This window comes from Medicago truncatula, chromosome 3 (genome assembly GCF_003473485.1).
Source record: "Medicago truncatula cultivar Jemalong A17 chromosome 3, MtrunA17r5.0-ANR, whole genome shotgun sequence".
Lineage (NCBI taxonomy): Eukaryota > Viridiplantae > Streptophyta > Magnoliopsida > Fabales > Fabaceae > Medicago > Medicago truncatula.
In genome coordinates this window covers 41,419,994-41,562,884 of record NC_053044.1, presented here as the reverse complement: position 1 = coordinate 41,562,884, position 142,891 = coordinate 41,419,994, and the positions used below count along the sequence as shown (strand labels likewise).

The 142,891-nt window shown below is 33.0% G+C and overlaps 17 protein-coding genes, 2 long non-coding RNA genes and 1 other non-coding gene across 23 annotated transcripts in view; 12 read left to right on the top strand and 8 right to left on the bottom strand.

Moving 5' to 3' along the window:
- Positions 1 to 788, bottom strand: part of LOC11432733 (pentatricopeptide repeat-containing protein At4g14050, mitochondrial) — a 2,413-nt gene extending 1,625 nt beyond the window's left edge. The window contains exon 1 of the mRNA XM_003601648.4: positions 1 to 788. This exon is cut by the window's left edge and continues 1,625 nt beyond it. Within this exon, the coding sequence (XP_003601696.1) occupies positions 1 to 617 (617 nt within the window). The 5' untranslated portion in view covers positions 618 to 788.
- A 6,567-nt stretch (positions 789 to 7,355) lies between these two features.
- On the top strand, positions 7,356 to 10,408 carry LOC11436310 (selenium-binding protein 1). Its single transcript, XM_003601646.4, has 7 exons — positions 7,356 to 7,594; positions 7,725 to 7,920; positions 8,507 to 8,734; positions 8,923 to 9,154; positions 9,291 to 9,398; positions 9,500 to 9,772; positions 9,983 to 10,408. The coding sequence occupies exons 1-7, from the start codon at positions 7,447 to 7,449 to the stop codon at positions 10,262 to 10,264; spliced, it is 1,467 nt and encodes a 488-aa protein (XP_003601694.1). The 5' UTR covers positions 7,356 to 7,446; the 3' UTR covers positions 10,265 to 10,408.
- A 1,923-nt stretch (positions 10,409 to 12,331) lies between these two features.
- LOC11436309 (probable xyloglucan galactosyltransferase GT14) lies at positions 12,332 to 13,984 on the bottom strand. Its single transcript, XM_003601645.4, has one exon. It carries the CDS (start codon positions 13,855 to 13,857, stop codon positions 12,403 to 12,405), a length of 1,455 nt encoding a protein of 484 aa, XP_003601693.1. The 5' UTR covers positions 13,858 to 13,984; the 3' UTR covers positions 12,332 to 12,402.
- A 3,492-nt stretch (positions 13,985 to 17,476) lies between these two features.
- On the bottom strand, positions 17,477 to 20,236 carry LOC11436307 (probable polygalacturonase At3g15720). Its single transcript, XM_003601643.3, has 7 exons — positions 20,099 to 20,236; positions 19,858 to 19,995; positions 18,883 to 19,074; positions 18,579 to 18,786; positions 18,209 to 18,290; positions 17,996 to 18,104; positions 17,477 to 17,824 (listed from the first exon to the last, which is right to left on the bottom strand). The coding sequence occupies exons 1-7, from the start codon at positions 20,234 to 20,236 to the stop codon at positions 17,477 to 17,479; spliced, it is 1,215 nt and encodes a 404-aa protein (XP_003601691.3).
- A 4,152-nt stretch (positions 20,237 to 24,388) lies between these two features.
- On the bottom strand, positions 24,389 to 26,236 carry LOC11444164 (probable polygalacturonase At3g15720). Its single transcript, XM_003601641.2, has 7 exons — positions 26,114 to 26,236; positions 25,869 to 26,006; positions 25,548 to 25,724; positions 25,207 to 25,414; positions 25,049 to 25,130; positions 24,833 to 24,941; positions 24,389 to 24,727 (listed from the first exon to the last, which is right to left on the bottom strand). Exons 1-7 carry the CDS (start codon positions 26,234 to 26,236, stop codon positions 24,389 to 24,391), a joined length of 1,176 nt encoding a protein of 391 aa, XP_003601689.2.
- Positions 26,237 to 30,688: 4,452 nt separating this feature from the next.
- On the top strand, positions 30,689 to 31,446 carry LOC11437291 (protein RALF-like 22). The gene has a single exon (XM_003601640.4). It carries the CDS (start codon positions 30,798 to 30,800, stop codon positions 31,203 to 31,205), a length of 408 nt encoding a protein of 135 aa, XP_003601688.1. The 5' UTR covers positions 30,689 to 30,797; the 3' UTR covers positions 31,206 to 31,446.
- Positions 31,447 to 35,787: 4,341 nt separating this feature from the next.
- Positions 35,788 to 38,369, bottom strand: LOC11444163 (adenosylhomocysteinase). Its single transcript, XM_003601639.4, has 2 exons — positions 37,499 to 38,369; positions 35,788 to 36,924 (listed from the first exon to the last, which is right to left on the bottom strand). The coding sequence occupies exons 1-2, from the start codon at positions 38,207 to 38,209 to the stop codon at positions 36,178 to 36,180; spliced, it is 1,458 nt and encodes a 485-aa protein (XP_003601687.1). The 5' UTR covers positions 38,210 to 38,369; the 3' UTR covers positions 35,788 to 36,177.
- A 7,434-nt stretch (positions 38,370 to 45,803) lies between these two features.
- On the top strand, positions 45,804 to 47,994 carry LOC11442479 (serine hydroxymethyltransferase 4). Its single transcript, XM_003601635.4, has 4 exons — positions 45,804 to 46,596; positions 46,686 to 47,076; positions 47,162 to 47,263; positions 47,519 to 47,994. Exons 1-4 carry the CDS (start codon positions 45,919 to 45,921, stop codon positions 47,761 to 47,763), a joined length of 1,416 nt encoding a protein of 471 aa, XP_003601683.1. The 5' UTR covers positions 45,804 to 45,918; the 3' UTR covers positions 47,764 to 47,994.
- Positions 47,995 to 48,266: 272 nt separating this feature from the next.
- Positions 48,267 to 62,622, bottom strand: LOC11435676 (DNA repair protein RAD50). 2 transcript variants are annotated; one of them, XM_024779325.2, is made up of 27 exons: positions 62,395 to 62,620; positions 62,230 to 62,316; positions 61,967 to 62,134; positions 61,414 to 61,589; positions 61,119 to 61,233; positions 59,925 to 60,153; positions 59,581 to 59,759; positions 59,329 to 59,499; positions 58,403 to 58,507; positions 58,216 to 58,323; positions 57,906 to 58,117; positions 57,741 to 57,833; positions 56,742 to 56,869; positions 53,291 to 53,405; positions 53,045 to 53,174; positions 52,753 to 52,962; positions 52,364 to 52,572; positions 52,080 to 52,281; positions 51,512 to 51,681; positions 51,114 to 51,438; positions 50,854 to 50,979; positions 50,702 to 50,754; positions 49,449 to 49,599; positions 49,292 to 49,354; positions 49,019 to 49,152; positions 48,801 to 48,929; positions 48,267 to 48,701 (listed from the first exon to the last, which is right to left on the bottom strand). In XM_024779325.2, the coding sequence occupies exons 1-27, from the start codon at positions 62,515 to 62,517 to the stop codon at positions 48,662 to 48,664; spliced, it is 3,951 nt and encodes a 1,316-aa protein (XP_024635093.2). In that variant the 5' UTR covers positions 62,518 to 62,620; the 3' UTR covers positions 48,267 to 48,661. The 2 variants fall into 2 exon arrangements, with proteins under 2 accessions (XP_024635093.2, XP_039687526.1); XM_039831592.1 differs by lacking the exons at positions 48,267 to 48,701; positions 48,801 to 48,929 and having other exon boundaries at positions 49,018 to 49,152; positions 49,234 to 49,354; positions 62,395 to 62,622.
- A 2,807-nt stretch (positions 62,623 to 65,429) lies between these two features.
- On the top strand, positions 65,430 to 69,359 carry LOC112419948 (Werner Syndrome-like exonuclease). The gene is made up of 6 exons (XM_024778275.2): positions 65,430 to 65,866; positions 66,072 to 66,251; positions 66,824 to 66,954; positions 67,077 to 67,238; positions 68,289 to 68,399; positions 69,081 to 69,359. The coding sequence occupies exons 1-6, from the start codon at positions 65,590 to 65,592 to the stop codon at positions 69,153 to 69,155; spliced, it is 936 nt and encodes a 311-aa protein (XP_024634043.1). The 5' UTR covers positions 65,430 to 65,589; the 3' UTR covers positions 69,156 to 69,359.
- A 1,196-nt stretch (positions 69,360 to 70,555) lies between these two features.
- LOC112420397 (uncharacterized) lies at positions 70,556 to 78,555 on the top strand. 2 transcript variants are annotated; one of them, XR_005645238.1, is made up of 5 exons: positions 70,556 to 71,595; positions 72,664 to 72,848; positions 76,738 to 76,948; positions 78,016 to 78,098; positions 78,417 to 78,555. It is a non-coding gene; the product is annotated as an uncharacterized lncRNA (long non-coding RNA). The 2 variants fall into 2 exon arrangements; XR_005645239.1 differs by lacking the exons at positions 76,738 to 76,948; positions 78,016 to 78,098; positions 78,417 to 78,555 and adding an exon at positions 75,130 to 75,152 and having other exon boundaries at positions 70,559 to 71,595.
- On the top strand, positions 70,803 to 70,905 carry LOC11439471 (U6 spliceosomal RNA). Its single transcript, XR_003010773.1, has one exon. It is a non-coding gene; the product is annotated as a U6 spliceosomal RNA (small nuclear RNA).
- Positions 73,146 to 73,805, bottom strand: LOC11438950 (auxin-induced protein X10A). The gene has a single exon (XM_003601629.4). It carries the CDS (start codon positions 73,569 to 73,571, stop codon positions 73,293 to 73,295), a length of 279 nt encoding a protein of 92 aa, XP_003601677.1. The 5' UTR covers positions 73,572 to 73,805; the 3' UTR covers positions 73,146 to 73,292.
- Positions 78,556 to 78,669: 114 nt separating the features above from the next.
- Positions 78,670 to 81,869, top strand: LOC112420398 (uncharacterized). Its single transcript, XR_005645240.1, has 3 exons — positions 78,670 to 79,829; positions 80,229 to 80,439; positions 81,431 to 81,869. It is a non-coding gene; the product is annotated as an uncharacterized lncRNA (long non-coding RNA).
- A 1,949-nt stretch (positions 81,870 to 83,818) lies between these two features.
- On the top strand, positions 83,819 to 84,249 carry LOC11444161 (auxin-induced protein 6B). The gene has a single exon (XM_024779472.2). The coding sequence runs from the start codon at positions 83,861 to 83,863 to the stop codon at positions 84,137 to 84,139; it is 279 nt and encodes a 92-aa protein (XP_024635240.1). The 5' UTR covers positions 83,819 to 83,860; the 3' UTR covers positions 84,140 to 84,249.
- Positions 84,250 to 90,225: 5,976 nt separating this feature from the next.
- LOC11442478 (auxin-induced protein X10A) lies at positions 90,226 to 90,789 on the top strand. Its single transcript, XM_003601619.3, has one exon. It carries the CDS (start codon positions 90,313 to 90,315, stop codon positions 90,589 to 90,591), a length of 279 nt encoding a protein of 92 aa, XP_003601667.1. The 5' UTR covers positions 90,226 to 90,312; the 3' UTR covers positions 90,592 to 90,789.
- Positions 90,790 to 92,216: 1,427 nt separating this feature from the next.
- LOC11435674 (ubiquitin-like protein 5) lies at positions 92,217 to 94,590 on the bottom strand. The gene is made up of 2 exons (XM_003601618.4): positions 94,279 to 94,590; positions 92,217 to 92,476 (listed from the first exon to the last, which is right to left on the bottom strand). The coding sequence occupies exon 1, from the start codon at positions 94,509 to 94,511 to the stop codon at positions 94,290 to 94,292; it is 222 nt and encodes a 73-aa protein (XP_003601666.1). The 5' UTR covers positions 94,512 to 94,590; the 3' UTR covers positions 92,217 to 92,476; positions 94,279 to 94,289.
- Positions 94,591 to 99,266: 4,676 nt separating this feature from the next.
- On the top strand, positions 99,267 to 100,446 carry LOC112420239 (uncharacterized). Its single transcript, XM_024778986.1, has 3 exons — positions 99,267 to 99,385; positions 99,543 to 100,320; positions 100,417 to 100,446. Exons 1-3 carry the CDS (start codon positions 99,267 to 99,269, stop codon positions 100,444 to 100,446), a joined length of 927 nt encoding a protein of 308 aa, XP_024634754.1.
- A 433-nt stretch (positions 100,447 to 100,879) lies between these two features.
- LOC11438512 (inositol transporter 1) lies at positions 100,880 to 105,193 on the top strand. 2 transcript variants are annotated; one of them, XM_003601616.4, is made up of 6 exons: positions 100,883 to 101,147; positions 101,229 to 101,299; positions 101,381 to 101,716; positions 103,228 to 103,335; positions 103,444 to 103,629; positions 104,066 to 105,193. In XM_003601616.4, exons 1-6 carry the CDS (start codon positions 101,009 to 101,011, stop codon positions 104,714 to 104,716), a joined length of 1,491 nt encoding a protein of 496 aa, XP_003601664.2. In that variant the 5' UTR covers positions 100,883 to 101,008; the 3' UTR covers positions 104,717 to 105,193. The 2 variants fall into 2 exon arrangements, with proteins under 2 accessions (XP_024635374.1, XP_003601664.2); XM_024779606.2 differs by having other exon boundaries at positions 100,880 to 101,147; positions 101,229 to 101,716.
- Positions 105,194 to 119,282: 14,089 nt separating this feature from the next.
- LOC11433233 (UDP-glucuronate 4-epimerase 6) lies at positions 119,283 to 121,034 on the top strand. Its single transcript, XM_003601614.4, has one exon. It carries the CDS (start codon positions 119,524 to 119,526, stop codon positions 120,865 to 120,867), a length of 1,344 nt encoding a protein of 447 aa, XP_003601662.1. The 5' UTR covers positions 119,283 to 119,523; the 3' UTR covers positions 120,868 to 121,034.
- Positions 121,035 to 142,891: the final 21,857 nt, after the last annotated feature.

The window sequence follows — 142,891 nt, the reverse complement described above, 5'->3', positions numbered from 1 at the left end:
TTAAACGGAGATTCTCTAAACAGCTCTAAAGCCTCAAGCTTTCGTCCACTTCGTGCATACCCAGATATCATCGCAGTCCAAGAAATCGAACTCAACTCAAAAATCGAATCAAAAACAGCACGCCCATAATCAGGCAACTCAAATTTTGCATACATATCAACAAGAGAAGACTTAACAACATCATCTTCAAAAAAAGGCGAGAGCAAGAAACGAGCATGGAGTTGTTTCCCTAGCTTGACGTGAACACTACCCAAGTTAGCACAAGCCTTGATGAGGGAAGAGAAAACGAAGTGATCCGGCTGCAACCCTTCATGTAAAATGGGGAGTGAGATGGAGAAGGCTTTGTGTGGAAGGTTGGAGAGGTTGCAGGCGGAGAGAACGGTGGCCCAAGCGACGTGATCTTGTTGAGGCAATGCGTCGAACAGTTTGAGTGCATCTTTGAGGAGGCCACATTTGCCATATGCGTCAATGAGAGTTTTGGGGAATGGATGGTGGTGATTGAGACCAGATTTGATGATTTGTGCGTGGAGTTTCTTGGCAATAAATGGATTCTTGCGTCCCAAGGAAAAGAGTTGAGATTTGAGTGCGAGTACAGTGGGAGAGTGAGAGAATGACATTCATCAACGCTGTTATTTTGTCAAGCCGTAAGTTAACCCCTCGGAGTTGGTCGGATGATGTAAGCTTGTAATGTTGGATTTCTTCAATTATTATTCACAAACCCCTCAAACTTTTGAAAATATACATATAGGTTGGTAACTTTGGAATGATTCGAAAGTTAACTCCTTATCACTTAAATTTTATTTTATTTTATTTTTTTTTTGCCTTTTATCGCTTAAGTTCATGAGTTACGAACCAATATGCAATTATACATATCTCTGAAACAAAATAAAAAACCATCACTTATGTTTCAATTCACTTTCTCTTCCTACTCCAACGAATCAAAGTCCATCAAAATTTGTCAAACTCAAACAACAATTAAGTGTTCAAAATCTCTAAATCTACGCATTTCTTTGTATTTCATATGTTAGGATTTTTTATGTTGGTAAATATGATATTGAATTTGAACGTTGTTTAGCTATTGGCTGGTTATTGGTCAATTACAAGGTTGATTTAAGATCATCCTTCAAAACAAAAGGACTCTAAGATGTAATTGACTTTTATTTTTAGTTTTATTTTTAATAAAAGTTACTTAAAAATAAAATTTGTTGATATGGACTTGCAACGTACACATAGAAAAACGACCTCGTAAGCACATTTTAATGAATAAAGGTAACTTTGCAAACATTGTAAATCATTTAAAAGACCATAATATTATAAATAAAAAAGGACAAAACTTATGTACAGTATCATAGGTACTGTTTTTACTATAATCCACTTAAAATCAAACACGTGTTCTGTTTGTTTCATATTTTAACTTCGTGAGTGTAACCGTTATCTTTGTGAGACATAACTCTCAACTCACTTGCCTCCTCCATAGCTGATCAACCACATTAAAAACTTACTTCAACCCCGTCAACAACAAAACCATCAGGAACATGGGGAGGAAAACAGAGAAGACGTACAATGAAGAGTCCGTTCATTTATGGGTTTCGGAGGGATGACGGCGGAGGTGTTGTCTCCGCAAAATTCATATATGTCTTGGTTGTTTTAAACTTCTGATAGTGTCGAGGGGTGTTCAGGGACAACAATTATGGTCGTAGTTTATTCATTACGATGCAGGGGTGTATGTTCTTGCAAAAGTGATTGTAGCGTGACAAATTCAATGAAAAAAGTTGCTACCATGTAGTTTTTGGGTGTGTGTTCTTTCTCTATCTACAAACCAGTAACTTTGTTGCTACCATGTTGTAAGTGTGGTCTCATTGACGTGTTGGTTATGGTGGTGGATACAAAATGAGATATTGGTTTCACGAAGCTACAGTTCTAATTTCATGGTGAAGGAGGTTGGTTTTGGAGAATGAACGGAACAATCTTGGGAAGGACCGAGAAGAAGCGGTGTTAACTCGTTATCCAATTCTAAATAAATTTAATTATTAAAGTACACGTGTTATATTTTAATAGGACAAGAGTAAAAACATCACATATGGTATTGTACATAAGTTTTTTCCAATAAAAAAAAAAACTAGATAATTGGCTTATTACAAATATGTAACTTCCGAATCATAGGATGTATTTGGCGTATATTTGTTGAGATTAAAAAAAATTACAATCAACTCACTTGAGATAGTTCGTTGATTTTGAGTTTTGATTTGAGATCTTGGTGTGTACTCTTCTCAAGTTGGTTTAATTTTCTCTGATGTCAATTTTAAGAGAATAGACTATATTGAGTTTTGTCCCAACTTTTGAGACATGCAAATGGACGGTGAAATTAGATATTTCAAATTAATCGATTTGTATATACTAAACACTATATATCTGACTTTGTGACTTTGAAAGATAGATTTCACTTGGATGACATAGTTTTTTTGTGATATTTGTGACATTAGTGCATTTCTCAAGTTTAATTTTGAAACTTTCATGATTTTTTTTTGTCATTTCTTTTTTTCTTTCAATCAAGGTTACCATAATTTGTTTTGACCTACTCTCCCCACCGTACAGCTTTCTCCCCTCCCAATCCAAATCTTCCACCATGTGACCTTAAGGATGGTGGTGCGATGAGATTTTGTCAATCCAAATCGAACAGATTCTCCGCATCACCGTTGCTCTACACAAAACCTCCGTTGTTGGCTTTTCTCGCTACCGGATTTCAGAAGTTTTGATTGGTTCCGTTTTGTCCGTACAACCCGTAAGAGGGTCTGTTCTCAACAGCTCCGCCTCCTTTCTGCGGTGGCTGCTCATGGTTCATGATTGGTTGTCCGCAGATCTTTCTAAAAGGGATTTGCGGTGGTTCAGTCTCAAAGGCGGTGGCTCTAAAAAAGACAGCGTGGCTGCCTTCAGGGGACACATCATGCTTCTGTTGAATCATAAGACTCGTTATGATGCTTTGATTCGTCCTGATGTGGTTCAGATGTCTCTTCACTGCAATAAGAGTTTGTTGTGCTCGAAAGGGCCGTGATGCTTGATGTGCTATGTTGTTGCAGGGGCAGTTGGTCCGTGAATCTGTCCGTATTGGCGGTCGGTTCATATACCATGACTGAAAAGATGGGTTTGGTTTTGTTCAGATCCATCTCTGGTTTGATTATAATGCTCACAGCGTTGTATTGCACTTGCTCCTCCAAAATCATGGTTGTGTTTCGTAACAGGTCTTCTAGGCTAGAAATGGTTATGTACCTGTTGTCCGTTGTTGCTGCGAATGGTGGGTGCGGGTATTACCGTGTTGGCGGTGCTCGTGGCGCTCAGACTCGTTGAGTGACCATCCCTCGATCTGGCTTTCAATTGGATTTGAGTTACTTTATATTGGATTTGGCTAGAAATGGCCGTGAAGTTTTTTGTCACAGCATAACGGGTTGTAGGTGTGGGGTTCTGTATCCGTGTTGGCGGTCGAATCTCCCACCTTCACGAAGTTTGACACTATATAACTTGGGGGGGTTTCAAAATCCACATCAGTATTTGATGTTGGACTGTTTGGCTCGATTCACCGGTGTTGTTTTTATTTTTTGTATCACTCGATTGAGTTGACCTACACTTTATGTGAATTGACTGGGTTAGGTTTATATCCCCCAATTCTTTTTTGTTTTTATTTTTTCCTTTTTTTAATAATATATATATATATATATATATATATATATATATATATATATATATATATATATATATATATGAGCACCTAACATAGATTCGAATTTGCAAGCCATTTTAACTTTGATGGCCTGTCTTCTATTCTTTTTTTATGTCGTTGGACTCTTATAGAAAAAAGACAGTAACAATGTCACAAAAAATTGTGTCACCAAATGCTACCCTTAAAAACTAAGTCACACGACACATCTCGATCCCACATGCTCACTTTTAATTGCAGAAAAAAATATTTATTTTCTTACTTCTTATCTTGAACACCGTCAAACATCTATCGTGGAATCCTCCTTATCAGCTTTCGGCGATTTAGATATACATATATATATTTGTGATGAGCAATTTAAGCGAAAGATGGATTAATCAATACATAAAATATCAGCTTAAATTCCTAAGTTTGTCATTTAGCTAGCTAGACTAGATGCATTTTCACTTGGTCGTTTGCGTCTGCCGTCTAGTGATTCTTGTTTCAGAAGAAATTAAAAATAATAAGGCAGTACCACAGCCCACAAGCTATTAGGATTCAAATTCTCGTGCACAGAGGAGAGACTTTGGCATATTTTGTTCAAATTCTATGAGATCGATCGATGTTGGAATATTTTGTTCAGTATTTTTTTTTTTAATAAGTTAAACTAACCCCCACCTGAGACTTTGAGGAGGAACACATTCCCCAGATCCCAAGTCAATGCCACTAAGCCAATTCAAGTGGGAGAATACGAGGGTGAGAGACTTTGGCATACCAAGCCTTGTAGCCAGGCTCATGATGCCATGGTTTCTCACAAGCATCTCTCCAAGCAGTGAAGAACCACGCTTGAGCGTTTTGCAGCACAGTGGTTAGCAAATGCGTAGGCATCTGAACGATAGATGACGGATGTCTGGGAACATCATGTACATAGAAAAGCTGTCTCTTTACCCACTCAGGTAAATGACGGTACATCATATCCTTCCCGCACATCAACCATCCCGAGTAAGTGACAATAAGCTGAAAAGGGCGTATCTCTTTGTGATCGCCATAAGTAGAAAACCTGACGTCATCAACCTCTAAGCGATCAAGCAGTAAGCGGTAATGGTGCACATTTGTATGCCCTCTTCTAGTTAGCCATCTCCCAGCACATGGTCTCTACGGCTTCCAACTCCTATTTTTCTTCCTTGGGTACGGACCTGGCAAATGCTCCAAAATTCATCCCTGCAACAAATAAATAAAATACATTATAAAAGCTTCACAAATATATTAAAATTAAATCCTAAATAAATGTAGTATAACTTAGGAAAAAAAATAATCTAGCATGATAATAAAAATTATAAAATAAATTCATAAAGAAATGAAGTGAAGATAAATATTAAATTATTACCATGAAAAAGTCGTACTCCCAACCATCTTTCTGTTATTCATAATAACATAATCATCCAGATAGTCGTACAGGTAAGCTAAGGTCATCCCTCCACATGACCACTTCCCAATCGCCTACAAGTCCGTCATACAATCAAGATATATCAAGTTGATGTGTCTGTTCATTTTGTTAGTGAACAGCGCACAACCGACGAAATATAGAAGGAAACTCCTCACACACCACACCCTCCTCCTGCCTCTTTCTTGCAACTCCTCCCTCGTCTGTGGCTCCTCCAGCCGTCTAGCCTCTGTCAGGTGGTCTTCATAAATCCGCTTCTGTTTGGGATAACTGATAGGACCAGCAGACTCACTCCTAATCTCAGCCCTAGCATCAGCATCTAACATGCCCAACAACCTGGTCATCAAATCAATCGCACGGTCCTGACCCATTGCCTCGTCGTGGTCCAGCATGCGGCCGTGAATAGGAATGTGTAGGAGATTATGCACATCGTCCAAAGTGATCGTCATCTCCCCCACAGGTAGATGAAAACTACTGGCCTCCGTGTGCCACCTCTCGCACATAGCACGTATCATGGCATGGGTGACACTAGAATATCCCTTGTATATCAAATTATGTAGGCCAGACCCCTCCGCAGGGTCCCAAAACCACCTTAAACCCTCCTCCGACTTACCAAGCTCTTTCATCTTTTTCCTGCATTTATACACTTGTAACCCATCTGATCATGCCACATTTGAAATTCAAATTAATTAAGACATTGTCACTATTTATTATAATTAAAACACTAACGCTACATTCTTTTAAATAATTAAAACACTTACGCTACATAATATTAAATAATTAAAACACTTACGCTACATTCTTTTAAATAATTAAAACATTTACGCTACATTCTTTTAAATAATCACTTTAAAGTATTTAAAGAATTTCAAAGAATTTAAACACCTACATTATGATGGTTCACCCAAAGAGGGTTCGCCACGTGCCTCGCGTAGTCGGACAACAGTGACGTGATCTCAGGGCCTCCAGGAAAGGGAGGCCCTCCAACAGGATATGGCGGTATCAGTGGAACACGACGATGTCGTCGCTGAGTCTGAGGCTCAAGCTCACCCTCAGGAATAACATTATGTGCCTCAAGATAATCCGCCACAACATCCTCTGCCATCTCCTCATCCTCTGCCTCGTCCTGCGGCTGATAAAACTTTATATCCTCCTCCATCCGATCATATCCAACAAAACCCCCCTCATACACAGCCTTATCATGTGTCGGTGTCGAATCAACCACCTAGGAGGAGTAATCCATATGTGAATGTGAACCCGACCCATCTCCTCCACCTATCCTCAAGTCCCCACGTCTCCGGGTCTTTGGAACATTCGGGTGTTCAACCTCCATCTCCTTTCGAGCGCTATTTGTCATAGCAGGTTTACCTTTGCGCATCCTACCCTCTCTAATACGCCGCTCCCGCGCATCCTCCTCCCCAGCCATATTTAAATAACGGTAGTTAACTACCGCTGGAGGTATTTAAGTATTTTACTTGTGTCAATAGGAACTTTTTATTGTCAAAAAAGCAATTTTCTAAGAAGTATTGATCGAGGAAGATCACAAGCTAACGTGTGTTTGTCATATGTATCTTTTTTGTTTATTGATTGTTGTTGAAAGACTATCAATGTTAGATTCGGGTTAATTTATATACAACAGTTAGAATACATGACATCTTGATTTATAAAGGACATTAGAAATTTTTAGTGAAAACAACTAAAATTGTAGAAATTTTTAGTAAAAGTTAAATGACTAATATTTGAAGAAAAGATAAAGGATTATAACAATCTCGTGAGCTTAGTTTAGTTGGTATGGATAATACATAAAATATGTAAGGTACAAAGTTTAAAATTCGACCACCACAAAAAAAGGATTAAAACAAACTTTTAGTAAAAGATAAATGACAAAATATATTTAATTAATATCTTTAAAAAAATTCTGATTTCTTTCTATCAAATTTTTTTTTTGGCTGCTATCACATTGAACAAATGGTAAAATATTTATTTTTGTCATAAAAATAAGAAAATATTGTTACAATTATATTTAGAATAAATTTAAAAAATCTTATTTTGGTGTTAATTTCCAAGGACAAATGTAGTGTTGACTGTTGTAGTAGTGTACATCCACCCTAGACACTATTTGTTGTGAATATGCACAAAGACGACATTCCCGATTCGATACATACATACACGTGTCACACTTTCAGTTCATATATGATACAACGTTGTTTGTCTCTTCCATCAACTTTTACATGTGAGTTTGTAGCTCTTTGATATATATCTCATACATCATCGTTACATTTTTTCTTCCTCAAAGCCTCTGTGAGAAAAAATGGGTACGGTTTTGCAACATGCTGTGGTTTCAGAGAAAGTGAATAACCAACATGGTTGCTGCAAATCAGGGCCAGGTTATGCTTCCCCTCTTGAAGCCATGTCTGGTCCCAGAGAAACCCTTATTTATGTCACTGCTGTCTACACAGGTACCAAATACTACGTTCCTAAGGGTTAGAGAAAGTTATGTATTTGGTTTAAAATAATTTTTCTCTTTGAATTATAGTTTTTATTTGTAATATTGATCAATTGAATTTTGGTGATGTTGATTGAATACAGGGACAGGAATAGAGAAGCCAGATTATTTGGCTACTGTAGATTTGGATCCAAACTCTCCAACTTATTCAAAAGTGATCCATAGGCTACCTGTTCCTTATGTAGGTGATGAATTGCATCATACTGGCTGGAATTCTTGCAGCTCTTGCCATGGTGATCCTTCTGCACAGAGAAGATTTCTCATCGTACCTGGAATTGTGTAAGACTCTCTACACACTTGCTTTCTCTGAAAATTTTAAACATAAAGGACAGTTGCTTGATTTTACTTGAGAAACAGAACTGTTTTATATGCATAAATGATACTAACGTGCCTCTCCGCATCTTGTTCATCATCTTTTGATTTAGAGTAATGATATTGTTTTGAATTCAACAACAAATTAGATGGTTAATGCGCAGTTCAAATATAGCATTATCCATAATTTTAAATGTTAACCACGGTGTTCAAGTGTATGTTTGAACACAAACTATGCTCGGTTGATGATTAAAGAGTTCTGACACTTTGTTATACTCCCTCTAGTTCTATTTATAACAGATATTTGGGTCAATAAAAGTTGGTGTATTTGGTACAAGATTTGGACCAGATACATGATTCAAATGTCTCTTATAAATAGGACCAGAGGGAGAGGGAGTATTCGTTAACCATCTCTGAATTTAATCAATTCATATTTAAATTGTGCTTACCATCTAATTTCTTGTCGAAATTTGTGTCAAAATAAGGCAACTCTTTTATTTAATTACTTACTATCTAGTGTTGTAAACTAAAAGTGAAGTTCATAATATTTCAGATCAGGTCGCGTATATGTGATTGACACCAAAACAAATCCAAGGGCTCCATCTTTGCACAAAGTTGTAGAGCCGGAAGAAATCTCAACGAAGACTGGGTTAGCTTATCCACACACATCTCATTGCCTTGCTTCTGGTGAAATTATGATCTCATGTATTGGAGATAAAGACGGAAATGCTGAAGGAAATGGATTTCTTCTTCTTGATTCAGAGTTTAATGTCAAAGGAAGGTAATCATTTACATATTTGATTGAGAAATGCAAAAATTCTTACTGGCGTTCATAAAATACTGATGGGATTGAACATTATACGATGTTGAATCTTCAGAAATAGTTCTAGTTGAAACTATTATTTAGTTAGCATTTCAATATCTTATTTTCTAATTATATTACCGTGCATCTTGCTTCACATTGGTTAGGTGGGAGAAACCTGGGCATAGTCCATTATTTGGGTATGACTTTTGGTACCAACCACGACACAATACCATGATTAGCACATCATGGGGTGCTCCTAAGGCCTTTTTACAAGGTTTCAACTTACAACATGTCGCTGATGGACTTTATGGGAGGCATCTCCATGTATACAACTGGCCCGGGGGCGAAATAAAACAAACACTTGACCTTGGTGATAAAGGGCTTTTACCCTTGGAGGTATATAAGTTGTTCAAAATAATCTGTGTGATTTAGCTATAAATTGTAGCCTATTCCCCCCCTCCTCCCTAACTTGTAGTTGTGAACTATTTTGCAAATATTGGCATGCTTCATAACTAATGCTCCTTGAATGCAGATAAGGTTCCTGCATGATCCTGCTAAAGATACAGGTTTTGTCGGGAGTGCATTGACAAGTAACATGATACGATTTTTCAAGACACAAGATGAAACATGGAGCCATGAGGTAAATCAAATGGATTTTAGTATCTAAGCTCTTTTGGATAGTTTTTGTACTTCAACTCATGAATATTATAAATAGTACTTATAGACTACGCTTACTTGCAGATTGTGATATCAGTGGAACCACTGAAAGTGCAAAACTGGTTTCTTCCCGAAATGCCTGGGCTTATAACTGATTTTCTGATTTCTCTTGATGATCGGTTTCTGTACTTCGTAAACTGGCTTCACGGGGATATAAGACAGTATAACATTGAGGATGTTAAAAATCCTAAACTCACTGGTCAAGTATGGGCTGGTGGCCTTATCCAGAAAGGAAGCCCTGTAGTCGCTGTTAAAGATGATGGTGAAACTTGGCAATCTGATGTGCCCGAAATTCAGGTTATTGATATTTCAATTTTTCAATGCTTAGTAATCCTAGTGTCAAACTTATTACATAACACATGTTTGAGTACCCTGCATTGTCTTATATCTATACAACGTCGACACTTCAGATAGTCGACATGTATGGTGTCTGACACCTTTATGCATAATTTGCACTCTTGGAACCTCAAAATTATATATGTGATGTATGCGATGTTGGTTTTTCAGGGGAAAAAGTTGAGAGGGGGTCCTCAGATGATTCAATTGAGCTTAGATGGAAAGAGGCTGTATGTTACCAACTCACTGTTTAGTGCTTGGGATAAACAATTTTATCCAAAGCTTGTAGAGCAAGGATCTCACATTTTGCAGATTGATGTTGATACTGAGAATGGTGGTCTGAAAATTAACCCAAATTTCTTTGTGGACTTTGGAGCTGAGCCTGATGGTCCTTCCCTTGCTCATGAGATGAGATATCCTGGTGGTGACTGCACTTCAGATATATGGATTTAAGCATACTTTTCATCATTTCATTTCATTTCATTGTAGGAATGAAATGTATCTTTGGTTTAGTTTAAACTTGAAACAAACAATAATAGAAATAATGTACTTGTTCATCTTTAATGATTAGCAATGGACTGGAATTTACATGTGTTATATTATAATGGCCTATGAACCACTTATACAAGCACACGATACAACAGTGACTCGTAAACATTAAGAATAATTTAGAAGTATAAAACGAAGGTTAATGAATGTAACCACATGTGTTGATGTCTTCAGTCATAGGTGAATGACTATGCTTGGTATGCATCCTGGTAATGCCATTTCTTTAGCTTCTTCTTAGAAGGAAAAGAAATTACCTAAATGTGGTGGAAGGCTGGATTTGCATGTTGATCTGAATCCAACGATCATCAACATGATATCAATTTTTATACCACCGTAGTAATCATACAACACGTTCTTTCTTTCTTTTTTATGAAATTTCCAAAAGCATCCCTGATATTGCAAATGCCCCACCAACCATTGCATTTAAACAGATATTTTTGTGTGTCTTCTTCTAAATCAAAATGAGAAAATTCAAATTTAAAGAGTAGTAAAGTTTAATTTCTAGAAATATACTATGTCAGTTCCATAATTTTGAAGTTTTTGTTGTAGAAAAAAAAAAAACTATTTCTTTCATAGTGATAGGTGAAATACAGGAATGTAGAATATCAAAATTGGTGACTAACCCACATTAGTCTGTTTTTGCCAAGGAATAAGCTGCTGAATTTGTTTGTGTCCAATAGAACCAAATCCAAATTTAACTTGGCACATGCTCAATCTTAACTTTATTTTATTGAATAAACTCTTCTGAAATACTGTTGCAAATCTTACAACTTTGATGATATCCACTATACCTCTTCTCTTGTTGTACCGCTCTGTTACTACTGTAGTCACCTATAATTTCTATGCCACGCAGTGGAGTAAGAGACAATTAAATTGAAAAGAGAATATACACATAAAAACTGTGGGAATAATAAAGGGCATGATAGCTATAAACTAGAATAAAAACAAAATTTGGACGCATGCAAATTTACAATTCAATTGAATGAAGTTATTGGAGAAACCATCATGAGTTGATAATAAAAATTAAAAAATTAAAAAGTAAACTATCACTTTGGACCTTTGGCAACATGATTTGTGACTTTTTTTTGTTTTTTAAAAGGAAAGTGGTCATTGCCACCCTTTTTTAGGCAAAAACAAAAGGCTGCAAATGATGTCTTTGTCGTGAAAATTATCCTTAATCACAGCACATAATGCGGGAATTGGGGTCTACAGGTTTAATAGCCGGTCTTGTAGTTGAATTGTATATCCTCTCTCTGGTATGTGACTGTGACAATATATATGTGTGTGACTATACCAAATGCTACGAAAATTTAGAGGTTACATTATATGACATACACATGCATCCCATAACTTCTTATATCCATGTATGAGCCTTTTAATTCTCAACACCTTCCTTCAGTTTTTGTCGGTAGAACGAAGCTGCAGCACAGTACATAGTAACTTCTACTGTCGGCAAGACAATAATTCTAGACTGTAAAAATAAAATTGTAACATCTATATTTTTTAATAAAAAAATAAAAATAAAAAACTGCATTGGTTTGTTTAGTTACAAAATAGTAGAGTAAAACAACAAATTCATCTCTGGCTTTGTAGGACGTTGTCGATTAAATCAACTTAGATCATAAATATTTTAAAAAGATTGTGACTCTGTCAAATTTTACTCATTTTAGTTGTTATTGGAGTCAAGGAGGGACTAAAATGATGATAAGTGGTTAAATATAAGGATCATAAAGACAAACTTAACAGTTTAATAGAGTGATAGACATTTTTGAGATATTCATAATCTGAAAGACCCATTTGATAGCTTCTACAAAGACATATAAAATGCTTAGGACAATGTCTAACTACAAAAGATATATATCACAAAGTACATGATAAATGTAAACCAAGAAGTAGGCATAATGAACAAATCAGAAAATATGCTAAATGTTAACTATGAATGATTCTGTTCAAGTAAAGAGTATATATATATATATATATATATATTTATGTATATATTATCATCATAAACTAATAGTGTTATTGAACGGATTATACACCATCTAATTAAATGTATACTTATAATGATCTTCATCTGCAAAACCAACACTAGGATCTTTCCCTTTCCTCATTGTTTCCCTTACATTCTCAATCCTTTCAAGCATCCCTTTCAATGCTAAATCAAATGCATCTTCAAAATTATCTAACTTAGACCTAGGATCTGCATAAACTATTTTTGGAATAAGCTTTATAACCTCTTCTCTCATTGCAATAACCTCCTTCTCTGGAATTTCCAACAACACCTTCTCAAGATCAACATTCCATTCTTTCACATCCTTCACAGGTATATAAACAGAATACTTGGTTCTGTTTCTTGGTAAATGCCACTTATATTGTGAATAAGCAGTACCAGGATGAAAAAACACAGGAATACAACCAGCTAAAATTGAATCAAAAATTGATCTTCTTGTGTATGAATCACCAGAAGGTTGCAAAGAGAACACAGAATTTCCAAACACCTTCATAACATTAACAGGATCATCACATTTCTCTCCACCATAACTACAATCAATGAATTTGCAAAACCTCGAACCACGACATTGTTCAATAATTTTCCCCCTTATAGAATCTTCATTTTCAGGCCTTGGTGCTCCAGTGAAAGTAAACAAAAATTCTCTCTTTTGATGTCTAATTTTACTCTGCCATTGCAAAACATCATTATCCATTGAAGGATGAAATGAAGTTGGATAAGGTATGGCATAATCATTATTCCATGAACTACCTTCAACTGCTAACATTGACATATTCATAGATTGAGGTAAAAATCTAAACTTACTACCCCAATAAGCCAAATCATCAAATTGTCTTCTAAAATCCCAAGAAATTCTTCCAGAAATAAGAAAATGATCCCTACCCCACATTTTCTTCCACTCAGGTTTTTCAACCAACCAATTAACAAGTTCAAAACCAGAAGAATCTCTTACAGTAAGATTATTAACCCAAAGAAAACGACTAATGTCAAGACCAATATAAGAAGGAACAAAAACTGCAGAAGCTAAAGATGAATCATTTGTCAAACATTCATAACTTTTCATCCTATTGTGAAAAATAACCTCCAACAGAAACTGGTTTGTAGCATACCAAGTATTGTTTGGGACAAGAATATCCTTAAAGTTTTGATTTTTAACCTCAGGACCTAAACCCATGTTGTCCATGTACGGACACATGTTTGGTTTGTCGGTTCCTCTAGTTAAAAATTGACAATTTTGAAGCAAATATTGGTTGAAACGAGAAGGGAGATTTTGAATGAAAACATAGCGACCAGTGCATGAATCTGAGACAAATGTGTTTGGTTTTTTGTTGAGTGAGAAATTGAGGATGTTGTTGGGGGTTTGAAATGTGTGAGAATAATCAAAGCATAGAACTAGTAATGAACATAAGAGAAAGGAAATGAGAATTGCAAACCAGAGTTGATGATGATTATTGCAACTTCGAGAGATCATTGGTGTTTTTTCCATTGATCTTGTTGCAATTCAAAATTCTAAGTGTGAGTGTGAGTTTGACTGACAGAGTCAGAGAAACTTAAAGCGAATTAAAGCTTGTGATCATGCTCATAGGTAACAATACAGTGTCTGTTGGCTTATTTCCAAGTTTTGTTAACCAGTTTATCAGAGACATTCTTTAAGACAGTGTTAAATTAAGTAATTATTCTTTTAAAATATAAAAGTTTCAATTTTCAATGCTTATATAAACTTTTATGAAGGTGTTTTTTAGTAAGATATTCTATGATCATTTGCTAAAAGACACCAACTAATTTTTATAAAGGTGTCTTTTAGCAAAGTTATAACTAAAAAGTGGAAATCACACCTTGAGGTGTAGGTTGCTAAAAAACACTTTCATGAGTGGCTTATAGCAAAACCCATATATATAAATCTTAGTAGGTCAAGTAATTTATAAATCTTAACCATTCAAAATCTTCCTAGTACATGTCTGTGTAATTTTTCTTTATAAATTGTATTTATAATATATTTTCAATTAATATATTTTTCATCCTTAAAAAAAACTATATTCTTAACTATTTCATCAAATTGTCAAGAACATTGCTTGCTGGAATTTTGACTAGAAGAGAATAGAGATGAATGTATTATGTTGCTGGGAAATTTTTCAATTTTTCAACAATGACAAAAACACCCTTTCTGAAAATTGAATCCAAAATCAAATGCATTTATTAAATCAATATATATGTTAAAAAGAATACAAATATAGTGGGTCACTTAGCCTATTAATCTTAACCATTGAAAATATTCAAACTTACATCCAATGGATAACATTCCTTTTGCAAAAAAAAATAAAATCAAGTCTTGCATCGGTAGGAGACTCATGAAGGTCATGCACCCTAGCCTTTGCCGGTTAACATTATACACCCACTTATTTTTGTTTGAAAGTGTGCTACAGTAGTTTTGTTTTTATACTTCCAATGAATCGTTTGTTTTTCTTCTTTCTACGGTAAGGGTTGAAGAAATTTGTCATGAAGGAAATTATTTTACAAATTAGGGTTTTAGATTCTTAGGAGTTGAACCCAAAATAATTGGAGTTCCAACACTAAAGTTAAACACGTACATATATATTACGTTTTTTATGTGCAACATAGTATATATTAGGCTGCTTTTTTATGTGCATTATGTCTCATGTAAAAAATATACTCCCTCTGTTTTTTTTTTGTCGCAGGTGTTTGAATCCCTAACCTTACATATACTATGTATTGTCCAAACCAGCTGAGTTATGCTTACAAGGACCTCCCTTTGTTTTACAATGAGTGTTGTTTAAGGTTTTGAAACATAACACTTTTATTAAACTGCTTCTACTTTATAAAAAAAAAAAAAAAAAGATAAATAAATTTAAAGTTGCATTGAAGATTGTGTAAGAGAAAGTTTGAGTATTTTTTTTAGAGCAAGTTTGAGTATTTACTGATGGTAAAGTTGGAACAGAAAAATTAAAGTTGTAATGAAAATACAAATTAACATTTTTTTGAAACATTTTTTTTTAAAGTGGCACTCATTATGAAACGAATGAGTATATTTTAGTCCCCAAAACTTGAAAGATCAACTTGATAGAAATGCCACCTCTACTACAATTAACTTAGTTAGCTTTTGATAGATTTTTTTTTTTTTGAGAAAAGCTTTTTATAGATAAAAATGACTAATATGATACCAAATAAATAAATTAAAGGTGCTCGTGAACTTAGCTCAGTTGCTAGAGACAATACATAAAATATATAAGGTCCTCCGACCACCACCAAAAAATAAATAAATTAAAGATCTATGAGTATTATTGCTTTCTTTTTAAATAAGGACGGATATGAACCCCACGATAAAGATAAATGACAAAAAAGTGTTTTAAGAAAAAGAAAAGTTATTAGTTCACTAAAAATAATCTTTGTTTATTTGCTCAGTTTCCGTTCTAAGCGAATGGTTTGTGCGTAGTAGAGAAGAGAGAATAATGGATGATTCCAGTGATCGGTTTCCCATCGGAATGCATGTTCTTGTCGTAGACGGTGATTCCAATTATCTCTCGGATTTAGAAACTCGCCTCCGAACATGTCAATACCATGCATGGTCTGATTCATTTTGATATTTTATCTCCAATTTACATGTATAATACTGATGATGATGATATGCTTTATGTCCAATTTTTATTATACTTTGTACATGTTATTGCTTGGATTTCAGAATCTCTCTATTTGTACATGGTTAGAATTTTTTGTTTTTCAAGTATTTCACAATTGCTTTCTGTGCTGGTCCTGGATAATGGATATACATGCAAAGTGTACTTTGCTCGATCGTTCTGAATAATAACTATCTTATTTATTTATTTATTTATGGGTGGGGATTGCGAGAAAATGAAGACAAATTTAACCTGGTAATCACTGAAATTCAAATACCAAATTAGTTAATTTGTCATTTCAAGGATGGGAAGGCCGTGATCAGAAAGGAAGTGTTCATAACATTTTTCTTTTTATTTTGTTTTTGCACGTATTGTTCAAGCTTCTGGCAGAGATTTAAGATATTTTTTTGTTTGTTTTGGTGCTTGATGGTTTTTTTTTTTTGGGTTCTTATGCTTAAGCTAGTGTTACTTTTGTGTATTTCCTGTATTGTTCCTTTTTCTCGTTTTAGACATTTCTTGTGCACTAAACTGAGTGGTTTTAAATAAAAAATTCTGATAAAAAATAATAATAATTCCGTGATTATCTTCGAACACCTTTTCAACTAGTATAAAAAAATATGGTTCCATGAATCCTCGTTACGAAAATCTTGCTGATAAGAATGAGTTTAACGTGTAAAGTAGATCTTATAATAATCCTTTCTGCATCAAACTTTCACTTCTTTCTTATTGCTTCATCAATGTTCACATAATAGCCATAATTATAAGGGTTAAATATATTTTTAGTCTCTACAAATATGTTAATTTTTCGTTTTAGTCCTTTCAAAATTTTCTTTCGACTTTTAATTTTTATAAAATTTTTCATCTTCACTTTTGATCCCTCATTTTAAGTAAACTCATATGTAGAATTCATATTTTTGAATATAATTTTACAGAAAAATTTATAATATTATAAAAATATCTCCAAAAAATAAATAGATTTTTTAACAAAACATGAATTTTTATATTTTTCATGGTTAAAAATTCATATTTAATTTATATTTTGTTAAAAAATTCTAATTATTTTTGGGGGGAGATTTTTACAACATTCTACATATTTTTGCATAATTTCATTAAAAGATACAAAAGTTGACTTGAAAATCGGGACCAAAAGTAGTGATTGAAAATTTATAGAAACTAAAAGTTAAAGGAAAATTTTAGAGGGAATAAAACAAAAAAACTGGTATATTTATAGAAACTAAAAATATATTTAACCATAATTAAAAAAAAACGCCGTAAGAATTAACTCACATTAACCTTTTAAAAATATGTAATAAAAAAATAAAAACATTATCAAATAAATTAATATAAACTTGAATTATTGTTAATTAGTAAAGACTACTACAAGAATGAGCTTGTTTATTTTCTTTCGATACAACAAGAATGAAAACAATTGAATGTGTTTTGCTTGATTGCTTTTTCACAATGTAATGTAACCTAGTACCACCAAATAGCACTAATGTTTGTAAGACAAGGGACAGCTGGATTACATGAAGAGGAATTTCCATGTCCACCAACGCAAACTACACCTGCTTTCCCTCCATCGGCACGAGTTATGTTAATATGATCGAGAACAATGTTGTTGCAACCGATGTTGAGTTCACATTTAAGTTCGATTGCATATTCACCAACTGAGGTTCCTCGTATGTTGCTGTAAGTAACATCACTAATTTCAACGGCACTATCTGCGTTAGGGTTATACGCTTGGTCAATAATCACAGGATTCTTCACTTCATTAAGTATGATATCTTCGTATGTAATGTTCCTCGCATATCCAGATCCTCCCTAATTCAAATAACAAAACATATATACTATTCTTATAACTATTTTTAAATTTGGTCTAACTCAACTCTACAAATCATTTATAAGATAAATAACGTACTCTATCATTTTTAAACATTTTTTATATCATATATATCACATATATGATATCAACCTCATTTCATCTATCCTTACCTCAAATGTCTTGATTCTACCTCCATTTGAAGTTCCGGTGAATGTGCAATTTTGAACACGTACATCTTCTACCGTAGCATATGAATTATCTTTTCCGAGGCTACCAACACTGGATTCACCAATGCCAGTGAGTTTCAATAATAATTGAACTATAACGTACACACACATAATGTAAAAATTATTAAGCTCAAAATATTATTTATCTTAACTAACCTTATCCCGTGGCCTGGTCCACAAAAAGTACCGGTTATGGTGATGACACTTGAGCCATTGTTAATGGCGATGCAATCGTCACCTACAAGTTAATGAAAAATAATTAAAGAAAATTGAGATGGAAATCAAACAAATTTAACGTGATCCATTTTTAATTATAACTTTATGATTAATCTCACATTGATAAAAATTATAAAGAATATTGATAATATATAGTTAAGAATATAATATAATAGATTTATATTCTAAATTAATCAAAATAAAATTGTTTTACTAAATGAGATCAATTAAAATTAGACAGTGGAGTAAATATTATAATATAATAGTGATCATCACGAAATGTAGAGTTGAGGTTATGTATTATAATGACCAGTTTCGATGGTTGAATTCATAATGGCGATGTTGGTTGACTGTGAGATATCAATTCCATCTGTATTTGGACTGGTTGGTGGTGCAGTTATATGAATATTGAAGATGGAAGCGTTTTTGCATGAATCTACACTTATATGATTCTTCGGACTATTCATGTGATTCAAGTTGCTAAGTGTTAGAGCTTGACAATCAAGGAATCGAAGAGCCTGTATATGCATATTATCAAGTAATTTATGTTATACTTAAATATTTTAATAATGTAATTAAAATAAGATATCAAATTCAATAGTTAATCAACTTACAGTTGGCCTAAACTTTTCTTGACCTTTACCACCAAACTTGTCCCACCATGGAGAACCTTGGCCATCAATGTTTCCTTCTCCGTTGACAACAAGGCCACTTATTTTTGAGAATTGGATCCATATTTTCCTTTGTTTCTCAACTGTGAAATTCCAACTTTCAATGTCTTTTGGGGCAGTGATATTTCCTTTAAGCTGACAACACAAAAAAATACATCCTTAACGTTGTACTCCCTCCGTCCTAAATTGTATGACGTTTTGGGCATTTCACACATATTAAGAAATGTAATTAATATTGTGTGGGAAAGAGATATTATGAGTTGTTTTACAAAATTGTCATCAATAAATGATATGAGAAAGATAAATGAAAGAATTGAAATAAGAGAGAGTAATAAATAGTTAAGGATATAATAGAAAATGTAACATTAATTTTTCATTGGTATTGTAAAACGACATACAATTTAGGATAAATATTTTTTCTAAAGTGACATACAATTTGGAACGGATGGAGTAGTACATATGAAACAAAAAAGTTTGACCGTTAGGGAAATAAGTGCTAAAAAAATCAAACATATTCATCTTAAAAAATGTTTTAACACCAATATTTATATATTAAATCATGAAATTTTAAGATTTTAGTAAAATAATAAATTTAATTTTCATAATGCTGGAAATAAGTAATATCTTATTTATCATAAATAAAATAGAATATTGAAAACTATACGATCTTTAAAAAAAAATAAAAATGCTATAATAAAATGATATATTTCCTCTCATTAAATTACTTATTGTTTTTCTCATTAATTTTTTTACACAGGAATTATTTTTCTCATTATTGTAAGAAAGATTAAACGTGTTATTTTGAAATAAAGAAATTAAGTTACTTTGAAGGAAAAAAATTCATGTAAAAATGCCACCCATTTAAATTGCAAGCACTAATAAATCTCATGAGAAAGTAAATATGATTGACTAATTTACCTCAACTATAATGTTTGTAGATTTGCATGGACCTTTGAACACCAAAGGTTGCAACAAGAATGTTTTTCCTTCGGGTATGGTCATTGATGGGGTGCTCTCACTTGTACCACATGCATCGTTAAATACTTTTAAAAAAGCCTATAATGAAATGTCAAATATACAATTTAAAATAGTGTTAGATTTGAGAAATATATAGTTGCATAAGAAATATAGTGTGTGTGTGAAATTAGTTCAAACATACATTTGAATCATCGGTTTGACCATCCCCGATGGCACCATATGTAAGAACATCAAAGGTAGAACCTGTATTAGGCGTTATTCTAGAAGACACGCTATGTGAAGCAATAACTAGCATGAAAAGAACATATAAACCCTTCATATTGTATAAGAAGCACTGTACTATATACTTGTGAAGTGAAATGTGGAGAAAAATATTACAATATATAGGAAATGTTTAATCGGAAATAATGATATTTATTACCATTTGCATGATTTTTTTTTTGTTTTTGAAATACCATTTGCATGATTATTAAAATTAAAGAAAACATAAAATATTATTTCCTAGTAAAGAATATTCAACTTTTGACTTTTAGGTATTTGACCAATTATTTTTTTATTTTTTTACAAAATTTGACCAATTATTTGTTTCTAAAAAAAAAAGAATTTACAAAGACTCAATTTTTTGTTTTGGTGAATTTTACAAAGGCCCAATGTCCCTAGTCAAAAGAAGAATTAATATCAAATTTTATTTTTGACAAGGAATTGCAAATAGATTTCTGAAAAAGTGGTAGTTATGACTAATTTATCTTAATAAAAATTATTTTTTTAAACATACAATCAAATGAAAAAACTTATGATTTACGTAAAATCTTAATAAACGTTCCTGTAAACTTAACTCAGTTGGTAAGGATAATGCAAAATATATGCAATGTCTGATGCCCTTTCTGTAATAACAGATGCAAGTAAGCGCTCGAATCCCGACCACCGCCCAAAAAAATCTCAATAAACAAAACTTACTATATTTGACTTTTTTATGTAATCAATGCATCAGAAATTGAAATATTTGACTTTTATATGGAATAATTTCTTCTTATGGAATGCTTAAAAAGTGTTCCGGAGGCATTCGCTAACAAGACCATTTATTTATGGGTCTTGTTAACAAGTATCCTAAGGGCACTTATTAAGGATTCAAAAAATAGAAACAATTGATAACTTTTATGACTAATAATAATAATAATAATAATATAAGACATCTGTATAATAAGTCAAACGACTTCCTTCCACTTACCCTTTTCACGAAACACCTAAATATCTGAAAAGAAATAAAAGGATTGAGATGAGACATAATGTCTCAGTGAGTTCATCCTATCTTAAGATGATAGTGATTTGGGAGAATCTAGGATCGCTAATTGTCTGTAATCGGCCTAGGTTACATGTTCTGTCATTTCATTATATTCATTTAATTATTATTAAGTTAGCGTGTAAAAAACAATTAATCTGAGTTGATTTTACAAAATGGCCAGGTGGAGTAGTCCTGAAACATCTCACTGGCTGTCCGACTAAAATTCTTATTAATCAGGTTAGAGTCAGTACTCCTCTTGTCGTCGTGAAAGTTTTCCTTCCAGAAAATCCATCTCGAATAATATGGAGCTTGTTGAGCAATAACTTATCTGATTATATAATTTTTTGTATATAATTCTATCTAAGTATGTTCTAACATGCTTAATAAACATATCTATTCAAGTTTTAATCATATCAAGGTACTAAGGGAATCTATGCAAATCATTATCATATCCCACTTAATATTCTAACAAATATCAAATCATACTCTCGTATTAACGCAATGTTATTTAGAGCAGTTTGGCATTTTTTAAACAGAAATGATAAATGGACACAAAAAATGTGACACATATACGACACCATACATGTATTCTACTATTACCTAATACTTATTTTTTATTTCTTTTTTCCTCTCTCCATCTTGCCCGTAACCACCCTCTCCTTCCATACTATACAGACCCTTTTTTTTGTTCCTTCCATGCTTCAACTGTCTTAATGCTTCAACATTTTTTTCCATTCATACCAAGTTAGATGCAATGGTGGCCCAATTGAGATGTTCCGGCGATGACTAGAGTTCCGGTCTCTCCCTCCGGTCGTCTCAGATTCGATGGTTTCCCGTCGTCTGAGATCCGATATTGCAGGGAAGGTCGTAATCGACATGGTTGTCGTGAGGTGAACGGGTCGTCGACGGTGTGAGGGAGAAAAGGTTGGTGTGAGGGTGAACAGATCCGAACAGAGTGATGGTGGTTGACGATGGAGGGTACGGTTGTGAGGACAACAGTTGAGAAGATGAGAAGGACGGTGGTTAGGGGTGCTGTAACGGCGATGGTTGTGACTGATAGAGGAAAAGGTTGTCGGGAAGAGAAGAAGGAGAAAGGCTTGGAAAAGGGAAGTAGAATTACCGATTGCCCCCTCTAGTTCACACCAAAATTACTATTTTGTCCATGGTGTTGTATTTGTGTTTAAAATTATGTGTCTACTTATCATTCCTCTTTTTTAAAAAGGAAAACGTGGTAACGTTGCCACATTATATGTGACCAATTACACACTTTACAGAAGAGGTTTCAATGTTTTTGGCAATTGTAACCGTTTGCACCGAGGGATGTTACCGGTCACCATGTAAAATTTTCACGTCTTAACCAATTTTACCAACTAGTAACCGGTTGCACTGGATGGTGAACCAGTTACCACATTAAAAAAAAAAATGCTTAAATGCAGTTTTACCCCCTATTTTGACTCAAACTGAATTTTGCCCCCCTATTTTAAAACTCTGAAAATAGAGAATGGCAAGGTCGCGATTCTTAGTTCAAATTCAATGACGAATTTTAGGCATGACTTTCTCTTATTTTTTGTTATTATGTTGTTGCTTTCATGTTTCATGAGTTTTGGGGTTGTGCCTTGGTTATCTGGGTTCATGTTTTTGTTGCTTTCAAGTCGGTTATTTTATTGAGGATTTAACATGAAAATTTGGAGGTGTGCAACAGGCTTGGTTGTGCCTTTGTTGTTGGGTTGGTGCTTTGGGTGTTCTGATCTATTTTTTCCCGTTATGTTCTCTCCTCGACTGTTTTTTGGTGTTGTTTTTAAATAGCTGTTAGGGTCTTGGGTGTGTTGTTGTTGTGGCTGTTTGGAGGTTGTAGTGTTGCTGCACTTCTGTTTGCTGTTGTGTTTTGGTTTTAGAATTCATGCTTTTTTTCAAAAAAAAAAATATATTTGCATTTTATGGTATTTTTTAAATTATTGAAAAATTTGTAATTTAAATAATTAATTAGGTGGATAATAAGATAATATTTTAAAATCCACATCAGTACCGCCACATAAGCATAAATGAGTTCAAATTTGATTAAGGGGGTAAAATCTTGAAAAATATAAAATTGAGGGGGGTGAAATTCCGAGTTTTTAAATTGAGGGGACTGCATTTAAGCTAAAAAAAAAATTGTGTGGTTTTTGGATTTTGCAGGAGTGTTTAATCGGTTATCAATGCGTATTACCGGTTACCATAGGCTAAAATTTACATTTTCAAAGCCAAACACACCCTAAATTTATGCATTAACATAATAGGGGAGCTAAACAAACATGCATTAGTCTAACTATCAATTTTCTCACATGGCAACCACATAAATTATTACATCTCACCCCGTTTATTTTTTCTCATTCATGTATTATGCTCTCTTCTCTCCTTCATCTTGTTTTTTTTTTTTTTTTTGCAAACCTTCTTCTCTCGTCCTTTTCTTTTGTTCCACCATCGTTTCTCTCACATTTTCTTTTCACTTTTTTTTAATTAAAAAAATGTATTTATCTTTTTGTTCTCTCTCACGTTCTTTATTTATCCAACTTCATTTTTACTTTTTCCTTCATCTTATTTTTCCCCCACTTTTACTCATATAAAAAAGAAGGAGATATCATACACTTGACAATAGCTTCAAAAAATAAATTTATTGATGTAAGAAGTTTTACATAAAAGTGCACAATAACTTGTCTTATATCTTAATATTATTTTATTAAAAAAAAATTATAAAAACTTTGTCCTATGGGTACGTTTGCTTCAAATTTACTAAATTTATTTTCAGGAATACCGTTTCTGAGAATATAAAGAGAAGAGTTTTATTCCTATGCATTTAACAAAAACATGTTTGGTTAATACTTAAATATTCTCAAGAACCATTATAATGGGGAGGCTAAACATTTGTTACACAAGAATATATTATCACCTTCATGTAAAAATTGATTGTCATAAATTTTTTGGGAATGTTTTTCTTTCTCATAAATCTGAATAAAATCTAATAAACTTGTAACATAGGAATACAATTTTCTTGAGAGAATATGAATGCATCCTATTTTGATCCTAATATAGTCTCGACCTTACGTATCAAGAAAAACATGAAACAAACACATCCTATTTCTTATCCTAATTAATGTTGACAACTATCAAGCAAAAACATGGTATTTTGATAGTTTCCTAAGAAAGCAAAACTTAATGAAAACACGGGACATTTGGATTGCAAGAAGAGCATGACCCTTGTACATTATTGCACGATGCAGATGGCTTCTCTCCACCAAGACCAGCTATGTTTATATTTTCAAGTACAATGTTGGTGCAACCAATACGAGCACAATTCAGTTCAATTGCATCCTTCTCATTTGCAGTTCCCCGAAAGCCACGAAAAGTAACATCACTCACTTTCACTCCTTTACGGACACTATCGCTTACACTTTCTAAAGCGTCGTAGTGTTGATCAATAATTATAGGGTTATTTACTTTAATAAGTGTAATATCTTCATATGTTATCTTCCTCGCATACCCAGTTCCAGCCTAATTCAATCAACAACAAAAGAGCAATATAATTTATAATTAAACCACCGCAATAAATAATAAATAATTTAATTAATTATCCAATTAACTAGAATCAATTCATACCGTCCATGTCTTGATTCTAGCTCCATTTTCCGTTCCAGTGAAGATGCTGTGTGACACATGCACCTCTTCTACAGTAGCATATTTTCCGTCTTTTCCAAGGCTTCCAACACTATATTATAGTCACCAACACATCAAAAACATGTTAGACTTTCACTATAATGTTGATGGAATATTAACAAAATGTCAAAATTAAACCATTATATCAACAACACAAACCTGATGCCATGACCAGGTCCACAATTAATCGCAGTTATGTTAATGAATTTGGAACCACTGTTAATGGCAATGCAATCGTCGCCTATAAATAAGAAAATGTTAATGGCAAGCCCCCTTTAATCAATTAATTTTTGACTTTTAATATATAAGAATTGAACCAGTTGAGATGGTTGAGTGTTCAATGATGATGTTGGTTGATCTTGAAATATCAATTCCATCGGTGTTGGGACTATTCTCCGGTGCAATTATATGAAGATGGGAGATTAAAGCGCCATTGCAATCGACTATGCTTATATGATTTTTTGGGCTGTCAATGTGTCTCAATGGACCAAGTTTTAGATTATCACATCCAAGAAATTGAAGAGCCTGCAGATAAACATGTTATATTAAATTTATACACTTTAATTCCAAAACTCAGGAGTGTGTGTTTGTGTACATTTGCCATAACTATATGTTAGCATTTTAGTTTTCATTTAAGACATGCATGGAATTAACTTACAGTTGGCCTGCCATGGTCATTATAATTTTTCCACCAGGAAGCACCTTGGCCATCAAATGTTCCTTCACCACTGATAATAAGGCCTTTTATGTGAGAGAAGCTGATCCATGCATCGTCATCACGACTGTCCCATTTCCATTTTCCACTACTTTGTGGGGCAATGATAGTTCCCATCATCTGCCAAACCAAATACTATTACTAACCATAATATTAATTAATACAAAATAAATTGCCCATTAAAGTAGTAATGGAGAAATGTATACGTAAAATGTATTTTAGTCATGCATGTGTAACTAAATTGTTAATTCATTTATAACATACCATAACCTTAACGGTTGAGGATTTGCAAGGACCTTGGAATGACGAAGGTTGCAACATAAACTTTTTGCCTCCCGGTATAATAAGGGTTGGAGTACCTTGAGTTGAACCACATACTTCTTGCCATGCTTTCAAGAAAGCCTTTTTTACATAAAAGTTTAAAAATTGTTTTAAATTTCAGAAACAATAAGAAATATATCAATAAATATAATTACATGAAGAAAAATTAAACTAAAATAAAAATATACATTTGAATCATCAGTGTTGCTGTCACCCTTAGCACCATAATTAACAACATTGAAGGATTTTTGAGCAAGTGGTTTGCGATTTACTAATCTAAAGCATGAGATTGGTGAAACAAAGAGAGACATTAGATAAAGAACAAACAAGAGTTTCATATTTGAAACAAGGAAAAACTAATATTTCTAGAAATGGTGATTAAATCTAAGTGTTAAACTAGAATGCTGTTTAGTGAAATTTAGAGAAAGAACCACTGTTTATATAATGTAAGAGCAGAAGTGATGGAGGAAAATTGTAGAATTAGCAATAATGGCATTTATTTTTAGGTTTATACTATGGTTTAAACAAAACAAAACCGTTACAAGCAATTTGCAAAGAACATTAGAATAACCTATGCATTTTCCAGAACTAATTAAGGAATGTTTAAATGCTACGCACACTGTCCAATGTCTATTACTGCTTAAAACTTAAAAGAATACGAACCGTGGATTGAATTTATGAGCATGGTTATATACTAAATGCAATTGATCATGCATGTAACTTCTTTTTTTTTTAAACCAGGTATCTCCGCGCGCAACCCAAATAGGCGGCAAGTTCTCCCTAAGAGTTTTAACGCTACTGCATGCCCAAAGCTGGATTCGAACCTGGAACCTTGGTTAAGCTAGAAGAGACCCGTTTCATCTCATCTAAGCGCTCTTGGGTATCAAATGCGAAAAAAATATTTGTTGCTTGATATGCCTTTTTTTAGGGGTGTTAACATGGTCTTTAATTATTTATTTTTTTGGTACAAACATGATCTTTAATTTAATTTAGCTATTTGGATCAATTTGAGTCTTACTTCTAAATTAACAGTAGAATAACCAATGCATATTCCACAGTTAATGAAGGAAGTTTTATTTTTTAATGCTAATTACATCGTCAGAGTCTATACTACTTAAAAAAACGAATTGTTGACTAAATTTATGAGAATAAATTAACACGAATTAAAAGAGGAACTGGCGGTACTTTTCAATTGTTTTTTCTAAGTAAGTGGTTCTCAAATAAATTTTCGGCATGTTTCTTTAGAGGAGCATAGTTATATGTAGATTGCCTTAAAAAAAGTAGATTGATCATGTAGTTTTGAAATTAAATTTTGAATGTAGTCTGAGTTGTAGGAAAAGGAAAGAAAGAAGAAAAAAAGTAAACCATTAAATTAGTCATTGTCAAGTCACACTCAAATTAGACTCTGACTTTATGAATATTTTAAAATAGTATTTGTCTTTGACAATCGTTTCAAAATAGTCTTTCTATCAAACGTCATGTGACAAAAGCATAAAGTCAAGGGAGTTGCTGCATTTTGGCTCCTTTAAAATAAATAAAAAAAAGGATAAAGACCTAATTAAGAAATGTTTGACAAAGAGTGTGATTAGTTTGAAATATTAATAGAGTAGTTGATTAGTTTGAGAATGGATTACAAATATATGGATCAATTTATTGGCTTACTCGAAAAAGAAAAAAAAATGGAGTATAAATTTTTTTTTTAGGGAAAAAATGGAGTATAAATAAATGGTGGGTATATGGTCTCATATTTTTGTCAAAATTATTGTATTTCACTATCATTTGTTTTAAAACCATGTTTGTAATATATAGCTCATTGTCAGAAACATTGTATTATATATGGAGGAAGAAAAAATAAATCTGTCTTTTTTGTAAAAGGATTGATAATTGCCGCAAAAAAAAAAAACAAAAAAAAACTAAAACGGTGCAATCTTGTGAAAGAAGCAATAAGAAGTCAACTGGGTGCAAGCATAGGAAATTCTAAGTTGATTAATATTTGAGAGACTCTTTTTATTTGTCTCTTTTGATTAATTTGGAACCATATTAAAGAAGATCGTACCTGTCCTCGTGAGCTTGGTAGAGACAATGCATAATATATATAAGGTCCATGTTTAAACTTCGGTCACTATCAAAAAAAGAAGATCGTACCTATATTACGGAGGGGTTTGTCGACGGGGTCAGACGGTGGTGGTCCGGCACCGTTCCTAGTGTCACCAACAATAGTGTTTCATCGTATGGAAACCCCACTGAATTTACTCGTCTTTTTCTTCTTCTTTGAAATTCTTAGTTTATGTAAGTAATCTTTTCACTAATTCTTTATTACACACTCTTATATCACAGACACATGCCACATTTTTTGTATACAATTCATTTGGGAATTTTAGGACCAAACCATATATGGAAATTTTAAGTAGTTTGTTTGTTGCAAATTTGTCTATCTTACTGATATTTTAGAGTATTGGAATAATTAATTAAATGGATTTACAACCATTGCTTCCATCAGAAGCTTTTCCCCGCTTAAGCTATACGTGTCAGTGTTTTTAGTTTTTGGTACATATAAACCCCCAAAAAAAAAAATATTGGGTGTATATGATCAAATCCACCTTTGAAGTGTAAAGAATAATATATTGGAAAAAATGATTATGGATTGTTGAGTTCAAGTGTGAATAGTTACTCTCATGTCTACTATAAATAAATGAGTTGAATGTTAGATATATAAGAGAAGTGACTTGTGTGCTAATGCTTTAAGATTTTGGTGGAGATGTGATGTCTTCCTCTTTTGTTGGTCCTAGACAATTGGCTCGCAGTCGTTCCCAATACTCTGCGGATTCACAATATGTGGTATTAGTTCTTGGGGTGAGAGGATGAGAGTAGATTCTAGTGTTGGATTCTTGTATCAAAACCTTGCTTAGAGTGTAGTCACAAGATATGTTATGTTGGTTGTAACAACAATGCAATTATATGAATATGACGCAGAAGACTCACTGCCTAATGCATGTTTTAAGGTTTTTGGGTAGATGTCATAGGCCAAATATATTTAACATCAAAGTCTAAATGGAGTGGAATTGAATTTGTGAAGAATGAGTATTATGTGAACTTTTAATTACCACATTAAGGACATTGTGTTTGTGCAACACCAATGAAATGTAATGACCGGACATATGCTCAAATGTGATAGAATAGTCAAAATAGGTGAAGATTATGATGAGTTAGTTGTTATGATGATTTAGTTGCATTAGATATTTTATTTATGTACCACCTTGAGGACAGGGAGTTTGTGCAGGAACAAAGGAATGTAATGACCCAAGATAGGTCCAATGTGATAGAATAGTCAAAGTATGTAAAGATTATGATGAGTTAGTTGCATTAAATATTTTAAAGGTGGGTCATCATATTCTAGTAGAATCTAGATGGATCCATTATAATGAGTCGCCAGTACTGATGTCTTTCTCTCTTGTTAGTTTTTTAGCATTGACCTGTTGTTCCTTGTACTCCCACCATATATATAACTCCACCTTTGCGATATTTAGTGAATTTTTAAAAGATTAATTTTATTTTTTTTTTGTAGATAGACGAAATGGCAAAGTCATTTTAAATTCACGCACACAAGTGGAGTTACCGGGGTTCGAGCCCCGATCATGTCATTCGGCCTAACAATTTCGACATTTTGTCAGTTGAGCTAGGATTTCTGGATAAATAGTAATTAATTTATGTTTGAATATTTAGCTTTTAGCTTACCACATTTTTTTATTTAATACAAGATAAATGTAACATGTAGTTAGTGCATAAAAGACTTGGACACCTTCAACAAATGATAATTTTTTTTTTAACACAAGTGATCAATTTTATAGACTCTTGTGTACAAAGAAGTACAAAGAAAAATGATTGAAATGAGAGAACCAGATGGTCGCAATTCCATACAAAATGACTAGTAGACATGATTACTATCTACGAATAAATGAATGGTTTTTCTTGGTCTAATGGGAATAGAAGAACAAATATATGAAGAGAGTATGTGCTTAAAAGTACATTCAACCCGTGAAAATGGTATACTCACGGGAGAGAGTATGTGGTTGAATAAAAAAAATAGATGTGCATGTGACTCTCTCCGGTGAATAATCTCACGGGAGAGGAGCTAATTTAAAAATAAAAGTTATAAATTGAAATTGAACATGTCATCTTTATACACACAATCAATCATACTAATATTATCTAAAATAGATGAACATTGTTATAATCAGAGTCACTTTCTTAATTCAAACATTTGATTTTAGAAGTCATTATTAGCAATTTAGTTGATTTATCCTTCTAAAATAATAATGATATTGTAAGAGTTAAAAACTTATAGAAAGAAATTATCAGTGATTATACACTCGCAATATAACACAATCTTACACGTACATTCAATTATATCTCAATGTAGATTTTTGTGAAGATAATTTAAAAAGTTTTACAAATCATAATTTGATAAAAGAGTTCAATCACATTTCACCATAATATCAATTTAAAAAATCACACTTTTAGTTTCAATAATACTTTGAAATATAATTGATTGCCAATGAAATTCTAGACTATACAAATATTTATTGAATAAGATAAATACTTACATATACGTTATTCTAGCACTGATATTTCAAATCGAAAGTATATCTGATGTCTGATACGTGTCAATGTCCAACATGATTCAATTTATCCCAATATAGGTTGTTGAGAGTAATGTGGCACTAATGTAGTTGCCTTGTTATAAGTACACTCTTTGCATTTGCACCTGTACTATACCCTACCCTTGTCCTACACAATTTAAGACCCTCCAACAACAAGCATCTCTTTCGCAAACCCAACACAACATCATCCAACCCAAAAACAACACAAACAATGTCCCAACTCAGATTCACTTCCACCATCTTCCTCTTTCTAACACTTCTCTTTCACGCCTATCTTCCAATCTGCACTTCCCTCTTACCAACTACTGTTGACCTCAATCTGTTGAAACACAGTGAAATAAATGATGCAGTAGTAATCACAAAGAGGGTTTGTACCAAAACCATTGGAGAGTGTTTGACAGATCCTGAAATGATGATGATGGATTCAGAGAGCAATAGAAGAGTTTTGGCAATGCAGAAAAAGTACATAAGCTATGATACATTGAAGAGGGATATGGTTCCTTGTGATAGACCTGGTGCTTCCTATTATAATTGTCATAGAAGACAAGCTAATCCTTATAGTAGAGGTTGTGAAGTTATTACTGCATGTGTTAGAGGTGCGCAAGAAATCAACACTTAACATTTTACTTCAAAATAATGGATCAAGGAAAGTTTCTTATTTCTTTTCCTTTACTTTCCCTTATTTAACCCTTTTTTGTTGTTGTTGTTTTGTTTATGAGCTTTTTTCTATGTAGCTAATAAGATTGTGATTTTGTATGCTTTTTAAACATATATTGTATTAAATATCTTATTAGTGTATTCATGAAAATATCTGATTATTGAAGTGGTACTTTCCTTGGCATTATGATGCCTATTTGAAATTTGGGGTTATAATTTCAGTTTGCATCAACCGAGATAGTATAGACCCCGCACGTAAGGATCACCGTGCAATCAGCAGATGCAGCTTGATAACCGACTAGGTTAGAATGTCTCAACGGCATCATCACTTGTATAGTCTACTTAAGATAACTAAACGCAACATCATCATTTTGTCAGAAAGTAAGAGCTAAGTCTAGGAATATTAAATGGTGTCCTTTTTGGTAACAGAATTGTACAATCAAATGCTCATACAACAATTAGTAATAGGACTTGGTGGCAGTGCTGAACTTATTCTTGAAATTATGTTGATAACCTTCTGATATTAGGATTAAAAAAATATTGAGTTTTAAGTTGTGATTGCGGTCGCAGTTATACAGCAATTCTTGATATTGTAGAAGAAATGAATGCAGCTGATGTAGTCGCAATTGTGATTGCAAAGGCTTTGAAATTCTTTGCTTTGCCGCAGTTGCGAACTGCAATTTAAAACCATCGGAATAATGGTTATTTTCCCTAAGCTAGGTGCTTTCAAGAAGTTACGTTTTCAGGAAGAAATTGAGCTTTAAAGGGGGTATTAAACCTGTTAGAGGCAATTGAAAATCTTTGGTATATTTGATTTACTACTACAGGCTCTTCATAATTAGTCAAACGATATTATGCAGAACTGCTAGAGAAAATCGGTTGATTTCTTCATATTGATATATAGAAGACAAGAACTGAAAATATGAACTGCATAACCACCTTATTTAAAACAATCTGTCGCTTGCTATTTCGAAACATCAAGTTTCATAGGTTCTTTGCTGATTGCCATTATGTAATTTGACGTGTTTTAGTTCTTTGTGGAAGCTTGTCTTTATTTCCTTAAATGTTTCCAACACAGGGTGAACATTGATCAAATATGTAGGAGCTCAGTCGCCAACTTGTCTGCGGTTTGAATATTTGACCGTGTGTGTCGAGAATAGTGTGTTTCTAGCATAATTCTATAGATATAGCATTGGTTGTAAGATCTTACTAAAATCAAATCGATTAATTAAAAGTTAGGTCTCTTGCAATATCAAGCATATAGAATCTCATTTGAAGTCAATGTTTTTGAAAAGAGGCCATTTATGTTGAAAAATTAATTAATTTACATGTCATTTTCCTAACTCTGTCATTTTAGAACTAGGTTGGATAGCATGTTGAAAACTTAGCATCTAGAACTGATTTTTGAGCTTTCTTGTAAGATAAGCATCCAATCAATATAATAAATGTTCAGAAAATGAAGCACCATTTTGAATGGATGCACACATTGGGTGATGAATATTCCTATTTTTTTAACGGATACTCCCTCCGTTTCAAAATATAAACAAAATTCACTTTTTAGGTTCATTCATTTAATGACGTATGTGGTCCATATTATGAACCACATACATCATTAAATGAATGAACCTAAAAAGTGAATTTTGCTTATATTTTGAAACGGATGGAGTAAATGTTAGTATCTTGGTTGGAAACTTGCACCATATAAGATATGTTGAACAGTATATGTGATTCCACTTTACTTTTAAATGTATTTCTATTTCTGTACTGCTTGAAGAAAAATTCATGTGGGACAATAGTACTTCTTTTCCTTTCCTTTTTGCGTTTATTTAACTGCATCAATGACACCCCTTCCTAATTAGAAGAGTCAATTCATCCATCTGACTCAAACAATATATTTTTCCATGTGTCTCAAGAGAGGATGAAGTTGCTAGTGAATATAGTCAGAAAAAAGTTATTAAGCTGAGAGCATGTGACTAAATGTTGTCAAAAGTGTATTGTTAACAAATTTGACAAATATACAAATAGTTGAGTTAGAATTTGTTTGGTACAACAAAAAAATCACATTCCTTAGGAATTAGGAATAATTGAGTGTACCTTATAAGCACATACTCTCTTGAATCCACTTAGGTGTCTTTTAGCTATGGACAAAACTGAAAGGGCTCGCATAAGATCCAATGTGGACAATGCCTCAGAAAAGTGGTGCAAAAAATTTGAGGTCGGAACGTTTGTACTAAAAGGAGGGTCTAAGTCAGGTACGAGGAATGACACACCCTTTTGCCTCTCAGCCTCAACTGAAGGCTACTGTTCTAGTTGCGAATCGAGACTAAGAGTGATTTATAAACACACACACTACTCAACCTAGTGAGGCGTTTTTTAACTAAGGACAAACTGTGATGGCTCGCATAAGACCTAGAGCAAACAATACTTCATAAAAATGGTGTAACAGACTTAAGTTTGGAATATAATTGTTTGGAGTATGTTACTTGTTATTCATTGATGGTTGTTTTAAAAGGTAACATTCTTCATTTTTTGTCAAGTAAACTAATATCCCTACCGACTGAGTTATGGTCACGGGGACAAAAGGAGGTAAAATCTTACTAGTTACAAAAGGGGACCATATTTTCCACTTAATATATTATTTTATTTCGAATGGCAAATATCACTTGATAAATTATTGTTAGAAGTTGTCTAAAATAATCTATTATGTGAAAGTCCCAATGATGTGTGGCAAGCTCTCTGAGTTTTTTGTTTTAACAATGCAAGTTCTATGAGTTGTTCTCACATTTACTCTACAATCTCTTGTCCAAACTATAGTTGACCACTTTTAGGATATCACAAATTTGAGTGTTCTTGACTATCACGTATAGCTGTAGATATAGATACAAGAAGGCATTTTTCTGTCATATACTAAAATTGTCACCATCAAATTTGTGGCTTATTTTGCTATTGTATTAAGTTGAATAATAAACTGAAAAGTCATTGGATAATGTATGCAATCTGAGCAATGTCTTAAATAATGTATATTTTATTAATCATATATAACTTTTTGAGTGGGTTTGGTGCACTTACCACGAAGGTAGCTCAAAACCGTTCAACAACGTGTAATTGATTCTTTGTCTTGAAGGAAGTCCAAAAGCCGTAAAATAATGATGTTAATATGTATGTTATGGCAACATCGCAACAAAGAAAGTACTACATTTTCAAAATTTTGTTTTATATATGTGTGTGTTAATACACCTACCACGCTCTACCGCAGCAGCCTTAAGAATGAGATGTTACTTTAATTTTTCTTTCACGGCTTTTATTGTTCGGTTGCTATGCCTATCAACGTATCAAGATTAGTCATTTTATTGGGATTTTGATTAGTTTAACTAATTTGAGTTAAGGATTGAAAACATAGATGACATGAGTTCAAATTCAGATTAATGAAAAAAAATAAAATACTGACTTAACTAATTACAACTCTCTCTTATCCTTCATATAAGAAAAAATTTGATCAACATAAATTGATGTATTTGATCAACATCTATTTATAAATAAATAAATAAATAGTTAAATTTTTCAAGATCTATTGAGACTCGACTAGTTAATTTTTTTTTACTCAAACTTGTATATTTAAGATTGAGCAGATACTAAATGAGTTAAGTTCAAACCTTGCAAACTCGTATAAACTTGAAGTTATTGATTCACGAATAACTCATTTATATATACTTAAATACTATTCTACACTTCTGAGCACCTCTTAAGTGGCTTATGAACTCTGTCTAAGTATGAATCGTTTGAAAGAACATGTGGATCTTTTTTCATATCCATATTCAAAGGATATTCAAAGGGAAGATGTTTAAAGTTTCTTCCCATTTGTGTTGTGTGTGAGTTGTGCTGCATTTCCCCCCAGAAAGTAAAGTGTTTGATCGGCTTCCCTAAGTCGAGTGAATTAATACTCGCAACAGAGTCAAAGTTGCGGTAAAACCCATTCTTGCAATTTGATTTCTAGGTGAAACAATAATAGACCAGATTTACATACATCTCTGACAAATTATAGATTATTGAGGTGAAACAATAATAGTCCAGATTTACATGCATCTCGTTAAAATCTATTAAAAGGTAAATAACCACAGCAAATCCGGACTCATAGTATATATCCAAACACACGTTGAATGGGTTTTTGTGTTGAAAAAATAAATAAATTGATTGTGAAAAGCAAATGTGATTAATTAAATGTGCATAACATACTATAGCAGATATATAAAAAAAAATTATAATAAAAAAAAAACTACAATTAGAACCCAATTCAAAATCCTAAAACTACAACCACGTTTTTTTTTTCTTTAAAAAAATATTCAAGTCACTATCCCCTAATTGGCCCTGTTCAAAAACTATTCCATTGCTTTATTTGATATGGTTACTTTTATTTATCATTCTGGATATTATTATTGTTTTGAAAGCGATCATTTGGATTCTTGCATCCATCACTACATGTCAAATTATTTCCTTTTCTGGAAGTAAATTACTAAATTCCATGTAATTTTGCCAAGTGCTGTTCATAAAGTGAAAAATAAGCAAATATAGATTAAAACAAATCGAATGTAATACAGTAAGCACATATTTTTCTGCATTTTTTCCTAACTTGATTCTGTCAAAGATTGGACAAGAACACGTGTAATTATACTCTAATAATCAATCATAACAGACACAGCCACAACCTAAGCTTTATTCATACCCAATTGGTCTCATTTCATAGAAACCAACAGGTTTTTTTACTCATACCCTTCAACCCCGGTGGAATTGAGATTCTAGGATAATAATCCAAAAGAATTCTCAATCTACCCCACAAATCTAAAAATTGTAATGAGAAAACAAAAATCCAAAATCGAATGCGGAACAATACGGATAGAATCATCTTTATTCTTTCCCTCTGCCATCTCTTGATCATCTCAATACCTGTAGTGAGCAGGCTTGTATGGACCCTCAACAGGCACACTGATGTAATCTGCCTGATCTTTGGAAAGCTTGGTGAGCCTAGCTCCAAGCTGGCCAAGATGAAGGGCAGCAACCTTCTCATCAAGGTGCTTAGGCAAAACATATACCTTCTTTTCATACTTGCCGGAAGTCTTTTCCTTCCACAACTCAATCTGAGCAATGACTTGGTTGGTGAAGGAGCATGACATGACGAAACTGGGGTGTCCAGTAGCACATCCCAAGTTCATCAAACGACCTTCGGCCAAGACAATGATGCCAGATTTGGTTTCAGGGAAAACCCATCTGTCAGTTTGTGGCTTAATTGTGATGCGCTTCACACCAGGGTATGTCTCAAGTCCATGCATGTCAATTTCATTGTCGAAGTGACCAATGTTGCAGACAATGGCATTGTTCTTCATTTTCTTCATGTCACTAACCATGATAATGTCTTTGTTACCGGTTGTGGTAACAAAGATGTCAGCCTCGGAGATAACATCCTCCAAAGTCAAGACTTGAAGACCTTCCATAAGAGCTTGAAGTGCACAAATTGGATCGATCTCAGTCACGATCACACGAGCACCACCCTGTTTCAATGCAGCAGCACAACCCTTGCCAACATCTCCATAACCACATACAACAGCAACCTTTCCGGCAATCATGACATCAGTAGCTCTCATCAGTCCATCGGGGAGTGAGTGACGGCAACCGTACAAGTTGTCAAACTGTAAACATCACAAAACAAAATTATTTGTTTAGAACACACCACACAAAATAAACAGCTTTGAAATTACAACAGCATAAAAATCCAATTGTTGTTCTACAACAACAATAACATAACAAGAATATTTGGATTTTGTGTAATGTGAGCCAACAGATTTCAAATCGACGACTAAGATCAATTAATGTATGCAACCACATGTTTTTCTTTATGCAAGATTGAAAGGATTCCAGATCCACAATTGAGATGCATCAATTGTATTCAATTATGAATCTCAAAAATTTAAAACATTAGATCCAACCAACCTTTTCTTTATACTATTCCAAGTTCCAAAATGAAATTATAAAACAATATCATTGTGAATTTTAAATATTTTTTAGTTCTTCAAGACATGTTAAAAAAGAAAATTTTAATGATAAAATAACACTCCCATTTTATGGGAGCTACCAAAACTATCACAATTTAGCAAATTCAGAAAACAAAACATAGATCTGAAATTGAAAATAACAAAAAAGACATAACAACAACAGATCTGAATCAAATCAAGCACAAAAACTCAAAAAAAAAAAAAAAATTACCTTGCTCTTGGTAACAGAGTCATTGACATTGATAGCAGGGAACAAAAGGGTACCAGTTGCTTGCATCTGGTAAAGCCTCTTAACACCAGTGGTAGTTTCTTCAGAAACACCAACAATTCTAGTCTTCATCTTCTGGTACCTCTTAGGATCAGTCTTCAAACCATCTCTGATAATGGTAAGAACAATCTGCATCTCAGCATTATCAGTGGAAGAAGGATCAGGTAACTGACCAGTCTTCTCAAAAACCTCTTCAGCCTTAACACCTTCATGGATCAAGAGAGTGACATCACCACCATCATCAACGATAAGATCTGGTCCACCGCCAGTACCCCAATCAAGAGCGCGTTCAGAGCACCACCAATACTCCTGGAGAGTCTCTCCTTTCCATGCGAACACGGCGGCGCTGTCACGAGCGATGGCGGCAGCGGCGTGGTCTTGAGTGGAGAAGATGTTGCAGGAACACCAACGGACTTCAGCGCCGAGAGCGGTTAGGGTTTCGATGAGGACGGCGGTTTGGATTGTCATGTGAAGTGAACCGGTTATTCTAGCGCCTTTGAAGGGTTGGGATGGACCGAATTCGGTTCGGCAGGACATTAGACCGGGCATTTCGACTTCGGCGAGCTCGATTTCGAGACGGCCGAAGTCGGCTTGGGACATGTCCTTGACCTTGTATTCGCGGCCGCTAGTGGTGGTTTCAACCAGCAACGCCATTGCGATGGATCGGAAATGGAAAATACGGAGAGGGAGAAAGAGAGTTTTGGGTAAAGGAAGAGAGAATGAGAGGAGTGTGTGTTTGAGAGAGTGGGGATGTGTAAGTATAAATAGGTTTGAAATGCTGAAAATGGATGATGAGTAATTTTCGAGTGGTTATGGTTGGGATCAATCAAAGCTTCTCCTACTTCATCTCCTTTTTAAGACTAATCTATTTTTTATTCTTAATTAAGTTTATCTAATAATGTGTTTGTCAGGAAAAGAAAAGCTATGCAATAATGTTTGTGATGACTCCATAATGTCCACTTTTCTTTTTTTAGTTTTACGTATATTTTTATCAAAACATAAATAAAGTTTGGGTCTTGTTAACTAATACGCCGAAGCACTGGTTAAGAAAACAAAAAAGAAAATATTTGTATTGAAAACATCATTTTTTACACTTTTTAAATTTTAACTACACAAGTTTCAAGGTACTTATAATATATTTAATTTCTTTAACTAGTGCTCCGGGATACTAGTTAACATTTTTCATAAAGTTTTACTAGAATTACACCGAGAAAAAAAAAGGTTAAATAAGTTTTTATATCCTCATAATTATGAATTTTGTTTTTAATCCTCATAAAAAATAAGTGTTATATGCGCTTACTGTTCTTCAAGTCTTCAGCTCGTTACATAGATAAGGATTTGAGAAACGTTGGAGAAGAGTGTAAGTGTATCAAGAGTCGTTGAAAAACTTCAAATCAAGGATGTTTAGTCATTGTCTAATATGGATAATGTATTGTTTCGACATTCAAAATTTCTTTGTTCACACTGAAATTATATGTTCATTTTCTTTCTCTTTGAAGTTCTTTGTTTGTTTCTCTACATGGACAAAAGAAGATAAATTGTACTATCAGAGTATTGAAGAGACAACAGTTTGATGTGGATTATGGGTCCCTTCGGGTCTTGTGTTCTTTAGAGTCTGATGCAGATCTTCAGCTTCTGAGTGACTTCCTTTCTTCTGATCCAAGGTGTCGACTTCTGGTTGACCTTTCTTCAAATCTTCTACCATAGTCTATTAGCTTCTATTGTGCTTCTGATGCTCTTATACATGTTCAGACCTTGTTAAATTTTAATATATGGTTATGCACACTTGAGCATATATTAGTATATCTAATTGTTCTTCAATACTTTGTTGTCATCAAAATCTTAGAGGAATTGTACAAAATCAATTTTGTTCCAACAAAATGGACAAATATATGGATCGAGGAGAGTTTATTTTGTAGTCTTTTATCATCTAAGTTGAATTTACGATATAATTTTGTTACATGTAAGTTGCGGATCAATTTTTTTTTCAAACCCACCTTAATTAAAATCTTAATCTCTATAAAGTATAAACACACCTAAATATCTCTACGACAAAGATTCTTTTTTTAGATTCATTGAATAAAATAATTTTTTCTTAAATCAATTTCCACTTTATTTTAATTTTTTCATGTTGATGAAATAATATATAACTCAGTTCTCATTTCTCTGTATAATTTTCACCACCAACTATTTGTAAAACATAATGTATAAAATCAAATTAATTTAAAATTTTGATAACAACGTAGTCACAACACACGTATATTGTTCAACAAAATATTACACATAAACGTCTATATATATAAACTATTTTATCTTCAACTCGCATTTAATCATAATCAATTAACACAAAATCAATATTTATAATCTTAGGACCAAATAAACTTTCTTACATAATTTGTATACACGTTTTCTTTTCTTTTTCCTATTTTTCTTTTGCTTTTGATGGTGTGGATGTACGACTTAGCGAGTTACGCTCATGAATTGCAAATTCCAAACCATGAAATATAATAGCCGTAAACTACTACACTATCGCATATTCACACCTCTAGTTTCCTAAAACATTGGTCACTCACTCACCAATAACGCACACTTACCCTCGAATTTCCAAACCTTGAGGTTGGTGGAACTAATATTGTACTAAAATAGAGTGTTTCCATAATCTAATTTACGTGCTTGTGTTGTTAGTGTCACCTACTACTACAGTATGTCGTGAGAGGCATTACTTGCTTAGTTAGGACTCAACGGTCAACAACTCCCGATCATGACTCCGTAGTTGGTGGGTCTGAGATTTGACAAAAATATCAATCTAGCTGCGGTGCCAGTGCCACCACCTCCACTCCACACACTCACCACATGATGAAAAAAAAAAGGAGAGTGACAAGTTTTTTAGATCCAATTTATTCATGGAACGTGCTGCTGTCCCATTCTGGGCCAATTAAAGTGTCGGTTCACATGATTATATGCTCATGCTTGTCGGTGATCTACTCATAAAATAAAGGCCAATTCATCAAAATTATGTTTAATCATGAAACCAAAAACAAAGTTTATATCAACATTGTATTAGAAAAAAGGAAATTTTATTTGGTCGCAACTTCAAATTAAGTGTATATTTGGTACTCATTTTATTCACATTTATAAACAACTTTTTCATTTTCAGATTCATTAAATAACTTATGTATCTAAATTATAATATAGTTCAAATACATCAATTATTTAATATATCTAAAAAAAAAGCAAAATTCATTTATAAATGTGATCGAATGAAGTATTTTGGTAGGTATGTCAGAAATCACAATGATAAGACGTGATTTTAATTTACAGTAGCATTTGAAAAACTATGGTGGATCGTCATGATTCTGACATACTCATCATGGAGAACCAATACCTCTAAAATAAACAACTCAATTTAAAGCGTAAAATATACAATATCAACCGTTAATTAATAACTTAAAGATAGATATTATAAATATATTATAACAAAACATTGGTTAATTGCAATGACAACCTTTAATTTTTTCACTTTACATTTCACTCGCTTTAAAGAATCATTGCCCCATCATGATACCAAATATAAGTAGCATATAACTGGACACGTATACAAATGGAAAAAGAAAAAGAAAAAAAAAGGAAATATCAATTGATGAAAAATGATGTGGCAAATTATTTTTTTTCTTAATTTTTTTCATTTGTGTATATAGGTCCAACTATTTTTGCTTGAGATTGTGACAAAGTAAGATTTACTCATAACAAGAAAAAACAAAAAAGAACCATGTTATAAAAATAAATAATTAAATAAATAAAACATCACGAGCAAATTCTCCTTCAATTATTCATTTTGTACGTTGATCCAAATTTCATTTTTTGAATAAAATTGTTTGTTTTTCTTACTAATTGTTGAAATTTAATGTGATGAGCATCTCCGATTGACATGTTGCTAAGAGCAACATTTTTGCATTAAAAAAAATGGTTCTGTGTTCTTGAATTGATATTGTCGATCCATAAATTGCCAGGTGAGATTTAATAAATAATTCACAAAATATCTCATTACTGCTTTTAATTCATTTTACAATTTTGTATATATAGGCACACACAGATACTCACGATTCTTAACCGACCTTATAAAATTCCTACAGCTGTCTTAAGAATCATTCCACCCACTTTCAATGTTGTCAAAAATTAAAAAAACGACCTTGGAAGTACTCCCTCCCTTATCAAAAACAAGCAGCAAAAGAGTTGTGTTGGTTGGTCTCTTAAATTTCAAACCCTACCAAAAAAATGACACTGTACAAATAAATGTTAAGAATATTCAAGTAATTCGCACCTACTAATGTAACATTGAATAGATTTCTTAATAATTTGCATGTGGTTATCTTTTGTATGGAGTCTATTTTTCATTATCCTTAATATTAAGATAGAAAGAAACCTTTAACGAAATTATTTTAATTCATGTAAAATTATACAAAGATGATCTTTTAATGTTGAAATTTGATACGGTATCTGATAAACTCATTTGACATATAAATCTCCATCAAAATTATTTTAGTAAATCCACCTAGCCAATGAGTTTTCTTGCCTAACAAGCTAACTTTACCTCACACTAAAAACCCTCTTAGTCTCCATCTCCATTAAAACCAATCCCCTTTCCTTATTCAACGCCATATTAGTCAAGCAAACATTTTGTACCACTAACTAAACTAAAAAGTCTATTATAGTGTTCCTTTAACACCACACACACCCCTCCTAATAAGTCCTAAGTCATGTAAAAACAATGTATCATTTCCATTACCAATCATTTTTCCAATTTTTTAAAAACCAACAAGCTTGGTTAAACTTAAAATAACTCATACTCTTTGAATATATCTCCAATATGTTGAATCTCTTCCTGAACCGACAACCACATTATCATGGTTCTTCAACAATATTAATATTAAAGATCTCATGATCTATCATGATTTTAATTACATGATTGATAATGTTAGTCAAGGAAGTTTGGATTATAAACCTTGCATAATCAAATTTCACATTCTTCAATGCAAAACTATAATTTTGCATAACATTCCTGAAAAACTCTTCACACAAAGTATGTAAAACAAAGTATATACCATTCGACAAACATTAAGATGACAAGCTTTAATATGCTCAAACAGATCACTTAAAAATTCGACAAATTCACTAACAACTTTCCTCATATCTTTTCCATCAACTCCAATCAAAAACGATTTTTTCCCTCCCATGATGATACTCACTTGAATCGTAACTGCAGTTCTATTATATTTTATATTTTTATTTTGTAATTAACAAGTTCTCATGAAGGATAATTTTGTTCATACAATTCCATTTATTTACAATATTAATTTATATTATCTGCTTATTTTGTTTAAGGAAAACTACCTATCTTATCTTGATAGGCGTAAGAAATAGGAGTAGTTATTTTAACTTATACATAAGACAAGATAGAATACTAATTTTGACATTACAAGCCACCAAGTAGGTGGGGGATAACTTTGTGGCGGCAACATGTTGATTTAGATTTATTAAAATATTTTTTTTGACAATTAAACAAATCAATTTAGACATATGTGTCAAGTGTTGAATTTAATCTTTGATTTAGAACTCAACATCCACGACTTTGGTGTCCAAACAAAAAAGTTTTTATTACATATAACTTTTTTTTAAAGGTACTTCACGTAAATTCTATATGAAAGAAATGATTTAATCAAGTGATTTTATAGATTCCTCAAAAAAAAAAAAGTGATTTTATAGATAGTAAATAAAATAGAAAAAAAATGGATGATGTTGAAAATATGATGAATATAATTGATAAGTTACTAAAAATTTAAACAACTTTGAGGAGATTTAACTCACTCCCAAGAAATTACAATTCATTTCAAAGATAAAAAATAAAATTTTAGAGATATCAACTCAATCACTACAAATGCATTAAACTCTTTGGATTGTTTTTCTTGATGCATTGATCATCCGAGACACAAATTGCTTAAATTTTATATAAAAAAGATGTATTGGTAAAACCTAGTCATTAGTAAGTAAACGTGGGAACAAGAAGGAGGTAGCATGCATCACTGGCAGGAAGTGGGGTTGGTGAGAGTAGAAAGACTATATCACCCTCACTCACCAACCAACCAACCAACCCATTTGAAAATTTATGCCACCAACTTTATAGGGAAGAGAACTAACTTAACCACAGTTTCAGTCACACGCCAATATTTTCCTAACTCGATCTCAGCTCACTGAGAAAAAGACCTAAACCACAATTTAGATCGACGTCACGTACTGAATACAGATTTGCCTACATCATCACTCACAATGAAATGAACCCTAACTTCTTGACTTTGAGTACACTTTAATATTTTACTACCTCCGTTCCTAATTATAGGATCCTTTTAGAAAAAATAACGGAAATTAAGATAGTGGATATTTGTATTAAATATATTTGTAATTACTATTGTTTTTACAATTTTATCTTTTAAGAGAGAGGATTGGTTTATGCTTTCAACATGTTATTTATTGATGATTGAAGAAAAATATGTATAATAAATAGGGACATGTATGTAAAGAAATAATTAATATAGTTAGAAATAGCAAATGAGTCTTATAAAAAAGGACAAAAAAATTCCTCAAAAGGATCTTATAATTAAGGACGAAGATAGTAGTAATTAATTAACACATGATGTTGTCATGTGTTGACACCAAAATAACAAGGGTAAACACATGGGAGTGTCGTAATATGAATGGTTGTAAATGGGTTACTGCTAAAGCAAAGACACCGACATGGAAGGAATAAGTGAATGGTGATCAATATTTTTTTTTTAGGAATATGTGATCAATTTAGTTTCTAAACTCTTAAAATAAACTAGTTTCTTTTTTTTTGGTTACTAAAAAAAAATTTCGTTTTTAAACTATCTCATTTTTTTTTATTTGGTCATTAAATTATATAAATATAATAAATAGTAATAAAATTATACGACATTCTTCAATTTAATCTTTGTTATTATTAAAATGTCACATTTTCTCTGATTTGGTCATTAGATTATATAAATATATTTAAATTTATTAAATTACATGACATTCTTCAATTTAATCTTTGTTATTATTAAAATGTTAAAAACTAAATTGATGGATTTTATTTATTTTAAGAAAAATTGATGAATTTCATATATTAATAAACTATGTTATATTTATGCACTCTATCCGTCTCATTTTAATTGTCATTTTTGTATTTTTTTCTCTTTTTAATTTATTTATCACTTTAAAATATCAATGCAACATTTAAAATGAGATGGATTCGAAGCCCATCCGTTATCAATGCATAGTACTCAATCCATTTTGTTGGACTCAATTTTGCTTATACTTTATAATACAGGGAGTACTAATTTTATCATTGAAATAAACTAAACCAGTCATTTTCTTAAGAACTAAACTAATTATTTTCTTAAGAATTACATACAACCCAAAAACGACAATTAAAATAAGACGGATGAAGTAAACTAGAGAGAACGATAGTCATATACAAAAAAATAGTTTAAAGACTAAATTAATGATATATGAAATCAATTATATTTGTACAAGAAAATCTAAATGAAGAATTCTAAATAGTATTGTAAATAAAGTTTGAAAAAAATCCTTAAGATGTATTTCAAGCAGAACATCCGACCAATTTGAAGTCGTAATTCCACTTAGGTTGACCTAACAGTGATGATATAGTTTTTTAGAAGTCGCGATCCTCTGTAGAGTTTTATATTTGATTCTCTCCAAAGTAAATTTTAATAGACTAATAAGAAAAATCAAAATTATAACTTATGGAGTATGTATGAGTTTTAAATTACGTTTACCATTTTTTATTTTTAATCAAGCAGTTTAATAATTAAAATTCAATAAATATCAAATTCGAATCTTGCCCTCTACCAATAAAATATATTATGGATTGGTCCTGGTTAGCTTAACTCAGTTAATAAAGACAATACATAATGTATGCAAGATCGGAAGTTCAAACTCCGCTAGCAACAAAAATAAAAAAAAATAAAAAATATCCTATGGATTGAGTTAAGCTGAAGGACAATGTTTAATTGTTTACCACCTCGTTTAGTACTTGTCTACGTAACTAAAAACACTGAGTCACACACCTAATCTACCAAATCCTAAAGCTAAGAAAAAAGAAAAGGATAAAATGGTACATTCAAGATTCGAATCACCAGCTAAGACATGTTTTAAAAGGAACACACAGCACACAAACTCAGATGTACAACACCAAAGTCACACACAACACAACAACAGTACTTCACAACTGTTCTGTTGTGCTCTTTCCACATTCTTCTCTGATTCATTCACACTAGTAGAGCTTAACAATGGATCCAGTTAGTGAATGGGGAAACACACCATTAGTAACCGTGGACCCAGAAATCCACGACTTAATCGAAAAAGAAAAGCGCCGTCAATGCCGCGGAATCGAACTCATAGCCTCAGAAAATTTCACCTCCTTCGCAGTCATTGAAGCCCTAGGAAGCGCCCTCACCAACAAATACTCCGAGGGCATGCCCGGTAACCGTTACTACGGCGGCAACGAATTCATCGACCAGATCGAAAACATTTGCCGCTCACGCGCTCTCACCGCCTTCCACCTCGACGCCGCCACCTGGGGCGTCAACGTTCAACCTTACTCCGGTTCACCGGCGAATTTCGCTGCTTACACCGCCGTTCTCAATCCTCATGATAGGATCATGGGACTGGATCTACCTTCTGGTGGACATTTGACTCATGGTTACTATACTTCCGGTGGGAAGAAGATTTCGGCTACTTCGATTTACTTTGAGAGCTTGCCGTATAAGGTGAATTCGACCACGGGGTTTATTGATTATGATAGGTTGGAGGAGAAAGCTTTGGATTTTAGACCTAAGTTGATTATTTGTGGTGGAAGTGCTTATCCTAGAGATTGGGATTATGGAAGGTTTAGACAAGTTGCTGATAAGTGTGGTGCTCTTTTGCTTTGTGATATGGCTCATATTAGTGGCCTTGTTGCTGCTCAGGTATTATGGATCCGCTATCTCATACTCATTACTCATATAAATTTTTGTGTTTTTTATTTTGAGCTTGAGTTTTTTTTTTGTGGATACAGGAAGCTAACGATCCCTTTGCTTTTTGTGACATCGTCACAACAACAACCCATAAGAGTTTGAGGGGTCCTAGGGCCGGTATGATCTTTTACCGGAAGGGACCTAAGCCACCCAAGAAGGGTCAGCCAGAGAATGCAGTTTATGATTTTGAAGACAAAATCAACTTTGCTGTTTTCCCCTCCCTTCAGGGTGGTCCTCACAACCACCAGATTGGTGCTCTTGCTGTTGCTTTGAAACAGGCCACCACGCCCGGGTTCAAGGCTTATGCCAAGCAAGTTAAGGCCAATGCAGTTGCACTTGGAAATTACTTGATCAGCAAGGGATACAGTCTTGTCACTGGAGGAACTGAAAACCATCTTGTGTTATGGGATCTCCGCCCTCTTGGCTTGACCGGTAAACTAATAATGTTGCTATGTCGTTAGGTTTGATTGTTAAAGTTGGGTCATCAATTGTTGATGTATTTTCCATACTCTTGCAGGCAATAAGGTGGAAAAACTTTGTGACCTCTGTAACATTACTGTGAACAAGAATGCTGTTTTTGGTGATAGCAGTGCCTTGGCACCTGGAGGAGTAAGGATTGGTAAGACCTTTGGTATACATGACCTTGTGTTATTTTAAATTATTAAAAAAAAATAATCATAATTTAGAGGTTCCCAGAGCTCTTCTGTCTACCTACAGTCGACAGCTGAAGCTCTGATTAAGCATTTCAGAACATGATTCTTCACCAGAAAACCAATATCAGAAGTCCTTGTTTATGCAAAGTGTTGATGTGTTATTCACTGTGTGTTTTATAATTCGTTTTGCACGAGTACTTGACATGAGCTTCTGTTAACAGGTGCCCCAGCTATGACTTCCAGGGGTTTGGTTGAGAAGGACTTCGAGCAGATTGCAGAGTTCCTTCACCGTGCAGTAACTCTCACACTAGAGATTCAAAAGGAATATGGCAAACTTTTGAAGGATTTCAACAAGGGCTTGGTGAACAACAAAGCTCTTGAAGACCTTAAAGCTGATGTTGAGAAGTTTTCAGCCTCATTTGATATGCCTGGATTCCTAGTGTCTGAGCTGAAGTACAAGGATTAGGCTGGGCATGCAACTCTTCCAAAATGACTCTTCCCTGGCAAAGATGGGGATATAATGCTCTTATTTTGGATGTCACATAGGCTAATTCCATTGTTTTTTGTTTCAAATTTAATGTTCATGTGTCTGGAATATTTCTATTCGTGCTGTGTTATATTTTGAATTTCTGTTTGAAGAAACCAGTTAATGAATTCTATTTAACGATTAGATCCATTATATTTTCGTTACATCAAATTCTGTATTTTTCGGTAAATAAAAATTACCTTGGAGTTTATTGTTGTTGTCTCCCGCAATATATAAAATGGACGGATAAAAGTTTTCAAATGTCTTGGGATGGATTCAGGGTTCATTTAGATAGGCTAATTTTTTAGCATACAAAAAATAGTTCTATGCAAATAACTACGTTAATTCATAAAACGGGACACCTTATACGCTGATGCGTATTGCGCCTAAAATGGACTAAACAATTTAATAAGATATTTTATTTTTGGTGAACTAACAATATATTTTCTCTTTTCATACTTCTAGTGTATTGATCTAATAGCCTCAGTAACTAGTGTATTGATCTAATAGCCTCAGTATTCACAATCATTGCGATCCAGGCCACAAACCCTACCATTCATTATACAGATTACAGTCTGCCATCAGATAAAAGGAACTGTTGTCTTTTTTACACAGTTCTAATTTTAAAACTTCACAATGGCCACAAAGGATGAAATGCCAAAACAAAAAACAAACTTAAAGAAATTAGCGTTCAAATGGTAAATCTACAACAAGTGTCAGTCTTTTAGTTAGAATATCTCATCAAGAACAACTTGATATATGCCTTTGCGTGGATTTTACAGATCTGCCAATTCCTCCAACAAGCCAACTCAAAGGAGTAGCTAATAAAATCCATCTTTCAGTCGAATATCTCCTGAGATTCGATTATACTGTGCTGACTGAAAATATGAGACATAAGTTAAAGGTGAAGACGATAAAAAGTTAAAAATGCGTTTTATAAATAACATGAAATAAAATAATAGCATTGCTGGCCTTACTGGTCATCTTTTGCGACTCGATAATATCTCTCCGCATGCTGGCGCTGACCAATCAGTTGAGCAAAACGCTCGTCATGAGTAATTACAATTAGCTGAAAATTTTCCTGGCTTTTCCTGTCCTCCATGATCCTGCATAACAAGGAAGATAACAGCAGATAAGTAAAATAAACAAGTCACTTTTAGCTATTTACTCAAAACTAGAAAATCCATTCAAAAACCTCAGGATAGCCGCAGCCAGACTTTCAGCATTTGGACCATCCAAATTTGTGGTTGGCTCATCCAATGCAAGAATTCCACAATTGAGGCAAAACGTTTCCGCTAAAGCCAACCGTATGATGAGAGATGCCAGTACCTGGAACCTCGCAAATAAGTCGAGCTTATTTAAGTTTAACTTAATTTTTAATTGTTCAACAAAGCAAAAAAAAAAACTTACTCTTTAATTGAAGAAAAAATTACTTGATATTGCATTTCCCAGTGATAACAGAACATACCTTCTGTCCTGCACTACATCTTCCTCTCATTTCTAACTCAGCATCACCAGTCTGCATGAGAACCTGTATGGTATACAATCAAACAATATTTCAAAATTTGTATTGGAGATTTAGAAATCTTTTGAAGTAACCAGTTTTCAATATAGAGACGGCAAACCTTGTAACTGTAGGATCGGGTACCACCACCTTCGGAATCAGAATGAATACTAATGCAGTCAATATCCTGTCCTCTATAAGTCTGTTGCCACAATTCTCTTATAATTTTGTTGATTTCTTCCATTTTCATTGTGTGGAATCGCATCAGTGCTCTGAAAGATGAATGATATTGAATGTTAAAAATGTAGATTTTCACTAATAATTTATCATTAAGTATCTTATTTTACTGATTAATAATACTTTTTTTTTTTTTTGACAAAACTGATTAATAATACTTGAACACAACAAATGGTCAGTATAATATACTTTAATAATTCTTAATGCTCCATTAGGAAGTTTGGAAGGGTGGGAATGTGAGGGCTTTGAAGGGAGAGAAGGAGAGGGAAAAATAGAAAAATCCCTCACCTTATTTGAGACAGTGCTTTCGTAAATAACGATTATGATTAGTATATTTTTAATTTTGAAAATATTATAAAAGGATGGAAAATATTTAAAGAATTTTTTTAAACCCAACAAAATCCTCCTCCAATACGTTTATTAAGTTCCCCATATCAAGGGGATTTTGTATTAAGAAGAAAAAGAAACCCCTATTCAAGTTGGGGGATTATCCTTCCTGTTTTACAAAGTCCTTCCCTCTCCTCCTAAATAGAGACGATATGTATGTCAGCAGTGATAATAGGCTGGGCTCACAATAAGAACCACATACAAGGGAGCCAATTTAATTATACTTTTGAGTCTCCTAGCTTTACCATAGGTTGATGTGACCCCTTGGTTTCGATTGCAAAACTAATGGTAAAACATTTATCACAACTAATGCCAAATAACTAACAGGATCAAATTCAAATATTGGCAATCAAAGGACCCAAAGTGTAATTCAGTATTCTTTTTCCAAATAAAAAAGAACAATGCATAGACACTTAAAGACACAACCCATTTAACATACATTCAAGCGTTCAAATGGCAAAGTAAAATGTAATCATGTAATATGTAAATGTAGTCAGTATCCAGCACCACCCAACATCTTATATTGAAGCTTCCAAGCGACCCCTTCACCTCTCATTGCAAAATGAAGTGGATATATGTTTCAGCTTTTGAAGCACATGAAACAAACCACCATGAGAGAATTGGTCTTAGGAGCTCAAAAGAGGTGACCTTAATAAATTGATCATACATTGCAAAACCATGACTTATGACTAGCACATGTCAAAGAATACAAACTGAACAGATGCGATGATAAACATTACTGAAACTCACTTGTCAAGTGCATTGTAGTATCTGTCCAGGTCTTTGTTTGCCATTTCAGTTGTCTGTAAAGAAAAGACGAGATTTTAACAATTTAATGTTGACACTGAGCATTAAATACTATTGTACAAAGCATACACAAGCAATATCGCATCACATTATACCTTAAGCTGGATAAGCTGATCAAAATATCGCTTATCTATGTCCTTGTATTGGGCCTGCTTAAGATCAATCTTATTTTTGGAAATATTGCTTTGGTAAACATCTATTGTTCCTTTGCACCTGTTTGACTGTCATGAAGGTAGCAGTACACAAAAGAAAGAAAAAATGGAAAAACAAAGTGTATTATTCTGCGCTAGAAGGAAAAGTAAATACTAAATAACAATTGAAGATGTGACGACACATGACGGACATATGAAAATACCTCCGAAAGAAGCCTCTGCCTGTCCTGGGATAATTTCTGGTGTTCGGTTTGAATTGTGTCAGATACACCAATCTTCAACATATTTTCTTCAAGTATTTCAATTTCATGTTCAAGCTCATCTACTTCAGCCTTTGTTTTTCTGTAATTTAAATTGTCCTCAATTTTTCTTCTAAGCAAATCAGTATTTCGCAACAAATCTTTCCTTTTGTCTAGTTCATCTATAATTTCCTGCATCCTGGTTTCACAACTTTGCAGTTGAGATTCTAATAGAGATTTCTTTTCCTGCAGCTCCTTCAACCTGTCTCCTTTCTTTGAGTTAGAGTACCTGGACAAACAAAACTTGTGTTTAGTAAAATTGAACTCTTGAAAATTCACAATTTTGGAGCTGAGAAGCTTACTCTTTGATCTTAGAAGTCATTCCAAAAACTGCTTCAGCTTCTTGCTGATAAATTCTTTTTTTTTCAACCAGATTCTCAAACTCGTGGTCAAGTCTAAGTTTCAATTCATTATAGTCAGCACGTATTTTATCTTTGCGCTTGGATAAAGGTCCAAAGGCTTCCGTGAGACTCTGCAAATGCCAAGATGTTAGATGGAATTATGCATTATGATTTGATATGCGGAAAGAAGAAACTCCAGCGTTATGAAAAATGAAACGAGTAATGAATTTTAGAATTTTGATTGCGGCAAAGTTTTTGAAAAGCAGGTTTCTGATTTTTTTTCCTCTAGAGAATGTTATTGCGGTACAGAATTTTGAATAATATGTAATTTCTACAGAAGAAAGCTATTTCCTTATTGAAATCAAAGATGAACTAAATACAACAGGCACCTGTTTGCTGTGTTGAGGGAATTCATCACTTTTTTGAATTTTTCTTTCAATCGTTGTGTGTGTGTGTGTGTGTGTGGGGGGGGGGGGGGGGGGGGGGGATCTCAAAAGACAATTGCACATATCTCAGATAATTAAATCACCTTCTCATCAAGATCAACTTGGGTCATTTCTTCTGTCAATCGTTCTAATTCTTCTTCTAATCTTTTTACATCTTGCAATTTCATAGCTGCATTCATTTTATCAGCCCTTGCATTCTGCAACCGTGATTGAATACCTGATATATCAGTATCCATATTCCTCTGCTCATCCATCAAATTCGTCAACTCAGTATGCAAATTGTCCCTAGTAAGCAACATCAAACCAAGTAAGACATAGATTATAAAATTGTGTAAGTAAATAGTGAAAATTAACTGAATCTATTTACTTTGTTCCCTGCAATGCAACGAGCTCCAATTGAATTTCTTCTAGAGTCCTCACTTCTGGTCCTCCACAACCAAGCTCACTTTCTAAATCCTCAACTTTCTTTTGCAAAGTTTGAATTTCGAGGAAAATTCGATCAGCATGTTCAACATATTTCACCACCGGCTCAACCAACTCCTTGTCAGTCTTCACTTGAGCTAAAATACCTAAAACCTGAAACAAAATTACAGCAGTTGTATACATTAACAACACGAAAGGACAAATACATGACTCAACAAAACTAATAATCACCATCCGGAAACCATACATTAAAAAAAGAAAGTGCCACACATGAAGGGATAATCTACTTAAAAAAAGTTCAAGGAAGTATTTAAACAAAAATATAATGATTACATCGTCAAGTGCCTGGGATTTGTGATCCAGCTCTTCCTTGACTTGCTGGAGTTCCTTTTCAGCATTGGGGATTGTCTCCTTGCTAAGTTTAACATATTCTTCATACCATATACGAAGCTTCTCCAACTGCTGATAATCAGAGTCTGCACTTGAGGACTCCACAGCAAGAATTTTCAAATGTTCAGCTGAACTAGCAGCCTTCCCTCTTTGCTGTGATTAAAAGGAAAAGGATAATTCAAAACCATATAAAGTTATTGGTCAGTATATTATGATAGGATGTAAATGTGCCAACCTTCTTGACAAAACTGTCTTCTTCTTCTGCCGAGAAAGAACGCTCACAGCAAGGGCAAAAATGATGTGCTCTTGCAACCCTTTCAAAAGGATCAAACATTTGTCGCATACCATCTGCAATGTTATATTTGCTGCAGGCAATCAACAGAAGTATTAGTAAATTTGAGACAACAATGGGGACAACACAAACAGCAATCTGATGTGGTCAAAAAAATGATTTCATCGGTGTGGTCTGGCATAATTTGACCTTTTCTGTACATCTCTTTTCTCCTTGGCAGACTCTAAAACTTTTAGATAAGAATCGATTCCAGAGCCTTGCTGGTCCAAAGACTGAAGCTTGGATTCGATAAATTTCTTTCTTGCTGCAAAAAGTTATTTGTACAAATGGTGTGATTCTACATGTTTGAAGAAAGAAAGCATAGTAGACTAATGGACAAAGAAATGAAATAAATAAAAGCAAGTACCACTTGGGTATCATCAACCATATCAAGAGACACAAAATATGCTAAACTACATCTAGTCAATTAACCTTGGTAACTTTTGCTAATGGCGCTCAAAATCACAACGGATTGGGACTGGCCATCCATTCCCTTCCTTGATAGACAATATTGTCTTTTACATTCCTGAGCGTTCCTTAAATTTACTTGTGCTTAGTTGGTTAACATGGTCTAATGATTGTGTGATTACCTTTACCAAAGACACTGTAATTCTGAAGGACTGGAGACAGACAATTGGTGTCGGATGTGAATCTAATAGTCTATACCAACTATCATGCTCAGACGGGTTATCTCGGTCTTTCTAAATTCCAGAAGTTATTGGTGAGTTATCCATGTTATCTGATTTGCCTTGTGAGTCATGTCAACCAGAGAAAGACACTCGCAGTCAGCTCCTCGATCGAGTCAATAAATGAGCTTTGTCCCTTTTTGCTTTACTTCACTCTGATATTTGAGGTCCTTGTCGTACTACTTCTACTATTTGGTCTAAATACTTTGTTACTCCACTTTTATCAGGAAATTAAAAGTTAAAACTCAGTTTGTTGTTTAACATACACGTTCTACGTAGTGATAATGCTCGAAAATGTGCCCTGACAATTTCAAACTTGTATGGCTTCCCATCATGGTTGCCAAAATCACGTTTTTAATCGTACAAACGTATGATTTTGCAATTTTGATTTCCCGTTGTGATCTGGAGTCTATGTAGAATCGGATTATTGTGAAATCAGGTGGGACAACAACTTTTAATTGTTAAATCGTATAATCTGCAATTTGTTTACCATTTTTATGATTTTGGGTAGATTCTTTTTTTGTCCTGCGATGCAAAGGTCTAGGGTGACACAAAAGTGTAACTAGAGAGAATTGAAAGACTATAGTTTTTTTAACACAACAACAACCAATTCTTATCCCACTAAGTGGGGTCGGCTACATGGATCAAATTACGCCATGGTGTTCTATCATAAACCATATTTGGATCCAACTCATTGACTTCTAAAACCTTTCTAATGGTTTCTCTAATAGTTTTTGTTAATTATTTGCTTTTAGGACTGCATTATGTGGCTTTTCTTTATGTTTATTTTATTCTGTATCAGTTATTTTCAGTCAATTAGTTTTCCTACATTTTAGGAGCAAGTAGTTGTTACTTGCTGAAGTGTTGGCAACGTGTGTTGTTCAGTTTTGTTTTTTAAATTATTAAGTGTACTGCTTCTGCCATAATGAAAAACTGAATTCCTATTTCCACTCAACCTGCAACTTCCTTTTCTATTCTCCTACGTTTTTCATCTTTCAGTCATAAAACCAACAGTTTTCCTAGGTCTCCCTCTACCTTTTTTAACCTGACTCTCCTCCATTTAATCTACTCTTCTTACGACGGCATCTACAGGTCTTCTCTCTACATGTCCAAACCATCTAAGCCTATTTTCTACCAACTTTTCTATTATAGGTGCTACCCCCACTCTCTCTCTCTCTAACGGTGTCTTTTCTACTACAGTTTTTTTAATGATTGAAGAAAATGAATTGAGTTATCAGAAAACTGTTCAGAATACGGTTAATATAGGTGCTCGAAACCTGCACATAGATAGGACTAACCTACACCCAAAATAACCACCTATGCCCGCCGTCAGAGAACATTTTAACAAACAGATGTCAGCACGGCAATAGCCAATACAGAAAACTGCAATAAAGCTTGCTATGCAAGTGTGAGATAGGATTGTCTCCCCTCTTGCAGCATTGTTAGTGTCTCTTTCTTATTTCCTTTTATCCCCCTATCTTTCACACTAGCACCCGATATCCTCCATCATTGCTACTGCCCATCATCTTCCACCACTGCAACTGTGGCAGGCCATTAATGCACATCACTCTCCACCACTTCCATCGCCTATCAACTTTCACCATTGCCACCCCACACTCTCCACTATCATCACTGCTGCTCTGCAGTCTACACCCTTCACCACAGCCATCTTCCATTTGTGTCATTGCCAACTGACAAAAGCTTAATTTTATCATTTATATATAAGACCACCCGAGGAAGAAGTTAATTGCTTGACTCAAGAACGAGTTTCATGATCTTTGTTCTAGCTTGGTTAAGGCTCAGAATAAGATGAGAGCCCAAGCAAACAAACACAGGAGGGTTGTTTTCTATGTTGTTGGGGATTGGGTATATCTCAAGTTGCAGCCCTCTAGGCTGAAATCGTTGGTCAAGAAAATTAATGAAAATTTGAGTGCTTGTTTGACCATACCATATCACAAAGATCATAAGTCACATGGCTTACCAACTTGACCTTCCTTCTGGAAGTAAAATCCACCCAGACTATCACACCAAGGGTCAATGACAATCCTCAACTATTGCCCAATATGTTGTCAGAAGACTTGAAATTACAAATGGAGCCCAAAGAAGTCAAAGCAATCGGTTGGGAATGTTGAAAGTGTTGATTCAGTGGAATGATTTGCCAGACTTTGAAGCTACTTGGAAGTCTTCTGATGCCATTGGCCAACTGTTTCCACTTTTTCACCTTGAGGACAAGATGAAACTTTTGGGGGGAGTATTGTTAGTGGACCTCATATTAATCATGTTTCATTAGGCGTGTTCCCAAGTGATTAGGCCCAAGTTAATGTAATTGTGCTTGTGTGTTTAAATAGAATAAGGATGGGAAGACACATTCCCATTGGGTAGCTTTATATAGGTTTGGCTGGGAGAGACTGGGGTCTCTAATTCCTAGAGGTTATATTATTCTCTGACAGTTAGTTTCAGCACTAGCAGCAGTTTGTATTTTCAACCGTATTGTAACCAACTCTGCAGGAAGTTATTCCTAAGAGTTTATGATACAAGAACCACTTTCATGTAATCTGCTCCCCATATATTTGAATACACCAGATCTGTCATAGATCAATCAATTTATTATGTATTGTTTTGAGGCTATTTAAAATCAACTTTGTTATGTTAATTGGGATAGATGATGTTCAACATATGTTTTTCTTTTCTATCTCTCTCAACACTAAGTAATGCTTATTGCTATATTATTGCTAGGCAGAATGATGTGCTATATTATTGCTAGGCAGAATGATGTAGCCTTCAATAGCACTGTAAAAACTATACATAGATTTGAACCAAGAAACCAAACTTCTACTTTCATAGTGGTTTTCCAGATAAATAATGCAAGGAAGACCATTTATATACAAATTGTTTAAGTGATAGATAAAACTAACATGACATATCCTTTTGGTGTTTAGATAAGTTATTGTCTGCTTCTTGTACTTTCATCTGCAAAACATTTACTTCCTTGTCAGCTTCTCGATACTTAGCATTCAGATCATCAAACTCAGCTACAACAGTCCTGCACCATAAATGGCATTAATACAAGGGAATTCGTGAACATTTAACACAAAGAAAGCTTTTTCACTAAACTGAAATATGATAGATAAACAGGCAAAAGCAAAAGTTTAACAGCAAAAGAACCTAAGGCGTTGAGAATAATAATAATTTTTAAGAATTCATGTGCATGGCCTCTTAGATGCTTGATTTAAAAAATAAGCACCAAATTCATTTTAATACTGAAATCTATTTATCTCATCATGAAAGTATGATATACTTGGCTCATACCCGCCCTGATATTGCCTTTTCTGTCAACGTTGTCAGTCAGTTTATGCACTCTCCTTATGAAGAGCATCTTGAGGTTTTCTACAGAATTTTGAGATACTTGCTTAGCAGATACTCAAAGGTTGATCTTGCTAAAGTCTTCGTTAAAATATTAAAAGAGAACTCTTTTTACTGAAATAATACACTTTGCAGTTCCTCTAATATTTAAAATACAGATCCTGAAAAAAGGGATTTTTACAGCTTCTCTGTGATTTTCTGCTTCAGGATTCATTGAGGAGTTCATTTTTTCTAAACTTTTGAGGGAATGCAGAGCTCCTTTGAACCAATTTAGTTTTATTTCTGCTTTTTATTTTAAAGCAGGAAGATAAGTAACCCTCGACTTTCTCCCTCTTCTCTACTTTCAACATAAGGCAATGAATAAATAAACAACGACTTGACCAGTCTGTCTTGTTAAATTTAAAATATTTTAAAAAAGGAATAGTATAATCAGGAAAACAGTGCATACATACAACCGGAAGTAGAAAAGACCAAGTACAGAAACACTAAATGTGAAATTTCTTGAAGATAAAACTACAAGTTTGACAAACACAGTCAAAGAGAATTCCAACCTTAATGCTTGTGTGATTTCCTTCTTCAGGTCCTTATCAGAAGGAATCCTCCCTTTTAGCACCCTTCTTATTTTATCTTTTTGGTCATCAATTCTGTAAAGTGTATAAAAGATATAATTCTGAAAAAAGAAGTTAATAAAAGAAGGAAAAATAAAATCGATCTACATCTTTTTATGTTGCTTCTTCTTTGTCTCCAAGTCTCCCTTCATAAGAGATAATTTTTCTCTTTCCTTTGAATCAGTAGCCATTGTAAGCATCTCTCGATTGAGAGCTCTAATCTTTTGCTCCACATTAAGGGCTTTATTTTCGATTTCACTTTTCTTTAGTTCAAATTCTCTTTCATCACGTTGTTTGATCTTCCCCTCCAGACGAATTTGCTGCAAGCATTACTTGAAGTTATGTTATCAGATTTTCCAGAAGTCTAAAATTGAAGTTGTAAACTACCAAACAACACCGAAGAGTAACTTGGACTCACCAATTCTCTTTCTCTCTCGTCTAAATGAGAAACATCTATATTAGATATTTCAAGTTCGAATGACTCAAGCTCATTTTTCTTCTCTTCAATGCGCTTTATAATGCCAGCCTGCATGCACAACAACGTATTAACATAGTAAAAATAACATAGTCGTTTGACAAGAAATGGGCAGATTCAAACACTAAACCTTGTGCTCTCTCTTAGTTTGTATTTTAGCTTCAGTATTTTGCCAACTTTCATTTGCATTTAAGTAGCAATCCCATGCCATCTTGAGTTCAGTGTTATTTGCATTCTGTAGAGAAGATACAAAAACAAGAAGTCAATCCTCCCATGGATCAGAGGTCTCTAGGATATTTTAGATATCTAATAACATTACTAACATATCCAAGATTAAAGAATAATATTGTTTTCTTCCTCAGGAAATGGTGAAAACAACTTGAACATTGCTAATACAGAGAGAATGAGAGAAAACTAATTTGGAATTTCATGAATTCCTTTTGAATATTTTTTCTAATGATGAATGTTGAGAGATTTACAAGATTTATGGAGTGCTTCTCAGCTGGGGTTAAACCTGCACCCAACACTAACAAACTTTCACTGCAAGCTTGGCAGTTATAACTGCCATAGCTGACGTGGCACACCTTTAAATGCTGAGGTGGCACACTCTAACCAACACATCAAGACACTAAGTAATACAAGCTGCTTATTATTTGTAGCAGCAACCTATGAGATAGCAACTCACATATACTCAAACATATGGTCTATTTAGAGAACCAGAATCTTTAAACAAGAAAATAAATTCATCTTGAGAATATAAGTTATATAACATAAGGACAGGAGCATAGGGTGATATCCTTCTAAAGAAAACACCTAATCAAAGATCTACATCAATTGAGCAAAGAATGCTAATCTCTGTATATTCAGCAAAGAAACCCTATACTAGTCGAGTACCCATGAAGAATATGAAAAGATCATTTATCCAAAACCCCAAAAATTGAATAATAGGAAGAAATCGTCCTTGAAAATCTGCCATTTCCCAATTTCTGTCCAATCAAAGGCGCATAAAAGTGAATATATAATCATATAACCAAAAAGAGAGAACAGAAGGGTCACCTTTTTATCTTCAAGATCCTTCTCAAGATCCCCCAACCTTGATTTTACACGATTAGTGAGGTTCAAAGCATCCTCAGCACTGAAGGGTGGCTTTGGAAGAGATCCCAAGTTATACCTATCAAAAATATTTTTAATGCAACTATCTCGTTCACTCCTCAGAGACATGTGAGCCTGCAGTTTGAATCAGAGAAAAATTACAACAACATTCCAGACAGCAAGATGTCAGTATTGGCAATGTATCAATTCATTTACTTCTGCTTCAGTTTGTAGCTTGCTGATCTCCCAGATGGAGTTATCGATGGTCTTCTTAAGGACAGGAAATTTTGTGTTAATGTCAGACTTCTCTCTATCCAACTTGCTTATTTGTGTTTGTGAATTTGCAATCTTTTCATCAAACTTGGTCTTCGATTCCATCAACTCCTCATCAGGTTCTAATAAATATACAAAGCAGAAGAAAGCATGAGAAACTTACAATATATTATGATGGCCATTTATGAGCAGATCTAATAAGGATGAAAAAATAATAAGATAGAAAACTAAGAATTTAAAACTGGCTCGCTGTTGTAATGCATATGCCATGGTCAACACTTACACACCTTCAAACTCCTCCTCAAGGTCAGAATATTGCTTCTGTTGTGACCTAAATAGAGTGCTTCGTTCTGTAGTTTTACTTGATATTTGCCCCTTTAGCTCCAGCAAATGTTTCAATGTTTTATCCACATGATCAATTTTAGCGTCCAAATCTTTAATGCTTCCATCCAACTGCTGTATCTGATCTTTTAGAGATTCTGCTTTCTCTTGATCATGTGTGATGTTTTCCCGAAGCTATAAGGAAATAAAATAAGGTAATTAGATTCTCTTTTCCATCTATTTTGGGACATTATGGTGATTAGAAACTAGAAAGTGTCTTCCGGTTAGGGAGACTATAATTTATTTAGTGTCGTATGCACTTTGTTTTAATTTGTATAGCTGTCATATTACTTCATTTTCATAGATTACTTATTTATATGGCTTCCAATATTAAAGATAGCAAACTTGAGAATATATATGGGGTTTGCTAACTTAGACCAACAAAAAACATGAAGGTCGAAGTTAGCAAAAGTGCACCTTTTCATTTGGACAAAAAAACCAATATCCACTAGTGTAAACCAATTTAAAGTAAGGGATAGTTTAGTAAATATCCCTCGAGCTATTTGTTATAAAATAAAAGTGAGTCTAAGTTGGCAAATTGGTGCAAGTTAACAAATATGTTTTAATGAAAATTACTAAAGTAACCCACAAGCTATTTGCAATAAAATAAAAGTGGGTCTAAGTTAGCAAATTACTGCAAGTTAACAAATATGTTTTAATAAAAATTACTAAAGTAACCCTCAAGCTATTAGTTTTAAATAATAAAGATGAGAATGTTGCGTTGAATGGGTGGTAAGACTAGACGGGATAGGATTAGAAATGATAACATTAGAGAGAGTTGAGGTAGCAGAACCAAAATAAAGTGTTTTTTCTTCATGTTTAGCCCATCTCGAGGCATAGCAGAACTTTTCCTGCTTCACTCCACTTCGGCCCCCAAAAAGACACAGTGGCACAAAAAGGGCACACCAAGGTAGGGGAAAAAAAGAGTATAAATATTTTTAAACACTTCACGTGATTACATTTACTTTTGACTTAGAGAAAGACAAAGGCATATCCATCAGGGATTTTCTAGAGTTTATGTTCAAGGTTATTAAAATATAGAATAGCAAGGAAAAATAAAATTGTCAGTAAAATTCTTAATTTCGAGAAAAGAAAGTAACCGTGTAAGCCGCATCTTTCAGAGTTTGAAGATTTTCCAGTTTCAGCTTGTAAGTCTTTATCTCTTGAGCTTGATCCTTGTGAAGTTTCTTTATAACCTCAAGTGCCTTTGTGTATCTGCTCAGTACAAGAGCACGCAATGACAACCAACTCTAAGTCAAGAACAACAGCATTTTCAGCATAATCCATCCAGTACGTTAAATGGAAAATGGACAAAACTATATGTTTGAGTTGTGATAGGTTTGACGGCATTACGCAAGGAACAAGAGAAATGAAAGAGGGATTAGTAGAAGGTACCGAGTTGCGGAAAAGATGTCATCAAACTTCTTCTTTAACGTGGAAGGATCTTGAAGTGGCCAATTTGCTTCATCTTGATGAACGAATATAACATTTTCCAAAATGGCCTTCGAAACACCCATGAGTGCAGGAATCTCTCGATCCATGTCAGCACATCTATAGCTAAGGCAAACTTTCTAATAGAGCAGAGCAAACAGGTCAAGTTAATTCGAGAACTAAAACTATACACAACAAAACAAAAAACAAACTCAGCCAGTAAAGTACATACCATAATATAAATATAACGAAATTAAAAAAAAAAAAAAACATTTTCAAGAATTTAAGGCTCTGTTTGGTAATAATAGTTGATAAGCTAGCTAATCGAATATGGAGTGTTTAGTAAAATTAGCAGTTGAGATAGCTTATAAATATGAAATGACATAAAAAAAAATATGTTTAAGCTATAAGGTAGTGAAAATAAGTTATGAGTCTGAAAAAATGACAGTGACCAAACGAGTGTTTTTTGCTTAAGCTGGAATGACCTTATGCTAAAAATACCCAAGAAGAGTGATACCTCGCCGGAATGAGGATTAATAGTTTGAAGCACACTCTCAATTGCTTTGTATTCCATCTTAGATGCTTTTTGAGTGAGTTGAAATGACCTTATGCAAACCACGTCTCTACCGGCAGCGGTTTTGAACCGGAGCTTAATCTGTCCCTTGGTTTCGGTTTCTCCCGCAACCTTCAGTGATGCGAAGACACAATTTCATATGAATAATTTCCAAAAATAAAAAATAAAAAAAAATCGGTGAATGATATAGTAAGAGAGAGAGTAACCTTGGGGTCGTGAATGAAGCTGTGACCAGACCTAGCATTAGGAGGTAACTCACCGGTGCAAGAAAGCTTCAAGCATTCAATGATCGTCTGCGAAAAAATGCATGTGTGAGAATCGATTAAATTGATTGGATGAGGGTGATTATTTAGAAATGAAATGGAACATACGGTTTTGCCGGCACCGTTGGGACCGACGATTAGGGTTAAGGGTTTGAAGAAGGTGATGACGTTCTTGTTTTCCGGGTCGAAACTTCGGATGCCTTTGATCAGCATCTTGTCGACCGTACTCATTTTTGCTTCCCTCCTTTTCTTCGCTTCTTCTTCTGAGTCGCTCACTGTTTGTTCATATTCTCACTCTGCCTCTCTCACTCGTACTCAGTACTCCAATGTCTCTATTGACTAGACTACCCGCTCTTTTAGTAAATAAATTTAATAATTTTGGAATCGGCCTTCCACTACTATTAAAATATCACATTGACACAGAAATAACGTTTTTCTGACCGACGATAGTTAACTACTATCGGATAATTTAAAGATAATTAACTATCATTGGAGGTAAAAATGTCATTTCCATATGTTAATATGACGTTTTCAATGTCAGAAAAGCAATTTTCATTGATTAGACTATCCGTTCTTTTAGTAATTTAATAATTCTGGAATGGACCTTCCACTACTACTAAAAACTGGGTTCAAATATATCGAAATTTTTTGTAAAATCCTTGATTCTTAACTTCAACTAATTAATGTTTTTTATGCCCTTTCGTTTGTTTTTCTTGCTTTTACAATTGTTAAAAAAAAAAAAAAATGCTAGCTACCATTGATGGTATTCGTTTATCAAGCTTGAGGTAGATGTTATAAAGTTGTGATTATTTATTTAGTATAACTCTAAAAACTTTGTTCTTGTTTCATTTGCCTTTTGCCTTCACCCTCACGTGCCTCTCACTGATAGCATTCACAAGGTTATATATAGACATTGGACGATTTTGTTTCATCACGTGTTACATAAGGAGACACGAGTGATAACAACACAATATCTGAAGTACTTGGGGGTTGTAATGCCAGAGGATTAAGATGTGGAGAATATTGTAAATGACATGTTGGAAAATCTATCCTACATTGTTTTCTATGGTTCCTTTTAAGCATTAACCTAGCATTTGTAAGATTGACACGAAGAATAAATGATATTTTCTTCAAACAAAGTTTAAGCATTACAATATGGATACCCTAACTCTAAAGTTGAAAATTTTGAGAGGTAGAAAACGATGACATTTAGTGTTTGTTTGGATTGGGTTGAATCTTGCGGATTTGCATTATGTCACGTTATGTCATGGTGACTTTTGAGTTGTGCAGGAAACGTCACCTTAGCCAAATCAGTGATGGTTGTCATGGCAACTTATACCATGCAAAATTTGTTGATCATGCAGGGTACACGTGATGATATTGACGTCGTTGTGGGGAATTTTATTTTGGGTAAAAACTCTTGTCATTGAATGAATTGGCATACTATGGTTAAACTTAAATCGGTTGGAGGTTTAGGTGTTTGTACATCTAGGAAGACAAATACAAATTTGTTTGGCAAGCATGTGTGGGTTATGATCCACAATCAAGATAAGTTATGTATGCAATTGTTGCCATCCAAACATGTAAAGATACTCATATCATTCATGTGGTTATCAAAACAAGAGCTTATTGTATTGGGAGATCTACCTTCAAAACATCAAATCAATTTAAAAAGATGTTATAAAATTCGTATTACATAAGGAATGTTTATCTTTTGAATGATCATTAAATGGCTGTTGATATGGTTTGCAATTGTGCTTCTTATGTGCAAGTCTCATTCACCTTACTTTAACTCAAGGACGTGTTTCTTAACGAGAGTTGGCAATTTCATCATTTACCCACCACTATCACCCATTATATTAAGAGCATCTTCATTGATAACAACTATGCAGACATCTTAATTTAGGAGGCTGGTGTCGATGGAATTCATTAAGCTAAATCAGGTTACAATTGGATTAAAGTTCAACATGGTGATCATGACATAATTGTGAAGTGGAACAAATTGTAAAAGCTTAAGCTCCTTAAAAGTATTTCACTTGGTTTTCTCTATATGGAAATGTTCCAATCATTTATTTGAGAACCATGAGACTTTTGGCAACTAATTCTATTCGTAAGGTATGCGAACAACATGAAGAAACTCTAGTCATTATCTTTGTGATTGCATATCAACAACGACTACTTAAAATATCATCAATTTTATTGGTTCTTCAGCTTTATTCGCTGGGTGTTGCACTGAATGGTTGCAACATTACCTTTTTTTTTCTTTCCGAACAATATTAAATTTGCAGTCACCTGTTGGTATCTTTAAATAAATTTTAGTAACGTATGATCTTATTGCGATACTGCATAATATATGCAGGAGACAAAATTCAAACAATGGACACCCCATTTTTCATCTTAAAAATATTAATTTTTAACCACTAGATTAATCAACAAAAAAAACTTAAAAAATCATCAATTCACAATTCTAACGACACATCATCATCTCTCTTAAAATTAACACCATTTTGATTGACATGTTATAATATTAGGGAAGAAATTTCTAATATACAGGGATGAATCTAATCAATAATCAAAACTTAAGACCTAAACTACTCATTCACTCAAACAATACATCTTATGTTTTTATTTTATTTTATTAAAACACCATCTCACTATCTTTTAAAAACTCTCAAATGTTTTTTATATTAGTTAGGAACACTATATTTTATATGCAGATACCATAGTTCGAATCCCGAACAACCTATATTTTTTATTCATTTAAAAAAGATGAATTTCTAGCCACTTTATCTTGATAATACAAATGGGATGCTTCCGTCAAATTTATAAACACACAATTCCAATGACACATCATCAACTCTCTTAAAATCAATACCATTTTGACTGATGTGTTATAAATGTAGAGAAGAAATTTTTAATATACAAAGATGAGTCTGATCAATAATCGAAACTTAAGACCTAAACAACTGTCATTCACTCAAAGAGTATATGTTATGTTTTTTTATTATTAAAATATCCCCTTACTATCTTTTGAAGACTCTCAAACATTTTTTTTATATAAAATAAAAGTAAATAAAAAGTATATTTATACGTAACCTCTCAAAAAATATTATATATATTTGGTCAAGTAAATTTTTTTTGATAAGTTTTGGTCGAGTAAAATTCACTCATCCAATACATTTCTTAAAAAAAGTGTTTTAATAAATTTTATAAAAATAATTTGATTTCTTAGTTTAGTTATTATTTTTTAAAATAAATCTCCACAGATTAATCGCATCATTTTCCCTCCGTGTTAACATTTTGATGGATCGTTCAGGCGAAGGAAAAAGGGAGGAGGAGCTTGGTTTCGAGCGGCTCGCCTCATTCGTGTGCGAATGCGAGCCTTTATCCCAGGAAGATCTTGAAGCCATTGACGCCACTCTTCAATCTTCTCTCCCCAAACCCAGCACCACCAACAACAACAATAACAAACGCCCCTTCGCCTCTCACTCTCCCCCTCGCCGCAGCAGCCGCCGACGCTTACCCACATCGCTCATTGCTCTTCAACTCCCACCTTCTCTCTCTTTCTCACCTTCTCCAGGTCCCCCCATTTATATATGAATGAATGAAATATCTTTATTGATTACTTTACTTTTAATAATTGTTTATATTGATTTCCAGTGTATAGGAAGACTATCCTATATCTTTCTCATTGCAAAATAAAACTATGGATAAATTTCTATAAGTAGTTAGTTCCTTTTGGTTTTATGATAAACTTTTGACATGTCTTTTTTTATTGTTGCAAGGCCATTTAAAGACGAGGTTGCCTGTAATGAAGTTTTGTGGGAAAATTATGTACAGTAGGACGTTTACTGATGTGGAGAAAGCTGTAACAAAGTTCCTAAAAATCATTGAAGAAAAGAAAAGAGACATGATTCAAATTCCAATCGGATTTGACATTGAGTGGAGACCCACCTTCAAAAGAGGTTGGTTCGGTTTCTTGTTATGTTTAAGTAGTTGGTTATGGTATTTATTTACCTAGTTGCATCTACTCTATTACAATTTCTGCCTTTAAGTAACAATATTGGCAATGTGTGTGATATTGAGATGTTTTAGTTGATTTAGTATGCAAACAAGAGTGATGGAAGTTGATCAACTTGTTTTGGTTTGGTATTTGTATCTGTTTGGGACCACGGACCAGAGAAACAACTAGGTTGATAGGAATTCCAGTAATGAAAATTCGATGATTTTATTTGTTGAAGAACCTCAAGGAAGAAAACGTCCTTCCATGGGAATATCAGTATAGCACACTTACAACTTACAAGTGCTTTAACAGTTTTCTTCTAGTCAATTGTTTGGCCCTTTACTCGGTCACATAGCTTATGGATCTTCTATCTTGTAATAGCTTTGTTGCAACTTGCAATGCCACCTATGTTCTTATATTTTCAGCAGAACAAACGATTTTTGTTCTTTTGTGACTGTAAAACTACAATACTTTAATAGCATTGATTACCACAACTTCAAATTACTGAATCAGTATTGTATGAAACTTCTACAGGTGTTCCACCCGGGAAAACAGCAGTGATGCAGATATGTTGTGACACTAATCATTGTCTTGTTCTTCATCTAATTCATTCTGGAATCCCTCGAAATCTACAGCTTCTACTTGAAGATTCCTCAGTTTTGAAGGTTTCTATTTACTTTAAACTGGATTTTATTTTTCTTGTTTGTTTTCCTTTCTATCCGTAGGAACTAATCAATTGTCATAATTTATAAGTAATTCATTTCATATGATGTTTGACATTTACAAGGTTGGAGCGGGGATTGGCGGTGATGCTTCTAAGGTTTCGAGAGATTATTTCATATCCATTAAAGGTGTGGAAGACCTTTCTTATCACGCTAATCAAAAGCTAGGTGGAGGTCCGAATAAGTGGGGTCTTGCATCTTTGACCGAAAAACTTCTATCAAAACAGGTTCGCTTTGAGTTCATATTTCTTAAAAACCGATTGGATTGTGTACATGGGATTTTGACTAATCCAAAATTCTTCAAACACCTGATGGCACAAAGAAACTTTTTTATGCCCTTCCAAAACTGGCTGGTTAACATGAAAACTGTTGGCACTTCAATGTCCCAAACCTGCTCACCATTCTTATGTTATATCTGGTAGTTTCCTTTGAAAGTTTCTTCGGCCTGTATCTAGAGATAAGGAAAACGGACGCTTTCTCCCCACTAAACGAATGGAATGTTCAATGCTTTAACTACCTTTTGGGGAAGAATTTATTTTTGTATTATTATGACAGGGAGTCTATGTAGGTTTAGTTGTGAATAAGTTTTGAATTCCTGCAATTACATGTATATTTTGCTTGAAATCACAGTCCAGCTCTAATGCCACATATGACCTACCTCTCTATCCGCTTTAAAAAAATGTGCTAGTATTTTTGTAATGTTTGTTCATTAATCATCATCTATTTAAAAGTCCTGCAATTATAATAAGTAATATTTTTTCGCAATAAATATTTCCAATTACTGAGTAGTAGGTAAATAAGAGTTTTATGATAAATCAATATATGCATATATTTAATTGCACTTAAGTCACATTTGATAGTTCAATTCTGAATAAACCAGAGTTTTGTCCCTTGCAAAATGCTGATTAAGTTCTTCAAGGGGAGAAAGGTTTTGTAAGATGAATATAATTTTTAGACATCATCAGAACTTTCAAACGACAAGAATGAATGTCATAACACAAGTTATATATTTTTCTCGTTTACCATTTTCTTCTCCACTAGTCATCTGTATTGTTGCTTTTGTACTAAATAGAGATAACAATTAAAAGATTTAATTCCCATGTGTCTGCTTGATTGTTTTCCTTTCTTTAGTACCCATTTTCCACCGTTTTTTATTTTCTTTGGCCTTGCGGAGAGGACACAAATGTGAAGGAGTTTCACTTTCAACTGCTTTCTTGAAAAACACAAAGAACTATCTATATTGATATGATATTTACCAAGCTTATTTATTTTTACAGCTTAAGAAGCCCAGCAAAATAAGAATGGGGAATTGGGAGACTCCTTATTTGTCAAAGGAGCAACTAGAGTATGCTGCCACAGATGCTTTTGCTTCTTGGTTTCTCTATCAGGTAATAAGGAATTCTTTGATGGTTCAGATAAGTGAGAGCTATCATCATCATGTCATGATTTGATAGAGTTTGGTGATCTACTTGAAGATAATAAGCTTATATTTTCATTCTAACTAAAAATTAATCCAGTTGCAGGGGATTGGCTAGAAACTTAAGTATGAGATAGGATTTTTATTTCCTCTTCCTCCCTTCCCTGCCTTCCACCCTTGCACTTGATGCCCTCTACCATTACTGCTGCCCATGCATCTTCCACCACTGCCACTGTTGCCATTAGTGTACATCACTCCATGACTGCCGTCACTGACCACCTTTCACCATTGCCACCCAACACTCTCCATCATCATCGCTGCCACCCTGCACCCTTCATCACTATCATCCTCCATCTCTTAATCACTCAAACACGTGATATAACACACAATACTATACAGTGGACTGCCTAAGATACAGCACATTTAAAAATATAAGAACTTATCAGACTCATATATATCCTCTTTAATTCTTATCCAACTCTCTTAATCTATTTGTCCTTATTTTATCATGTCGTCGTACGAGTCCTAAATAGTAAATTCAATCAATCAACAAATGATTTCCAACCTCATCTTGTTTTCAAACTTGTCGATAATATCGTTATTGTTGCTAAGTTATAGCCAGTAATACAACCATTCTTGTATACTTTTGCAGACTATTAAAGATCTCCCAGATGCCCAGGAAGTTGCCGACAAAAGTATTGAAGTTGATGGTGCACCACAACAATGACCGTATCTCATGTCTGTGTAGTGTGTACCATAATTCATTTAATGTAAATTACATTTAGTTATTATTTATTATGTACTAAATTAAACGTCTGTTGTAATTTTATGAGAGTGTCCCAAGAAATCAAGTCTACTGGATGATTCAGTCCCTTTTATGGCCGGTATTTTTAATTTAATTGATAGTGGATATTTCATTCACTAAGAAAAAGGAGATCAAACAAAATTACAATTTTGTCTTAAGAAATATTACTTGATGTTCATTTCAGTGTTATATACTGAGCTCAAAATATTCAACCTCTTTGTTATATACTGAAGCGAACAAAGATGAGTGAGTGTGTGTGTGAGGGGGTAGGGGTCGCAATGGGGTCTAAAGAATTGGCCGCTCTTGCTGATAAATGAACAATCATATTTGTTTGTCATCTAATGAACTTTACCACAGTTGAAATTTAAAGAAATAAGATTTTTAACACTATTAATAATACCCAAATTCTTTAAATGTCATTGGAATTATGTAGTGGAAACTTTACTCTTCCACACAAGTTCATATGGAATTGAATTCAAATTGTTTTTGTTAAAAAATAAAATAAGTTTCATACTATTAATATTAACGATCAAACACACAAAATTTCATAAAACTTATACGAAGTATTTGTAGCTATGCTATCTTATAGACGCTCAATTATATTTTTAAAAACTGTACCATCCATTTACTTGACGTTATTTAATCAAGTATCAAATAATTGCGAATATTATGAAAGCTTGTGGAATTGATCTATTCAATGAAAATTCTCAGATGTTTGGATTGATAAAATGCAATGTTTATGGTGAGATACTAAGCAAAGTAAATTTACACAAAGTTGATCACCAAGTAACTCTCTATACATAGAGACATATAATGAATTGAATTAACCAAATTTTGCATGTTATGATTGTGAAAAAAAAAATTGATTTGCGTAATTTTTTTTTTTTATAAATCACCCAGCTATAAGATTAATCAAATTAAAAAAGATTTATATTTCACTAGAATTCGAACTAAAAAATTTAGACCGTTTGATCAAAGACACGCAGTTCAAATGTGTCTAACAACACCCAAAGTCAGTGAGAAGTGTGACAAACGGTGAACTTCACCTCGGCTAAGTTTGAATCAAAATAAGAGGACACAAACTTTTATGTAGAATATAAGCATATATCAACATAGTGTGACACAAGTAATAGATATTTAAACATTTAGTCGAGAGTTTAATCACTGTCAGTGGACATGAAAAAACACTAATTTAGAGTGGTAATAATATCTTAAATAAATCTCAATTAACTCGAGAAAATTAGTCTTTACAATTGTGCATGAGAGACCTTTTTATCTAAAAAATTATGAGAATGGAATATGGATATGTACGATTGTACTTGTTTCTTGGTCTGAGTGTGAGGGAGAGGAAGAAGTTCACTTAACTTGTTTATTGGTTTATTTAATAAATCTGAAACTGAACTCAATTCAGTGAGAGAGCGGGAGATGCATGCATCATGGTCGCTTGCTTTGGACTTGGGTGAAAGCTGGTTGAGAACTGTATTTGTATATTACGTTTGCTATTAGTCCCACATCGGCTACGTCTTTAGCTTTTAAGCGTTTATATAACACACGCGAATATCTAAGCTTGTCCCTTCGGGGACATCCGATAAAATTGGAACGATACAGAGAAGATTAGCATGGCCCCTGCGCAAGGATGACACGCACAAATCGAGAAATGGTCCAAATTTTTTTTTGACTTTTTTTTTCCTTCAATTTCACACTCGTAAGTTTTCTCCGTTCAGGTATGATTTCTTTTCTGCATTTGGTTTTCAATTCCGTTCCTTTTCACTTAGATTTTTGTGTTTAGGGTTTTGTTTTCGTTTCTGTAAGTATTGACGAGGTGCTGATGACAATTTTCAAATTGTGGGTGTCTACTTCTAATTCAACCTGTATGTATACTCTTATTCCTATCAAAGTTAAGTTCTAGTTCTGATTTGGTTATTATAGATAATTTCATTGTGTTATTATTACGCATAGTTTCATTAACGAAAAGAGTGAAATTTTCACCCATTTTCCCAATAAAGGGAAAAGGAAAAATATTTACAAGTGTAAAAAAAATGCCTATTGTTCAAAATGTCACGACTAATCTATGTCAGTCTTTTGCAGCTGCAGCTCTATATCCCATTGAAGCGAGAAGTAACACGCAAGAAAACACCTTCGGTGCAAGGAATTGTGAGGCCGCCCATTGGATGATCATATCCAAATTCTTCCTCTGCTTGACTCAGCAAGTCTTGAAACGAAGTTTGATTCAAGTATGACATAGGGATCACAAACCGCTTCATTTCCTCTCCAAAGTACACTGCAAGATAGCTCTTTGGCACATTTGTGACTTTCAATGATGTTTGGCTGCTTCTAAATGAAGCCCTTACTATAGCTGCAGGTAAATGGAAGCCCATTTTAAATGTTTCAAAGAATAAGCTTAAGCTCTCAAATTTACGTAAAAAGTATTTATCTTTTGATGCTTCAGCGTGTGAATGACTTGTGATTTCTGTGAGGGAAATTAGTGTATTTATAGTCTTCAAGAGTTTCTTTTTGAATGTGTCTTGAGTTCTATTTTGTTGAAAAATGATTGTTGAAGAATGGGTTCCATGAGATTAGAGATCATATGGTATTGTCTTTGGATGTCTCTCTAAAATCCTCAATAAGAGTGCATATATAGTAAGCCCCCCCTTCTGAACGAAAGGTCAGTAGGGTACGACTTGGAAGTCAAATGAGATGGCTAGGTTTAACATGTGTTCTTCCTATTGATAACGTGGCTCAATGCCGTTGCTGTAGTGTGAATTCTAAGGTAGATACTGGCTAGTTGGCTCATAAAGGTTAGGAGGCAATGTGGAACCTTTATCAAAGGCTTGGTCAACAGTCAGAACATAGTAGTCCATGTTTGAACCTACAGGTAGCTGAAATGTTGTCTCTGAAAATTGAATTTTTAATTTCAACATACCTATATATTTCGTTTTAAATAATTGTAGTCTTTTGAAGAAATTCCAGTAACAACTGCTTTGACATGACCATAAGGAGGACTACGGCTAAAAACATTAACTTGACCAAAGTTTGTTCTATGATTTTTCTTCTTCTGCATATATGATAATTAGCCAGTAGAACCTTCATTAATGAAACTGCGGTAATTCAGCATGAAATAACTTCTTATGTACTACTAACTACTATTTAAACTATGCATTCTATGGGAACATGTGGAGTTGTATTTAATGTTCAATGGTATTTTTTATTTTCCTCCAAAGAAGGCCTGCTGATTTTTCTTACATAAGTATCAGAGCCAAATTATCATACAGTTAATGACTACTTCTTAAGTGTCAAAGTCCAAGTTCTCCATTTAAATTTGATAAACAGATGTAAGGAGGCAAGAGATCACGGTCTAGTTTGGATGAGTTTCTTGCTTTAAAGAATCGAGATGATTATTTAACCCGTGGTTCTGTTTTTGTATGTTTAGGTTTGACACTTCGCTAATATACACTTATATGAATAGTTAAGGCTGCAAGGAATTCAAATTAATGGATTGCCGTTAATTGCGGGTTTTAGGACAACTCCATGTGAATAGCACTGGAAGTCCATGCGATTCTGGTCTTCTCCACCTTCTTCAAACATCACAAGAAGAATCCAACTTAATAATAATCGGTAAGAACTAAGACGTTTTGTTATGTGATATATTCTTTTCATCATTTTAATTGGACTTCTACTGACTTGTTTTCAAAATTCTATCATGTACCAATTAAGTTGAAAATATTTAGGTTAAAGAAAGGTTTTTCTTTGAAGATTTATTTGTTTCGAGTTTTGTTGCATGTTTTCGTAATATATACCAATTTTGCATCACCATATCTACTAGTATGTAATAGACATTATCCATAAAATCAGTGCATGAATTGTGTTTGTGCAATGCAAGTATTTCAGGTGACACAAAAAACAAAAGATAAATTCACAAGAATATAGTTTTGTAAGGTTCTCATTTCAGATTTCTACTTGTACAAAAGAAATTTGTGATATGTACAAAAGTTGTCACAACTAGTCAATCCTACTGTGCGATGTTATCGATCATATGACTTTTTTGCCGTAAGAATTTAATTATAGGCCGTTCAAGCGGGAAGTTGTACGTAAAAACACATCTTCCTTGCACGGAATTGTAAGACCACCCATTTGATGACAGTAACCGAATTCCTCTTCAGCTTGGCTCAACAATTCTTGAAACAAAGGCTCATTCAAGAATGCTACTGGAATCAAGAACCTCTTCATTTCCTCTCCAACATACACCGCTAAATAGCCTTTTGGGACTTCCATTTGTTTGCTGGATGACTGACCTGCAGTAAATGATGATCGTCTAATACCAGGTAAGCGAAAACCCATTCTTGTTTTGTTTCTTCACGACTGAATGATCTCAACGAAGTAGTAGAAAAAATAAGTTAACTTGAGTTATGATGCTTTGAGGTAAGAATGATTTGTGTTGCTTGTAAACCCAATGATGAGTATATATAGACTGTGCAAACCAATTGTATGGTGAATGAGGTGTTCGATGGGTTTAGCTGGAGACATGGTTCAATAATGATCACATGGCACTGTCTTGGAGGTTTTCACTAAGGATTAGGCTTGTGAAAGAGACTTGTTTCACATGTTTCAGACAATCTCTAAACATAACAAGTATTTTGTCCTTGGGATAGGAAAACTGGTTGCTATTATTGTTTTAAATTCAATCAACCATGAAATATACTTGGAAGCTGTTGCAAGTCTGTATATGGATAGACTCATGCAACATGATTGAATTCCAATCTAACAATCAAAAGATCCACTGTGTTTCGTGTTTTCACTCTTCCACGGATCTAGCAGAATTTAAAATGTGTCATACTTTGTATTCTTGCAAACTTCACTGCGTTGAAAAGCCGGGTGTCCCAACTAGCTTGGTAGTTAGTTACATCTTATTCATAATTCATGAGGAACTTTCATTTTAAGTTCCTTACATTGTAGTATCAGTTTTTGTATTGGGATAAGTCGCTTCAGAGGTTTGTTGTTACCATAAAGCGTGAGCTTGTAGTATTTAATTCTGATAAGTGGACTCACAACCAGATTTCCGTAGTACAAAGTTTTATACGTTTTGCACAAAAAACGATCATAATTCATAAGGTATTTGGTAGGAAATGTGAATCGAACCAATTAGGTTTCCATCACACAGCCCACAGATGAGTGGTCGACACCATACCTCAAACTAACAGTATGGCCCATTTGTATCTCTTTATTATCAAGAAACAACAAATGTCAATCTTGAATAATGATTTAGAATTTTCCACAAACATTGTTGTCTATGTCTGCTAAATTAATTTTGTAGGCCGCCTACAGTTTTGTTATCAGAAATTTTTAGCCTTTGTAAATTGTAACGACCAGCTTTCTTAATGTGGGACATATATTTAATTATTGTCTCAAGTCTTGAGCAATCATTCAATCTTTGATAAAGACCTTATGAGAGTATCATCTGATTTCTTGTGAACCATAGTCTGCTTGTTGTCTATTGTCTCCAACTAAATCAAGAACCATAAGTTGTGTTATCAATGTGAACAGAACATGTTCCATGTCTGATGCATTTCTGAAATGAGTAGGCATTGTACAAGCTTTGAGTTTAACAGGAACCTTTCATTCCAAAAGTGGGGTTTTCACTCTTATTGAACTTATTGATCCTTAATACTGGCATCCAAGACAACACCATGTGATCTCTCATCTCATGGGCCCCGTCCTTTTAACAATTATTTCTCTAGCAAAGGGATTTCAAGAAACTCTTGTAAACTATAAATATAGTGTCCTCCTTCACAACAATCACAAATCACTCAAACAATCAAACTTATATACATTTATCTTACATCTGAGAAATTCATCTTGTTCATCAAAACATTTGAAATGGGTTTTCGTTTATCTGCAGCTATTAGACGGGCTTCATTCAGCAGTAGCCAAACATCAAAAGTATTGAATGTGCCAAAGGGCTATCTTGCAGTGTACGTTGGAGAGCAAATGAAGCGATTTGTTATCCCCACGTCATACTTGAACCAAGCTTCATTTCAAAACCTGTTGAGTCAAGCCGAGGAAGAATTCGGATATGACCATCCAATGGGCGGCCTCACAATTCCTTGCACAGAAGACGTTTTCTTGCATATTACTTCTCACTTCAATGGGCTATAAATCTTACACTAAAGGAGACTGACATAGATTAGCAAGAAAATTTTGTACAATAGTCATCATTTAGATTGTAAAGATTTTGTTTCATTTTCCTACTTTAGGAATGGTTTAGAATTGTCCATCTGAATGGAAAATTCATTCAGGAACAAATTATTTGTTATTATTTATTTCTAATCATAATGACAAAAGGCATTCAACAACTCAACGAGTTCCTATACGCTTCTATTTATAAATTATAAAACAGGTGATTCCTTGGAAAAAAAATAAAAAGCAATTATGAAACAAAATTTAGATTTCCTTGGTTTATTGTAATGATGACATAATGGTATGTGCTGTAACTAATATCAGAGCTCGAATATTCTTGCAAGTTTCTCTTACCTAGTGAAACATTCAACCAAACTGTAATAGTTGATAAGTTATATTCGATCTAAGCTCAATTTCTTTTACATGTCCTGTGCTTCTATCAACTGATTCTTCATCTAGGCAAAACAACTAAGCTAAAATAAATAAGAAAGCTCTTCCAACTATTCCAAGTTCCGTGGGATTCAATCACCAACTTACACAAACCCAACCTCTGAAAGCAAGCTTGTGATGATTATAAAGGGAATTTCTTATACTACTTTTGAAAACAGGGAATTTCTTATCCCACACCACTTGACGCTCTCATGCCCTATGGCATTTCGGATTGTATATTCCGAAAGCGTAAAATATGTTAAAAAATCTTCCATTTTCGGATTTTAGAGTCCAAAAATAGGACGGTCGAGAAGCTTGTGAAAAAAAAATTCACTAGGAAAAGAACCCAGTCCCACATTGAATAAAGATAAGGTCGGATGGCGATAAGATGTTATAAATACTAGCACCCCTCACTTACAAGCCGGTTTTGAAATGTTACGCTAGGTCCAACCCAAATTCTAAGAATTACCTTTTGCACTTATTGTTACGCTTAATTATAACGTTGGTTTATGTTATCAATTATTGGTATGTTCATTTCTTCATTTACATTTCACTTATCCTTATAGTTAAAAGAAAGGTTTGTATGGCCTCGTACTGTATGTGAAACAATTACCAGTCTTGGTACATGGCTTGTGTTTGTGCATGCAATGCAATTATTTGAGATGACACAAAAAACAACACATAAATTCACAAGAATATAGTTTCATAAGGTTCTCATTTATGATTTCAACTTAAGAGGAAACATCAAAATTGACAAAGAAGTTGCTGATGTACAAAAATTGTCTCAACTGGTCAATCCTACTCTCCTATGTTATCATTCCTATCTATGTTATCAATCATACAAATTTGTTATATCCTGTTCAAGACAGAAGCTGTATGTAAGAACATGTCTTCCTTGCAGGGAATTGTAAGACCTCCCATTGGATGACAATAACCGAATTCCTCTTCAGCTTGGCTAAGCAATTCTTGAAATAAAGGCTCATTCAAGAATGATATTGGAATCATGAACCTTCTCATTTTCTCTCCAACATACACTGCAAGATGGCCTTTTGGGACTTCCACTTGTTTGCTAGATGATTGACTTGCACTAAATGATGATCGTCTAATACCAGGTAAGCGAAAACCCATTCTTTTTTTGCTTCTTCACAACAGAATGATCTCAAAGAAGTAGTAGAAAAAATAAGTGAACTTGAATTATGATGCTTCGGGGTAAGAATGATTTGTGTTGCTTCTAAACCCAATGGTGGGTATATATAGACTTTGCAAACCGATTGTATGGTGAAGGAGCTGTTCAATGGGTTTAGTTGGAGACATGGCTCATTAATGATCACATGGAACACTGTCTTGGAGGTTTTCACTTAGGATTAGGCTTGTGAAAGAGACCTTCTTTACATGTTTCAGACAAGATCTAAACATACTTATCAAGTATTTTGTCCTGGTTTCTATAGAATTGAACACTTGGTGGCTATTATTGCTTGAAATCCAACGCATAATTAAACCATGAAATCTACTTTGAAGCTGTTGTCTCTTAAACCATGAAATCTACTTTGAAGCTGCGGTCATGCAGTTGAGCCAAACATTTGACTAATCACTAGCTAGTAATTAGGACATGTTTTGGATACACTGTTCAAACTTGCCATGCACTGCATGTTGAGCAAAAATGTGAAGGAACACAATAAAAACATTGGTATAATTAAAAAAACCAATGCATGAATGTTCCGAATTTTTCTTTTGAGAGTTTCCCATGCACTGCATGTTTTGAGCAAAGCACTTCTCATTGGGATGTTTTACCACTACAATCAAAACTTTGTCTTCTAAGAAAAGCAATTCACATTCAAAACTGGGGGTTCTATCCTCTTTTTCAAGTCCCTTACATTGCTGTCCATGTCTGCTAAATTAATTTTGTAGGACACCTACAGTTTTGTTATAAACTTTTTTAACCTTTGTAATAACCAAGTTCGTAATGTGCAACATACATTTAATTACTCTCTCAAGTTCAAGCAATCATTCAATCTTTGAGAAAGACCTCTTGAGAGCATCATGTGATCTCTGGTGAACGATAGTCTGCTTGTCCATTATCTCCAACCTGGCCCTTCAAAAACTAAAACAAGAACAGTAAATATGCACAGTTGATAAATAATGTTTGTTTATGACTGATATTTTTAGCATAATTCGTCAGGTCATTCATCAACATTAAGTTGTGTTATCAATATGAAGAGAACATGTGCCGTGTCTGATGCCTGTCTGAAATGAAATGAATAGGTATTGTACAAGCATTGAGTTTACCATGAGCCTTTCATGCTGAAGATAGGGTTTTCACTCTTATAGAACTTATTGATCCTTAATAGAGGCATCTAAGACAACACCATGTGATCTCTCATCTCATGGGCCCCGTCCTTTTAACAATCATTTCTCTAGCAAAGGGATTTCAAAAAACTCTTGGAAACTATAAATATAATGTCCTCCTTCACAACAATCACAAATCACTCAAGCAAACAAACTTATATACATTTATCTTACATTTGAGAAATTCATCTTGTTCTTCAAAAAAAACTGAAATGGGTTTCCGTTTACCTGCAGCTATTAGACGGGCTTCCTTTAGCAGTAGCCAAACATCCAAAGTATTGAATGTGCCAAAGGGCTATCTTGCAGTGTACGTTGGAGAGCAAATGAAACGGTTTGTTGTCCCCATGCCATACTTGAACCAAGCTTCATTTCAAAATTTGTTGAGTCAAGCCGAGGAAGAATTCGGATATGACCATCCAATGGGCGGCCTCACAATTCCTTGCACAGAATACGTTTTCTTGCATATTACTTCTCACTTCAATGGGCTATAAATCTTACACTATAGGAGACTGACATAGATTAGAAAGAAAATTTTGTACAATAGTGATCGCTTAGATTTGTAAAGATTTTATTTCATTTTCCTACCTTTGGAATGTGTTAGAATTGTCCATCTGAATGACAAATTCATTCAGGAACAAATTATTTGTTATAATTTCATTCTAATCATAATCATAATGAAAGAATACATTCAACAACTCAATTGGATCCTATATGCTTCTATTTATATACTATAAATTTGGTGATTCCTTGGAAAAAAAAATTATGAAACAATATCTAAATTTCCTTGGTTTTTTATAATGATGAGATAAGGGTATGTGCTGTAAGCAGTATCGAGATCGAATATTCCTGCAAATTTCTCTGACATAATAACACATTCAGCCAAACTATATAGTGTATAAGCTATCTTGGATCAAAGCTCACAAATTTTTACTTGTCTTGTGCTTCTATCCACTGCTTTTTCATCTAGGCAGAGAAATTAAGCTATAATAAAAATGAAAGCTCCTCTAACTATTCCAAGTCCCATGAGATTCAATCATCAATTTAGTCTTACACAGACCTAACGTCTGAAAGCAAGCTTGTGATGATTATAAATTCTATATAACTATTGGGAAAGACTCAAGTTCCACGTTGAATAAAAATAAGATCCGATTAGAGTTTGTAAAGAGTGACGCCCCTCACCTTACAAGTCGGTTTTGTAAAGTTGAGTTAAGTTCAACCCAAATTCTAAAAATTGCCAATTGCACTCTAGAAAAAATGTTTTTACTTTTAACATTTTTAGTTACTGTTTATCTCAAATGTGTTATTATTTATCACTGTTTGTTATGAATGGTGTTGTTATTTATCAAAACTTGCATGACAGAACTCCATATACAACAATTTATCTTAACATACTTTATTTTGGCAATCCTTTGATCGAAGGAATACGAAACATACTCTCTTATAATTAGTGGAAGCCTGATAGGAAATCAGAGAAAAGGGTTGCCGCTAATGACGTGCTTTCTGTTAACATTTTTTACGACAAGTCCATCTGAAGAGCACGGAAAGTCCTTGTGATCGTGATCTTCACTACATTCTTCAAACATCACAAGAAACATGCAAATCACAGATTAATTGGTGACTAACATTGGTTTATCTGATCAATTATTGGTATATTCATTTCTTCATTTACATTTCGCTTATCCTTATAGTTTAAGACAGATTTTCTTTAAACAAAGGGTTGTATGGCCTCGTAATATATGCAAAAGAATTACTAGTCTTCGTGCATGGCTTGTGTTTGTGCATGCAATGCAATTATTTGAAATGACACTAAAAAAGAACACATAAATTCAGAAGAATATAATTTCTTAAAGTTCTCATTTAAGATTTCCACTTAAGAGGAAACATCAAAATTGACAAAAAAATTGCTGATGTACAAAAATTGTCTCAATTGGTCAATCCTATTGTCCTATATATGTTATCATTCATATGACTATGTTAGCATTCATGTGAATTAATTATAGACCGTTCAAGAGAGAAGCTGTATGTAAGAATACGTCTTCCTTGCAGGGAATTGTGAGACCACCCATTGGATGACAATAACCGAATTCCTCTTCAGCTTGGCTAAGCAATTCTTGAAATAAAGGCTCATTCAAGAATGATATTGGAATCATGAACCTTCGCATTTTCTCTCCAACATACACCGCAAGATGGCCTTTTGGGACTTCCACTTGTTTGTTAGATGATTGACTTGCACTAAATGATGATCGTCTAATAGCAGGTAAACGAAAACCCATTCTTGTTTTGCTTCTTCAGAACAGAATGATCTCAAAGTAGTAGAAAAAAATAAGTGAACTTGAATTATGATGCTTCGAGGTAAGAATGATTTGTGTTGCTTAGCTCAGTTGGTTGGGACAATACATAAAATATGCAAGGTCCGGGGTTCAAACCTCGGCCACTACCCAAAAAAGACTCCTGCAACATGTTTCAAATTTTCGCTTTTCCATTGAAGTGGCAGTATTTAAAATGTGCCATACTTTGTATTCTTGCAGGCTTTCCTGCATTGAAAAGGCAGTGTTTCAATTAACTTGGTAGTTCTTAGATCTTCATAATTGATGATGAATTTTCACTTTTAAGTTGCTTACATTGTAGAATCAGTTTTGTATTGGGATAACTCGTTTTAGAGATTTTTTGTTACCACTTTAATCTTTGAGAAAGACCTCTTGAGAATATCATGTGATCTCTTGGTGAACCATAGTCTGCTTGTCTATTGTCTCCAACCTGGCCCTTCAAAAACTAAATCAAGAACAGTAAATATGCACAATTGATAAATAATGTGTTTGCGTATGACTGATATTTTTATCATAATTCATCAGGTCATTCATCAACATTAAGTTGCGTTATCAATGTGAAGAGAACATGTGCCGTGTCTGATGCCTGTCTGAAATGAATAGATATTGTACAAGCATTGAGTTTATCATGAGCCTTTCATTCTAAAGATAGGGTTTTCACTCTTATAGAACTTATTGATCCTTAATAGTGGCATCTAAGACAACACCATGTGATCTCTCATCTCATGGGCCCCGGCCTTATAACAATCATTTCTCTAGCAAAGGGATTTCAACAAACTCTTGGAAACTATAAATATAGGGTCCTCCTTCACAACAATCACAAATCACTCAAGCAATCAAACTTATATACACTTATCTTACATCTGAGAAATTCGTCTTGTTCTTCAAAAAAAATTGAAATGGGTTTCCGTTTACCTGCAGCTATTAGACGGGCTTCATTCAGCAGTAGTCAAACATCAAAAGCATTGAATGTGCCAAAGGGCTATCTTGCAGTGTACATTGGAGAGCAAATGAAGCGGTTTGTTATCCCCACGTCATACTTGAACCAAGCTTCATTTCAAAACTTGTTGAGTCAAGCCGAGGAAGAATTTGGATATGACCATCCAATTAATGGGCGGCATCACAATTCCCTGCACAGAAGATGTTTTCTTGCATATTACTTCTCGCTTCAATGGGCTATAAATCTTACACTAAAGGAGACTGACATAGATTAGCAGAGAAATTTTTATAGATTTTGTTTCATTTTTCTACCTTTGGAATGGGTTAGAATTATCCATCTAAATGACAAATTCATTCAGAACCAAATTATTTGTTATTATTTATTTCTAATAATAATGACAGAATCCATTCAATAACTCAATCAGCTCCTATGTGCTTCTATTTATAAATTATAAAACTGGTGATTCCTTGAAATAAAGAAAAAGAAAAAGAAATATCGAACAATATCTAAATTTTCTTGAGTTATAATGATGACATAAGGGTATCTCCTGTAAGAAATGTCGAGCTTCCAATATTCCTGCAAATTTCTCTGGCCTAATAATAAAACATTCAGCCAAATTATAATAGTTGATAGGTTATCTTAGATCTAAGCTCACAATTTTTTTACATGTCCATTGCTTCTATCAACTGCTTCTTCATCTAGGGAGAGATATTAAGCTAAAATGAAAAAAGAAAGCTCCTCCAACTATTCCAAGTCCAGTGAGATTCAATCATCAACTTAAGTCTTACACAAACCTAACCTCTGAATGCAAGCTTGTGATGATTGTAAAGGATGCTGTAAAGGTTGACACCTCTCACTTAAGGTTGAATTAGATCCAATGTAAATTCTAAGAATCATCATTTGTACTTATTATTTTGGCCAATTTCTCTTTTAATTTTGCTATAGGGATGGTTTAAAAAAAACTGTAGAATCACTCTAGAGAAAACATTTTTACTTTTAACTGTTTTTAGCTTAATTGTGTTATTATATTTTTTTTACGACAAGTCCATGTGAAGATCATGGGAAGTCCTCGTGATTACGATCTCCATCACATTCTTCAAACATCACAAGAAACATGCAACTCACGGATTAATTGGTTACTAGCGTTGGTTTATGTGATCAACTGTCAGTATATTCATTTCTTCATTTACAATTCGCTTATCCTTATAGTCTAAAGAAAGGTTTTCTTTGAACAAAGGTTTATATGACCCCGTAATATATGTAAAAGAATTACCAGTCCTGGCTTGTGTTTGTGCATGAAATTTAATTATTTTAGATGACACAAGAAACAACACAAATTCACAAGAATATAGTTTCATAAGGTTCTCATTTATGATTTCCACCTAAGAGGAAACATCAAAATTGACAAAGAAATTTCTGATGTACAAAAATTGTCTCAACTGGTCAATCCTACTCTCCTATGTTATCATCCATATCTATGTTATCATTCATACAAATTAGTTATAGCCTGTTCAAGACAGAAGTTGTATGTAAGAACATGTCTTCTTTGCAGGGAATTGTAAGACCGCCCATTGGATGACAATAACCGAATTCCTCTTCAGATTGGCTAAGCAATTCTTGAAATAAAGGCTCATTCAAGAATGATACTGGAATCATAAACCTTCTCATTTTCTCTCCAACATACACTGCAAGATAGCCTTTTGGAACTTCCACTTGTTTGATAGATGATTGACTTGCACTAAATGATGATCGTCTAATACCAGGTAAGCGAAAACCCATTCTTGTTTTTGTTTCTTCACAACAGAATGAAATCTCAAAGAAGTAGTATAAGTGAACTTGAGTTCTGATTGCTTCAAGGTAAGAATTATTTGTGTTGCTTGTAAATCCAAAGAGGGGTATATATAGACTTAAGAAACCAATTGTATGGTGAATGAGTTATTCAATGGGGTTTAGTTAGGGACATGTCTCATTAATGATCACATGCCACTGTCTTGGAGGTTTTCACTGAGGATTAGGTTTGTGAAAGAGACCTTCTTTACATGTTTCAGACAAGATCTAAACATACTTATCAAGTATTTTGTCCTGGTTTCTATAGAATTGAACACTTGGTTGCTATTATTGCTTGAAATCCAATGCATAATTAAACCATGAAATCTACTTTGAAGCTGCGGTCATTCACAGTTGATAAATAATGTGATTGCGTATGACCTCTTGAGACAATACCATGTGATCTCTTGTCTCATGGGCCCCATCATTTTAACAATCATTTTCTAACAAATGAATTTCAAAGATACTTGAAATCTATAAATACACTGTCCTTCTTCACAACTTCACAAATCATTCAAGCAAACAAATTTAGAAACATTTTTCTTAAATCAGAGAAATTCAGTTTTTTCATCAAAACATTTGAAATGGGTTTCCATTTACCTGCTATTAGACGAACTTCATTTACAAGTAGCCAAGCATCATCAAAAGCTGTGAATGTACCAAAGGGCTATCTTGCAGTATATGTTGGAGAGCAAATGAAGCGGTTTGTTATCCCCATGTCATACTTGAACCAAGCTTCCTTTCAAAACTTATTGAGTCAAGCAGAGGAAGAATTTGGATATGATCACCCAATGGGTGGCCTCACGATTCCTTGCACAGAAGACATTTTCATGGAAATTACTTCTCGCTTCAATGGGCTATAAATCTTACACTAAAGAAGACTGACATAGATTAGCTAGGACACTTTGTATATTATAGTCATGATTTAGATTTGTAAAGATTTTTTTTCCTTTTCATACCTTTGGAATGGGTTAGCATTGTCCATCTGAATGACAAATTCAGGAAGAGATTGTTTGTTATTATTTATTTCTAATTCTAATCATAATGACACACTACATTCAACAACTCAAAGGGCTCTTATATGCTTCTATTTACATTAAGTTACAAAACTAATGATTACTTGGGATAAAAATAAAGTATATATGTGTTTATTAAAACTGCGATGCTATATATAGCAAATGCATCTTCGTAATTTGATTGCTAAAGACAAACTAGCCAATGAAAAACCAACATTTCCGAAAATCATGAAAGTTTTAGGATAGATAGAGAAAGTTAACATAAGAGGGTTGACTACAAAACACTGTCGCGGTGGATTGATGAATTTATCCTTTGCGAGAAATAGGATCTTATTATCAAAATTCAAATTTCTTTAATCTGTCTTACTATCCTTGTGTTGAAGGCGATTGTGCTGTGAATATACAACCTGAGCGAGCAAAATTTGAAACATATTTTAGTCTTTGAAAAAAAATTATTGTAAATTTATTATTATCCAGCCAATTTTAAATTTATCAGCCTAATAAAACATTCTGCCAAACTCAACATTGTTCGGTTGTATTCCGCTTCAACGACAACTATAAAATCTACGTTGGATTTGAATACAAATGTTTTTCCGCTGCAGATGTTGGGACGAGGAGTGCTTTATTACCTGCCCATTACCTTCCCTATGAGTGGGAGAGCAAGGCAACCTTCATGACTGCATGAAATAGAAAGCCACGCTTTCACGGCTGAGCAAAGACATATCTAATGCATGTATGAGACAACCTGACAGTGGCTCTAGTGATATTTACGACACAAGAGCCACGATCTATAACGAAGGCAAGCTGATGGCTGGAATAGGGTCGGTCAATGGGTGACAGTTGCCTAGGGTGGATTAGGGTTGAAGGTAAAAGGTGGGAATATATATAAGATATGGAAGATCTATGATGTCATTGCGAGGTCTGAATTAGTCAAATGGTTAAAAAGTGTAATGTTTCATGAACCATTGAAATGTAGTTAAAAAATGAATCATCTAAAATGGTACTTTGTCTTAGCCTTTGTCTTCGTTTTAACCCCACTTAAGTCTAGAGGATGCATAAAATTCAATCAACCATGAAATATACTTGGAAGTTGTTGCAAGTCTCGTCTTCATATGGATAGACTCCTGCAAAATGATTGAATTTCATCGTGTTTTGTGTTTTCACTCTTCCACAGAACTAGCAGGATTTAAAATGTGTCATACTTTGTATTCTTGCAAACTTTACTGCATTGAAAAGGCAGTGCTCCAACTAACTTGGTATTTGTTAAATCTTCTTCATAATTGATGAGGTAGTATCAGTTTATGTATTGGGATAAGTCCTTTCAGAGGTTTTTTCTTACCAAAAAGCTTGAGCTTTGTAGCATTTAATTCTGATAAGTGAACGGACTTTCAATCTTGATTACCTTAGTATAAATTTTATGCGTTTTGCACAGAAAATAATCATAATTCATAAGGTATTTGGTAGGACCAAGTTTTGATATCAGAAATTTTTAGCCTTTGTAAATTGTAACGACCAAGTTTCTTAACGTGGGACATATATTTAATTATTGTCTCAAGTCTTAAGCAATCATTCAATCTTTGAAAAAGACCTCTTGAGAGTATCATGTGATCTCTTGTGAACCATATCTTGTCTATTGTCTCCAACCTGGACCTTCAAAAACTAAATCAAGAACAGTAAATATGCACAGTTGATAAATAATGTGATTGCGTATGACTGATATTTTTCTCATAATTCGTCAGGTCATTCATCAACATAAAGTTGTGTTATCGATGTAAAGAGAACATGTGCCATGTCTGATGCATGTCTAAGAAGAAATGAGTTGGCATTGTACAAGCATTGAGTATAACAAGATAAGTATATCTCTTTAGATTTTGAGTGGTTACAGTTTGCACTCTTATTGAACTTATTGATCCTTGATAGAGGCATCTAAGACAATCCCATGTGATCTCTTGTCTCATGGGCCCTATTCTTTTAACAATCAATTCCCTAGCAAAGGGATTTCAAAAAACTCTTGGAAACTATAAATACAGTGTCCTCCTTCACAACAATCACAAATCACTCAAGCAATCAATCTTTTATACACTTATCTTATATCTGAGAAATTCATCTTGTTCTTCAAAACATTTGAAATGGGTTTCCGTTTACCTGCAGCTATTAGACGGGCTTCATTCAGCAGTAGCCAAACATCAAAAGTATTGAATGTGCCAAAGGGCTATCTTGCAGTGTACGTTGGAGAGCAAATGAAGCGATTTGTTATCCCCACGTCATACTTGAACCAAGCTTCATTTCAAAACCTGTTGAGTCAAGCCGAGGAAGAATTTGGATATGACCATCCAATGGGCGGCCTCACAATTCCTTGCACAGAAGACGTTTTCTTGCATATTACTTCTCACTTCAATGGGCTATAAATCTTACACTAAAGGAGACTGACATAGATTAGCAAGAAAATTTTGTACAATAGTCATCATTTAGATTTGTTTAGATTTTGTTTCATTTTTCTACCTTTGGAATGGGTTATAATTGTCCATTTAAATGACAAATTTATTCAGGACCAAATTATCTGTTATTATTTATTTCTAATCATAATAACAGAATGCATTCAATAACTCAATTAGCTCCTATGTGCTTGTATTTATAAATGATAAAACAGACGATTCCTTAAAAGAAAGAAAAAGAAAAAGAAATTACGAACAATATCTAAATTTTCTTGAGTTATTATGATGACATAAGGGTATTTCCTGTAAGAAATATCGAGCTTCCAATATTCCTGCAAATTTCTCTGGCCTAATAATAAAACATTCAGCCAAATTATAATAGTTGATAGGTTATCTTAGATCTAAGCTCACAATTTTTTTACATGTCCATTGCTTCTATCAACTGCTTCTTCATCTAGGAAGATCTATTAAGCTAAAATGAAAAAAGAAAGCTCCTCCAACTATTCCAAGTCCCGTGAGATTCCATCATTAACTTACACAAACCCAACCTCTGAAAGCAAGCTTGTGATGATCATTTACTATTCCAAGACCATGTGAATAGCACGGGAAGTCCTTATGATTATGGTCTCCATCACATTCTTCAAACATCACAAGAAACATGCAACTCGCAGATTAATTGGTGACTAACGTCGTTGCTTTATGTGATCAATTATTGGTGTATTCATTTCTTCATTTACAATTCGCTTATCCTTATAGTTTATAGGAAGGTTTACTTTAAACAAAGGTTTGTATGGCCCAGTAATATATGCAAAAGAATTATCAGTCTTGGCTTGTGTTTGTGCATGCAATGTAATTATTTTAGATGACACAAAAAACAACACATAAATTGACAAGAATATAGTTTCTTAAGGTTCTCATCTAAGTTTTCCACATAAGAGGAAACATCAAAATTGATAAAGAAATTGCTGATGTACGAAAATTATCTCAACTGGTCAATCCTACTATCCTATGTTATCATTCCTATCTATGTTATCAATCATACAAATTAGTTATAGCCTGTTCAAGACAGAAGTTGTATATAAAAACATGTCTTCCTTGCAGGGAATTGTAAGACCACCCATTGGATGACAATAACCGAATTCCTCTTCAGATTGGCTAAGCAATTCTTGAAATAAAGGCTCATTCAAGAATGATACGGGAATCATAAACCTTCTCATTTTCTCTCCAACATACACTGCAAGATGGCCTTTTGGAACTTCCACTTGTTTGCTAGATGATTGACTTGCACTAAGTGATGATCTTCTAATAACAGGTAAGCGAAAACCCATTCTTGTTTTTGTTTCTTCACAACAGAATGATCTCAAAGAAGTAGTAGAAGAAAGTGGACTTGAGTTCTGATTGCTTTAAGGTAAGAATTATTTGTGTTGCTTGAAAATCCAATGAGGGGTATATATAGACTTAACTCTTAAGAAACTAATTGTATGGTGAATGAGTTATTCAATTTAGTTTAGTTGGAGACATGTCTTATTAATGATCACATGGCACTGTCTTGGAGGTTTTCACTAAGGATTAGGTTTGTGAAAGAGACCTTCTTTACATGTTTCAGACAAGATATAAACGTAGTTATCAAGTATTTTGTCCTTTGTTTCTATAGGAAAAACACCTAGTGGCTATTATTGCTTGAAATTCAATCCATATTTAAACCATGAAATCTACTTTGAAGTTGCTGTCTCTTATATGTAATTGGAAAAAAGATGGTCTATGAAATCTTGTTACAGTATCCAATTCCAACTAATTATCCATGAAATGTGGTCATACGGTTGAGCCAAGCATTTGACTAATCACTGGTAATTAGGGCATGTTTTGGATGCATATCGTTCAAACGTGTCATTAATCAGGACAACTAAAATTATTAGAAACCAAAAATGTGAAGGAACGCAATAAAAACATCCGTATAATTAACACAAACAACGCATGAATGTTCCGAATTTTTCTTTTCAGAGTTTCCCATGCACTGCATGTTGAGCAAATCACTCCTCATTGGGATCTTTTAGCACTATACACACTTTCCACATTGGGTTCCATCTCAATGCTCTAAAAACATCCTTCATGTTTCAAGTTTTTACTCTTCCACTTAACAAGCAGCATTTAGATAAGGATTTAGAATATGTTATATTTTCTACTGCTTTGAAAAGGCAATGTATAAAGCAATTGAATTGGTAGTTGTTAAATCTTCTTCAAAATTGATGAGGATTTTTCACTTCTAAGTTTTCTTACATTGTAGAATCGGTTTTAGTAAAATTATATAACATCAGATTTGCTTCTTGTCAACGTGTCATGAGTATACATTGAAAAGACGGTGTTTCTATTGATTGCAATAATCATATATTGGTTATACTGATTGAGTTTACATGTTTTTGAGGTAACTTATTTGATTTCATCCGCAAAATAAAATACAGTTTCATTTCAAATCCGGCAGGTCCCCTAATACTAGTTGTCTAGATCTGGTTTTGACGCAACTGCTGCAGAATTTGTGCCTACATAAAGAAAATCTGAAACTTGATATATAATACAAGGTTCTTTCAGATGATTTGGTCATGAATTTATTCTGACCATTGTCAAGAATGTGACTAGAACTGTACTAATAATAGGTTATATGCAATTTTGACTTTAGAAATATATGCTGCTGACAGATTTCTTATAAGCTTCAGAGATTTGTTGCATAATTCTTTGTTATATCCTGATTAGGTTTGTACAAATCTTTATATGTTGTGCAGGAAAGTATTCATAACTTGGTAGGAAATGTTGGTCTAGCCAATTAGCTTTCCATCACACGAAACTTGGATAACAACCAAAATATAACTTGAATTTATATCCTCCTTTTCAAGTCTCTTGCAATGGACCACATACATTGTTGTCAATGTCTGCTAAATCAATTTTGTAGGCCACCTATAGTTTCGCTATCAGAAATTGTTAGCCTTTGTAACAACCGAGTTTTTTAATGTGACATATATTTAATTATTGTCTCAAGTCTTGAGCGATCATTCAATCTTTGAGAAAGACCTCTTGACAGTATCATGGAATCTCTTGTGAACCATAGTCTGCTTGTCTATTGTCTCCAACCTGGCCCTTCAAAAACTAAATCAAGAACAGTAAATATGCACAGTTGATAAATAATGTGTTTGTGTATGACTGATATTTTTCTCATAATTCGTTAGGTCATTCATCAACATTAAGTTGTGTTATCAATGTGAAGAGAACATGTGCCATGTTTGATGCTTGTCTAAAAAGAAATGAGTTGGCATTGAGTAAAACATGATAAGCATATCTCATTAGATTTTGAGTGGTACCAGTTTGCACTCTTATTGATCCTTGATAGAGGCATCTAAGACAATACCATGTGATCTCGTCTCATAGGCCCCATCATTTTAACAGCTATTTTCTAACAACTGGATTTCAAAGAAACTCTTGAAATCTATAAATACATTATCCTCCATCGCAACTTCACAAATCATTCAAGCAAACAAATTTAGAAACATTTTTCTTAAATCTGAGAAATTCAGTTTTTTCTTCAAAACATTTGAAATGGGTTTCCGTTTACCTGCTATTAGACGAACTTCATTTACAAGTAGCCAAGCATCATCAAAAGCTGTGAATGTACCAAAGGGCTATCTTGCAGTATATGTTGGAGAGCAAATGAAGCGGTTTGTTATCCCCATGTCATACTTGAACCAAGCTTCCTTTCAAAACTTATTGAGTCAAGCAGAGGAAGAATTTGGATATGATCACCCAATGGGTGGCCTCACGATTCCTTGCACAGAAGACATTTTCATGGAAATTACTTCTCGCTTCAATGGGCTATAAATCTTACACTAAAGAAGACTGACATAGATTAGCTAGGACACTTTGTATACTATAGTCATGATTTAGATTTGTAAAATTTTTTTTCCCTTTTCCTACCATTGGAATGGGTTAGCCTTGTCCATCTGAAAGACAAATTCAGCAAGAGATTGTTTGTTGTTATTTCTTTCTAATTCTAATCATAATGACACATTGTATTCAACAACTCAAAGGGCTCTTATATGCTTCTATTTACATTAAGTTACAAAACTAATGATTGCTTGGGATGAAAATTAAGTATAGTGCGTTTAACTGTGTGGAAGGCGAATATGCAGCAAATATAAAGCCAGAAAAAGCTTGAAACATATTTTATTCCAAGAAAAAAATTGAAGCATATTGCAAATATAATATAAGGTGCTTTTAGATGTTTAGGTCATGAATTTATTCTGACCATTGTCACGAATGTGATTAGAACTGTACTATAATAGGTTATATGCAAGGTCCGGATTCAAACCCCGGCCACCACAAAAAAAAATTAAAAAAAATCAATTATTTTACATTTATTAGCCTAATAAAACATTCAGTCACCTTTGTACCAAAAAAAAAAAAACATTCAGTCACCTCTCAAAAAAAAAAAAAAAAAAATCAGTCAAACTCTAAATATTGTTCGATTGTTTTCCACTTCAACGACAAATTTAAAATCTCTATCTGTTGAGGTATGGGTCTGAGTACAAATATTTTTCAACTGCACATGTTGGGACGAGTGCTTTATTACCTGCCCATTACCTTCCTTATGACTGGGAGCAAGGCAACCTTGATGGCTGCATGAAATAGAAAGCCGCCACATGGAGTGACGATGTAGGGTTGCGCCACACTTTCATGGCTGAGGAAAAAACATACATCATGCATTTAGGTGACAACTTGACAATGGCTCTAGGGCTCTTCACGGCATAAGAGCCACGGTCTATAATGGACGCAAGCCGGTGACCAAATTAGGGTGGGTCAGGTCGAAGGGTCGTGGTAGCTGAAGATGGATTGGGATTGAAGCAGAAAGGCAGGAAAATATATTATATACACAAGACCTATGATGTTATTGTGAGGTTAAAATGTAATGTTAATCAACCATTTAACCTGAGTCAAAAAAAAAAAAAAAAAAAAAAACCATATTCTGTTTTAGCATTTGCCTCAGAAGTCAAGAGGATGATGCTTGAAAATATACTAATTTTTAAATATTGTTAAATCAGCCTTGATTTTTATAATAACTAGTTAATTTGTGTAAGGTTGTTTGAAAAACATGTGGGAGGTGACGGTAATCGGCAAACAGGGAGGGATGAAGAAAGCATATGCTCAGTCCTGCAACTTATGGTTGAATTGGACTTGAAGAAGATAAGTGGATATTTTTTTATAAACACTTCATAATAGATACATTTGCATTCAGCTAAAGTATCAAATGATTTCTCAGTTAATACCAAAACAGCGACAATTTGCTTCCAATTTTGTTTTGAAATTGATACATTTACCTAGCAGATCATCATCAATCTCATAAACTAAACCCCAATAATTGACGTTGTCACTTATTAGATGCATTTAACTTTGCACTTCTGTGAACTAAGTAATGAAATCCTAAGATTAATTGTCAGTCAATTAAATAACCAAAACAATATCAGTGACAGATATTTCAAATGCAATTGAGTCAGACAAATGCCACGTACATACGAAGTTAGGAACAAGTCACACAAATATGTATATTATATATAGGTCACAACTCACAACTGGTTGTTCCAATAGCAAATTAAATCCAATATCATAAAAAAGATGTACATTATTACAATCTAGAGGATCATTTGACGGTTCCAGATGACATTTTCATCCCAAAGCCAGCATCTAGTATATCATGCACACAACAAACCTGTAAAGCAAACAAAAAAATGCAACGATCATTATCAAGATTTCAAATTGAAAAAAGAAACATGTTTGCATAAATAAGTATGACACATGTGAACATGTATCCCGTGGCTATAAGGCTTACAAAATATGAAACATTTAAGTGTTTGCGTACAATATATCCATCCAAAATCCATTTTTATCCATGTTCTGGTCTATAAGTAAAAAACGCAAAATCAATTGCGTATATCCATCCAAAATCTGTTTTCGTTCATGTTTCGGTCTATAAAGTAAAAAAGATACATCGGTTGATTTCTGATTTAAACAATTGCTTGATAAAGATTAATCTAGCCTAATTTTACCGTAACCATCTATGATTATTCATCAGAAACTAAAAGTTATCTACTACTATAAACATAGGTGAGGCTTTTACTAAGAAAAAGTTAGATTCAATCCATTCATCCAAATACAGTCCATCAAACTATGTTTGGTTCCATGTTGACAAAAATTTGTAGCTTCAGGTAGAATCAATTTTGGAGGCAAAAATCAATTCTACTTGAGCAATCAAACATGCCAAAATCAATTCTACACTTCTAGAATCAACTTTGGTCCTTCTAGAAGTGAAACCAAACATACACGCGAGTGTACAAGGCAGCAACACATATTGAATTGAACAATGCAAAACTTTCCTAATCATAAATTGCTACAATTATAATCAGGAGATTCAGGACCAGACCTAGTTGAATTGACAAGCTACGAATTTTCTCCCCCTTTCAACACAATCACAACAACATTAAAGCCACTATGACACGACTTGAGAACATTCATACTTTCAAAGTTCAAACCATGCAACTAATACCAATGACTAATAATGCTTCAAACTTCATCAAAATACACTCTCTCACCCCCAGACAACACCAATTGGGCGGCCACGGATTGAAATGACATAAACCCTAACCCTAAATTTTTAATCTCAAAATTTCAACACAAAAAACATCCAATTTTTTCAATAAACCTTCAAATCATGAACAAAATATAAAAACCTATTAACACGATTTACAAATACTGATAAAATAATTCAAATTATTGACAAAATTCTATTGGAGAACAGTATGCATATGTGTTGTGTTGTCTGTTATCTTTTACTATCTAGGTAGTCAATCGCGGATAGTGGGAACCCAGGTAACGGAATCGCAAAGGATAAATTGTATAAGAACAGAGATTGGCTGGGATTGACTACCTAAATTACTATTATTATATGAAAGAAAGAAAGGAAAAAAAAAAAAGTGAAGCAATTTCTTTTTTTACCAAGACCAGGTAAGATTATTCATCTAGTACAGTCCATACATCTAATCTAATCTATTGTACAAGGAAGCAAGACATGTTGAAGCGAGCAGTTTAAAAAATTCCTAATCATAATCTAACTCAATTATAATCAGGAAATTTTTTCTCCCCTTTTCAACACAATTGCAACAACGACAAGAAGCTACTATCAAACCACTTAACATCAAAATTTCCTAATAATAAATGGCTAATAATGCTTCAAACTGGATCAAAATTACACCCTCTCGCCCAATAAAGCACCAATTAGGCAGCCGTGAATTTAAATTACATAAACCCTAAATTTTTAATCACACAATTTCAACACAAAAAAACATTCAATTTTTTCAATAAACCTTCAAATCATGAACATAATTTCAAAACCCAAAAACACAATTCAAAAATACTAATAAGATAATTCCAATTCTTAACACAAGGCAGAACATGATAAATTGATTCATAAAAAAAAATGCAACTATCTCTAAAAATCAAAGGGGAAAAAAAGACCTTAGGAGGGTTTAGTTGTAGTAGAGTTCAAGACCCATGCCATCATGGATCTCGTAATCACCGAGAGTGATGTGATCCTTGTAGATGGTGTACCACTTCTGAATTCGGATCTTGTCAGCCCTAGTTCCGGTCTGAGCAGCCACCAGCTTCTTCAAATCACCGATCGTGTCATCTGAATTGCACTTCACACGTACCTTCTTCCCCAATCGATCGTTCAACACAACCTCAATCATCTTCGTAGCGTAGTATAAACCCTAATTCCCAATTCTATACCTAATTCTTTCGTTTTTGCTTTTTGGTACCAAAGTTTCGTTTATATAGCTTTTTTATTCACCGCTTGTGTTGGCGTGTAAAATAAGCTTATTGTAAAATAATAAAAATATTCCTGTGATGAATATTAATAATTTTATTAGAAATATAAAAGATATAAATAAATAAATTAGGCTTTGCCATCTTTATTTATTAATCACCAAAAAAATAAATATAAAAGGAGAAATATTGAAATATAAAATTAGAATCAATTTTTTATAAATAAAGTAATATATATATATAGGGTGTATCAAGTGAGAGGATATGTTATTGTGAGAGGATGAGAGGGTCTATTATCAACCATTAGATCAAGATCAAGGGCTAAGATTAAAACTCTTATTGTAGTGATTAATGTGCCTTAGTTTTTCTCAATTTTTCCATCGTCATCCTCATCACCATGTTTCCAGATTTCAGTTTAATTCTTCTCCCTTCTTTAGTGTATTCCATCTCCACTTGGTTCATCCTAAAACAAATCTTTCACCATTTGGTCAAAACAAAAACATCACTATCATCCTCATAAATAAAAAGACCCATTTTTTTGGGTTTTTAGGTTAGGGGAAATTGAAAAGTGAGTTTGTGGGTTTGCAAAATTCAATACAAAAAAGCTTAATTTTTAATTCGTTTTTCAAAAGTTATTGAAAGAAGGTGTGTTCTTAATTCGTCCTACAAGATTGAAATTGCCTTCATAATTCTTTAAAAATTGTAATTTTTCTTGCATATTTCTTCTCATTGTTTGTTTCATGCATAAATGAAACCAATGTTTATGGATTACAACTATTAAAATCATGACTAGATGGAGCTCTTTCTTTATCAAGAAGAATGGGTCTTTAAAGGAACTGAGAACGCAATGGTTTACAAGAACTGGGGAAAAGAATTTGATAACACTGAATCTGAAACGGAAGAAGTTTAATGGGCGTGAAAAAGAAAAGGAAAAAGGAAGCACGTGCAGATTTTTGAAGGAAAAGAAAAGATTGGGTGTTAGAGATAAAATTGAAAATCCAAATCATGTAAATCAATTTGAGTAATCATGATAAAGTGTTGGCATAACACTCAGTCCAAATGCAGATTAAAAAAAATTGTATGCTTGGGACTTGGAGAGAGAAAGAAAACCATGAAAAATAACGAAGAGGGAGCGATGCATTTCAAGAGAAAAGGAAACGTAAAGTATTTTTGTTCAAGTGTGCCGATCCTTTTTTGGTAGAGTTTAATCATGACCGTGTATTTTGATCCAACAGATGATATTAGCTCCTCTCATCTCTCATTTAAGTTACTCCTCTCACTTGATATGCCCTTATATATATATATATATATATATATATATATATATATATGTGTGTGTGTGTGTGTGTGGTGTTTCAAGTGAGAGGAGTGGCTACAATGAGAGGAGTAATTAACAGCCATCCGATTAAATCCTGCGGTTAGAGGAAGAAACAGTGGCCATTGGACTAGTTAGATGGCTGTGATTTAATTTACTCATCAGTGAGTCACGTGACTGTGTTTTGCTGAAGGACCAAACATCTTCCTCTCTCTTCGATGTTCTCCCTACATTCATGGTGAACTTCCTTTTGCCTGCATTCAACTTGACTCTCCCCTCTCGTGTCTGATAGTTTCGTATTTTCTCTCCTTGTTCCCCAAAACACTCTCTAAATCATTCTCTTGAAGGAAAAAAAAGGTCACTCTCGTTTTCCCTTTCCCCCTTCTTCAAAAGGGTATTCTCCTTTTTCCTTCAGTTACATAAAAATTTGTTCTTTATTTGAAATTCCTAATAAGTCAATTAAATTAAAAACAGAATATAATTCTAGAAACTATATGTATTTGCTAGTTTAAATTTGTAGTCCAAATTCAATTTAGATTTGCTGCTTTAGATTGTTGCCAATATTTTTTTACCAAGATGATAAAATATGATCGTTTAAGAAACCATTCAGCAATTATGTGGAAGTAAGAACAACAACAATCATGGTGTGTCTTTGTTTATTTTCTTTACGTTTGACTGTGGAAGAAGAAAAGATGCAGTTTTTGAGTTGGAACTGAAGGAGAAATGAAAGCGGCGCTTGAGAAGAGAAGAAACTAGAAAGGGAAATTAATCATATGGTTTCAATAGGTTTTAAAACTAAAATAATGTTAACCGTAGGATTTAATCGGATGGCTGTTAATTACTCCTCTCACCCTCTCATTGTAGCCACTCCTCTCACTTGAAACACCCCCTATATATATATATATAATTCAACGCAATTAAACTTGATATCTTTGGTTTACATGATATTAACAGTTTAGATTTAATTCAAAAAAACTTAATTGCAGTTTTGGTCCCCCTATTTTCTTCATTTTATAGAATTGGTCTCTCTATTTTAAAATTTGACAATTTTGGTCCCTATATTAAATATTTTCAAGGGAATTTTGTTACAATTTCATCGATGTTGATCGTTTTCCATCTTCAGAGCATATTCCATGATATTTAAAATTTATCACGTCACATTTTTATAGTTCAAAAATATGATGGAGGGACCAAGATTGTCGAATTTTAAAATAATGGGATCAATTCTGTAAAATGGTGAAAATAGGAGGACCAAAACTACGATTAAGCCAATTAAAAAATGTAATAAAATTATCCATCATTCTATGTGCAAAAATTTAAACCATTCATTGTATTGCAAGCTTGTGGCACAAGACAGGTTACACAATTCATAAACTTAATTTGGAGATTTTTTTTTTTTGACAAGTTGAGTTGGATTGGAACTTGTAGATTTGATGCCTTGATTGATATTCCCTTTTATATTTATGGTCTCATTGATTTTTACATTTCTTCGGTCTTTCTCACTAATAACTTAAAGAGAAATGATATTTGTACAACCACTCTTTGACAACTTATGAAACAACTCTCTCTCTCTTTCTCTCATACTCACATGTATTTTTTATTCTCTCTTCTTCTTTCTTTCTCTATTGTTTTTATCCAATAAGAAGAGAGAAAAAGTGATTGTCACAAAAATTGTCTAAGATTGATCGGACAAATATCATTCCTCTAACTTAAATGGTAGGTTGACTCCTTGTTTTAGAACGTCTGGAGATTTGCACCAAAAGGATCCATCTCTTCCTATGTCTCTATATGACTCATTAGTGCAACTCCAAGAATGCACATAGTTTCATGATTGGGAACATATTTGTAAACTCAAGAATGACGGGTGCAAGGCCTTTGTAATTTGTTCATTCTTAAAAAGGTTTGTCTCATGCATGATGCTTGCTTGGCGGATGATGTTTCAACCTAACAAAATTTAGATTCACATTCTTATGGATAAATATGATTGCAAGGATATGTTATTACTCCTTAATTTGACCCTTCACAATGATCTATTCCTATTTGGAAATGTATTACCAATATTCAACCTTTCATCAGTGCTGATCTTATTTCAACTCGTTTTTGGATGGACTTCTGGGTCCTAGGCCATGGTATTCTTAAGGACCATGTTTTCTCTTCTGCTTCCTTTGGTGAATAGGAATTCTTAGTTAACGTCAAAAAATGAAGTATTTAAAATTTCTTTCTTACACTATAAAATATAAATCTCAAATTGTTCTTTGTAGTTTTTTTTTTCCTTTCCAAACAATGCAAATTGGTAGATATTTATTTCAAAAACTTACACTTTGATCCCAACATGATTTATCGAATTTTCCAAAATTATTTCCTATAATTTTTGTTAAAATATCAGTCCTTCTAAATATTCAAAAAATTGCAAATTGTTCCTAAAATCTTAATCTAATTCATTGGTACTTGGCAACATTGGTTTAGCATGTTTTCAGTACTTATAAAGAATATCAATTTTTTGTCCCTCTAAAAAATTTCTTCAATTTTTAGTTTCTGATTTTATCATCTTCTTTTTTTATAAAAATTTATGTTTCGTGTTCCATACAACTTTTTTATGACATGTCATTAGTTTAATGATTAAACTATTTAATATTAAATTTAACAATTTAATCTTTATTTCAAATTTGTAAATAAATTAATAAAGATTAAATAGTTAACTTATTATTTCCCTAAAAAAAAAAACTTATTATTAAAAAAATCGATTAAAAGAATTAATCTACTGAAAATCAATTTTAATGATCACAAAATCAAACACATTTGTTCTTGAAAGAACAAAATTCAAACATATGTAATCTCATAAAAGAGTCTGAAAATTGATAAAAAAAAATATGGACGAAATAACCGAAAGAAAGGTCATATTCCCCCGTTTAAAAATGAGTCCCGCTTTAATCAATTACACACATATTAAGGAATGAAATAAAGTAGTCAAATGTCATAGTAATTTTACCAAATTATCCTAATCAACTATTAGTTTGTTTTTCATTAAAGAAAAAATAATACTTTGGAAGTAGTGTAACATAGTATTAATTGAAGGTACAATTGAAAAGAAAAAGTTATTATTGCATTGGAAACTGAAAGTGACATTCATTTTGAAACAATTTCTTTGGCTAAAACGACACTCATTTTGAAACGGATGGAGTAATTGATTCCGAAGATGTAAAATTGATTTTAACTTTTAGGTAAAATTTCCTTTAAAAAATTTTTTGGGTCAAATTAATTCAGCTTTGAGAATTGATTCTATTTGAAGTTGGGAATTGTATCACCTAAGTTCTAAATGAGTCCCACCAATAAACAAAGCATGTCAAACAAAAAGCGGAACGGAATGGACGATACTGTGTACGTAGTGTATACAAGTTATGTGTATCAGAGCTGGTTGACTCTTCTTATTTGTGGCGCTCGGGATATTGGACTGGAATTTGGAATCTCAAAGTTCCCCCGAAGGTAAAAAATTTAATTTGGCGTATCTGCAAGGGCTGTTTACCAACGAAAGTGCGGCTGCTCGACAAAGGCGTCACATGTCCAATGAATTGTGCTAGTTGTGATTCAGGGTATGAAGATTTTGCTCATGTTTTTTTCACTTGTCCATTTGCCATCCAAGTTTGGAATATGGCCTATGGGGTTCTATCCAACATGCTCTTTCAACTACCGCGTCAGCTACAAATGCTATTTTTTCACTACTTCAGAACTTGTCTGCTGATTTATCGCAACGATTAGCAACTGTAATATGGAGTATTTTGAAACACCGCAATCTTAGAGTTTGGGAAGATGTAATAGAAACTAGTGATTTAGTTGTGGAGCGAGCTCGAAAAATGGTTGTTGACTGGCAATTAGCAACCGCCCCTGACGCTATTGTTTCCACAGATCCCAGTTCGTCGTCATTGACCCTCAATGGGGGGCCTTCTACTTCGACATTACACAATGGCAGTCGATGGCAACATCCTATGCCGGGACGGTACAAATGCAACATCGATGTCGCTTTCTCTAACTCTCTCAATCGAACATGTATTGGTATATATATTCGGGAGTCAGACGGTAGTTTTGTGTTGGCAAAAACTGTGTTGCATCCTTGTTTTCTTCCGGTAGATGTGGGCGAAGCACTTGGTTTATACTTAGCTTTACAATGGCTCAGTGACATGCAGTTTGATAATGTGGATTTTGAAACGAATTCTAAGTTGACGGCTGATGCTTTTCTCTCTGACAAGAACAACACGTGTGAATTTGGTTGCATTATTACTTATTGTCGTTCTTTGTTTAACTCTTTATTTTCTAACTCTATGGTGGAGTTTGTTAGGCGACAAGCTAACGGGGTTGCTTATGCACTTGCAAGAGATGTCACGTTACTAACTAGTCTCGCTGTCTATTATGATATACTCATTGTATTGAATCTCTTATTATCAATGAAATGCTATAAACAAGTTTCCCTAAAAAAAAATATTGCAAAACGATTAATTTAATAAAAAAAATATTACTAGAGTTCAGTTAAAAATAAGATGCTTAAGTAAGATTCCAAAAAAATTTCTTCTCAATGGAATATTCCCTCCGTTTCTAATTATAAACAAAATTGACGTTTTTTATTCATTCAATTAATAATGTATGTGGTCCATAATATAAACTACATGGATCATTAATTGAATCGCCGTTAGGATGGTCTAAATATATCCAAACATACATTATTTTTAAGGGTCTTGCAAACCATTGCCTATGGTTAAGGTAATCAAAATTAGTAGCTTTACATTGGAAACAACGATTTATAAACTTTTTATAAGTTGACTTGACCACTTTTTATCATTTTCCAACACAAAATTTATATTTTTGTCCCTATTTTTAATGATCTAAAATCAATTTTTATAACGAGCTAACCAAACGTAAAGTAAAGTAAGTGATTTTGACGTGAACCGGATAAAAACAAAGTCATTTTCATTTAATTGTGAGAAAACATCTGTCTCCATCGTATTTGTGCCACCTCACCACCCATTGAGACAAAGATTCGTTCATCCTTTCCTCCACTGTGTGGAAGAGAGAGATCAGATAAAAGTAATCAGTTGAGTTGATCATTTGAAGAAGATGCCGTACGCGACGCCGGGAAGCTCCGATTACTTGGAATTATATCCAGAAAGAAAAATATCTTATTTCAAGAATCCCTACATTCTCGGAGTTACTGCTGCTGCTGGCATTGGTGGTCTCCTCTTCGGTTACGATACTGGTATGTAGCTAATCAAATCAATCCCCTTTCTTAAAATTGTATCTTGAATGATAAATCAAATATACTTCTGCGATGATGCAGGTGTTATTTCTGGTGCTCTTCTATATATTAAAGATGATTTTGATGATGTTCGTAATAGTAGCTTCCTTCAGGTACAATCTTTTCCGCATTATTCAGATTGTTTTGCCTACTTTCAATTCCAGATTGTTTTACATCTTTATGGTTGCTTGCAGGAAACTATTGTAAGCATGGCATTGGTTGGTGCAATTATTGGAGCAGCAACAGGTGGCTGGATTAATGATGCTTTTGGACGTAAGAAGGCAACACTTAGTGCTGATGTTGTCTTTACTCTTGGATCAGTTGTTATGGCTTCCGCGCCAGATGCATATGTTCTCATACTTGGCCGTCTTCTTGTTGGCATTGGTGTGGGTGTAGCCTCTGTCACGGCTCCTGTATATATTGCAGAATCCTCACCATCAGAAATAAGGGGTTCGTTGGTTAGCACAAATGTGCTTATGATAACTGGTGGACAGTTTCTTTCTTACCTCGTAAATCTTGCCTTTACCGAGGTTAGACCTATCTTTCTTTGCATTCTTTAAATCTCATAGTAATGCTAACACTACTTGGTAGTCAACTTGAGTAGACAAAAGTTTCTGTGGAAGAGACCTAGTTTAGTAGTATGTAAGAATGTGTCTGGATTATGTTTCTTTTGATCATCATATAGAGGTTTAAAGAGGTAAAGATCTCTTTCTAGACTTTCCAAAAGGTCAGAAAACATTGGCAGAAAAGGCTTAAGAGATATAAAAAGCATATATAATGGAGCATAAATCACATATTTTGAGGTTATCTTTTATGATTATTGTTGTGTGAGGTTTAAAGTGATAGCATATATTGTCAGGAGGTTTAAAAATGTCATAAATGATAAACTTTTGGATTACTATTCCTGTTGAAACAAAATCCAATGCTTGATTTTTTTTTTCCTGTCTTCAAATAAATGCTTATTTCATACTCTTTCGCAAAAATTGCTTATTTCATATTTGTTGGCACATAAGAATTCCGTTTTTGCAGCTTGAAGGGGCAACATTCCCATCAAGATATATATTGGGACAGCATCACTGAAGGAATTCTTCTGTTCTTTTCTGCCTAATTTAGTGATTTATGGTTATTTGATTTTTTTTAATTGCATGCTTCTCTCTGTCTCTCTTACATATAAAGAAAAGTTGAGTAATACTATTGCAGTCCCCTTTCTAGTCTAAAGCTTCTATTCACGCAGTCCCCTAATCCTATTGCCTGTTTTCATTAACGTAATATGTACTAGGTGAACGTGAGATAACCCAAACCATCCTTTGTGAATCTGATTTACCACCATTTCCTGTAGTTTTCTCTGCAATTGAATACTAAAAGAGTTTCCCTTCCATTTCTTTGTCTTCTTTCAGTGTAGAAAAATAAAATCATGAAAAAAATGTCGAAAGCTTTGTGAATTCTTTTTTTCATCTTCTTGATGAACTTGTGTAATGGATGTTAGACCTTAGTGTAATCTCTTCTACTATCAATTGTCAGTTTGTCACCTAAATGAGCTTAAATTATATGACTGCTGAAACAGTTTGTAAGTTAACTATTGTGATGCCACCAATAGTCAGGAACTAGTAAGCTATAAGTGGCATGTTTGTGGGAAACCATACGGGTAATGTTTTACAGACAATTATTAAGATCTAAATTTGATACTTTAATCTGGTTGGGAATATAGGAAACACCAACCTCTATCTTAGAGATTGATCTTATATAAAAGAATTTTCTTTTTAGAATTTTATAGTTAAAGTCATTAAAGGATGTGCCAACATATCATTGAGTGATAATGTAAGACATTTTTAGAATCACCATGTACTCAAAATGGGTAAACTTTTTATATATCTAAAGAATCATGAGGGCTTTAATGTTCTTCAAGCAACAATTGTTGTAGCGAAAGGCTAAATAGTTTTTATTTTTTGAAGTTATATTTGGATCAATTGTATTGTTGTTAACTGTTAGGATTTTTCTTTAATTATTTGAGAAATCACCTAATGAAATTTTAATAAAGCAGGTTCCTGGGACATGGAGATGGATGCTGGGAGTTGCTGGTTTGCCAGCTGTTATTCAGTTTTGTGTCATGCTTTTCCTGCCTGAGTCTCCAAGGTGGCTTTTCCTGAAGGTGAAAAACTTCTTTTTTTTTTTATGCATTACGTTTGGACTATTCCTCATTCCTTGAATGCTTTCCTTATGCTAAAAGGTATCTTACACTGGTATCTTTTATGTACAGAATAGGAAAGATGAAGCTATTTCCGTGCTTTCCAATATCTACAATTATGAACGCCTAGAAGATGAAGTCAATTACCTCACAGCTGTTTCTGAGCAAGAAATGCAGAAACGAAAGAACATTAGATACATGGATGTTTTCCGATCAACGGAAATCAGAAATGCTTTTTTTGTTGGGGCTGGACTTCAGGTTATTGAAACAAGTTTAAATTTTCTGTTTTTAAATTCCACTTTCTCGTGACTTGCAGTGCCAATATGGAACACCCCTTTTGTTTTAGAGGATTAATAGGTCTACTTTAATAAACTGTTTATTTGTGATTTTAGGGCTATACTTTTTGGTTCTACTTAAAGAAACAAAATCAAAAACTTCAACTGTAGTTAATTAGAACAAACTGGCAGGGAAATCATAATGAACTTCCATATCTTATTTCAATGGGCATGATTATGATTGTAAAGAATTATTAAAACACTATCCATAATTCTTTTTCAAATGCCAAAGTTACAGTCAGCTGCAAACAGCTTTCTATAATTTCAACACTCAAATGATATATCTGTAGATATTGAATGCATGTGACTACTTGCATCTTATGCTGTGTAACTTCTCCCATATTTTCATTATTATGCAGGCTTTTCAGCAGTTCACGGGTATCAGCATAGTCATGTACTACAGCCCCACAATCATTCAAATGGCTGGGTTTAATTCCAATCAGTTAGCTCTTCTTCTATCTCTCATCGTTGCTGGCATGAACGCTGCTGGAACAGTTCTTGGCATTTATCTAATTGACCATGCAGGGCGAAGGAAGTTGGCCCTCTCAAGCTTGTCTGGTGCAACTGTAGCGCTGGCAATCCTTTCTGCAGGATCTTACCTTCAATCATCTGACCCCACAAATAGAACCTATGGGTGGCTAGCAATTATTGGGTTAGCCCTTTATATTATTTTTTTCGCTCCAGGAATGGGACCGGTGCCATGGACTGTGAACTCAGAAATCTACCCTGAAGAGTTCCGAGGTGTATGTGGGGGCATGTCAGCTACTGTAAACTGGATTTGCAGTGTGATAATGTCTGAGAGCTTTCTTTCAATTTCTGATTCCGTTGGCCTTGGTGGTAGTTTTGTGATTCTTGGTGTTATATGCGTGGTTGCTTTTTTCTTTGTGCTCTTGTTTGTGCCAGAGACGAAAGGATTGACATTTGAAGAAGTGGCCCTCATATGGAAGAAGAGAGCACGGGGTAAAGATTATGACTCACAGAACCTTCTTGAGAGAGGAAGCCAGTTCTAAGTGTTTCATTTGTGAACTGCGGTGTTATTGGACGCGAGCTAGGAAACTATTCAGACATTTGAGTTGTTAGCTGCCATATTATGGGATGGTGGTTGTAGCTTTTGTGATCATGATTTGTATTGTTACAAAGACATTATTGGTAATTTGGTATGATTGATATGTGGGATCTTGATCTTCCATAGCTTTTTGGGAGAATTATAATTTAGGAAATTTTGCAAACTTATCTTCGATATAAGAATTAACCGAAATAATGGTTCATGGTTGGTTAACTACCAACTCCATTAACCATGTATCCCGATTTTGGTTGATAACCTTTTCAATTAAAGAGATGTTTGCTACTTCCGAAGTTAGGAATCTGCCAAGAGTAGTTAATTTAGTAAGAGATAGAATGTGTTCTTGGCAAATAGGAAAATTAAGTAGACTTGTGTGCGATTGACTACTTTTGTGATATATGTATGGTATTTGATGCTTGTTGTATATTGCATGTGCTTATTAAAAAGTGAAATCTAGGGTAGTGATATTTTCTTTGGATAAAGTTAGTACTATTTATCTCGGACCCGGATTCCCCGTTACGTGGTGTTTGGCGTCTCGACCGTTAATCAAAATTGGACGGTTCAAATTGCACACAAACAAAATCAATTGCAAACTATTTCGGCTGCCAATTCCAAAGCAAATAACTAAGCTGAATAACTGTGACACTGTCTAATCCAAATTTGTATCTTTTGAGTTGTACTTATGGAGCAATGTATGTTTAATCTTGGGGTTATCTCTATTTTTCATAGTAGAAACCAAATAATAATGTGAATGCATTCGTATTAGTTATTATTTTCGAAAATAAAAGGTTCCACTTGCAGAAGGACCCGAAGAGAATGGGCAGAGAACTCAAATGTCCAATCTGGTATGAATCACCTATTCAATTATCCTTTTTTTTCCTCTTTCTCTATTGCTATTCCTTTTGCTAATTCACTTTGCATTCTCATTCTTCAAACAGTTGGAGTTTGCTACATTCTGCAGTTTCACTCACCCGGAATCAACTTTTCTGCAAGTAATACACATTACACACCATTCAATTTCCTCTCTTCGTCTTTTCAACAATGTGTTAGTCAGTCATGTACTACTTTCACTTCAAATTAAATTTGCATGTGTTGCTTTCTAAATTTATATTTGCCTTGCTAACTATTGAGAAATCTAATATACGGAAAGGAAAAGATTGCACATTTTACAGAAAGCATTGTACACTTTTATGCTTTGATATTATTAAAGATCATGTTACAGTTTGAGAAAAACAATGCGAAAGTGATGATGATTCTGGTGCAATGTGTAAAAGGGTTCAGATGAAAGATTTCTTAGAAGTATGTCAACAATTATTTAATTGAGAATCTGATATTTCCACTACTAAAATTGTACATTGAGAAATGTATTTATAGCCTGGAACTGTTAGAGGTATTGTAACAGAACCTAAAGCACAAACTCTCACACAGACACCTGACACGACACAAACACGCCGACACTGCTAGCTAATTTTTAAAATAGGGAAATGCTAACGAGTGCCCGAGACACTCTTTAGGGGTGGTAAGTTTTTATGAAAATTTGTGTGATTAATCCATTGAAAATTGAAAATGTTTGACTTTCTTAAGGAATAATTTCTCAATTTAGAATGCTTAAAGAGTGCCTCGAAGGCACTCGTTAGCATTTCCCTTAAAAATGCAGGACACCGACACCGATATATATATATATATATATATATATTTATTTATTATAATTAAATAAAAATATTATCTAAAAAAGATCTAAATGGAGCATGTCTATATATGTGCATCTTAATTGAGCAACTATGTTTACTAAAAAAAAGTTCTTAAGACAAAATACGACAAATTTTCACCTCATTGACCCAAATACTATACCGAAAAGATAAAAATGTTGTTCATTCATCATCACTACTTCCACACATCTTTAACCCCCATAGAAGTGTTTGAGAAGTGTCCAAACAGTATTAAAGTGTGTCAAAGCATTAGAAAAAATTGTTGGGACACATGTGGTACAGTACAGGTATCGGATACCAACACATGTCGGACATCGAGACAAGCCTGTCAGATGTATTCATGCTTCAGAGAACAGAACTAACCACAAGCTGACCTAGTAGCTAATAGTAACTGAAAGACCCATTGCTGACTAACTCAGCATGGGTGCATAGAAGGGCTGGGCTGCATCAACAGAGATATGCAATTGGGCCTGAGCAAATTGTAGAGAACATGCATGCACGTACAGACATTTTATGCAAGCAGAGGGTAGAGCGGGAAATCTGAATTTGTCAAACAGTCTCAGTTTGTCTGAGTTGAGTGCATCTGTCACAGTCACATGATCTTAAGATATAGATTGCAGGCCACCCGCGTGTCATGGTCGGAACATTTTCTCCGACAAAGAAAATGTTTTTGCAGCTGCCAGAATTGGGTTCAGAGATAATTGACTGTACAGTGTACACAAGTTGTCACCGCAAACAATTGGTGGTAATGAAGGGGTCAATTATGCATCCAAAGGACCTCTGCAGTGGTGCCAGAGGCAAGGCTGTGGTTTTCTACCTCACTGTTGGACTGCTTCTAGCAATGTTTGTTTCTTGGCCCACCATGAAAATAAATTGGGACCTAATAACCTAATAGAAATAACCTAGTCTTTAGGCTTTGTATTATCTACATATAGGATGATTGTAATTAGTAGAATGGTTGAATTCAATGAAAAAATCTTTTGGAAGTGAAATGTATATCAAAATGAAGAAAGAGTGTCATTTTATATGCTTGAATAATCCAATCATGATAACGTGAAGATATCGATGTTCCTCCCACTCATCTAGTATTAGGAGAGATGAATCTTGCTCTCATTGTTCACTTGAACTTTCTAGAATGATGAAGAGTCTAACTAATCTTTGTAAGTTCATAATCACAAAGATTGTTGAAATACAATGCTAGTAAGTTTTTTTTATTAACCGAGTCCTTGCACTTTGAAAAAGAATGACAAGAAGGAAATCAGAAACTCAGACAAGAATCAACAATCGGTGTAAAATAGATATAAATATCTTAAGTTAAGGCCTTAAGTATTAGAAAGAATGCATGTATGTATTTGGTCTAAATACATGCATTTTTTGCTAATATTCAAAGCCAGAGGGAGTACGTTAGTAAAGACTATACTATACTCAATAATATGGAGTCGACTGCGATGACGCATTTCCTCCCTTGAGTAGTTATGGTCATGTAGTTGAATTTTATACTAAAAGATTCAAATTCAAAAGTTTTGTAACTTGGCATTCATGGACTAAAAGTAGTCATCAAGAAGAACCATGTTTCAAAAGGAATGTTAGAAATTAGAGCAACTATGCTAGTGGGTTAATTAATTAAACTTGATTCTCTTCTATTATATTTCTAAATTTACAAATTTAAGTTTACAAATTTAAATGAAATAAATTCACTCATGTGTTACATAACTTACATTCAAGAGTTGTCTTGAATAGTTTTAAATTGCGATACACAAAAACCACTATTAGTTGAGTAACATAGAGATTTTGGAAATTCCGCAAGTTGCAATCTTCTACTTTAGCTAAGATCGTGACATAACTGCATCTTTGATCTCAAACGCAATTTAAAACTGGCTATAAATAGTCGTGTATGGATGTACTAGTATATATTTGTAGATTTTGTGTCCTAGGTTTGTTTGAATTGAGTGAAACACAGCTGAGGAAAGGGTTGGTTGAGTGCATCTGTCACTTGATCTTCAGATGTATGTGGGCCACCAAGAGTGTCATGGTCAGAACCTTTTCTCGAATAAAGAAAAGGTTTAACTTCATGCGTTTAGTTTTCAATTGTGTATAATGAATGAAGGGGGGCTGCTATGTAAGGAAATTCTGCACACAGAGGACCTCTGCATGCAGTAGTGTTGTCTTATTCTGCCTCTATGGCGGATTTAGCAGTGTTTGTTTCTTGGCCTACCATGAAATTGATATCTAGGATTTGCATTGTCTACCAACAGGAAGATTTTAATTAGTAGAAAGGTTGATTTCAATGAAATGTCTTTCAAAATGAAGAAACTGTTTCATTTTTTTGCTTTGATAATCCAATCGATCTTCGTAAGTTCGCGGGGATTGTAAATATATAATACTATTTATGAGAAATGTTAAAGAGATCGTCGAACAATAAATGCATGTATACTTGGTCCAATTACATGCATTTTTTTGCTAATATAATCAACTTTTAAAAGAAATGATAGAAATTAGAGCAAAATGCAAGTCGGTTAGTTGATTTATAAACTTGATTCAACCCTTCTTTCATAAGTGCTATGTATATATTTCTAAATTTTTAATTTTACAAACTTAAACGAAGTAATTCGTTCATTATGTTACATTTCTTATATATATAGTTTTAAATTGTGATACGCAAAAACCACAATTATGAGAGTAATATAAAGGTTTTTGAGGTATTCTTAACTGTATAATTGCAGCTGTATTAGTTGAAATTTTCTACTGCATGCATTTAAGATTGTGACTACATGCATCTACCATAATTAAGGCATGTATAAATGTACAAGTAAGTATATTTGCGTCCCCATTTCTTGTTATAACTTTATTCTTTTCGTATACTAAACCAACCTGGGACTGCAATAGGAAACTGCAGGATTAATTGCTAGTAGTATTCTATTCTATACCATGATCCATCCATCCTTCCCATTCCCAATGTGAAACTTATAAAAAGGCATGGATAATTAAAGGTGAAGGGGTAGCTCTTACTTACTGTCCCACCACAAAGAATCCCCCATTGATGAATGAACCTCATTGAATTCAGAGTTCCAATCACATTAATAATTGATGTTAACTCATCTCTTGCTTTCCAATTGAAAGATACCTGTTAATAATTAACAAATACCTTAAAGTGTTTTACAATTAGACAAAAGTTCACAACCACTAGAATTATAGAACAATTATTGAGCAAGTGTTACTATTTATAGATACTTGTCGGTGAGTTTTTTTGTCCTTGATATTTTGGGTAAGGGGCTTCTAGTAAACTTAAATAAGGACAAGAGGTAAGTAAAATCTAATTTAAAATGGTCATATTAACTTGTGTCGCAAGTAATAAAAACATAATTTTTCTTGTTAAAAAAAAAAAGTAAAAACATAAATTTTGTATTGAAAAGCTAAGTTTTAAGCTTCTAAGATATCAAATGCACAATTTGCAAGACTAAATCTTTATGTTTGATTTCTTAACTTGTGTTCTTGGGACACAAGTTAAAGTTTCTAATAAAAATTTGTTGATACCAAAATTTAAATTCAGGTTTTTCTAATGTTTCATCTTTACCAAAAACTCCTTAAACATTTGAGTTCGTTTAAAACTTGTGTGTTATTTATTATGGAAGGAAAATAGACATCCTATAAAATGTTAAATTTTATTTGAAGTCAAGTTACTTGTATTGTTTTTATTTAATCTGATGCATGATGATGAATAACTTGTATATACAAATTGGTAGCTGATATGGAAGCTCTTGTTAGATGACTTATAGTTATCTTGATTTTAATCAGTACAATTGGTTATTGAATTATAAGTTGTATGTATTATAAGAGTGAATTGATATTTTTTAAAAATATTGAATGAATGAGAGGCCTGTTTGTGCTGCCGACAGAGGAAAGATAGAGACAAAGTTGCTATCAAGAGTCATGTAGGAACATTTTAACTGCATCGAAAAAGACAACTTCTTTCTTATGGCGGTGGCAAATGGAAAAATGCCCAGTTACGTGATTTTCAATTTATTGGCTAAAAAGAACTAATTGTCAAAGAAGAATTTCCTCAATCATTCAGAGCAGAAAAGAGAAAAATAAATTATGATTATCAAATCTATTCGAATCGAATAATTAGTTACCAAATCTCTCTAATACTAAATCCATTGTTGGATCATAAATATTTATCTCACAAGAAATTTAATTGTTGAACAAAACATAACGTGTGAAACATCTTTTGAATAACACATTGGATTCTCAAGGGTTGTTTAGTACATAGACATTCACATAGTCTCATAAGTCATAACTATGACTCTATGAGGAAGCAGGACTTGAAGTACATGTCGTTTTCTGTCTCATCTTAAATTGTTATTAGCGTCAAATATTGGGCTCCATCAAGCAATAAGCATATTCTTCAATAATGGCTTTTTACAAAAGCATTGCTAATTGCACTTAATTTGTATATTAAGCTTGTAATAATCAACAAAGTAATAGTTCACACCTCCGATTTGCATTAATTAAATTGCACTTAAAATATACTTGCAATTAACGTATTCTCTTCAATCTTCATCCATATCCAATTTCATGTTGCATTTTATATATGAAGTACGTACTTGTATCATGAAAATAATTGATTTTCTGCTCGGGGTTCACATTCACATTAATTACTAATAATGATTCTGATTTTGCGTACTTTCCCTACCAAAAGAGCTTGTCTTCTTAATTATTGAAAGATACATGAAAAATTATAAACAGATTCTAGCACAATTTTTATAAGCCAGTTAGTTGGGATTTAGAAATCAACTTTATCCCAAAGCAACGAGTTGAATACTACATTGCAATTTAAGCAAGATCAATTCATTTTTTTAATCTAAAGACATAAAAGGCATAGCTCATTATTTTGCCAAATTATTTCAGTCGATCTCAGGCTGTATCATATTTATTTCCTAGAACTTTTTAAAATATGTTGATCATAAATTATGTTAAATAGAACATACGCTCTCTCAATTTCAAAATGAGTGCATTTAGTATAAAAAAAAAAAATCAAAAGGAATGTCATTTACTCTCTTTAATATAAGAATAGTTTTTTTTTCCCGATTCCGCCCGCTAATAATTATTGAGTACCCTATTTCAGAAACATTATACTCAATTTACATTTATAATGATGAAAAATACATGACAATGAATTAAAAGTTAGTTTAATAAAAGTGTATTAATGTCTTTAATTTGACAATATTATTGTACTTTTCAATTTATGTATAAAAACTTTAAATACCATTCATTTTAAAATGAAGAAAGTAACAATGATCTAATACGCATGCACAAACTATATGTTAGCAAGTTAAATTTTAAGATTTTGTTAGAAGAATATTTGGATGGGAAAACAAACCACATTGTCATTATTTAAATTTGCCGTATATATCACACCACTCACAAAGATCAATTAATATATAGTTTATCAAAATATTAATGGTAATTAACGAGTAGCCCATGTGATGATGGAGATACTATATGATTTTGAGGGAACAAAGTAAAGGACACAAACAACTAACCACAAAACTCCATTTCAAAGGCACCCTATGCCCTTGGGTTATGAACTTTCTTTCATGGTTCCCTTCATACGTGGTAATGGCATTTTTTAATGGAAAATGACATCGTGTACACGTCGCATTGGGTCCATCAGTTCTGAAAACCCCAGATTTCTAAAACTTGCTTCTTATTTATACACATGTAAGTACATTAATCGATGATGTTGTGAATTGATTGTAAAAACCACACCAATAAAATTTGACGCGTGGAGCAAATTAATACCAAGTAATCAAATAAAGTGGGTAGCAAATAATTAAACAAAAGTAAACAACAAGAGATAAAAGGAAGAAGGAGAACACAAGAATTTGTTTACGCAGTTCGGTCTAATGATGACCTAGTCTGAGGGAGAGAACATCTCTCTGTTCCACTATAATGATATGAGTTTCTTTACAAAGAGATATTGAGTTACAAGAATCAGTCTTCAAACTTAATTCTACCCAAGTCCCAGCCTCTTCCCGTGACCAAGAGACTCAAACCTAATGGTGTTTTGTTCAAGGTGAATCAAAACAATCTCAACCCTAGTGTTGTTGCCAAGAGAAATTCTCTATAAACCCTAGTTTGTATGTTGACTTCTAAATCCTGTTTTCTACACAGTGTATCATTTGATACAAGGCTTTATATTTATAGTGGAAAGTAACCCTTAAAATATGAAACAAATCTTCACTGAAAATACATTTATGTTATTTCCTTCAGCGTACCATCGTGCCACGTTTCGATTACATCGTGGCGCGTTATGATGCCATCGTGCAACGTTACGATTCCATCGTGGCACGAATTTTCCAGTGACTTGCTTCAACAATCATGACATGTTGCTTATCCATCATGACACGTTTCTCCAGATTACTGATTTTAAGTTAACTCTCGCAGATTATATATAAACCTCATCCAAATTGTAACTTTTTTGAATGATAGGTCCATTCCCATATTATCGATTTTAAGACCAAAAAAAAATATTGACCTAAAGATTAAGTTAGTATACAGTTTAGTTTGATGTAGATTGTTGTTGGAACACTAGCAACAATAGTGGAAAAGTTGGATATAATAGACATCTTAGTAAGAGTTAGTGTTGGTATGACTTACAAATGTCTCACATTGGAGAGTCATACTACGTAGTAAGTGTTTATATAAGTTGGGAATGACCTTGCCATTGGGGTATCCACTTTTGCGAACAAGTGAGCGCTTAGAAATTATATATATTTCACACTCGCGACGCCGCCATCGAGCTGGATTTGGGTCAAAAATTTTTTTTTTTTTTGTTAATTTAATCATTAATCCAAACGCACTTATATGTAACAAATCCAACAGAGTATCCATAAGGCTCCGGATAAGTGATCATCTGATCAGTCTAAGGGTGCTTTGAATTACATCCATACCAATAATTAACTTAATGCACAAGAAAGAGATGCATCTTATTTTGAAATTTTATAACGTCAGAAGCCTCATTTAACCAAGAGTCTTCCGCGTTACATATTTATGGAACAACTAGAAATATGCAATTTTGCAATTTTGTGTAATATGCTTGGAACAACTAGAAGAAAAAAAAAATCACATTTATTTAGTGTGCGTGAAGGAGTCATATCTCCCTAAAATGTGGTCAAGATTCAATTGGATGGTAAATAAACCTCTCTAATCCGGCATATTTCTTATGGGTTCGACGGGAAAAATTTATCTACAAAGCCTTTATTGGCTCATGTGATTTGTAGGCCACAAACGCACGATTCTATCGCATAGTAAAAATATCGATTCCACAAAGACTAATGTTGATTACCAATTATCTTTCCTAAGTTAAGTAGCTAAAAAGATTGATTTTTTAGAACTTGATTGTTGGTAGAAAATAAACAATAGTAATACAAAAGCGTCAAAGGATTGTGATTTCATCACAATGATAGAAAACCCAATCTCAATGCACTTTGTTTTCTATGAATATCAAAGTTCTAGAGATGAGGTAAACCAATGTAACTTTATCCTGTTTCAGAGATGGATAAACATGTTTTGAACTAACGAGACATCCTATTTTCATGGCGGGATTGTTGGTAAAACCCGTTAACCGTCAATATTACCCGTTAACCTTCAATATTACCCTATATCACCTTACAAGAAACTAGAATACTTTCATATTTCAAATCTATTGTTCTATCTTATAGGCTTAACACCAACCTTTAGCTTTAAGTTTGTAGGTTGGTGCCTATGATAATGAATCATGGTTTTATGATTATCCTCTAATTGTTGATATCAACTTCACATTTCAATCCATAATTTCATACTTACAATGTTGATTAGGAACAATAAGATAGAATTAGAAGGTTTTGAAATTCAAGAAACAAGAAAGAAATGTGATTATGGAAAGCCTAGCTATCATTAGACTTCTTTCCGTATTTCCAAGACTAAATGGATTTGCTCACAAATGCTCATTATAAATGTTTTTGCATGAATCCTTTGACAACCAGTCTTGCCTTACGCCTTAAAGGTTCACTTTGATCTTGAAAACCGTTTTCCATCAATAGAATTTCTTGCCATTTTGTTACTAATTTAGTCCCATGCAACTTTTGAACTTTCTGCATCAACATTGTACCACTTCGAGTACTTCATGGATGCCCAATCACTTTCATTTGAATGATTTTTCAATCTCAATTCTTTCCATCAAGAGCTTCTTTAATTTGGCATGGAGGTAGTAATTAGGTTAATCATTTGACATTAAGATACAAGATTTTGTTCACTGACCGAACCAGGGGTGGCAAGGGGGAGCCACGGCCACCCCATCTTAATTTTTTTTTATACCTTGAAATTTGACAGAATTCAAATGTGTTGCAGGGGTGGCAAATTCGACTTTATATATTATGTAGTTTAAATTTTGAATGATCGATTTTTGGTATATTACAACTTAAATGTGTTGATGGCGGCCACCCCAAACTTTTTTATCCGACTCCGCCACTAAATTCTCTTGTTCATTCTCCTAACAATCCATTAAATATTAGTTACACGTACGGGTAAAGATTCTCACGGATGTAAGAAGTAAGGTCACGTTTAGCATGGGAAAGCTGCTTTTTTCCCACCATGGAAAAGTTAGTTTTTGACCATTAGATCAAACCAAGAACACATCCTTATCATACTTCCTCATCACTAGATTTTCTTCTTTTGTCTTCAACCTCACAACCATTAACCAAGACGGTGATAACAAACAACATCGTCTTCATCATGTTCTTAAAAAAAAACCAGAAAAAGTAAATTAAACAACAAATTTTTAATTTTAGTTTGGCGCATTTAATTAAGAGTATTTAAAAGATTATTACTCCCAAATATCTTCATCTTCTTCTCACAAATATCTTCGTCTTCTACCTATAGAAATATGTGTTTTATTAATTTCTGATAAACTCCTCCATTTTTTTTCCTTCTTGTTCTTCTTCAAACAACCCATACTATAACAGCAAGAGCACAGTTTCGGATCTGCATAACCCTTTCTTTGTTCTTGTTGTTTTATTTTTCTTTCACCGAAAGCACTGTTCATCGTCATCTTCATCATTAGATGGGTTGCCCCCAACCCATTTTTTGACCCGATTTAAATTGTGCATTCTGGGCATCGATTTCAGATTCTAAAAACAGAATTATTATATGAATGCTTTTAAATACTAAATTTGTATGTTAGATGGGTTGAAAGTATTCAAACTGTGCATTCTATTATAAAGATGATTCTTTTAATATTGATAGAGAAAACACATAAGTCCATTGATATTGCATAATGTTGAATTAAAGGAAAGATGGTGGTGGAAGATGATGTGGAAAAAATTGAGTGTTGAGAGATCATGGTAAAATTTTGTTCCCTACTTAATTCAATGGTTAAAAACTAACTTTCCCATATGTAAAGTTTTGTCCCATGTTACTGCCAGAAAAAAAAATTCTAAAATAAAAATAAATGATTTCTAGTTTCTAAAATTAGCTATTGAAAGTTTTCGTCTTTGTTATAGGAAGTAGGTACTGTGCGTCAATAAAAACGTCTAGAACGTACTTGTTACAACGCGTCATGTAATTATTCCCAGAATGGACTCTAGCTGTAAAGGATAAGAAGAATTACCATATATCATGCTTCAAATACCGCCAAAATTATGTGTTTGTTGCTGTCATCTATTCTGTTTATATATACATGAAGAATGTTTATGTTTTTGTACAAATTACCAAATTGAACACAAATACGCATTTGATTTTGGGCTTTTTAATGGTTTCTTTCGGTGGATTGGAGGTGGTGGAAGCTAATTGATCTTTTGGATAGGAGCTTTTTGGAGGTGGATCAACTTTGGTGTTTAGGACGGGAAGTTTAATTTTAATGGGTGTTTTTTTTTTTGTGAGTGGTGACGATGAGTGGTTGGATATCGTTTTAACAGTGGTCGTTTTCATGAATTGGTATGTTTTAAGGTGTTTATTTTCGGACATTCCGCCTATATACGGCACATTTTGTTTGTATTCTCAGTTTCGCTGATCTTTATTCGTCTTGAACAATGATTTAGTTGTTTAATAAAATTTGATGTTAGAAAAAAAATAAAGTGAAGTGTTAGGTTTGATCACTTTCACTAAAAAAAAATGGATCAAAGTAATACAATAAAGTATTATATTTATGTTATTAGATAAATATATATACAAACCTACATTAAATAAAGTAGTGCCATAAATATAATAATTTATATTTTTACTGAATTAAAATACCAGTACTACAAATATATACGTTGAATCTATTTAATACAAGTGGGGCTAATATATAATGGATAATTTATTAGACATGATTTATGACAACCTCATGCATGGAATCAGAATCCAATGCAATTCCCAGCGATTGGAAGAGTAAGTTTTGGGTAGAAGGATGAAAGAGATGTGTGGGATACAAGTTCTTACACTAGATGATCATGTTTTTTTTTATTTTTATTTTATAAAAGTACAAGAAGATTTAAAACTTTCGTATATCGATGAACAAAGGTGACAAACAAGTTGTACTACAAGTTTGATTTTATTCAAGTTTCGAGTCAGTCCAAAAATATTGATGATTTAGACAGCCGACTAGAGACCACCCTCATCCATATTTACATCAATTTCTAAGTCCAAATAATAGTACTACTATTAGAACGTAAGTACAAATTAACCAAGTTTCCTAATTAAGACTAAGATAATTAAGCAACCAATTATTTTTTTTATCAAACTTAACTTCTATGAATGAATAATGCATTATTCAACGTCATGACCGGAAAATGTTGTAACAACATAAATAAAGATGCTAACTATTTATCTAATACTATTATTAGATAATTAATAATGATAAATGTGAAAAGGATCGAATTCTTAAACATTGTCGGTGGGCATTTGTCACATTCGCATAATCTTGAAAAATCTAAACAATTATCTTGGTCGATAATGAGGTTGAAAATTCTGGGCACATTCAGAATATGAACCCTTTGACTTCTAAGTAAATCTGATCAACCACCATTCAGTATAATCGTTTTTGATCAATGCAGAATTTCTTCTATATTATTTGGGTTTGGTTATTGGCCAAACCAGCCAAACATGTTACAAAATGCTCTTATAACAAACAATTTAACAGTACTGCTATTAAAATATTAAAATAAATAATGTAAAAAAAGAAAACGAAAGAGCAAGAAGAATTGAAGAATTCACTTGTCTGGTGTTTGTTATATATTATCATGCCCACAAGCTAATGAATGCCATATGGTAGCTTATTGGCTTTGTGAATTTAATTAATTAGACTAGAGGGTTGACATATTGGCACGTGAAAGGCACATGGTCTAAGTGCAAGTATTTCTCCATTTTCATAGCTGGCATTGGCAAGGCCCACGCAGCACAGTACTTAATACAACAATACAAGTAGGGGTTATAATATGACTTTGCAATTACATTACCATAATTAAGAGGTTTAAATACACTATGGTGCTTTATTAGTAAAACAAAATTATAGCCATATCCTTGCTAACTCTAAAAGTTTAGAGTATCTTATCAATAACTCAATTTGAAACTAACTTTTTATGATGTGAAATTATATTTAAGGACTAGACATCACTTTTTCATAGGAATAAATTTACATTTGATTGATGAAATTTAAATTTAAAAAGTTGTAATTACATTTTAAATTTAACTTAGCAATAACACATTATTTGTCTATTTTAACTTCGATATCCAACTTAAAGATCATTTTTACCATCCAATAGCAGAGCTCAATTAAAATCAGTGTAAAAGTTTATATGAACAAATCAAGCATAAAATTTGTTAGCATTTAGAGGATTTAAACACGATTATTAAGGATAAATAATACTCCAAATCTACATTGACATATCCACGACCTTCAGGATCAGAAATAACACATTATCAAATATTAACAAGTGTACTTAAGATTGTTTGTTAGTTGTTAGTATACTATAACTACTGGTAGCTGTGAAGCCCCGATACTTTAAAATGGATGACGTACCGTATCCCCTGCGTATCCTGCACCGAGACCTGCCCGATATTTCCCGATACGTATCCGGAGAGTATCCAAATATTAAATTTTATTTTTTTAAAAAATAATTATCCGATACTTTCCGATACATCCCGATACGCACGGATACTTGTGTTTTTTTTTATATTATTTTGATTTCTGTTTTTTTTTTGTGTAAAAAATAAGAATAAAAACATTATAAACGTTAGTTACTTGTTAGTGTTAACTCTTAGTACTGATGTGTTCTTTTTTTGGATATAGTGATTCTTTTTTGGATCGATATAGTATAGCACTAACAAGTTCCTTTTGGATATAGTGTAGCATTGATGTATAACACTGCTGGTGCTCTTTTTGGTATATATTGCGTATGTAATTACCACTCTCTTAATCATCAATATTATATTTATATTAATGTGATACGAGCCTGGTTTCTTGTGTTTGTTAATATACTTGCATAATAAAAAAATAATTATAATTATATAATACATTTAATTATATAATTTTTTTTATTAACGTATCCCAGCCATATCGTATCTTGATTTTTGAAATTTTTCCATATCAACGTATCGGTGCAGTATCGTATCCGTATCGTATCTCGTATCCGGGCTTCACAGAAGTATGGGAGGTACTACAAATACAATAGTAGACCAACAAAAAGAAGTTAATTTAACTATAATTAATATTTACACACTAAGCATTATTACTACTAGCACTTTCTAATTTCTATGAGTGTGTGTGTGAAGTAGAAAAAGAAAGTGGTCTCCAACCAACACCAACCCATCTCTGTCTCTCTTTCCTCCTTTTCTTCCTCTCACACTCTCTCTCCTTTATATTTAATAATCTTCTCACACCCTTTGAAACTTCAGGGCTCAACCTCAAATCATAATCAGCTCTCTCACACAAACAACCATTTAGAGGTAACCCCCTTATTGCTGTGATCATAAAACAATTTCATAATCCTAAATCCACTCACTTTGCAGCTTTTTACAAACCAAAATGGCTTCTCCACCAGACACAAGCAAAACCATAAAGCTTGAACGTTACAACAGCTACATCAGAAAAGTTAACAGCACTAAACTCCTTAACGCTTCTTCCAAACTTCTCTTCCGTGCCACACTTTTAATAGCACTTGTTCTTGTTTTCTTCTTCACCTTCAATTATCCACCACTCTCCGACTCCACCAACCACCACTTCCACACACACTCCCACTTCCTCACCTCCGCATTCGGCGGTGGTGGAGCATGGGAAAGACATGTCCGTCACTCCGCCATTCCCCGTCGTCCTAATGGTTTCACCGTTCTTGTCACCGGCGCAGCTGGTTTCGTCGGTTCACACTGTTCCCTCGCTCTTAAAAAGCGCGGCGACGGTGTTATCGGTTTAGACAATTTCAACAGCTATTATGATCCATCTTTGAAACGCGCTCGTCAAGCTTTGTTAACTCAGCATCAAATCTTCATAGTAGAAGGTGATTTAAACGACGCGCCATTATTAACAAAACTCTTCGACGTTGTTCCGATCACCCACATCCTTCACCTCGCAGCACAAGCCGGAGTTCGTTACGCAATGCAAAATCCACAATCTTACATCAAATCCAACATTGCTGGTTTCGTTAACCTTCTAGAAGTTTCCAAAGCCGCAAATCCTCAACCAGCGATAGTTTGGGCTTCATCAAGCTCCGTTTACGGTCTCAACACTGAAAATCCATTCTCCGAACTTCACCGGACAGATCAACCGGCGAGTCTCTACGCCGCAACTAAAAAAGCCGGCGAAGAAATCGCACATACTTACAATCACATCTACGGTCTCTCCCTCACCGGACTCCGATTCTTCACCGTCTACGGTCCTTGGGGAAGACCAGACATGGCATACTTTTTCTTCACCAAAGATATTCTCCACGGAAAAACGATCGATGTTTACCAGACACAAGAAGGTAAAGAAGTGGCGCGTGATTTCACGTATATCGATGATATCGTTAAAGGTTGTGTAGGAGCGTTGGATACGGCGGAGAAAAGTACTGGAAGCGGAGGAAAGAAAAAAGGACCGGCGCAGTTAAGAATTTACAATCTCGGAAACACATCGCCGGTGCCGGTGGGTAAACTTGTTTCGATTCTTGAGAATTTGTTAAGTACGAAAGCGAAGAAGCATATAATTAAGATGCCGCGAAACGGTGACGTTCCATATACACATGCGAATGTTACAATGGCTTATAAAGATTTCGCGTATAAACCAACGACGGATCTCGCGACGGGGTTGAGAAAATTCGTGAAGTGGTACGTTCGTTATTATGGGATTCAGTCGAGGCTAAAAAAGGAAAATGAATTACCCGAGGATTCCGCTTGATTATTATTGTTGTTATTCTCGTTGCATCACATCACATCACATGCCTCTCATTTTCAACAGCAACGAAAAAGAACCTTCTCTCATTTTTCTTGTTTTTTTTTTTTTTTTGGAATTATTTGTTGTTAATTATTATTGTGTCGGTGAATTAAGTTATATAGATATATAAATCTGGTATAGAAAGAAGAAGGATATAAATGTGAAAGAAACAGAAAGCAAAAAAAAGCAAGGAAAGAAGGAGGAAGTGTAGATCTATGAGTTGGAGGAAAGAAAGAAAGGGGAGGTGTAATAATTATGGGTGGGGTGGGGTCTACTACAAAGGTTGTGGATCTCACTCTTTTTTTTATTCATATCATATATATATAATCTTCAAGGAAGAAAAAAAAAATGAAACAATGTTGTTATTATTGAACAAAAAATTATTTACATGTTGAACAGTTATTTTCCTAGGCTACTTTTCTAGCAAATTACTTGTCATTATATTTTGCTTTGGCTTTTTGGTTTGGAGATGCTATCTTAGTCATCACTCTTTATTAAAATAAAATAAAAAAAACCCACAAAATACTACAAACGGAGTCATGTGTGAAACTCAAAAAATCAAAATGAATTGTCATGTTATACTAATAGAGTATGGTTGGCTATATCTGTACATCCTGACATGAACGGTTGGAGTATTACAAAAATGACATTAGAAACTTGTTGGGGCAAATATTAGTTACTTTGCTATCAACAAGGTAACGACAAGAAATGGTGGTTATTAAAATGATAACATGTCAAATATGCTTGATTGGTCTCTACGGTGTTACCAATGTGATCTTTCACAACACATGTATGAGTGTATGTGAGTGAGTGTTATGCTACCTCTTCATCCCATATAATAAAAAATATCATCGGATTCCTCTCCAAAAGTTTGATGCTATCTCTTTCACAAGATACATTTCTTTTATCTTTGTTCACCAAACTCCAAAGAGGTCATTTGTTTATGCTTGAAGTAAAAAAAAAAAAAAATCCTTTTCAATTAGGATAAATATGCAACAACATTATGTTTAGGGATAAGAATAGACTTGATCGAGCTGGATTTTGCTTAATAGGTCAGGTTTGGTATAAAAATTAGAGTCGAGTCTAACTTATTATTAAAGTTTAGTTTAACATAAAGCCACAAAATTAACTTGTCGATGATGGTTCCTCTCATTTATAAACATTTATTTAGGTCATATCACTTCCAACAATAATGTTTTACATCTAAATATGTTTAAATGTATCTTTGATTTTTCTATTTCAATCTATTTTGGTTTTCATTTTTAATCTGCGTGCTTTACAAATTTCATACTTTTTTCTCATAATCTAATTTAAAGCTTTTTTTGTGATGTGATTCTTCAATAATGTGAAATTCATGTGATGATGTGATATTTTTTTTTTTTTTTTTTTTGCACTAAGCCTCCGGTTCTCAGTCAAAAAGGGTCTTGGTAATTCGAAGTTCAGTCGTAAGGTAAGAATAGTTTAATCAAAAATTATTCCATTCAGAAATCAGACTTGGATTCTCCCAAACGATTCATCCTTTGTAAAGTTCATTAACAACTTGAGTTCAATTGCTTGGTTTGTGATATTGTTAATTCAGATCATAAACAATATATTTTAGGATGATATGTTTTTATTTGATCGATGAAATTGGAAGAAAAAAAGTGTAACATGGTTTTTTATATCTAAATTAACAATGTGACACTATTTATTAAACATAATTATCCTTAGATATCGCCTTATGATTTCAATATATCTAATTGATGAGGTGTGCTCTGTTTGTCGTAAGACGTATCTGGGTACTTTTGGGGGCATGTGGTTCATTGTAAAGAGCTTCCTGACTTTGTTAGAAATGCATGTCCTTTTTGAATATTCAGGCGGTCGGGAATATCAGTGAAAAAGGAGGGTCATGTGAACTTTCTCACTGACCCACTTGATAGAAGATGGACACTTAGGTCTGTAGATGTTATGATGTACGGATGGGTAGGAGGAAAACATGTGTGTGTGGACTTGATCGGGGTTTCATCACTCATGAGATTAGAGGTCGAGATTTTTACGGTAGGACATATAGCCCTGCAAGTTGTGTCAAACAAAGTGACCAAACATGAGGAAGCATGTTCTGACAATCAACATGATTTTATATCATTTACTTTTGATGGTTTTGGCTTCATAGCACTAGAGGTTGTTGACCTTCTACAAAGAGTTCAAGGGTCATGCACAGTAATGTCATGACTCGTACGTGCATGAATGTTGTGTTTTCGAAGATTGGTTTTATCATCCAAAAAGATCTAGTGGTACAGCTTAGTGTCCGCTTCTATTCATATATAATTAAACACTGATATATGTATATTGAAAAAAATGTCATGAAAATAATCTCCAAATTGGTTGTGAGAAAAATATTAAAACTTTGGAAGAACTAAAATTTTGTTTATGGTTGGTTACATATTGTTTGTTTAAATAGAAGTAACAGAAGTACATTTAGCCCTTAAAAAAACAGAAGTACATTTAATAAGTCAAATATTTATATTTATATACTTGTCATTCTGTTTCATGTGCCTTATAGTTTCTACGACCTTTATTCCAGGCTGGTCCCTATCCAAGCGGTGTTGTGGTGCAAATCGGCAACAAGGAGGACACTTCCATTAATTCTTTCCGTTATATTTTCACATGTTATAAATGTTAAGAAAAAAGCATAAAGAGAAAATGGAATAAAATTATAATTTTATGCATGCAATTGCAAGCTAATAATCATTTCAAATTTTGTATATTTAGGGCATAAATTAATTGAAATTGAAGATATAACAATTCAAAAGGTAGTGTCTTCTTTAGTGTAAAGTTTGGATGCCAATGATACTATCACTCTAAGAATTAAAGCAGAAGGCTTAACTAGTTTTTCAAGTACTTACTACTTGTCAATAACCACGGACACTCCTCGCATAGGCGTGTTTCAGTGTTGGACAGGTTTTAACACACACATATAATTACATTGAATTATAATTATTTTTCAAATTATTAGAAATGTTGATGTGTTAGTGTCGTGTCTGATGTCTGTATCCGTGCTTCATAGTAACTTATACAACAAAAGCTGAATCCTTGGAAGTTTCTGGTAGCAGACAGCGTTGAAGTTGAAGGCTTACGCGTACAAAAAGGGGCATTATCTTAGTTGTCTAAGGGCACTAAGTCGGTATTTGGGGTCCTCGTTCATTAATTAATTAGGACTTTCTTCTTTTTGTGGGTCTCTTTTGTACGACACATTCTTTAGTTTATAAGGTCATTATATTATCCGGTAATTTTATTAAATACTACAAATTTAATTAATATTTTTATTCAAATTTAACCTATAGTATAATATTATGTAATGATAGTTTGAGTGTTTATATCATACGTGTTGTTGTGTACAAGTGTGAGTTATATGTCTCACATTGGATAAAATAGTAAAGGTTGAACACCTTATAAGTAAGAGGACCTATAAACTCATCGCCTTAAGGTTTTGGGTAAGAGTGTGGTGTCTCTCTTGCTTATGTGGTTGTTCTAGCCTCGATGTGGACGGTCCCTCAGGCTCCCCCTCATGACCCAACAGTGGTATCAGGGCCCCATTCGACAAAGGGTACGATCGAGGCAGCCGGTTCGTTTGCGCAGAAACCAGCAACGGCGATACATGCAAAGTAAAAGCTTCCGCTTGAGGGGGGCATGATGAATTGATGGACTCACAGTTGAGGGGGAGTGTTGTTGTGTACAAGTGTGAGTTATATGTTCCACATCGGATAAAATAGTAAATGTTGAACACCTTATAAGTAAGAGGACTCATAAACTCATTGCCTTAAGGTTTTGGGTAAGAGTGTGGTGTCTCTCTTGCTTGTGTGATTGTTCTAGCCTCGATGTGGACGGTCCCCCGAGCTCTCCTCAATGACCCAACAATACGTTAAGGTCAGACACATTTACTATGATATTTTTATGTATCAGTTGAATATCTTTTATGTTCAATTGTAAAACTAATTTGAATATATTATATGCACAAATTTTTTGGAAAGAAAACTTTTACGTATAATTGTAAAAACTAATCTTTTGATTAAGATAAATTACGATTGACAACAAAATATTTCTCTCTCTAGATTAATCGCGGCTATGTTCTCAGGACATATTCAAACCTGTTATAGCTACTAATCATAAGGCACCATGTGGAGAAGTTTTTAAGGATAAACCAGGTGTGTGGTTGGGTGGTTTTGGCCGGAATTTGAGATATTATTGGGTGCTCATGTTGAAACTTTGGGGAATATACTATGCTCTTGAACTTGCTTGGAAAAAGGAATATTGAACGCTTTCTCTTGAATCTGACTCGACTATGTGGTATCTTTGGTTAATAAGGGGTGTCTTTCGACTCATCGTTGCTTTTATCTTGTCTTCCTCATTAATCGCCTGATGAAGGATTGACAAGTTACAGTTTCTCATATTTGTAGGCAGGCAAATCAGGTAGCTGACTGGCTTGCGGATTATGCACTTTCAATACCTATGAGTGCTTATTATTTAGATCATCCACTGTTGGGTTGTGTTAACCTTTTATGATAGAATGTAGTCGATGGCTATTTTAATCGTCGTGTAATTTGGCTAGACGGTATCATAAAAAAATAAAAATAAAAAATAAAAAAACATGTGATCTCTATTCACTTACATTTTCGTGTATACGTGGTAGTTATTAAATCAAAGATAAATTAACCTCTGCAAACAGGTGGTTATGTTTTTATGCAAGTAAATTAATGATTCCAAAAGTGCACAAGGAATTAACTAATAGTGAGATAGGATAAGTTGGGTTGGTCACATATAAAGCATATCAAATTTTTAAAAGTTTGAATATATTCCGCATATATAGCTTCTTTTTCTTCCTCTCAATTCTACAACACTATGTAAGCCTCACAAATGGTCATAAAGTGAGAATATCCTATAATTTGCTGGCAGTGGCATGCAAGTGCCCAAAGCAGTAGGTATGGTATACCTTGAAGTGAAGCCCATGTGACTTGCTCTCCAACCTGAAAACCTAAAGATAATTTCCCACAAAATTTGCCACAATTAGCTAGTTACAGCACGGTAAAGACTTGCCCCTGGTTATGCATCCCACAACTAGCAAGCTTCTTGTCATGCACAATACTTTCACTTGCATGTACAGTTCATGCATGTGATCATCATCTACATCAATATTACTTCCATTCTAAATTAAAAATTACTTTAAAAATTAAATTAAAAAGTCAAATTCTAAGTCGCTTTATTATGTTAATGAAACATTAATGTTTTTTTCTATCATATTTCATTTATTATTTTTTCATCTTTCAATTCTTTTAATTTATACCATAACATTAATGAAAATAAACAACCCATAATTTTCCTTACCCCAATTAGTTATCTCTTGTTACATGAAACACCAAATTGCTAATTCTATCTCCATCAGCAATGAAAAGATTTAATGAAAAAGAAATCAAGGGATCCATCGTATCGTATTAAATCTTATGTGACTTCTCACAGTTACCCTAAAAACATGAAAAAGATTGTGTACACGAACTAATTTTAGTCTCAATTATTAAGCATGTGAGACTTTTTGCCAACCAAACAAATTAAAAATTTAGATGAACTTTAAGTCCTGAGAACTCATGTTAAGAAATAAAAAAATAAAAAAATTATTTTGGATGTCGTATATTCAACTTTTTTAAAATTTGAAAGTGGTATATATCTTATTTGAGCAACAATATTTGAAACAATTTATGAGATAATCAAAGACATGCAAAAAAAAGTGGGTATTGTCGTAAAAATCAAAGCAATATATAGAGAAAGTAAAAAATGCTATAAAAGTATGAGAGAGAGAGAGATATCTCAAAAGTTGTCACAAAATAGTTATATAAATATCATTTCTCAATTTAAAAATAGCTCTTTTAATACAATATTTTATTTTATTTTTTAACATCCCACTTGTTAAGGCTCTTAAATATATTTTGTCAAGAAAAAAACTCTTAAATTTAAACAAGCATTAGGTAGGTTATATTCAATTGAAAGAAGAAATATGAGAATAATTAAGTATAAGTAGGTCAATTGTTAATTGATATATCTTTCTTTGTGCTTGTGATGAATGACCGACTTGAGAGAGCACATATGTCAGTCAACTACATAAGATATTAAAAATAGTAGTAATTATTTATTTAAAAATTTAGATGAACTTTAAGTCCTAAGAATCCATGTTAAAATATATATATATATATATATATATATATATATGAGTCAGGATCCATTGACACCAGGTGTCAACGAATTCGTTGACACCAAATCTCAGCCATTAATATTTTTAATCTAAAGGTTCATAATTGTTTGTTGAATTGACTAAGCTGCTCCTTTCTCACTTGATTCCCAAGCTCTATCGTCTTTACTTCTGCCAAGATTGAAAGTGTGTATTCTCCACCGATCTCATGTATTCAATCACAGCATAATTCTTGATTTTATACAAGGGTTGGCAGCAATTCAATTTAAAGGTTTCCCATTTACCAAAGCCATAAAATTAGTTTCTACATCCAATTCATTTTCAATGATACTACCCTGAGATTATTTTAATTTACTTTTCAATGTTGATTAAAGACCTAAAATTCTAACAAATGAAAGCATTCACATCCAAAATACTTTTATATTGACTACCTTCTTCTCCAATTGGCATCGTTATCACAAAATTTGAAAGACAAAGTAATAGCAACAGGTGTGTGAGGGGTAGGGCGTAACGAAATTTCATGAAGAAAATATGAAGTATCAACCAATGAAAAACTCAGATCTGTGTCATATTAATTTTTAAATTATTTTTCGTTTGATCGTTTTTAATTTGCTATATAATTAAGAAAAACAAGAGGACATCTTGAATAGCATAAGATTATGAAGAAACAGAAAAGAAAAAAAAAACGTGCATATGTTTAATAAAAAAACGAGTTGCTAGTCTTAGATCCTTATGAAAAACGAATAGAAAGGTTGACAATGACATTTATTTTTATTTTTTTGAAGGAAGGTTGGCAATGCCATTGGCAGTAGAATGGACAATAAGTAATTTTGTTTGAGAAATATTTGTTGCACATTCGAAACAAAATTATTTAATGGAATTGAAGTCACTAGTAATTAGAGAGAGAAATCGGTAGAACAAATTAGGAAATGAAAATCACAATAGGATATGGTACATGATAGTCTTAAGTGAATAAATATTAGCCTTTGGATCAAATAAAATCAACGGATAAAATTTGGTGTCAACGAATCCATTGACACCTGGTGTCAACGGATCGCGACTCTATGGGATAGGATCAAATGACACCATGGTGTCAAAATTAGTTTGACACCAAATCTTATCCATTCATTTCATTTAATCTAAAGGCTTAAAACTATCACCAAATTAGTTAATATACACCAAATATTCTCTATCACCTAATTAAGAAACATATCTATCATCATTAATTCATAATCAAACAATACCTTCTTGTTTTTGGTAAATTCAAACCCTTTTTATTTTCCCCTAATTTTTTTCTTTTGGCCATAAGCACAAACTCAAACTTTATAATTTTTATAAAATCATGATAAATCTTAATTCAGTTAAACATGAGACACAACAAGTCCTCTAAAAAAACATTAGACCTATGAGTGACAAAATAATCTAATTAGCATGAACAATTCAAGAATCATTTGTCGAGCTTGTTGGTTTTTTTTTAATACAATTTAATTAATTATTAAAAAAATATGAGTATATGAGATAAAGACAAAGAAATATCATTGATTGTGATGATGACTCAAACAACTATAGGTATATGAGTTCAACCATTCATTTTATAAAAAAGTTTAGAAAAAAAGTTTGAGTATGATTATAGAAATCTGGGAAAATTTATAAATTTGGGGAAATAAAAAAGAGGAACAAATAAATTTGGGGAAATAAAAATGGAATGTTTGATTATAATTTAATAATGATAGATATGTTTCTTAATTAGGTGATAGAGAGTATTTGTTGTATATTAATTAATTTGGTGATAGTTTTAAACCTTTGGATTAAATGAAATGAATGGATGAGATTTGGTGTCAAACTAATTTTGACACCATGGTGTCATTTGATCTTATCCTATCCTTATATATATATATATATATATATATATATATATATATATATATATATATATATTATTTTGGAAGTCGAATATATATTCAACTTTTTAAAAATTTAAAGTGATATGTTATTATTTGAGCAACAATTTTTGGAACAACTTATGAGATAGTCAAAGATATATAAAAAAATGTGGGTATATATTATAATAAAAATCAAAGCAATAGAGAGAGTTCCCTCAAAAGTTGTTACAAAATATTTATACAAATATTATTTTTCAATTTAAAAATGGTTCTTTTAATACAAAAATGAATTTTATTTTATTTTATTTTTTAACATCCACTTGTTAAGACTCTTAGATATAAACAAGCATTAGGTAGGTTATATTCAATTGAAAGAAGAAATATGAGAATAATTAAGTATAAGTAGGTCAATGTCAATTGATATATCATCATTCTATATGCTTGTGATGAATGACCGACTTAAGAGAGCGCATATGTCAACTACAGAAGATATTATATACAAAATCAATATATATAATGCCGTATATACACCAAAAAAATGTCCCTCCAATTCTATTTTGTAAGGCCTAAATTTGACTAAATGGAATATAGATCTGACCTTAATTGGGGAGAAACGCGTGGACTGCAATACTGTATTATTGTCACCTTAGCTTGCATTTAACTTGTGGGATCCTCAGTCATAGCTGACACTATACAAACTCCTATTTTATTTGGATGGATCCAACTTCCAAGAAGGATTAAATGTAACATGAATCATGAATCCTCTATAAACTTGATATTAACTTTTTCTACAAGCAAAAGTTATAGAATAGTAGTAATTTTATTTTTGAGGAATATATCGAGTCAGATTTAATAATAAGTTAATGGGTTGAGATTGGGTTAATGTTGCCTATATGTTTATTCCATGATCATTATGAAAACAGTATAAAGAGGATGACCTCTAAAAAAAGGTATAAAGATTGGGTTAATGTTGCCTATATGTTTAGGGATAAAGAGTAGGCCAGATCAAGACTTTTCTTAATAGATTAGGCCTGGTTAGAAAAATTAAAGATTGAATCTAGTTTACTTTTTGTCAATTTTGTTTAAGGAACATAGCGGTTAGGAATTTATTTTTTTAATTTTTAGATAAATAAGTGGGATGTTCAGAATTCAAATTCATGCGTATATTATCAAACGTCTCTATCAATTTAACTAATCTCACTTGCTCGAAAAAAGATAATTAGCTAAGTTTATTAGAATGAATCTAGTTTGTTTGAATACTATTACTTTTTGGTTTTTTCTAAATTACCTTTGAAAACTCATGGGCAACTAGGACTATTACCCGTGCTAACGCCCGGGACATTAAAAACGGAGAAGTTAAAAAAGTTCCGATATTATTCATTACATAAAAAATAAAATAAATAAACATAAAAAGTATTTAAGGGCATACAAAATATTGGGTCACACATTTTCGAATATCTTCTTATAAACTACATTTGAAGTGGTGCTGATACAATCCCCAATGTCATCCGTTAATAATATCTTCAGATCATCCCTTGATGTAACACGTGATATTGCAACATATAGCTGCCCATGTGAGACGACCGATTGTGGAAGATAGATGCCAACTTGCTTAAGTGATTGTCCCTGACTTTTGTTTATAGTCATTGCAAAACACAAAGCTATAGGAAACTGTCTGCGTTGAAATTTGAAAGGAATTCTGGTATCAGATGGTGTCAATGACAATCTCGGTATGTAGACCTTCTCTCCAACATTGCTTCCTGATATTACCCTCCCTTCAATAACATATCTTCCCATCTTAGTGACCATTAGTCGAGTACCATTACACAAACATGTTATTATGTCCAAATTTCTCAACAACATAATAGGAACTCCAACTTTCAAAGTAATCTTGTGATTAGGAAGACCCGATGAATTGATGGTGTTCAAGAATTCGGGTGTGTGAATATCATCTGGCCTATTGACTGATGCGGTATCTGCTATTAGAAAATCACAACTCAAATATGTCATTTCTTCGCCGGGAATGAGAGACAGAACATAGTTATTAACTCAAATATGTCCTTTCTCACTTTGTTTCATGATAGTTTATTTTCCTTAAATAGAAGTGGTTAAAATTTTATCTGCAATACCATAAAAAGGATCAACGATGCCTCTTCATAGAGGCAACCAAAGAGGGAAATGTTTCATGATAGTTTCTTTTCCTTAAATAGAAGTGGTTAAAATTTTATCTGCAACACCATAAAAAGGATCAACGATGCCTTTTCATAGAGGCAACCAAAGAGGGAAAATGGGACACAGAATGAACATGAGAGGATACATCCATTTCAGGCGTGGTTTCTAGCCTATTGCACTATAAATAAATATATGCCAAGAAACAAAAAGGACGCCAGAACATAACATAAAAAAAAAATTATATATGAGCAAAGTCTTGGTAATTAGACCATTTTAAATTCATATTTAGAGTCAGTTTTGAAACATATATGTCACTTATATAAATATAATGGTAAAAGAACTTTTATTATTCACTAAGATAAGAAGTGGAATATAAAGAAACACACTGCCATCATTCCAGTTTCAAATCTAAGTAATATAACCAAGACGACAACACAACATTCAATTGGATAACTAATCACGCAATGATAACAAACAAAAAACATTGGCTTTAAATGGATAATGACTAAAAGAGGACTAAATTTGTTCTCCATGCTGAATGAAAGAGTAGCAGTGCCTCACTGATAACAACTAATATAGTGTCTCACTAAATCTGTTCTTCATTTTTTGTGTTTCTGCTATATAGTTATATTTATTTGGTGAAAAGAAATCCGAAGTTGCACATGAGGAACCAATCCAACATTGCCATAAGCTTACTTCCATATTCACATGTGTTCTATGAAGGCATTTAACTCAACTTGTGGTAACTAATGCATAGAAGCCAATCCATTCATCTCTGTCATATTGCTTTAATCCCAAGGCAGAGATTCTAGTCTAGTATATCACTTATGTATTACAAAGTAATCATGTTAATATAATATATAGAGATATCCAAAGTAGAAGAGCATAAAGAGAGATGAAGTTATAAGTTTGTCCCAAATAAAGAAATTAAATTACATATCGGATTTGATTATAAAATGCTTAGGAACATGTAAGTAGTAGAAGAACATTTATAATCAAACAGAAAGATGAGGTTAGTTTTTATTGAGCACATTGATGGAGATATTCCATCAATTCTTTTTTGATGGAGAAATTAAACTACATACCAGATTTGATTATAAATGTGCTTAAGAACATATTGGTGTGTTTGAAAAAAAAAATACACATGATTTTAAAGTATCAATCAATTTATTAACAGCATAATACATGATGGTAAAATCTATTTAAATATCATCAATTCACTTACAAACAAACCAAAAATGTAATGGAATAACAAAGTTAGGGAAAAGTTACAGGAACAACGATTTAGGATATATATATATATATATATATATATATATATATATATATATATATATATATATATATATATATTAGCATCTTCAACACACCTGGCTGATACGATGCCGCAGACGACAACGACGAAGGTGATGTCGGAATCGAGAGCATTGGTGAAGGGCGACGATAGGAGAGAGCTGCGGCGACGGAGAGAGCGGCAACGACAGAGAATTTTGTTTGAATGTCTGAGAGTGAGGTGGAAGATGAACAACTCAGAGGGCGAAGAGATTTTTTTGAGTAAAAGCAATCTGAATTCCAAAACATAAAGAAGGAATAATGGGAGAGGAGAGAAGAGAACTTAAAAATGAAGGAGAAAGAGGTGGACATCGATAAGTGTGGAGTCAATTTGGGAATTGGAGGATAATTAATGAGTCAAAACTTGGATAAGACGTGCATAGGAAATATACATCAAATTTGAAAATTTGACTCAGATTAGATTAAAGGATGAGATGCATGCTTAGCCAAATGATGAGATCCAACGGTCTCCCTTGTTTTGGAGCCAAAACCATTTAGGTTTAGGGTTTGCAATTTCATTAGCAATGTTAACAAAGATTAGATATAAGTATGATTTACCCAAACCAATCAAAATTTTCCATGTATACTCCATTAGAATAATAACATTTATTATTTTATTTTGCAAAAATTTAGCATGTATTTTATTATTTGCATATTCACCCATCTTAAATTAATGATTTTTTACAATTTAAACCATCACAATAATTAAATTTCTCCTCTAATCCAATCACTCTCGGCAAAAATCATTAAAAATTAAAATTATCACTCGTGGGAATCGAACTTGAATGCACCCACTTATTTCAAATGTTTTCCCAAACCACTTGACCAATACATTTTTTATGAATTAAATTGGAATGCAAAAATTAAAAAAATCATTTTATGTGTATATTTATGAAATAGTAAATCTTTCTTAAAAAAAAATATGAATCATTCATTTGATTTTTTATATTTTAAATATCTTTCTTTTATATAAATTCATACTTTTATATAGATTCGATGAACTACAACAATGTTTCATTTGTGATCAACCAAATTATAATTTATTTTAGATAATATCTTTCATTTGGATCAGATAAATTGTTTAAAGGTATTAATTTTTTTTTTTTGCAATGTCTTATAAGTTATAACTTAGCTTTAGTAAAAAAAAAAGGCTTATTTAATTCTTTGGTTTTATTTTGGTCTCACAATTAATAAAACTCACGTTTTAGTCCTTCACTTTTCCCACAGTTTGCCAAATAAATTAACTTTAACATCAAATATCTATGGTGAACCCACTGGTCCACTATAGATCCTATTATTTTTTTAATATAAACCGTTTGATCCTTTTTAATAAAGAAGGATTGTTAGATCATGCATGTCCACTGTATCTTGCTGTGAACTAACAACATCTAGCATTATATCCCATACTTCATCTTCTTCCTTCCCCTCATTCATCACCTTCATAAAAAAATCGAGATAACCACCATCAAAACCTCTTTTTCAAAACCACCATCAACACCGTTGTTTATATATACATCATCTCAATCCCTCTCTCTCTCAATCGAACCCACGCACCCCAAATCCGAATTCGAATTCGACAATAAAAAATTGAAGGTGGGATTGATTTTTTATTGAGAAGTCAAAAATGAAAGAGAATGAGGAGAATGCAATGAAGATGATAGAAGGGGAAATGGTATCCGATGGAGAAGAGAGAGCATGAGAGGTAAGGAATAGTTTAGGAAAAAAAGGTTTAAGGGGAGAGAGAGTAGATCGGGATTGAGAGAGATAGATTGGGAGAAAATCAAATTTTTTTAAGCATTGTCATTGAGAACTATTGTGATTACATCTATGATTCTGGAATTCTTCTGCTTAACAGTCCTTCTTGGTTCAGCAAAAACGATGCAAATCTATAGGAAGATGAATTGGGTTAGAAATTGGAATAATAAGGAATGAATGAATATGAATCAGAAGAAGCAAAGAGATATTCTTGACGTGGGAGAAAAGACTAATGAGAATTAGAATCTTGTCCAAATATTATGTAACAACATAAGAATCTTAAAAAAATTCTTTAAATTTATCTATTTATTTTTTAAAATGTTGGATCTTCTTGCTGTTGATTGATGATTATGGATTTTGTTTTAATGGTATAATTGGGATAATAAAAAAGCAAGTATTAAATATACTCATATAGTTTGTTACACTTTTTAAATGATAAAGGAAAAAAACCAGACATACATATCGTGTTTGTTACATTTGTTTTAATATTTAAATTTATTCTTATTTATTTGTTACATGTGTTGTTTGTATTAAAAATTAAGGGTATTTTTGGAAAGAAAAATTCTGCCCAAAAATGCTGAAAGAGATAGTTTTCTTTATATATAGTATAGATACTATATAACTAGCGAAAAAACGGGCAAGTGACATGTGTAAATTATGAACGGTATTTTATATGAAATTTTGATTTTGATTAAAATTATAAGTACAAATATTTGTGAAATTAAAATTGTAACAAACCCAAAAAAATCATGTTTATCTTTTACCACAACAACACAGTAGTTTAACAAATATAATACAAATTCTTATCTTTTTTTAATACCACCAAGAATGTAACATTAATATAGGAAAATTTGTTGAAGGGTATAATTAAAATTATAAAAAATTCAGCCCAAAGTCTCTATTCCCTTCATATATAGTATATATAGTATTTTGTCAAAAAAAAATAAAGTATATATAGTATTGTTCCTATATTTCATTTTTCTAATTCAAATTTAATATAATATTATTAAAGGATAAAATAGTAAATAAAATATTTTAAATGAACGGTAAAATCAATAGTATATAGTATAGTATATACATATAAAGTAATGTTTTTATGCCACATGTTGCCTTTGTAATGCCCTGAATTCTGGTCCAAGACATTACGCCTCATTCATTATCATTTTTCTAAAAACGATATTATTTTTTTTTATCATCAATAATAAATTCTTAGCAAACGTATACAAAATTTTTAACATAATTTAATTAAAATTCTTAAATTAAATATCCTTCAAAAATCTATTCTAAAGTTGCAATTAAATCAAAAACCCAATTTTTGTCCCCGCGTACGCTTTCTCACACATCAAACTTCATACATCATCTTTGGTACCTTCAACATTATATTAATGTAAGGGTCAATTTCCTTATCCTGATATTACAAAAAGAGCGCCGTCGCACTCTACCTCACCTTTTGATTTTTTTTTTTTTTTTTAACCTTTTTCCCTCTTCCCACATCCAACAGAACAACCTACCACTACCAACAAAAACTCTTTCTCCTCCTTTAACATCCTAATCTCTCTGTTTTCATGTAGCCATAGTGTGGGTGGTGCGCGCGCCTCACCGTCTCATCACCTCTACACCCCAAAGGTGAGGCAAGGTTGGATACGGTGGCTTTTCGTCGGCAACGGTAGTTTCAGACTGGTTTACAGTCTTCGGCGCTTTTGCAATCGTCGATGATTTAACCCATGGATCTATTAAAACCATCGACGCCTCCTTATCAATTGTGGTCGTTGGTTGAGCATAGGTTGCCTCCGCGTGGTGATCTCAGATTGCTGAGTCAGAAATGACATTTTAACTTGATGTCCTTTGTCACAGTGAGTAGTTGGTTTGTGGATCCATGATCGTCTTGGCGCCGGGCTCACTACCATTCTCAAAAAGTCGATTTCTTGTGTTCGATTCGGTATGTAATGGATACTGAATTGTTGGGACTCGTAAGAGTCATTATGCTCCTCTAAATCATGGATGTGCTTCGTAACAGGTCTTCTAGGCTAGAAATGGTCATGTACCTGTTGTCCGTTGTTGTTGCGAATGGTGGGTGCGGGTGTTACCGTGTTGGCGATGCTCGTGGTGCTCAAACTCGTTGATTGACCATCCCTCGATCTGGCCTTCAATTGGATTTGAGCTGCTTTCTATTGGATTTGGCTAGAAATGGTTGTGAAGCTTTCTGTTGCAGCATCGCGGGTTGTAGGAGTGAGGTTCTGTATTTGTGTTGGCGGTCGGATTTCTCACCTTCACGAAGTTTAGCACTATATAACTTGGGGGAGGTTTCAAAATCCTCATCAGTCTTTGATGTTGGATTGTTTAGCTCGAAAGAGACGCTATGCTTGTTGTTGGTTCTTGGATCTATCTCGTGTTGATGGTTGGTCCATACACCGCACGTTAGTTTACTACAAATTGCATTTTATTATATTTCAGGAACGAATATTGGATGGATTGAGTCTTGAAGCAAAAGAAAGAGGTTTGGAGCTGATTCGATACAAAAATACGAAGATTTGGAGACAAAAATATGTCTCCCCCAAGTCAGAAGCTTGGCACGGCCCGTGCTAGGCTTGGCACGGCCGTGCCACCTCCCAGAACCACTTTTGCTGCTTTTGCTTAGATTTTAAGCTACTATATTTTAGCCCGTAGTTTCTTGTGGAACATTCTAGTGATGTAATTGCTTAGGTTTTAAGTCGAATGTATGCTATAAATAGAGTAGCTAGCCATCACAAATATTCATCTTTTCTTGGAATCCAATAAGTGACAGTTGTCTTTCTAATAAAAGTTATTTTCTTTTCCTTTACTTTCTTGTTATTTACTTTTATGCTTTCTCTCTTCTTCTCCATGTCTACGATGAACATGAGTGAGTAGACTTCTCCTTGTCTTGGGATTGTTGGATAAGTCTAAATGACATAATCCTAATCAAGCCAAGCTTTAAACCTTAATCTCATGTAACCCTAGTTTCTCTTCTAAATTCACCGTTTTAACATGGATTAAATATTATCAAACTGTGGAAGCGAAAGTGGAGGGTTTGATAATCGTTAATCCATTATCCCAAATATCAAATCATAAAACGAAAGTGGATTTAAAATACGATCAAGTGAATTTAGACAAGGATTGCGAAACATGAAAATAGTGTAGTGAACCTTGAGACATATAAAGTTTCTAGCATTCAAGGATTCTAATAGTGATCAACCATGAAAATAGGCGTGGTTACTAGAGAAACACACTCACTGAGACCGATAGGAGATGTGATAGGCTTAAGAGAAACTCGTCTTTAGAAACTAGGTCTAACATAAGGTTTTAGGTTTAATGATTTGGTTTGTGAATGATTTGTCGCTTGTGACGGACCAACAATCCCAAGGCTCTCTTTTATTATATTTCAACCGTTTGAAAAACCCCAACTTTGCATCTTGATTCTCTTCTAATCATCAATAAAAGTTAATTGAATTAAATTACTCCATGTCGGAACGATACTCTTTTCATTATTACTTCGATAGAACCGTGCACTTGTGGTTTTATCCCATCAGTCATCGAATCTATATAAAAGTATGAATTTATATAAAGGGTTAATAGGTCTTTACCCCCTGTAATATAGGACACTTTTGGTTTTGCCCCCTGTAAAAAAAAATTAGATTCCGTCCTTGTAAAATGAAGAATCTTCATGATTGCCCCCTAAGCCCAATGACTCAGCAGAATCTCTGAGATGGCACTTACGTGGCTTTTTCTTTTTATTTTTTATTTTTTTTTACTTGCCACGCGTAAAAAATAGTTTACACGTCATTTATATTTAAAAAATTAAAAATAAAAAAAAACGAAAATATTTTTTAAAAAAATCTGAAAATTAATATTTAAAATTTGATAAAACTCAAATTAATTTTTTTAAATTAAAAAAATCGAAAAAAAAACTTTTTTTTTCAAAAATTAAAAAACATCCAGATTCTTTTAGAAATAAAAAAGTATTTTAATTTTTTCTAAAAAAAAATTCTGGAAAATATTTAATTTGGATATAAATGTTTTTAAATTCCAATTATATAATCTAGAAAAAAAATTCTATTTTAGTTAAATTTTTAAAATCTTAACTTCAGATTTTTATTGACAATTTCAAATTTAGAAAAAATTCAGATTTTTTTTTATAAAATTTTGAAATATTGTTCCAGAATTTAAATCAAAATCAAAATCTTAATTTCTGTTTTTTTTTTCAAAAAATTTAAATTTAGAAATGAATTCAGATTTTATTCGATAGTTTTATTTCTGAATTTTTATGAAGTATTTTTTGAAAATAAAAAAAAATCAAATTGTTTTTGGAATTAGGAATATTTAAAAAAAATTATGTAAATTAATTTTCAAAATAAAAAAATTAGACAATATTATATTTTTCGAAGTTTTTTATTTTAATTTATATTTTTATATTTTAGAATCTTTTTCATAATTATTTTATAATTTTTTGAAATATATTAAATTTGAGATTTTTTAACAATTTTTTTCTAAACTAAAAGAATTATTTTTTTCCTAATTAATTCATTTTTTGTAATTTTTCATAATTATGTTGAAATATTGTTCCAGAATTTAAATCAAAATCATAATTTCAGTTTTTTCTTCAAAAAATTTAATATTCTGGAAAATAATATATATTTTTCTGAAGAAAAAAAAATTTAAAAAGAAAAATTCTGGAAAAAAAATTATTTTGAAAAAGTTTGTTTAGACTTTTTATTCCATAATTTTTATATTGAAAAGAAATCTGAACTTTTTTAATTTCAAATATATTTTCTATTTTTTTTTATTTTGAAAATTAAGTTCCAGATTTTTTTTATTTTTTGAGAAAAAAAATCTGAACTTTTTATTTTGAAAATTATTTTTTTCGATTTTTTTAAATTTTAGAAAATTAATTTTCATATTTTTTAATTATATTTTATTTTTTTGGGTTTTTTTTTATTTTTTTAATTAAATATGTTGTGTTAAATGAATTATACATGTGGCCAATGAAAAATAAAAAAGAAATATCCACATCAGCGCCACGTAAGAGATTCTGCTGAGTCATAGGGGTCTGAGGCAATCCTGGAGAATCTTTATTTTACAAGGACGGAATCTAAAAAAAAAATTTATAGGGGGCAAAACCAAAAGTACCCTATATTACAGGGGGGTAAAACTCTATTAACCCTTATATAAAAGAATGATATTTAAAATATAAAAAATCAATTGAATGAATTCATTTTATTTTTAAGAAAGATTTACTATTTCATAAATATACACATATAAAATGATTTTTTTTTTTACTAGAGCTAGGTTATAACTTATAAGACACTGCAAAAAAAAAAATAATACCTTTGAACAATTTATCTGATCAAAATGAAAGATAGTACCTAAAATAAATCATAATTCGTTTGATCACAAATGAAACAATGTTGTAGTTCATCGAATTTATAAAAAAGTATAAATTTATATAAAAGAATGATATTTTAAATATAAAAAATCAATTGAATGAATTCATTTTTTTTAAGAAATATTTACTATTTCATAAATATATACATATAAAATGATTTTTTTTTACTAAAGCTAGGTTATAACTTATAAGACCTTGCAAAAAAAAAATTATTACCTTTAAACAATTTATCTGATCCAAATGAAAGTTAATACCTAAAATAAATCATAATTCGGTTGATCACAAATGAAACATTGTTGTAGGTTATCGAATCTATATAAAAGTATGAATTTATAAAAAAGAATGATATTTAAAATATAAAAAATCAATTGAATGAATTCATTTTTCTTAAGAAAAATTTACTACTTCATAATTATACACATATAAAATGATTTTTTTTTTTGGTAAAGCTAGGTTATAAAGGCACTGCAAATAAAAATAAAATAATTTGCTCACTAATAACATAATTTTGAATTCCAAATTATTTCATAAAAAATATATTGATCAAGTGGTTCTGGAGTACATTTTAAATAAGCGGGAGCACCCAGGTTTGATTCCCAGGGGTGATAATTTTAATTTTTAATGATTTTTGCCAAGCTGTTCAACTAAATTGGAACGAATGCATGATCTTTGACATTAAATTCCCTGGATTGCGGTTTCATAAAGATGAACCCAAATTTGATAAAAAAAAAATGAAATTTAATTATTGTGATGGTTTAAATTGTAAAAAAATCATTAATTTAAGATGGGGTGAATATGCAAATAATAAAATACTTGCTAAATTTTTGCAAAATAAAATAATAAATGTTATTATTCTAATGGAGTACACATGGAAACTTTTGATTGGTTTGGGTAAATTGCCCATGAGTCTTCAAAGGCAACCTAGGCCTCACCTTACTTTTTTCACCTTATGATCTTCTCGCGTGCCTTAATTATTTTTTCTTTCAAAAATGTCCCTGATCATTTCGGATTATATAATCTGAAAATAATTTTCCCTTTTTTATGGAAAAAAATAAGTTTTTCACCAACTCGGAATATAAAATCTGAAACAACAAGTAGTTTGAATTTTATAATTCGAACACCCCATATGGACTAATCAAGCACACAAATTGTTAGCATTTGGAGGATTCAAACATGACATTTAAAGATGAACACACTCTGAAGATTGAAACCTACATTACCATATCCAAGAACAAAGTTCGAGTTGAATCGAGCAGAGTTCGAATATTAAAGATGAAGCCCGTTGTGAGAGCTTGAATCGAGCCGAATTCGAATTTAAAAAAATTATGACAAACTTAAGTTGAGTTTCGAACCGATTCAATTCTTATCAAATCGAACCGAACTGCACTAGGTTGGATTTAGATAAACTCATTTCCATACATGTATCTCCATTACGTTTAATATGTATTGATAACATAGTGATTCTATGCTATACTCCTTCGGTTTTGGACACATTGTGTGAAGTGGGATTGAGGAAACTTAATGCATGACTTCATATATAGACATTCTCTTACTCGTGCTGATGTTTTTTCTCATCTCAGCCTTTTTTTTTTCTTCCTATTTTTAACTTAATGCATGACTTTATACTATACTCCTATTAGAGTCAAATTTGCACTCACATCTCTTAAAAGGTAAAATTTATACTCTCCTTTTTATGAGATGTTTGAGTTACAACTTCCTCCCTTATTAATTAAATATACACTATTTATTTTAACATAAATAAATATTTGTATGATATTCACTAGCTTTGATTCATCATTTAAGTTTTTTTTTTTTTTTTGGCATTTGGTCCTCTTTGGAATAAAAAAAATTAAGTATTTTGTTATTAATTTAGAATATAAAATTCACTTTCAAAAAACCTTTTTTTTTTATAAACTTTCGTCGTTTTTCATATATTCAATTTTATTTTGTGTCATTTCATATATTATAATAGGGTAAAATTGATTGTTAATGAAATTGTGAATAAGAATAGAGAAAAATATGCATTTAAATTTTGATCATAATAAAACGGACCTGCAACACTATTTTTCTTGAAGTGTGTTTGATTTTTTTTTTGTTAGATTATTAGAAGTACAAAAAAAATATTATTAAGGGGGGAAAGTAGGTTTGATTTAAATTATTTCACTCTCAACACTATTTTTCTCTTAGGGGATGAGAGTGAAATAATTTCTAATATGTTTTGCATAAGAGGGGAGAGAATTGTATATTTTAATATAAAAGGGGATGAAAGTGTAATTCAAACATCTTTTGCGGGAGTGTGATTTACTCTTAAATTTATCATAATTTTTTTTTCATACAACAAAAGAAAAAAGATATTTATTGTCATTAAAAAAAATCTTTCATGTACGTGCATTTAAAACATATCTATTTTATTTTAAATTATAATCAATTATAAAGGGTAAAACTGAATTTTAGAGAAAACAAAAAGGGTAAAATTGAAAGAAATAATTATAAACTATAAGCTCAAACATTATTTAAATAGCTTTTGAAAAATAAGCTATAAGCTCGTGATGAAATATGTTTATCAGACAAGGCTTTTTTAGTCATACAAGTTTATACGCTAAAGTTATAAGCTTGTTGTTTTGTCATGCCAAACATACCCTATAAGAAAAAGTTCACTTTTATATTTATTCAATAATTCATTTATTGAATAAACTTAAATAATACACTTTATGTTACAATAGAAATCGAAGAGTGTACTTTATTGTTTTTTTTTTAAAGTCCTTTTATATTTTTGATCTCATGCTCTCGTATTTGTTCTGGTGGCCTAGAGCATCTCTAATAACGAACATAATCTATATTTTAATGAGTGTTACAATGCAACTCTTTGAGAATTTTAAAGTAATTTTATAAGATTAAAATTCTGGTATGCTAAATAAATGGTGAGACCAGTAGACAAAATTAGTATATAACTCAAACAAAACAGAAAAATAAAATATAAATTATTATCTAATAATATATTCTTCGCCCTATACGTAGTGTATACTTTAGCAGAAATATAAAATATTACTATTAGCCCTTTGGAAAACAAAAAAAAAAAGAAAAAGAATATAGTATAGTTTCTCATAGGTGAAATGAAATGCAAAAATAAATCAATTTTAATTTTTTTGATAAATAAATTAAAATTTTAAAAAGGAACTAAAATTTGTTAAAATTGATTGCATCGATAGATTTTGGGCGCAAGAGCTT

Excerpts from the sequence above, each read along its gene's own strand:
- LOC11442479 (XM_003601635.4), top strand. The coding sequence starts at position 45,919 with ATGGATCCAGTTAGTGAATGGGGAAACACACCATTAGTAACCGTGGAC. Across the intron at positions 47,077-47,161 it reads CCGCCCTCTTGGCTTGACCG|GCAATAAGGTGGAAAAACTT; the intron begins GTAAACTAATAA and ends ATACTCTTGCAG. Across the intron at positions 47,264-47,518 it reads ACCTGGAGGAGTAAGGATTG|GTGCCCCAGCTATGACTTCC; the intron begins GTAAGACCTTTG and ends TTCTGTTAACAG.
- LOC11433233 (XM_003601614.4), top strand. The coding sequence starts at position 119,524 with ATGGCTTCTCCACCAGACACAAGCAAAACCATAAAGCTTGAACGTTAC.
- LOC11438950 (XM_003601629.4), bottom strand. The coding sequence starts at position 73,571 with ATGGGTTTTCGCTTACCTGGTATTAGACGATCATCATTTACTGCAGGT.
- LOC11444163 (XM_003601639.4), bottom strand. The coding sequence starts at position 38,209 with ATGGCGTTGCTGGTTGAAACCACCACTAGCGGCCGCGAATACAAGGTC. Across the intron at positions 36,925-37,498 it reads ACTCTGTTACCAAGAGCAAG|TTTGACAACTTGTACGGTTG; the intron begins GTAATTTTTTTT and ends TGATGTTTACAG.
- LOC11442478 (XM_003601619.3), top strand. The coding sequence starts at position 90,313 with ATGGGTTTCCGTTTACCTGCTATTAGACGAACTTCATTTACAAGTAGC.
- LOC11437291 (XM_003601640.4), top strand. The coding sequence starts at position 30,798 with ATGTCCCAACTCAGATTCACTTCCACCATCTTCCTCTTTCTAACACTT.
- LOC112419948 (XM_024778275.2), top strand. The coding sequence starts at position 65,590 with ATGGATCGTTCAGGCGAAGGAAAAAGGGAGGAGGAGCTTGGTTTCGAG. Across the intron at positions 66,252-66,823 it reads GAGACCCACCTTCAAAAGAG|GTGTTCCACCCGGGAAAACA; the intron begins GTTGGTTCGGTT and ends AAACTTCTACAG. Across the intron at positions 67,239-68,288 it reads AAAAACTTCTATCAAAACAG|CTTAAGAAGCCCAGCAAAAT; the intron begins GTTCGCTTTGAG and ends TTATTTTTACAG.
- LOC11444161 (XM_024779472.2), top strand. The coding sequence starts at position 83,861 with ATGGGTTTCCATTTACCTGCTATTAGACGAACTTCATTTACAAGTAGC.
- LOC11436309 (XM_003601645.4), bottom strand. The coding sequence starts at position 13,857 with ATGGAAAAAACACCAATGATCTCTCGAAGTTGCAATAATCATCATCAA.
- LOC11435674 (XM_003601618.4), bottom strand. The coding sequence starts at position 94,511 with ATGATTGAGGTTGTGTTGAACGATCGATTGGGGAAGAAGGTACGTGTG.
- LOC112420239 (XM_024778986.1), top strand. The coding sequence starts at position 99,267 with ATGGACGATACTGTGTACGTAGTGTATACAAGTTATGTGTATCAGAGC. Across the intron at positions 99,386-99,542 it reads ATCTCAAAGTTCCCCCGAAG|TTTGGAATATGGCCTATGGG; the intron begins GTAAAAAATTTA and ends TTGCCATCCAAG. Across the intron at positions 100,321-100,416 it reads TCTATTATGATATACTCATT|AGTTCAGTTAAAAATAAGAT; the intron begins GTATTGAATCTC and ends AAATATTACTAG.
- LOC11444164 (XM_003601641.2), bottom strand. The coding sequence starts at position 26,236 with ATGTCTCTCTTTGTTTCACCAATCTCATGCTTTAGATTAGTAAATCGC. Across the intron at positions 25,131-25,206 it reads ACACTCAACCATCTCAACTG|GCGACGATTGCATTGCCATT; the intron begins GTTCAATTCTTA and ends TCTTATTTATAG. Across the intron at positions 24,942-25,048 it reads GGACCTGGTCATGGCATCAG|TGTTGGAAGCCTTGGAAAAG; the intron begins GTTTGTGTTGTT and ends ACTATAATATAG.
- LOC11436307 (XM_003601643.3), bottom strand. The coding sequence starts at position 20,236 with ATGAAGGGTTTATATGTTCTTTTCATGCTAGTTATTGCTTCACATAGC. Across the intron at positions 19,996-20,098 it reads GTCAAACCGATGATTCAAAT|GCTTTTTTAAAAGTATTTAA; the intron begins GTATGTTTGAAC and ends ATTTCATTATAG. Across the intron at positions 19,075-19,857 it reads CTACAAACATTATAGTTGAG|CTTAAAGGAAATATCACTGC; the intron begins GTAAATTAGTCA and ends TTGTGTTGTCAG.
- LOC11438512 (XM_024779606.2), top strand. The coding sequence starts at position 101,009 with ATGCCGTACGCGACGCCGGGAAGCTCCGATTACTTGGAATTATATCCA. Across the intron at positions 101,717-103,227 it reads TAAATCTTGCCTTTACCGAG|GTTCCTGGGACATGGAGATG; the intron begins GTTAGACCTATC and ends TTAATAAAGCAG. Across the intron at positions 103,630-104,065 it reads TTGTTGGGGCTGGACTTCAG|GCTTTTCAGCAGTTCACGGG; the intron begins GTTATTGAAACA and ends ATTATTATGCAG.
- LOC11435676 (XM_024779325.2), bottom strand. The coding sequence starts at position 62,517 with ATGAGTACGGTCGACAAGATGCTGATCAAAGGCATCCGAAGTTTCGAC. Across the intron at positions 61,590-61,966 it reads TTAATCCTCATTCCGGCGAG|AAAGTTTGCCTTAGCTATAG; the intron begins GTATCACTCTTC and ends CTGCTCTATTAG. Across the intron at positions 53,175-53,290 it reads AAAAGAGATGTACAGAAAAG|CAAATATAACATTGCAGATG; the intron begins GTCAAATTATGC and ends GATTGCCTGCAG.
- LOC11436310 (XM_003601646.4), top strand. The coding sequence starts at position 7,447 with ATGGGTACGGTTTTGCAACATGCTGTGGTTTCAGAGAAAGTGAATAAC. Across the intron at positions 8,735-8,922 it reads GAGTTTAATGTCAAAGGAAG|GTGGGAGAAACCTGGGCATA; the intron begins GTAATCATTTAC and ends CACATTGGTTAG. Across the intron at positions 9,773-9,982 it reads CTGATGTGCCCGAAATTCAG|GGGAAAAAGTTGAGAGGGGG; the intron begins GTTATTGATATT and ends TTGGTTTTTCAG.